This window comes from Cyprinus carpio, chromosome B3, assembly GCF_018340385.1.
Source record: "Cyprinus carpio isolate SPL01 chromosome B3, ASM1834038v1, whole genome shotgun sequence".
Lineage (NCBI taxonomy): Eukaryota > Metazoa > Chordata > Actinopteri > Cypriniformes > Cyprinidae > Cyprinus > Cyprinus carpio.
This window is the reverse complement of record NC_056599.1, coordinates 25042291-25186469: the sequence shown is the minus strand read 5'-3', so window position 1 is coordinate 25186469 and position 144179 is coordinate 25042291. Positions and strand designations below refer to the sequence as shown.

Genomic DNA, 144179 nt, shown 5'->3' with positions numbered 1-144179 from the left:
TGGGTTCCCATGGGTGAGCAGCTGCATGCAAACCTTACAACACCAAGTACAATGCCAAGTGTCAGATAAAGTGGTGCAAACCACATTGCCACTGGTCTTTGCATTGGACACGTTCTGTGGAGTGGCGAACCAAGCTTGTCTGTTTGGCAGTCTGAGTTTGGCTGATGTTAGAAGAATGTTACCTGCCTGACTGCATTATGCCAGCTGTAAGGTTTGGTGGATGAGGGTTAATGGTATAGGGCCATTTTCAAGGGTTGGGCTATGCCCCTTACTTCCAGGAAAACTTAATGCTTCTGTATACCTTAGGCATTTTAGACAATTATGCTTTATGGAACAGTTTGGGGAAGGCCTAATTCTATTCCAGCATGACTGTGCTCCAGTGCACAAAGTAAGGTCCATAAAGACATGGTTAATTGGAGGAGTTTGGCGTGGAAGAACTTGACTGGCCCAGACAGAACCCTGATCTCAACCCCATCAAACACCTTTAGGATGAACTTGAACGGAGATTGCGAGCCGGGCTTTTTCGTCCAACATCAGTGCTCTACTGGATAAATTCCCACTGAAACGGTAAATCTTGTAGAAAGCCTTCCCAGAAAAGTGGAAGCTTATAGCTGCAAAGCGGGACTAACTCCATGTTAATGTCTATGTATTTAGAACACAGTGTCTTTAAAGTCCCTGTTGGTGTGAAAATCAAGTGTCCTAATACTTCTGTCCATATAGTGTATTATATTTTATGCCAAATTCTTAGCATGTTCTGATCCACCAATTCCGATAGGATTAAAAGATGCCAAAATCTCCAGAAATTTGTTAGAAATGGATGCTTCATCCACACAAATGGTACATTTTGGTCAATGTGAGTCTGAATAAAACCGTCTAAACCAGATCTTTTTTTAGGATGCATAAAAGTGTTGTCTCCAAAAATTTGCTTGTGAATGGTAATTTAGAAAATTTCTAGGTGAGAAATGCATTTGTTTGCCTTTACAAGCTTTCATATTGCAGATGTGGCTCATTTTACAAATGAGAAGTTGACCAAGCTGGAGCCGTGGGCTAATTTCTACAGCCAAGTTTCCCATAGAGGTCTATAGCAGATGTCCCACCCCTTTGCTTCTTCTCTTAAGCACTTACATCAATGCTAACATCTACTGGATTCAGAAAGTGCAGCAATTTAAACAGCAGGCTCTCTGAGGTGGCATTACTTTGGGCTTCAGTACAGGAAAAGTGCCTCTTTTCTGGGACATGAAAACGCTTCTACAGCTATTTTGAAAGAAGTTTACTTGAGTAGTTTACTATGGGGTCAATCACATTGGCCTTCCCTTTAGTTTACGAGTCCTAAGATGGGAAAGCAGTATAATAATAGTATCCAAGCATAGCAAAAGTTCAGTCCTGCCCTGTCTGAACCAGTAATGAAGAGCAGAGACAAGATGCCTTAATTAAAGTGGGAGTAATTGAAATGAGGGTGAACCAGAAACAGTGCTTTAAAATGCTTCGTTTACACTTTTAAAAGAAGAGGATGCTCTTTTATAATTACACAGTTAATGGATCTGAGATTATTAATGTGCATATACCGCCGAAGGGACCAGTATTTATAGTAAATAATAATGGCCTACGAAATATCATCCTCACTTTTACATTCAGGAGGGAATGAGGGTGATAGACCCTGCTGCCTGAGGGTTACAGTTTCCAATCCCACATCTATCTTATTTGTCATCCGTTCAATGCTGATGTGCTTTGATTACACAGGTAACAGCTGAGGCTGAACGGAAATTAAATGTTGGCCTGTTCCACGTCCAAGGCTTGGGTCATGATCCAACCACAGTTGGGACAGAGACGCTTGGCTTTCACACTGTGTTGGATGAATGTGTCCATATTTGGGAAAGCATACTTATTCTTGCTTTAGGAAAGGCTTAATGAAAACCTTTAAAAATCAAAGATGAATTGTTAAAGGGATAGTTCACCCAAAAAGGAAAATTACTCCATGTCTTACTCACCCTCAAGCCAGGTGTATATGATGTTCTTCTTTCAGATAAATCAAATCTGAGTTATATTAAAAAATGTCCTTGCTCTTCCAAGCTTTCTGATGGCAGTGAAGGGGGGTAGAGAAGCCCCAAAAAGTGCATCTGTCCATCATAAAAAGTACTCCACATGGGTTAATAAAGGCCTCCTGAGTGGAATCGATGCATTTGTGTAAGAATACATTTACATTTATGCATTTAGTAGACGCTTTTATCCAAAGCGACTTACAGTGCATTCAGGCTATACAATTTTTTAACCTAACATGTTAGCTTCCGCTAACTGTTGTACGCACGTTAACGAGAGAGTGATGTTCCAGCGGAAAACATAGGACGTAGATGTAGCATAAGCTCCCGTGAGAATATGCTAGTCTCGTGAAAACAACGTCTCCTCTTTGCTTATATCGAAAAAATATATATATATTTTAGGGTGAACTGTCCCTTTAATTGTGAAACTTTCTGTACATTATGTCCTGGGATTTTATTTTTAACTAAAACAAGTGACTAAGTGATATGATGTAATAAAGGGGAAAATATTCAGTTAATTAATGAAATCTGTTTGGGAATAATTTACCAATGGATTGTTAAGTATTCTAATGTTAGAAATTTTAAGGGGAATATCAAAAATGCTTTTTCCATAGTTTTAAAATGCACCAAACTAGCATGATAACTATGCAAGAAGACATAAATGCCCTTTTCTGATTCACTGTTGTTCTCAGTTCCACATTTTTTAAACATGTTTTACATCAGCACACTCTTATAAAAGCATGTCATATAAATGGGTTACAGCAGCATGCATATGTGAGAGGCTAAAAGGTTTAGAGTGCTGTTGATTGTAATGGTGAGAGTCAAGTACAGCCTAGAAGTGAGGTTTGTGCTAATGCATACTCTTGAAAATAAAGTTCTTTGCTACACCTTAGGTTCATCTTCCGATCAATCATCATTTTTCTGTAAAGGGTTCTTTAGGTGACCATGTGGTGCTTAAAAGATTAAAAAAAAATCTTAATTTGCATCGTAGGCTTTCAGAGGCTTTAAAGGGATACTCCATCCCAAAATGAAAATTTTGTCATTAATCACTTACCCCCATGTCGTTCCAAACCAGTAAAAGCTCAGTTTGTCCTCGGAACATAATTTAAGATATTTTGGATGAAAACCTGGAGGCTTGAGACTGTCCCATAGACTGCCAAATAAATAACAGTGTCAAGGTCCAGAAAAGGTATGAAAGTCGTCATCAGAGTACAACTTTCGAACTAAGTGACGTGACATACAGCCAAGTATGGTGACCCACACTCAGAATTTGTGCTCTGCTTTTAACCCATCCAAAGTGCACACACACAGCAGTGAACACACACACACACCGTGAACACACACCCGGAGCAGTGGGCAGCCATTTATGCTGCGGCGCCCGGGGAGCAGTTGGGGGTTCGGTGCCTTGCTCAAGGGCACCTCAGTCGTGGTATTGAAGGTGGAGAGAGCGCTGTACATTCACTCCCCCCACCTTCAATTCCTGCCGGCCCGAGCCTCGAACTTGCAACCCTTGGATTGCAAGTCCAACACTCTAACCATTAGGCCATGACTTCCCCAATTATTGAATAAAGGAATTATTGAATAAAGTCATTATTTTTGTTTTCTTCGCTTACAAAAAGTGTTCCCGTTGCTTCATATAACCCAGATTGCACATCTGATGGCAGATGGAGTATTCTGACGACGACTTTTATACCTTTTATGGACCTTGACACTGTTATTTATTTGGCAGTCTATGGGACAGTCTCAGCCTTGCTCAAGGGCACCTCAGTCGTGGTATTGCTGGCTATTGCAAAGTTATTTGATGAAAAGTTCTTAGAACTCTAGATTTGATGCTGCAGCGTTACCCTAAACAGTCACCTGGGATTTGACCCATTGAAGCACTGGCCCTCATTTACTAAAGAAAGGCTCTGAGCTCATTCTAATCATTCTGGTAACACTGTACAACCCTCAATTAACAAGCATAGCTTGTGACAAAAGGACACACAATGACTGCCTCTGAGCGTCCACATGTGGTACTACCATTTCACAGCAAGCAATTAGCACATGCCCTAAGCTAATTAATAATAAGGATGGGGTGAGACCAAGTACATCTTACTGCTAAACTACCTTCCATCTGCCTTGGTGTCAGTTTCAAACAGCCTGAAAATCTATACTTGATCTTCTTTCTAGGTTATTGCAATGGGTTTTTTCCTACATGAAAAGAAAATAAAAGATGTACAAGAAAAGAAAACAAATGAAAAAAATAGAAATAAAAATTAAGAGATCAAGTGTAAATGAATGTATAACACATCAAATGGAGTTTGATAGGCAAATATTTTCTATATATTGCACATTCTTAAATAATGGATAATCAAAGTGCTTTTAATGATCACATTCATGTACAAATATATGCATTGTTCAATACAAACGTTTATGTAAATTGTTTGTAAAACCAATCTTACATAAAATTACCATTAGTTTTAATGTGAAAATTAAGTAAATAGTTCAACCATTCTTACACAAATTTTCACAATTACCTGTTGATGAAAAAAAACATATTAAGCATTGAGGTTTAAGTTTTCTGACCATGAATTACAACATAATTTATAAAAAAAAGGAAATAGAAGTTTAATGCCAATTTAAAAATTGGCCAGTGCCTTAAATTGTGCAATGCCTTAAATCTGAAGTATAAAAAGGATGAGCTCTCATTTTTCGTTTTTATCTCTGTAGTGTATATTACTCAGCAAAGATCCAGCAGTCCTCACCTTTCAATTCAATGTATATCTGATACTGTCTGTGCTGATAAGGTGTGACAGACTTTTGCCTCCACACCTGAATCAAACCTGACAGTGTGCCAAGACTCAAGCAGCTCTATATTTCTTTGTGAAGAATATTGCACTCCTATGCAGCAATACAGTAGTCAGTGTGTTGACTCATATTTCATTGTCTTTTCACAGCTGCAGGCTCACATTCACTAAACGTCTTATTTAAAGTTAATATTTTAAATTGCAACTGCAAGAAAAGTCCCTACCAGCTGCAATAAACCAAACCTCTTTTTCTGCTGAAAATCATGAACTACTTAATCATGCCAAGGTCGGCAAACTGTAATACAAGTAATATGATGACCCCATCACCTGAATCTCATTCGTTTAATGGACATTAACTCCACAGCCACCATTATTCAACATTAAAGTCATCAGTCATATTCAATATATCCCAATAGTCCTATTGCAAACATTTATCGCCTACCTCCTATTCAGTGTCCTGACTTTGCCCGACACACTACACCGCCACTTTGCTCTTCAAAAGACTATTCACTTATTTAGCTACCATTTTGCTATCCGAACTGAGGTTCAGGAACAAAAACCACAGACATAATGGTAAACAGCACCTTCAGCCACCAGTCTAGAACTGTTACCACAATTTACCTTTACTTCACTTCAGTGTAAATGAATAACAAATCACAGATGCACTGTGTTTGTTCAAGCAACTGGTTAATTCTCAGCACATACTTTAACAAGCTAGAAGTTTCAGCTGCAGTCTGCAGTGTTGTTATCATTAACTAAAACTATTAAAATTAGTTTTTAGTAAATTAAAATAGAAACTAAATAAAATCAAATATAAATATTATATGAAAAATTTACGTTTAAATGCAAATTATAAAATTTTCCTTGACAATTAACTGAAATAAAATGTGACCCAGGACCACAAAACCAGTCATAAGGGTCAATTTTGAGATCTATATATCATCAGAAAGCTGAATAAATAAGCTTTCCATTGATGTATGGTTTGTTAGGATAGGAATGAGTTACAACTATTTGAAAATCTGGAATCCCAGGGTGCAAAAAAATCCAAATATTGAGAAAATCGCCTTTAAAGTTGTCCAAATGAAGTTCTTAGCAATGCATATTACTAATCAACATTAAATCAAATTAGGTTTTGAAATATATACAGTAGGACATTTAAAAAATATCTTCATGGAACATGATCTTTATTTAATTTCCTACTGATTTTTGGCATGAATGAAAAATCAGTAATATTGACCCATACAATGTATTTTTGGCTATTGCTACAAATATAACTGTGCTACTTACATTTACATTTAATCATTAAGCAGACACTTTGATCCAAAGCGACTTACAAATGAGGACAATGGAGACAATCAAAATCAACAAAAGAGCAATGATACACAAGTGCTATAACAAGTCTCAGTTAGCTTGAGATAGTACAAGTCTAAAAGGGACCAGTTTTTTTTTTTTTTTTTTTAACTTAAGACTGGTTTTGTGGTCCAGGGTCACATACATTTGCCGTGAATATTTTGTGCTTGGTGTCTGACAAGAAGCAAGATTATTTTCAACAAAATACATCATGGATAAACAACATCCATGGCCATGACATGCTGTAGAAAGATGGATATGGTTGTTTTTGTTCTCCTGCATGGCCTGAAGGAACAACAGCTGGGCTGGAATTTGGGTCTTCAAACTCTTATGACGCACGCAGACTATCAGCATGAATTATGCATTTATACAGTATTTCAATGCTATGTCCAACACAAGAACAGAGATGGTCCCAAGTGTACACCGTACCTCTATATGTAGAAGCTCATGCCCATCTCAATCTGCTCACATATCACGCCTCATATGGATCCATTAAATAGCAATGAGCCATTTGTATATCACTATCCTCCAGCAATTTGGATGTTAGAGAGCAGTTTATGACTCAAAGGAGGGCGATTGTGGTTTCAGCTTGCATGCTGAAGCTAAATGTCTTTAAATTTGCACATTCATATTCCTAAGATAAATATTACACTATAGTACTTTATGTTTCAATAGCATGAGAGAATGAAAACTGCATCAGACCAACTGGCAAAGCAAGCAGCACGCCTGGAGCAAAAAAATAACTAATCAATTGGGGAAAAAGTTATTTGATCATCTTACATGAAGCAACACAAGCATTCATGCCAGAATTTGATGTTGTCTTTTTGCTATTGGCCTTTCATAACTCTCATATTGATCATGCAACACACATGTAATAATAGCACATCAGTGCTGTGCTGCAGAAAAGGATGATATTAGGTGAGATGGTGTCAGTTTTTAACGATTCTGTGACTCTAGGCTTTGAATTAAAGCTGGCAGATGCTGTAATTAGTATTGCACTGTGCTTCAAAACCTTTCGCTCAGCTCAGCAAATTTCATTGTGTTTTCCTTGTACTCACTCCCCTCGTATTGTGCTAGACACAGAACCCATGCTGCTGTTCTCTCGCAGCTGTGATCCTGTTTCTAAAGCATTCTGCTGCTTGAACCCTGAAGAATAAGACTGAATTGAAGCTAATCTGATTTGCTATTCCTGATGCTGGGATCATATCAGTCCAACAGCTGTTTCATTTAATGCAGGACACGTCATTCGCCTTTCATGTTGTTTTGTGTCAGATGTGATGCTTAAAAGTGCCTTTCATTAATTTTATGTGTCTGGTCTATTTATTTACTTACAGAGGCTTGATTTCAGAAGCAGCAACAGAATTAGTAACATTCTCATATGAAACACTTTCATTATTCTATAGGTTGGTAAACACATTATGGTTAGTAAACAAGCAGATGTTATTTAATGTATTCAAAAATACATTAAAAAGGCTAATTATACATATAATGATTTGAATATACCTCTTCAATGATAACATGTTTTTTATTGCTCTAAAAAAAAATTATATTATTTTATATTTTTAAATATAAATATATATACATATATATATACCACTTATTAAAATTATAATTTTAAATATAAATATATATACATATATATATACACTTATTAAAATGATGATGTTCTTAAAAAGTTATATAAATATATATACATATATATATACACTTATTAAAATGATGATGTTCTTAAAAAGTTTGACAATCTTTAAAAAATATTTTTGGCGGGGGATAACAAAAGTGTGCTTATTATTTTAATTATATTAATTGCTTATTAATGTATGAAATATTTAGACATTTGTGCAACCAATATGGGAAATTGTACCTTGAAAATGTTTTATACACTGAAACTGTTGAAACTGTATTTTACTGTATTTATTTATTTATTTATTTATTCAATTAAGCAATACTTTTCAGCAAGGATGCATTCATTTTTTTAAAGCCAGACTTTTAAAGACTTCTATTTCAAATAAACGCTGTACTTTTGGAACTTTGTTCATCAAAGATTCGTGCAAAATGGAAAATTGTGTTGACAAAAAGGAGGTGAACAATGTTAAGTATTCAGCTATGTAAATTAAAAAAAAAATACAAATAAAAATCTTATTGCAGCTTTTGCTTGATGGTTACACCAAATGAGTCATTAAATTGAAACTTTTTCTGAAAATGGCTTAAAAGTTTGAACTAAACCTGAGTACAAATAGTATGTTTCTAAGAACTTTGCACACTCTTACACGTAACTGACCCAAACACATTAAGAGTTGGAGTCAGGGACTCAGCTGATCTCTGCAATACAGAATAATGTTCTTGCCAGTGTGTTCTCCCCTGATATTTCTAACGGAGCGCTGCTGAAGTGCTTTTGAAGGCAGAGAGCGTGAGTTGAATTCTGAAACAGGGCTGTCTAAAAAGTTGCTCAACACAAAAAGTGCCACACTCAATAGGTCTCATTCATGAAACATGGGCAAAACTAATTTTTGTGAAAATCGCTGGCAAAATTGCTCTTGCGTGAATTGTTTCATTCTACTTAATGCAGCGATTTATGTAAGAATGGTTTTACGAACGATTTAGGCAGAAATCCGTTCTGCTCATGTTTCATGAATGAGGCCCATTGTTACACAAGAAAGTAGACTGTCAGCCATCTGAGAACAAAATAAAAGTACAAAATAAAATTTCTTCATTGAATTTTTTTTTTTTTTTTTTGGTCTGTTTCTCACATAAAACCATCATGTGACTCATATTGGCCTCTTTTATGATCATTTTCTGTGTCCTTTGTTCATTGCAATAACTTGAAAAAGTAGCAACCAGTGCATTTAACAAAATATATGCTTTCTGTGTTCTACAGAAGAGAAAGTCATACAGATTTGGAACTACATGAGGGTGAGGAAATTTAATTTTTGGATGAAGTATCCCTTTAAGCAATTTTGGCTTCATGATTCCATCGGAATGAAAGGTATGAGAGTTTTCATAGATTTTCTGGGTTAACTCACTGCCCTTCACTTTAAATAGAAATACCACATAGGTTTGCATCACAGATTCTGTAACTGTGCGCCTGTAAAGTAGGTTACCTCATTAAGAAAATTTGTTTTTTTATTGCTTGATTAGAATACAGATTGGGAGTCTCACACCAGATCTACTTAAGCAGGTACAGAACGACACTAAAAAAAGAAATTTTGAAAGGCTGAACCTTTCGGTAATGGGGTTACTGCTGCATGAGATAGTTGTTAAAACTTCAAGTGAATGATATTTAAAGGCTCGTATATCATATATGCCTCATTGCATCAATTTCCCTGTCAGTGGTCTGTTAAATCAACACCAGCTTTTCTAATTGAGAACTTCAGAGCCATATTCACCACCATTACAGGTAATAATTCAAGAAAACACTTAATACAGAAGACACTGCAGCCAACACAGACTTATTTGTGCAAAAAAAAAAAATGTCTCACTAGAGGACACAGCAACCCCCCATGATTGTGTGTGCGTGTGTACATAAGAGTCATATATAATTTTAAGATCGCATTTTGAAGTGAATCATTAAAGGCTCTCTAACAGGGAAATTCTCCCAGTGTGATTCTCTGATCTTTGTGAGTTTTTGCTGTAATTGGATGGGCCAAAAAAAAAAGAGAAAAAAAAATCCACCACCACCCTGGAGATAATGAGAACTGCAAAAAACAAACATCAGATGCAAAGCCTCATCAGCAAGTCTTCTAGTTCTCCTGAAAAATATTTGGAGTCACTGAAGGTATTTTCGCAAGCAATTCATTGCTTTTTCATGCTGTTAACATATATGCAAGTTTGGCTTCTTTTATAAGCTAAACAATTCAAGAGCTAGAAATGCTAAGTATCAACAAACATGTGAAATTTCTTCTATTTTGCATTTATATATATATATATATATGTGTGTGTGTGTGTGTGTGTGTGTGTGTGTGTGTGGTGTGTGTGTGTGTGTATGCAGATATCAATCAGTCAAAGCTGTGTTACAATAGCAGCATATCAATCAGTCAAAAGCTGAACTGAAAAAAAATTACTTTAATGAAATTAATGAAAACATCAAAAAAAGAATGATTTCTGAAGGATGATGTGACATGGAAAATCCAGCTTTGCTATCCTATGAATAAATAGCATTTTAAAATATATTAGATTTTAACATTTAATATTTTAAACTGTATTTTTTTCTGTACTTCCTTGTGCACATTTGCTATACATCAGTATGGCTGCTAATATGCTGACTTTTTTTTCTCATTGGGTCAAAAAACAAAAACAAATCACAATTAGAAAGAATGGATGGGCTTCCTAATGAAGGTTGATTGCACTCTCAGTGAAACACTGCAGGCACCTTAAACAGAGTCCAAGAATGTGCTCCCCTAAATCACCACAAAAAACTGTCCACACTGGTGGACAGGACAATTAATTTAATTCAAATAATGTGTAATATACAGTCTAAACATCACTGGGTAAAGGTTAGCTATGATGAGTCTAAATCATTTTAGAAAACTGTCCACACTGGTGGACAGGACAAAATTCGAAAACACTGCATCACAACTGCAACCTTAACAGACCCCAAGTCAGCTCAAGCTGAAAGGTCTTTTAATCTTATATTTTCCTTTTGACTAAATGTAAAGTAAACTGGATGGCAAAGGTGTAATCCTAATGCATTTGTCATCAGCTCCACTACTTACTGAAGTGGAAAATTAACAACACAACAAAAAGCATTTAGAGTCAGAACAAAAATAACCTCATTCATATGCATTTCATATTAATACACACGTCACTACATCGCAAATCCTCTCCTTCCAGCTGTACAGCTCTGATTATCTTCATTATTCCCAGGAGGTCCACAGCTACAGAATAAAGCTAATATCTCCAGAACACACTGAGCTTTGCTTACAAGATTTTCCGTACAAGATACAAAAATGCATCCACATATTTCAAAATTCTGAACTACTTGTTTATTTTTAGCATTACCTCACTAGCTCACCAATTGGTCCTCTTCAATGAATGGGTGCCATCAGAATAAGAGCCCAAATAGTTGATAAAAACATCACAACACAGTTTCACTTATAAACAGTGATCTGCACAAATTTCTCTCCAGATTGAGACAAAACAACTCACTGGAGAAAACTATGTTATGGATAGAGGACTCCTATTTTAGCCAGAAGCAACAGTTTGAAGTTAAAAATATCTTAAGCCTGGAACAGACGACACGACTTTTGCCCAGATAGTTTCCCTGATTTACTAGAAAACAGATTTTATCGAAAATCTCATAGTATTGTTCACAGTCTCTGATTTTTTAGCTTCAGACTATGATTCCATCTATCAAACATGCTAGATATTTTCTGCCTATTTTAGAACACATATTGTTTTCAACACTGCGTGAGTTTGTTGTGATTGTTGTAACTGAAACAAACTTAAAAAAATTGGTAGTGTATGATCCTCAGTCATTTAGTGTATGATGCCAAGATTTTCCTTTGTGATTGTATACAAAGTTGGTAATGACGCCTAGCATTTTAAGGCTTTAATGCACTACACAACATTTAAAATCTGATCAGAATTTAAAAAGCTAGACATCATACAATTTATAAAGTCAAGTCAAACTATCCTAATAAAGGACTGAGGATTATACGCTACCAGACTTTAAAGTTGTTCAAATAACTACAAACTCACACAGAAACATGTGCCTTGATGCTAGGAGGTGCATGACAAATTAAAACAATATGTGTTCTAAAATCAGCTGAAAATATCAAACATGTTATATCCTCAGAATGGATGGAATCAAATTCTGAAACTAAAAATGTAGGAGACAGTGGAAAGGTGGCTTATGATCCTCAGTCATTTAGTTTATCCTCGGTGCCTGTTCACAAAGTTGGTAAGAGTATGATGCCCAGCGTTTTTAAATCTTTAAAATCAATTTTAAAAGCTGTGTAATGTATGGACCTTTATTGATGGACTTGTTTATTATTGCAAACACTTCACAAGATGATAATTAATGAACTGGAGTCATAACGATTACTTGTGGATTATTGTAATGTTTTTAAAATTTCTCTAACTCTGTTCTGATGAAGAAGCCTGAGTACGAGTAAAATTCGAATCCCTTTTAATCCCTTCGGGATATACTAACACTGCAGGAAAATAAACTGCTACTCAAGTGCCTTTTTGAAAAACCTCCCACATGTATTTTAAAGTCTGCTGGATAAATGGTAAATTTATTATGGTAAATGGACTAGGAATTAGCTCTGCATAATGTTAATTCCCGAAAAGAAACATCTCATATATGTCAACTTCAAATTTTTAAATATCTGTCAATGTCTATTTCAAATGAAATATTGAAATGCAAATGTATTGCTCTTTTAAATGTATCTGTTATTTACAAATATTCATGTTAGACATGCACGTGTAAATTGAAGTAAATTAAGGAGTTGCTTAAAGTGTTTCTTACTGCCGCTGCCCGGCCCTTGTGAATGTGGTTAATGTCTGTAAATTACAGAGGAGTAGGCAGTAGTTATCTGTCAGCCATTCCACGCAGGAAGAACAAACCCAATACATTTCAGACAGATGGGTGTTAAGGTTGTGCCATACTTCTGTATTGTGTTGCTGATGTAAATACAGGCAATGTGAACAGCACAGGGTAATTACAGCTTCACCTCACAGAATATGGGCTGATTACAGCTGTCACCTCGCAAACTGTGAATGGTTCATTAACAAATACAAATTTGACAATGGAAATTGTGAGCTGCAACCATTATTGCAGTGTTACTTCATACTTTTTCCAGTAGTTGAACTTTAATGCTTGTACACCTACACTGAAATTAAAAGAAGGGTGAAGTGGAGCTCTTTACTTATGTTTACTTAAAGTCCAATAAAGGCTGCTGATGATTCATTCTCACTGCATCTTGAGTACTAAGAAAAATATGTGGCAAAACTGGAGAAGTTCATGTATTAAGGAACTATTATGGATTAATATGTTCATCATGTTTCAAGGTGTTCACCATGTTTGGGTGCAAACTGTACATTCGTATATAATTTATGCAAAATGTATGCAAAATACATTCATATATAAAATCTTAGAGTTGTGACAATTATGGACTGAACAAATGTGAATTTTTTTGAAAGACATAATATTTTTATAATTAAAATATATACCACTTCTTTTGGTGTAATATATAATAGACACATTACTTCTTTTTTCTTATACACAGTTTCTTTTTTTCAGTCTTTCTACTTTCAAATTTCATGTTTAATTCAATGTGTTACTTGCCTTTTCTCTGTAAATAATTGTGAAATTTACTAGCAGTTTTTAAAATAAAATATTTTTGTATTTGTTTTGGTTTTTTTTTTGTTGTTGTTTGTTTGTTTGTTTGTTTGTTTGTTTGTTTGTTTGTTTGTTTTTTTACAATCTGCTAGGGGAAGAGAGTGAAAAGAATATTCTTAAAAAATAATATACAACAATTCAAAGCAGAAATGTTGCTATTTAAAATTCCTTTTGTCTTTAATAATAATAATATACAACAACAACAACAATAATAATAACGGCCCGTAAAATTTTGCCCCATGTCTCAAGAATCAATGTCCTGTTCTTTTCTTTACTTTCCTTTTGTCTTTTTCCACTTTCTACTCCTCCACCACACAGCAAATTAAAAAGAGAGCAGGTGGCAAACCACTTACAGCCAGCCAGTCGCCCTAAACTTGTCTCAATCAGCATCCCTGGTTCTAAGTCTTAAAGAGCGCCAGTCCCTTTCGTGTCTCTGAATTATTGAACCGCATCTTCAAGTGAAGCATTTCCCCCTGGAGGATGTGGGGTTTGAAGATGAAAGGCATGTAAATGACAGCAGCTCCGAAACCAGGACAGACGCGTTCCTCCGTGAGCTTCAACGAGCTGCTGGAGCCGCTCAGTAAACCGCTGTGTTTTCTGTATTTTGTGTCCATGTCTAATGTCTTTCATGTTTTTGCTGTTGTGACAGGAAATCATGGTTAGTCGACATCTTATCAGATTCAGGCTGGAAAACGATCTGTGAAACCTTCTGTGGCATGTTTTTCTCCCTGATAGGGGGGATTCGTTTCAGTAGGCAGAATCTCTTGTCCTTTGAAGCAGCACATATGCTCGCCATAGAGGATATATGAACTATTCTACAGCTAAGAGCTCATACTATCTAACCTTTTATACACCTGTTACCAGCACCAGCCCAGTCTTTTACTACCTCTTCTAAGCAGGAGGAGAAAACTTCCAGTCGACATCAAAAAGTAAAATCAATGCAAGAGAACGTTTAAGCCAAGAAGTTAGTTACATGATCCTTCGAGACTGACTTATTTACATCTAGAAATATACAGTAGATGTTATGTACATCTTAAGCTAGTAGGGATACTCAGTTATTAAAATTATGCCAATACCAATAAATTACCAATATCATAATCATAATATCAAAACCAAAATATTATTTTGCTTAATAAATATATATATATATATATATATATAGGCAAAATAATAGAGTAGCAAAAAAACTAAAATCAATCATTGTAAATGTGAATTTTGGCATCGCAAGATGATAAATGTACAGTATGAAAGGTGGATGTTCAATTTTGAGAAGCATAATTTTTTAAACAGTGTTAAATTAGTTATTAGATTTACTTTAGATGAGCTTTACATTACAGAAAAGGGGATCCAAATGTAAAAACAAAAAAATTAGCATGCACATTTAAATATCCAATGTCAACCAAAACCGATAATTTAAAAAACATGGTCAATAACCAATGTTGTACCAATATATTCTGAATTCCTAAAAATAATATTCATTTTGAAATTACTTCTTTACTTTCCTCTTAATTTTTTAAAATAAGTTTTTAACTCAATAGGCAAATATAATAGAAGCTTTATCCCTTTTTGTTAATCTATTATTTTCCCCCAGTATGCACCCTTGAACCCAATACCGCTATACAACCTACTACAGTAAAACCAGCATATAAATCAACTGTGGGGATGTGAAGAAAACTGAAAACAGGGAGAGCAAATGTCAACTAAATGTCAACAAAAACACTGGACTATACAAATCTTCATCTTATAGCAGAGATATGAGCCATCATGTGTGAGAAGCACAGCAAAAGTCATGTTAGATAAGATACAAGTACAGCTTTATAGCTACACTCACAGAATATTAAAACACTGCCAAGCTTGGCCTTTGGGTGGCTGGCTGAAAGAATGAAAAAGATGTCTGATGGAGCGGTTAAAAGAAAAAACATTATAACTGATGATTCATTTTCTCTCAAGAAATAAGAATTTTAGCCAGCAAATATTTAATTTGATTTGGTTTCAGATCATTAGGCATCACATTATGGTGCCTTGGAAGGCAAACTGACACCAGTACTCCTTAGAAGATCCCTTCATACAAAACGCCACCTGTTACTGATTGAGGCAAAAGAACATATGGTCACTTCTGAACAGCCATCACGGGGAAAAGATATTTGTTTTAGTCTACAAGATGGTGTAATTCCAGCGTCTACCAGCAGGGCCATGCCCATCATCGCCGACACATTGAATCATAAAGAACAAATCTTTACATAACCAAGTCAGCAACCTTAGACCCAGATCTTTAAATAGTTAGCAACATCACCCAATGATTTACAATACTATATTAAACAAGTATTCTTCAAGAAGAAACGTAATGCCTCTTTAAAATGTACATTTACTTCATTTTCCATTTTTATTTTTTCAGTAAAGCTTGCTTAGAGCAAGCTGCCGCCTTGAACTTTCAAAAGTGCATGGCATTTACACCAATCTTGGTTAACAAAGCCTGAAAGAACCACATGGTTGCTAACCTTTATGCCCATGTATGTTGATGCTATAGCATTACTTGTCATAATTTAAGTGTGAAACCTACATGTAGCTGGATATGTATCATTACACATATGATGATCAACACAAATGTGGGTTCAGTTGCAGAGCTCTCTCGCCTCCAGACCGCAGCCAGAGGATCTTCACATGACTAATGCTGTTTGACATTAATGGAATGTTTAATTAATCAGAGATCGTAGAGCGTGGATAAGTAAAGGTTAACATTTGTCTAAAACACTGTTGACAGGATATCCCACTCCCCTATAAACCTCTGGTGACATCTAACCTCTGCCACCATTAGCAAGGCTTTAGTGTTGCATTAACCATCAGGGCCAAACGCATGTGTTAGTGAAAGAAGAGAGATGATCATCCTGACACATAGTCACATGTGCATTCTAATGGCAGATATTATACACAAGGGGTCTTAAACTAACAGCCTGCAGGTTTATATTGCTGACAAACAGCACTTCTATTCACTAAATCTGACAGAATACAAATGATTTAAGAAGTTTATGTTCTAGACTTCAGGTTTTGTTCAATAAAAAAATTATCCTTTATTGCAAAATATTGTGGGGATGAATAGGTTTATAGTGCATTTTAAATGTTTTTGGCGAATTTAGTATGCAATGCTGTTAATTTGTGCTGCTTTACGTCGTGAGACAGACCGTAAAATCAACGCTGTCAACATAAAAAGTGCCGGTCGGTTGACAGACGCGCTGCTCAGTTATTCAAGCCACTTTATTTTGCCTGAATGACTTGCATAAAACTGTTTAATTTACATATATCATTATATACCATTATATTATAACCAGATTGCATTTCTAGTCACTTGATAAAACTACCTGAATTCCAAAAAGGCCTGTCCATCCATTAATAATAAAAATCGAAACCATAATGGCTGCTAAAATAACTGTACAGATGATTCACAGTGTAACAAAGTCTTAGACAAAATCTTAGATACTCAATACAGAATTAGTCCCATAGGCCTACTTTTTTACTCTATTACCAATAAGAAACCATTTTAGTCCCATCCTTAAGTAGGGCTCAAAGTATTACTCAAAATAAAAAGAAAAGAAAGAAAAAAAAACAAGAATTTATCTTACAAGTCCTTTGTTATCCTAGAATTCCCCAAAAAGTAATAATAATAAATCCCATGTAACAGATGAAATTACATTCCCATTTTTGTCCATTTAGATTGGAAAACCAACAGTGTCCTAAAGCCCTGTTTCCTCCTGTCAAATAATCTTAATTAAAAGTCCCCTGCACTTCCTGTTGAAAACATTAAACACTATGCTAGAATGGCAACTTAAATCTTAATCATTTTTTGTAACTAACATCTATGTACCTTCAAAGTATGGCAATGTCAAAATGGTTGTAAAAACACTTTGTTTCTGTTTGTTATTATCTACCACATCCCCTGGTGGTGAAGAACACCTGCTGAACCCCAGCAGTTTGAGACCCTTGTTAACAAATTCTCATTTTCAGTCAAACAAATGTGGGAGAGTAACTGGCAGGATACTTCATGAATAGGCCTTTCTTTAAAATATGGCATATATTATTTGAGGTCTAAGAGACCAGAACGTTAAAATTCATTCTACGTTCTCACGGAAGCCTTTTCTGCATCTTCAGCTGTTTTTGAATTGATAGACTGAGCCAATCTTTAATAGCTGCACTCTTTCTTCAGTCACATAATAAGTTGAAAGGAAAGGTAGAGGCTATATTAGCCCTGAGAGGTCTGTTAGCCACAGCACTGCAGCGAATAGCTAAAATTTCCTGAATCATCATTTACAGCCATTTACCACACACAAAAGATTACTTTGGAAACTTTCATTGAATTTTATAAACCATAGGAGGTCATTCAGTGCAAACAAACTGAATTCAATAACTCTATTGTCAGGTTACATATTAAACAAAAGCAGAGGTTTTGTCAGTTTCCCATATTTAACTTCGGGGGACTGTGTGTGTGTGTGTGTGTGTGTGTGTGTGTGTGTGTGTGTGTGTGTGTGTGTGTGTGTGTGTGTGTGTGTGTGTGTGTGTGTGTGTGTGTTTTATATATGAACATATATATGTTCATATATATAACACATATGAACGTTTATTAAAAAGCCTCTGTGAAAAGCATATTTAGTTAGATAAAAATGAGCTATTTTTACCAAGATGTAAGGTGTCCGCTACTTTCAATTATTATTATTATTAATAATAATAAAACAAATTTATTATGAATTTTATTGATTTTATTAATATTGTTAAATATTGAACAATATTAAGATTTTAACTATAAATACTAAACTGACTGTTTCTTGTCAGCAGTCCAACAAAGTTCTGTAATTTTCTTCATTGCAAAATGTTAAAAAAAATGAAATTGAAAACATTTAACTTAAAAATGCAAGCATTCTTTCAGTCAGACTTTAAGTAGAAGATTAATGTTCCATCATCTTTCTCTCACTCTCTCTTTCTAATCATTTTATATGATACTTGAAAATATGCTGTAGGCTTTGTTTGTCATGAGATTACAGTTTCTAGAAGACCACAGACTGTGAATGTTTACATATCTTTAGAATGAGGCTCCTTCACTTTGCAACCAGAAGCACAAGCTGGGTTCACTGAAATGGAAGCATTTGGGGGCATTTCTCTTACGCCATCCAGAGTCTTTGATGTGTGTCATCCCCTCCACCTCTGAATCCTCTCAGGAAGATGTGGAGCTTTCTCTTACCCTCACACTGCCTTTCCCTGCTGAGTACAGATAAGACCACCCAAATAAACAGCAAAGCATTGGAGTGTGTGGATGTATAAGTAATTCATTTTTGGTTTTATTCATGTTTGTAGTTCTGAGCCAAATCCCTCCAAAATCTGCCAGAAATGGTAGACAAAAATTGAGGTACTTTTGGCTTAATTTTTCAACACACTATATTTTGGGATGCACATATTTGAATTTCATATATTATTTAGGATGGATAGTTTGCACATTGGGAGACAAGGCTAGTTACTAAGTAATCCACTCTATTAAACGCTATAAGTGTGTCCCATCAGATAATGAAAAGTTCTACTCACCCTTATGGGCTTCATGCCCACTTGAACACTTTGGCCAAATACAGGAAATATGTTACGTAAGCGGACAAGTGGTCAAGTGCAAAGACCTCAAGTTTGGGTATTTGGAAAAGCCCTATGAGTGAGTCACTGAATCATTCACTCAACCTATTCATTCAAAAAAGATCCATGATGTTGGACTCTCCTTTGACTTTGTTTGAAACTATTTGGTTGTGCAAAAATAGACAACGTAATTGGCTATATTGTGTGTAAAATGTTAGTTTCACAATATCAAGTTACTGTTTATTAAGCTGTTGTGCAAGCAAAATCATATTCGAATATCAGCACGGCTGTGATTGATGGTTAAGAGAAGCTTGTATTAGTCTAAGCTTAGGTTTTTATTTCCATAGGGTTTGATCTCTTATTTGCCTTGATGAGATTATCTGATTCTCCTTTAGAAGTTGCTGCCTGAATCAATACCCTGATTGACATGTCCACACTTGGGAAAGTGAACCATACCCCTGGCACTGTTGCCTGTGATTACCCCATCTGCAAAGCTCTAAATCAGAGAGATAAAGGAGGGGAGTCCTGGTACCCACTATAAAGAGAAGGCCAGAAGAAATAATGAGAAGACTATATGTCAGAGGTGCTTCAGAGACCCAGTCAGGCAATTCAAATCACTCCTGGAGATGACAAATGAGGTCTTAACCCCTGCTGCAGTGATTGGACCCCTGGGTTTTTTTGAATAGCAGAGCAAATATGTAAAAAGTAATGCGTGGGCCACAACTCAATTAAATGCCTATCATGAATTTTCTCCAGCAGCTCTAAATGTTGTTTGATGCACAGAGTTGCTGTGAATTCAAAGATAGGGAGAATAACACCAATCAACACGTCAACTGGCACCACTAGACCAGCATTTATTACAATAATGGGATCTGAGTGATTATATTTTGTATTCAAATTAATATAATATTACATATTTACATATACAGTGTTTGCTTTGAAAATATTTTGTCTTCACTGTGCATTTATAACAGTTTTGTGATTCACTGCAAAATAGATAAAAGCAAAAGAGCTGATTTAAAATAAGGACATGTGGCCTTGTATACCTGAAAACAACAGAGCCATTGATACACATCAAAGAGCAGTCTGAAATAATGATTCCTAATGGACCATGGACTAGTGAATAGTTTTATGCAGATTATGTATTCTACAGTGCTTTGTTTCATCTCTTGCACTCTTTGGTCAGCTCCTCAAGAGTTCAGAGTCTTTGCATTGTTTCTTGCATCATTCCTACTCTGCAGCAATTTTCATGTCCCCATCATATACCGCTGTTCAAAGGTTTGGAGTCAGTAAGATTTTTCACTGTTTCTGAAAGAGGTCTGCATTTATTCGATCAAAAACAGTAATATTGTGGAATAATATATATATATATATATATTTGTAATTAATGTAAATGTATTTTATTCCTGTGGTGTCAAAGCTGAATTTTCAATGCCATTTGCTGCTCAAGAAATATTTATTATCATTATCAATGTTGAAAAAGTAGTATTTTTGTGGAACTTTATTCTCAGGATTCTCTGATAAGGAGAACATTCAAACATCATCACGTTATAAATGTCTTTGCTGTCACTTTTGATTATTTAATGCATACCTGCTGAATATAGTATTCATTTATTTCTTCACAGTATTAATTGAACATGGATGAATTTTAAATATTTTCACTCCTTTTGGTTTGAGCCTAATTTAAAAATGGGAATAATTAACCCAAAAAATGAACATCATTCACTCACCCTCATGCCATTTCCAAACCTGTATACGTTTTTTTCTTATGTTCAACACAAAAGAAGATATTTTATAGAAATACACCACAGTAGACATATGTATTTTTTAAGACTTACAGAGTTCAAAAGGTTCTGCATGACAGGAATGACCCTCTTGTCACTCTCTTGTCATGCTTTCACTGGGATGAGGTTTGCCCTTGGCAGATGGCACTCTGTTCGCTCTCATCCTGAGCTCTGGCAACCGACACTTTCCCTGAGGTTGTTGTGAAATGGCATGACATGTCCCTTCTCTTCACTCTTCACTATCCCAAATACCCATCATCATCAGGTCTCAGGTCAGTCCTTCTCCACTCACAGTACTGCAGTCCAGCCAGAGAGTACAGGTTGTTTGCTTACTAATCTGTCCAAATGATGATAGATTAGTGATCGGAAGACAGCCGTGTCACTGACGGTCCCTAGAGACCGGCTTGTTAAGGACATGTAGAGGACAGTCTGTTTCCCCTCTGCTAGCACATCCCTGGAAAATCTGAAATGGCAGCACAGCTGATATGCATTTCTAATTTGATATTAAACAAATAATTATGCGTAGGAGAGTGAGGGTGCACTTTGACTTTCAGAAAACTCTCAAGCCTTGAGCTAATCAAGAGCGTGTGGAGAAAAAAAATAAACCGAATGTACAAAAGAGGGATGTGGGTTTGTCTGCCTCTAACAGGCTAGAAACGGGGTCATTTTATCCACTGCCTATTTTCGAAATATTACAATTCACACTTTTCTCAAATAATTAATGTATCTAGACAGTAATACTAGCATAAAGCTAATTAAAATTATTTTTAACACTTGGGTGTTTGTTTAAAAATGCTTCCTAATGAAACTAGAAACTTGCTTAATGAGTCAAGGTACTGCTTGTCTTTAAAGAGTGTTTCTCTTGTCGTGTTCTCATTATTCAAAGGAATTTCCTCCCGTTTCATTATATTAAGTACAGTGATGACTATTATGAACTCCGCAACTGAGATCATTCAATAAGTTTACCTCTGTGGAGTCATTTTTAAAAAATAATGATTTGACATCACATATCTTCGACTGCTACTGTGCTTGTTAAACAGCCAATTATTCTCCAGCTTTGTTTAAAGGTGATATTTCACAAAAGTGTCAGCCAAGTGGGTAGCCTATTGGGTCTACAGAAATACAAGATATACAAATAGTAACACAAACCAGAATCTGAAGAAAGTTATTTTTTATTTTTATTGAAGCATCTGCGTTACTGAATGAATCTTTTGCAGGGCTGGGCTCGTTACACATAAAATGTAATTTATTACTCATTACTAGTTACTCCTTTCAAAAATAATATGTGACCCTGGACCACAAAACCAAAAAAGTCATAAGTAGCATGGGTATATTTGTAGCAATAGCCAACAATACATTGTATGGGTCAAAATTATTGATTTTTCTTTTATGCCAAAAATCATTAGGATATTAAGTAAAGATTATGTTCTATAAAGAAATTTTGTACTTTTCCAACCGTAAATATATTAAAATGTAATTTTTGATTAGTAATATGCATTGCTAACAACTTTAAAAGCGATTTTCTCTATATTTTCTCATCTATCTATGGCTTTTTTAACCAATTAATTTCAATCCATTGGTACTTTAGGAATTACTTTACTTTATCTAAACTGTTGAGCTAGGTAGAAAATTGTGAATATAGGGCTTTGCATATTCCCTGGAGGACTTTCTCTGTCTTTCTCATGTTAAGTCTTGGCTGGTAGAGGTGTGTTTATAATCTTGTGTGTGTGTGTGTGAACGTGAAAGTGCACCACTGCCACCTACAGAACACATGGCTCTTTAAGCAGCCGGCAAGACAAACTCACTCCCTTTGGGCCTTATTAAAGCCTTATTTCCACCCATGAGAGGCAGATAAGCCCCAGTTCAGTCCCCACCCTCACCCATGAGACGCACATAAGCCCCCCCCCCCCCCTTAATTATATTTTTGCTGATTTTTTCAAAAAGATAAAGACGGATGCCGAAAAAAGGGCAGGACACTTTCTTAGTGGTTTGCCTTATTGATTGAGATGCTGAAAGCCATTGGACCATTTCACTGGTCTGGGAGGTTCAAACGAGGGTTTTATGTCATGCCTTTTAAATCTTTCTAATAAAATATTAATTAAAAGAGGGAGATTCACAAGGTATTATTCAGCAACCCTTCCGTTGTGAGAATTAATGAACGAACGAGTGTGTGGGAAGGATTCGTCTCGTTACCTGCTATAGATGGACTATGACAGCAGTGATAAAGAGTTCACTTCACTCCATAATTAGAGGCACAGAAGCTGAAGCAAGACTGCATTGATTTCAAGAAGATTGTGCTGGCGAATCGCTTTTTTGAGACATTCAGCAATGTGATTAAAAGACTGTGTTTTAAATGCCAGTTACCTGGTTCATCCTCACTGTATCTCCATCTATTTTAGTAAAACTGTATAATACAGCCCATCTCTGTGTACTATTACAAATATCCCGCACAGGACTCCAGGCCACATAAACAGACAGATATGAATCCTCATTAAAGCAGTAAAGCTGCTGCTCCAATTAGATTTACCTTCCAGTTACCTAATTTCATGCCTCAGCGTTTAGTTTACCTCAGAGTAAACTTTAGCTGCTTGTTAGCCCATAGTAGAAGACAACACTTCACTGGATATTTAATTCATGTCCCTTTTCAACTATATGGGCTTGTTGAGTGAATAACTCTAATTGACTTTTATATAATAGTTTGAACAACTCTTCCCCTCGTGATTCTAATATTTTCTGCTAAGGTGGATCGATATAATGCTATCAGTGTGTATTGGAAACGTGGATTTATTGCTACAGATGAATGGCTAAAGCCAGGGGCATCAAGAACTTCATTTCTGATGTGACTTCTTTCCACCAGGCTATAAGATGTGACCACAGGAAGAAAAAAACCTTTTTAGAAACTTAGTCATTGATCTCTTAAGTGTAACATGTTATTCATATGGTGTTTTGTTTAGCATTCAAATCCAATCTGACAAATATATTTAGATTTAATAACCAAGCAAATTGCATCTGAATTGCATCACAGTTATAGTAGTATATATTTTTGTATTATGGCAAACAGCAACTCTGATATAAATAGTATATGAAATATGTATGAAATCTAAATATTTTGGATAATTCTAATGTTTTTGAATTATAGCATATGAAATATTAAAAAATTTTTAACTGACAAGCTGCGCAAATCCACGTTTATTATCAGCATGGATTTGCACAGCTTGTCAGTTAACAACGGCTCTGTGTAGTAACAGCTGCTCTATGTGAAACCATGCACCTGATGGAATTTACCGCTGATTAGAGAACCAGCTTTACTGCACATTAATTATTGGCCGATATTTATCGTGCACACTTAATATATATATATATATATATATATATATATATATATATATATATATATATATACATTAAAAGACCAGGGAATTTCTGCAATCAACATAGAACATATCAGTGACTCAATCCACCAGTATTCATACCGCATCTCTCTGAAAAATAATGATCCAAATGTTTTCTTTCCTTGTCTCTGTACTGATGCGGCTGCAAGTAATTGGCATCACTCAACAAAGTCTTTGTCGCTGATGTATAAACCCGGACACAGCCAGGACAAATTGAGAGTGATCAGTTCCTTCATTACCTATACACCTTCCCATAAAACTGGCAGTCATAATCTAAAAAAAAGTGGGGTCTAGAGATGATTAAACAAACATTCCATGGAATAGTTAACCCAAAAATAAAAATTTGCATTGAAAATGCAGCTTTTTCCTTAACATGAAGATAACTCTCATAAGTTTGAACTCTCATTCTGACCGCACACATTCACTGCAGTGATGTAAGGCTAAATTTCCCTATTCTATCTATTCTGAAAAACAAACAAACTCATCTACATCTTGGATGGCCAGAAGGTGAGTAAATGTTCAGCAAATGTTCATTTTGGGTGAATTAAAAGCCCTTTAAAGGCCACAGTGCTTATTTATCAAGTGGAAATGGAATCATAACATAAAATTAACAAATGTACACACACACACACACACACACACACACACACACACACACACACACATATATATATACATTTATACATATACAGGATACAGGTGCATCTCAAATTAGAATGTTGTGGAAAATTCATTTATTTCAGTAATTCAACTCAAATTGTGAAACTCATGTATTAAATAAATTCAATGCACACAGACTGAAGTACTTTAAGTCTTTGGTTCTTTTAATTGTGATGATTTTGGCTCACATTTAACAAAAACCCACCAATTCACTCAACAAATTAGAATATGGCGACATGCCTGTCAGCTAATCAACTCAAAACACCTGCAAAGGTTTCCTGAACCTTCAAAATGGTGTCTCAGTTTGGTTCACTAGGCTACACAATTATGGGGAGGACTGCTGATCTGACAGTTGTCCAGAAGACAATCATTGACACCCTTTACAAGGAGGGTAAGCCCTAACATTCATTGCCAAAGAAGCTGGCTGTTCACAGAGTGCTGTATCCAAGCATGTTAACAGAAAGTTGATTGAAAGGAAAAAAGTGTGGAAGAAAAAGATGCACAACCAACCGAGAGAACCGCAGCCTTATGAGGATTGTCGAGCAAAATCAATTCAAGAATTTAAGTGAACTTCACAAGGAATGGACTGAGGCTGGGGTCAAGGCATCAAGAGCCACCACACACAGACGTGTCAAGGAGTTTGGCTACAGTTGTCATTTTCCTCTTGTTAAGCCACTCCTGAGGAGTCTAACCTGGGCTAAGGAGAAGAAGAACTGGACTGTTGCCCAGTGGTCCAAAGCCCTCTTTTCAGATGAGAGCAAGTTTTGTGTTTCATTTGGAAACCAAGGTCCTAGAGTCTGGAGGAAGGGTGGAGAAGCTCATAGCCCAAGTTGCTTGAAGTCCAGTGTTAAGTTTCCACAGTCTGTGATGATTTGGGGTGCAATGTAATCTGCTGGTGTTGGTCCATTGTGTTTTTTGAAAACCAAAGTCACTGCACCCAGTCACTGCATCGCTGACCAGCTTTTTGAAGATGCTGATTTCATTATCCAGCAGGATTTGGCACCTGTCCACACTGCCAAAAGCACCAAAAGTTGGTTAAATGACCATGGTGTTGGTGTGCTTGGCTGGCCAGCAAACTCACCAGACCTGAACTCCAGAGAGAATCTATGGGGTATTGTCAAGAGGAAAATGAGAAACAAGAGACCAAAAAATGCAGATGAGCTGAAGGCCACTGTCAAAGAAAACTGGGGTTCCATACCACCTCAGCAGTGCCACAAACTGATCACCTCCATGCCACGCCGAATTGAGACAGTAATTAAAGTAAAAGGAGCCCCTACCAAGTATTGAGAACATGTACAGTAAATGAACATACTTTCCAGAACGCCAACAATTCAAATTTTTTTTTTATTGGTCTTATGAAGTATTCTAATTTGTTGAATTGGTGGGATTTTGTTAAATGTGAGCCAAAATCATCACAATTAAAAGAACCAAAGAATTAAACTACTTCAGTCTGTGTGCACTGAATTTATTTAATACACGAGTTTCACAATTTGAGTTGAATTACTGAAATAAAATAACTTTTCCACGACTTTATTGAGATACACCTGTATATATATATATATATATATATATAATCCTATTTTAATGAATTACTTGGTCACACTTTATTTTAAGGTTCAATTCTCGCTATTAACAAACCATTAACTACGACTTTTGCCTCAGTTAACTGCTAATTTGCTGCTTATGAATAGTTAGTGAGGTAGCTGTTTAGTTTAGGTATTGGATAGGATCTGGGATGTAGAATATGGTCATGCAGAATATGTGCTTTAGAAGTACTAATAAAGAACCAGTATGTTATTAATTGGCATGCTAGTAAGCAAGTAGTTAATAGTAAGTATTGGTCCCTATACTAAAGCGTTACCAGTTACTTTTTAACATTACATTTTTTTTTCAACCACTCGACCAGATAATATTTTTATTCATTACACAATAAAAAGTAAAATAAATGAAGTGATTTTTGCTTTAAATCTGTATGTGAAAATGAGCTGCTAATCCCTATTGTGAAGAATAAAAATGTTAGGGTTTAACATTCATGCTAAGATAGTTCAGCAAGACAGCGTTGCACAAAGCTCACCCGGGCATCCACACATGATAAACAGAGCATGACTAAAAGCAATCACCTTCCCCATTCAGATCCCTTTGTCAGATGAGTGACCGTGTGCATGTTTTCACCTGAATGTGATGTCACATCTCGCCTCATCTGTACACATCTCTTTCCGTCTCTACATGCAATCACAAGTTCCTTGGCAACCTTTAAGGACTCTCTGTGAGAGTGGCTGGCAAGGAGCCACAGCAACACCAGCACGCACCTAAAATACGGTAACTATTAAATTTTAATGAGATACAAATGTTTTCCTCCATGTGCTAAGCTTTCAGTACTGCCTCCTGCAGAAACAGACAAAATTGTGCAGTGTACCAGACAGGGCACCCCTTCCATTACCTTTCTCGTGTGGGAATGCTTTTGTTTGTTGGTGCAGAAGGGAAAACAGGCAGGTCTGAACTGCTGCAGTATGTCAGCTGGATAAATACATACTTTTTGCCTGTCAGACAATACAAAAATGTCATCTCTTACCGATAGACAGACAGACAGACAGACAGACAGACAGACAGACAGACAGACAGACAGACAGATAGATAGATAGACAGATAGATAGATAGATAGATAGATAGATAGATAGATAGATAGATAGATAGATAGATAGATAGATAGATAGATAGATCTATCATATCATATTTGCAAATGCTGTCTCTAAAGCCCTGAATGAGATCTGACCCTGTACGCAGAGAACAAGCTGTTTTGAGTGATATAATCTGTGACCAGTCAGGGTTTGTGATGTGATTTGACTATGAAGGCAGATAGCTGCAGTGCCGCTGGGCTTCAACCAAACTCCAGTACACATGCAATTACATAATTGTAATGGTTGTATATTATTGTATATAATAATATAGTATGGTATAATTGCTAAATTGTTTTGCTTGGCTGGCAGTTAAGAAACAGGATGTTAGCCAGACCATGTTTACAACATAGCAAATAAAGAAAATGCACAGAGGATCTATGTGGACACAATAAAATGTCAGCTGGGGAAAACATCCAAAAGTCAAAGTCAGCTTCCTACGCACTTTATGTTCTCATATACCCTCCTCTGTTCTTACTAACATTTGCCTTATAAAAGACCACCCCTGTCATTGCAAACAAGCAATTGCTATTTATTTGACCTCAGAAAACGCCTCCTCTTTGACAATAGCAGCTCTCTTTGGGTCTGTGTAATGATAATCAGTGACTTGAGGGACAATTTGTGCACTTTCATTTTACACTGACGGACCCTCTAGTATTGTAATCATACATAATTATATAAGAAACGCTGAGACCGAGGAAGTGCAGTGTATGAAAATTGCTTTGAGAAGATCTCCTTCTTTCTTAACAACCCACAAGAATAAATATATTTACGCTTTTCTTCTCACCAGGGAAATAAGAAGGCTTTAACGTATCCTATAATGTCTGATGTGGGATGGATGCATGCTGCTAATAAAGTCTTAATCCTTATAAAGTCCTAAACCGTTTCCCATAAACATGTACTAAACTATGTGTTTTATAGTGGTGTCTTATGTGTTGCAATGTTCTCATAATGAATCACTGTTGGTAATGAAATGTTTGATTTATCATTATATGAGAAAAGCGGACTAAACAAACAAAGGCTTGACAGAAGTCAATGATCTATCAATAATTTCATGTTACCAGTGTGCATGAACAGTAATAAAGTAGCATAAATATTCTTTTCAACAGAGTCACATATTGTTTTCCTCAGATTGTCTGACTTTAAAAATCAGGAGAGTGCAAAGAATAAGATATTATATAAAAATACAGAATTAAATATGCAGATTTAGTTTACTGGACAGCTATTTCAGCCTCTTAAGTGTGACTATTGTTTGTCTTTTAATTTTATTAAACATGAGTGCATTACAAGGTCAAGTGTACAATTCTTTTAAATTGTTTAAATATGCATTATTTATTTATAATAGATTTAGGATGCATTAAACTGATCAAAAACTATATTACAAAGTTTTAGAATGATTATTAGAATGATTTCTGGAGGATCATGTAACACTAAAGACTGGATTAATGGCTTCTGAAATTCAGCTTTGCCAGTACAGGAATAAACTACATTTATACAACATTAAAATAGAAAACAGCTATTTTAAATTGCATAATATTTTAAAAACAGAAAAAGAAAAGCCTGACACGGATAACTTTGCACTCTGTGAAACCATGCAATTAAGGTGTTTTTGGAGCTTATGTCGTCCTTGGTGATGAGCTGTATTTGACCTCAGGGGAGCGGGAATTGAATACAAACACAAGGTCAGAACTTTAAGCTTTAAAGTTTTGCGTCAAAGTATGGCTCAAGAACAACTGAGGGTTCTTTGACCCACTTTGCTTTTGTTTAAAACAAATTTCATTAGTACGGGAATCACCGAGGGAAAACATTCCCTCACTCACAAACTGCACTCAAGACACGATTCCTGCATCTTAATAACCTACTTTAATTCTGGGGGCTTGTTATCCAACCAAAATTTCTGTTGTGAATAGAAAAGTTGCTCAGCATGGCAATGTGTCTCTCAGTGTGTAGTTATCAGAGCACTCTTCTGAGCCTTCATGCTCTGCTGGTCTTCCTGCGAGTGATGGCCTCTAGTCCATTAATTACCCCCACATATAATTGGTGTTTTCAACACTCTCGCCATGGCATGCAAAAATGTCGTCTCGCCTGGATAATTTCTGCTGACTAATGGATACATGCATTATTAACAATTCACCCGGGATGACCGATCCAGTGCTCTTCACTTGGCCCTTGAGATGGACTCACTTTAGATATCATTCATTTTAAATGAAAGCAACTCTGTCCAATTAAGAAGATGTGTCGTTATATTTAAGCCACCCTATGGGATCAAACGGTCTGACACCATAACGACATGAAATCTTGAGCGAGACATCCGAGAAGCACAATGACATCCTACTGGAAAAGGGGATAACGTTTACAAATTGTTTTAAATGGATAGTTCACACAAAAATTAAAGTTCTGCCACCATTCATTCAGAATTTTGTACCAAAATAATGGTATAATTTTACTTCTTCCGTGAAAATGTTTTGTAATTGTTTTCTATGCAACCACTGTGAATAGGTACTGAAAGGACACAAAATCAACAAAAAAAATTAAAGCATATGTAAGCTGCATAGAGTTACTTTGGTTCACAAACATTGGTTTTGTTTTTTGATTGTCCAATATACAAACAATACTGGTTTGAATTGGGCTATCATATGTTTGATATGCCAATATTACACATTCTTTAAGTATAAAAGATTTATGGCATTATATTTTTTTCTCTATATGATAATTTTTTTATTCATAAGCCAGCATAAGATTTTAAATGGAATCCCATCTAATTTGAATGAATCTTATAACTTTGTAATAAACACAAACAAAAACATAACATATCTAAAATATTATACAAACAATTCTTTAAAAATCCTAGATGTTTATGATAACCTCAACACTAGATGTTAAGGTTATGTTTATTGCATAACTTGATTTTTTATTTAATTTTATTTATTTATTTATTTATTTATTTTGGCCTTTACTTCATCAAAATAAATTTTTTCCCTTAATTTTTTATATTAAATTGCAATTATTCTCAAATTGTTGTATAACAAACTAAAACAAACAAACAGTATTTTACATTAAACTTTGTGCCTTTCTTTAACCGGTTGTTTTATTTCATGAGTTCACTTTATGTAATGTGTTTTTCCAACACTCACAGACACGTTCTAAGTCTCAAAACATTATGTCTCCAGCTGACTCTAGTATTATGGCAAAAATTGCTATGCATAATTTACATTCAGTGTGTTTTGTGCTCCCATCTACAGCTAGTAAAAAAGCCCCCAAAACACCAAAAGAAACTAATGAGCACGATTTCTCTTCAATAAAAGCTTCTTAATAATAGAATTTCAATTTTATCTAAATTCCCTACCATGGGAGGTAATGAATTCATTTTTTAAAACCATTACATAAGCTGCAATCTAATGAATCAATAATTTAGACACTTCATATTGCAAATATCCACTTTCATTGGTTAAGACAAGCCTTAACAAAATGTTTTCCATTAGAGAGGGCATGCCCTCTGCTCTAGAAAATATACTGGACTCTTTAATAAAAGCAATTTTAAAGGGCTAAGCACCAATTGGGTTATACAGGAAATCCAATGTTATGTTTTTATGTTATGTTATGTTATGTTATTTATACTGTAATGTTTCCCTGCAATGTGAATATTGTGTTGTTATGTTATGTTAATTTAATTTATTTAATTGTTATGTTATGTTATGTTATGTTATGTTATGTTATGTTATGTTATGCAAAGAGGCAAAGAATAAGAGAGAGGAATTACCACACAGACCCACAAATAATAATAAAAAAAAAAGTTCAATGTTTCAAGGCCTGTGCATCACTTTGTGCTCATAGATCAGCACTGAGGACAGCATCCATAATTTAAGGTCTGCAGATGAGGAAGTTCAGGGTAGAAAAGTGGTGTTGCATTTTTCATTAAATTCAGAGAGACAGTGAAAGAAAATAGAAGACATGTCAAAGCCTGATGTCTGGAAATGGGGATTAATGCAGAAAAGCATGTGCTCTCCTCGGGTCCCCTGCTCTGTGCGGCTCTGCCGAGTGCTCCACCTTCTGCTCCCGTGACTGTACCCTCATTTGTTGAGCAGTGCTCATAATGAATGACATCCACGCCAGGCCTAATGCCAGCTTTGAGTCAGGTCGTGTTTGTTTCTGTTTTTTTTTTTTTTGAGAGGTATTTATTACATCAAGTAGCAGAGGCATAACATTCAATTCTGTATTTGCCCGCTGCTTTGTTTTAATGTACCTTTATTATTTTTGAAGGGAGGTTTCACTGATTTTCTAATTTTATTCTTCTTTATTTTTTAATACAGCTATAACTTTGTCCCTTTATGCTGAAAAGTCACCCGTTTTTGCATGTAGATAATAATAGTTTCAAACTGACATGCAAATTTTAAATAAAAAGTCACTGGCTCCTGAAAAAAAAAAAAAAAAAATCTTGAACTGGATATAAGACTGATATCCCTTTACAGATGTGGTTATTGATTTTGAATGTGCTTGTACCTCATAAGACAGTGATGATGATCATATGAGCAGCCTTCCATCCACATGCACAACAGAGCAAAAATACAGTTTCATGAACATCTCATATATGTCATGTGCACAGAACTTGATATATCTGAACTCATAACTCGACTGCAGGTCATTGTCACAGTCTGGATCTGGGTAAGTTAAATGTGTCTTGAAGCCATTACGTTCTTGTCAAACTCAGTTTATGGGCTTCATGAATTGTTCATGGTGCGTGTCTGATACATACAGAAGTCACTTCTACTTCAGTGCTATAGAATAGGAGGAAGCCATTGTAATTCAGTACAGAAAGTGATATTTCATTTACACCCTCAGATGGAGAGGAGAAACAGCTGGTTCGTCATGCAATTGAAGAATCTGTAATAATGGACAAAGCATCAGATACAAAATAAAAGAGGTCAAAAGGCCACCAAAGTGTAATAAAAAACTGCTTTTTTGGAAAAACCGGAAAGTTCTGTCATTTCAGATTTCCGTCACTGTGGCCCAGGTTAACTTTCAATACATAATAAACACCTTTACATACTTCACAAGAAACACAATTACTGAAATTACACAAGTTATCCTTAAAAAGTTTACATTTAAAATATGTTAATATCTGTTGTTATTTTTCACTAGAGAAGGAAGGTTTTTTCAAGAAAAACTTAAGTCTTTAAATTTAAAATATGTTAATATCTGTTGTTATTTTTCACTAGAGAAGGAAGGTTTTTTCAAGAAAAACTTAAGTCTTTAAGACGTTGAACACGTGTAAACAGTTTAAAGACGGTCTGGATGTACAAGCCTAAAAAATAATAAAAATAAAATAAAATATACTGCAAGATTTATGTCAATTTAATCCTGATGACCAGGGGTGCAAAAATGAGCTACGCAAAATCTGAACATATGGGCCAATGACCAATAGCATAAAACACCAGACGGGGCTCGGACCCTCTCAAAAGAGCTTTTTGTACCTCTAGGGGTGACCCAGGAAGCTACTTTGATAACAATCACTATTGTTTCAGATGTGCTAATGTATTTAACCCCATGCAGGTTACAGGAACTGCAATTAGTGGATGAAAAGCATCTGCTAAATGACAATTAACATCTGCCGTTTGTCCACAAAGCTGCTGATTACCCCTGAATCAGACCAACTGTTGAGCAGGTCTGGTGCTAATGGTGCTAAATAACTATTTACATGATATAGCCAACACTGATGGTTTTTTAATAAATGTCATATCTGCTTATAAAAACGAAAGCGTGTTGTGATGTTTGGAGAAAATGAATCACCAGCACATGGTCACGTGACCCTTTCTCATGGATGCTTCCCACAAGGTCATATTCTCCATTTCATATCCTAATAGCAGCACTGTCAGATGATTCATCCATAATTCGCAACACGGAGTCTATGTGATGCAGTTTAACTGTAATGTTATGTTTTATGCTTGCCGTTGCTGCTATTTGCTATTCGTTTCCCCTCAGTTAGGTTAGGTTACCATTTAAATATCATGAACATATGTTATATAGCCTACATAAACATTACATTATATTCATCACAAACCGTAGCTGGCTTGATAATACTGGCTAGCCTTCTATCCGCTTGATGACTGGCGAGTAGCTCGTCGTTCAGTCGCACAGCTGTGGGAACAGCGCCACCCAGTGTTGTGTTTTCCTGCTGCAGTCGTCAGAGCAACGGCATGACGTCAAAGAGCGTTGCTGCTGGGACACAGTAGAAAACAGTTGCTATAGTGACCTCCCCTTCAGCCAAGCCATCTGAGACCAGTTCGTCGTGGTTTCATCTCTAAGGAAGAAAATGTCCTGTGCAGTGACATTTTAACGGCAGAACAATATTATAATTTTAATACATTCTTGAATGCACCTCCTACTTTCATGTAAATTATTAAAACTTCTTGAACTTTTTCCCGTGGAGACAGAGGTCAGCATGAACATAATCCTGTCAAACAGCTCCGACTGCAGTGGTATCTGATCTATCTATCTATCTATCTATCTATCTATCTATCTATCTATCTATCTATCTATCTATCTATCTATCTATCTATCTATCTGTCTATCTATCTATCTGTCTGTCTCTCTGTCTCTCTGTCTGTCTGTATTTGTCTGTATGTTAGTTAAAATCCTTGAATTTGCACCATGTCAACACAGATACTTTGCACAAAAGGGTACAAAACAGGGCCTGAAATTCTTTCTTTTTTTTTAAACTAATAATCAGTTAAAAGAAGTCTTTTCTATTTATTTATGTGCAACCCATAAGGCAAATGTTTCGTTTCAGTTTATAAATAAAATGCTTTTTACAGTTAAAATAAACACCAGAATGGGAACGAGAGGAATGCAGTTTTTAAGCTTTCATTCAGCGGCGGCTTGATAATTTAAAACTTTTTCTTTTCTTTTTTTAATACAATAACACATGTTCAGTGTTGAGCTTTTGAATGCACTCAACACTACAATTTGTGTAAAAAAATGGAATAAGATTAAAATTGAGATCAAAATGTTAACGAATTGACTTTTTAAAATATAGCCTGTTATATAAAATCATTGTTATTATTTAAAAAATAATTCATAATAAATAGTAAAATAGCACAGTGAAACATTTAGCAGAATTTCAGCTTTTGCTAAAATTAATTTAATAATGCAGTTTTGTTTAGTGCATATTTTCTTTACATAAAATAGTTTGGGGTTTATTATTATTATTTTTTTTTCTGTTCGTATACTAACTACCACAAGAGGGCAGCTTAGCATCAGTTAGTGAAGCACTTCACAGCAAACACCGTCTATGCCCATGACAAAAGTCACAAGAATCACAGTGATTTGAAATGTTTTCCATCTATGCATAGGTGCACATCCAGTAGATTTAGATTGTCAGGAGGGAGCTTTTGCAATCACTGACTTGTGTCTCTGCTTTTTTTGCACAACTCACAACAATGCATTGCATACATGTGCAGTTATGTCCAAATTATACTGCTATGACACAATAGATAAAGATATAAAGATAAAGTATAAAGATACATTTAATTACTAAACAAACAAGAATCACTGTTTTAATCAGTAGAGGTACAAATGGCTGTTATCAGGCTCGATTGGATGTGAAAAAAATTGTTAAAATTCTGTAAACAAAACATACACAATTGATATAAAAATATACAAAATATACAAAGGTAACTTTAATAACTTAGCCTATAACTTATGCAGTTTTTTTTCTTCTTCTTCTTTTTTTTAATGGCAACTGGTTTCATTATGATGTTTTGGATCATCTAGACAATTTTACTTTCCAACCTGACATTTGCAAAATTAACAAAATGCATTACATGTCAGTTCAATCAATGATAAATACTTCCTTCTCAAAGCAATCAATATTAGATCCGTTTTCATTTATGAAAAATAAATGTTTATGGAATTAGTCATGAAATCAATAACCAAACATCCAGTATTTATATTACAGGAAAAAAAAATCAAACTGACTCTTGCAACATTTGTAATTAAATATGTCTGCATAAAGCAGTTTGATTGGGATTTGACAGAAAACACACTCCACGTCATGATTTCCCACCAGCAGTGACCTGACATATCAAACACTCAATCTACAAGTGTCAACGTGAGGATCATATCAACTATTGGCCTTTCTACCCTAGGTATCTTATGTCAAGAATAATGACGAGGGCAAAAAGAAAATCCGTCATGTCAAATCAAGAGTGGTATATTTGTGTATCAGCCAAAAAGAGCACACAATTTCATTCCCCCGGAGCTCATATTATCATTTATTTCTACTTTTTAAGGGGTTTAGAGTCCAGCTTGACGTCTATACATCAGCACAAAGCTGGACCGTACATGTGCATCTCTCCAAATCCTCTGACCTGGATTTAAAGAGCACTTAAAGGACACTTCAATTTCAAGATGACACAGTTTTTCTCTCCTGAGAGAAAGCTCTGCTGAACACGGTTCTTACAGCACAAAGACTCACCTAACCCCAAAACCAAATCATAATAGGCTTGAAATGTAAAATGTCAACAATTGCACCACTGTATCATAAGCCTCACTTCCCTTGCCTTTCTCTTGATGTCTGTCTAGAAAAAAAAAATGCATTAGTGCAAAATCATTATTGCAACCTTCTCAAGAGCACACAAACATATAAATCAGCAGCAGATTCAAGTATGACTAATAACGTTGCACATTTGATCACAACAGAACTGCCATTCAATGAATGCAAAGGAGAACTGAAAATATATGGGAAATGGGCTGATGCTCACACCGTTATCTGAAAACAAACATTGAGTTATTAGCTTGGCAATACTAGGAGATATTGTGAACTAAATATAGCCTATTTAGATGTTGTTATCTAGTAGTTAATATGTTTTCAATAAAATGGGTACTGACAGCATCATACAACTCAAATTAATAACATGGTGTGGTGAGTGCAAATAAAAAAAAACAATTCAACATGCATGGAGCGGTATGAACTAGCCTCCACTGTATGACATACTGTACTGAATATGCAAGTGTACTGCGCCCCTTGATTCCTTTTGAGGGAACGCAAGTGTTGAGGATCAAGCGGCTTTTATTTTAAGCAGCACAAAGCATACAGAACAACAACTGAGTTCAGAGCATTCTGTTGCGTTTATGGGTTGGGGAGTCTGTGATGACGTCTGCGCACTGGACCGAGGTCCGCTTCCTGGTGCCTGCGCTGCCAAGATGGAGGGCCATCTCCTCCGATATGAAAGTGTTCAAGTCCACATCGTGCAGTCCGTTCCTCCTGCGCCCTGCATTGGAGCTGCCGCTGACATGAGTCGGAGAGCCGGGAGTGCTTGAGCGGACGCTGATGCTGGCCATCGCTCCACTCAGACCTGGAACCAAAGACGAGAGATAATTCACGTGCCCTCCGGTTTCATCACATGCACACTTTCACACTTTAAAAACACTGAGCAACTCTGTGTCAACACCACATTCACAAACCATGAATAATGAAACATCCTGAGGATGTGATGGGCTTAGCTGGCAGTGATTTTACAAAAAAAACCTCTACACAGCATGTGGTAACAACTGAAGGTAATGTGAAGGCAACTTCATGTTTCCAGTGTATTGCAGTGATGCTATGTTTGTAGAGGTATGATATTCTGTGCTTGAAAATAAACCTAAAGGTCCCTTCATCCAGACATCTAGCTCTAAATATACTATGGATCATACAGTCCATGTATTTGAACCATCTGAGTGCCAGTAGAGAAGATTTTCTTTTGAATGTCTGCCAGCCTATACAAATAACAATTAAAAAACAAGAATGTTAAATTAACAAATAAAATAAACATATCATGGCCCCCCCCCAAAAAAAAAAACAACAACAACAACTAACAACTAAAATAAGAGCATTAAACACTCAAAGAAATTACAAATAACATATTACTACAATTAATTTATAAATAATAATAATACTGTTATTAAAACTTACATTTGTTTTTTTCCCCCCAGGTATTATTTATATACTCATAAAACAAAATTATATATATATATATATATATATATATACATATATATATATATGTATACATATATATATATACATATATATATATACATATATATATATACATATATATATATCATACATATATATACATATACATATATATATATATATATATATATATATATACTATATATATATATATATATATATACATATACATATATATATCAAACTACAAAGTGTGTAAAATATATATCATTATATAGTATCCAATAATATTAGCTCTATACAACAAATTTCTAAAGGAGAAAAAAAATTGTATGGAGCTAATACTATACTACTGCATTTAAAATAACCACCATATGTAAACTACAAAGTGCAGTTGCTAAATGTTAAGACAAATATGTGCACTGATATACACAATCATGTTCAGTCAGCTGTATCTTAACTATGAGCGGGCAGTAATATTTACCATGTAGTGCTATGGCCTCACAGAAGGGCTGTAAATCAGTCTCTACAGATGATTCTGTGTCTGATGAAGGCGGTCGGTTGGGAGACATGACAGTCAGTTTGGGGGCTGCTCTAGAAGTCCTTGGTGGTGGCGCTTTACCACAGAGGAAACTTATCAACTCCTCCCTTCGTATAGTTCTCCTTCGCTTTTTTACCCAGGCCAAAACATCTTTATTACGTCGCTGATGACCAATCTGGATTCCTAAGTCAAAGCTCCTCTTGTGTGCATCAACGCTCTCTGTTAAACAGATCACAGTCAGAAGTATGTATGCATTCAGTTTAGTTGGGTTCTAGATTTGTGCAAAATCAAATATGTAATAATGAGTTACCTTTGTAAAGATTAGTCACTGCTGTTGCAGCGTTCTGAAACGGAGACCACAATGACAGTCCTTGCTGATGACAGACTCGATCTGCAAGACAAGAGTAAAATCAGGGACGCTCGCAGGACATTAAAGACAAGAAAGATTACGAAAATAGGTCCAGAAACGCATTCAGATAGGATTTCTGTTGTTAACCTTTACACTAAAGATTAGGAAACGCATAGAAAATACTTTTTCTAACCGTGTAGACAATACACATTGAATTCCACTGGTTTTGCAATGGATTACACCAACATTCACAAATGTCAACACTATTTACAAAGAGTCATTAAATTCCTAAGCATAAAAGAGCTAATTTATTGCTCACATAAGAAGCACTCACCATTTTACACATTTGCACATCAGCATGCCAAGACACATTTATACATTAATAAAGATAGTTCACCGGTCTAGCCTAGGTCATCATTCACTTCTACTGTATGGAAAAGGATACAATGAAAGTGAATGATAACTGAGGCTGTCAACACCTGACATTCTTTTGAGCTCCACAAAGATATCCATACCGGTTTGAAACAACATGTGTTACTAGTTAGTAACCAAAGGTATATTCAAATATTAACACTAAGTTTTATTTCAATATTCACTTTTTATAAAAGAAGAAGGGAAAGAAGAAAAGGAGGGGGAACGAAAAAGAAGAGAGGGGGGGGGAAAAAAAGGGGGCGGGGGGAAAAAAGGACAAGGGGGGGGAAGGGAAAAAATAATATTAACACTAAGTTTTATTTCAATATTCACTTTTTATAAAAATGTATCTAACAGATAAATGTGTATTTGTTTAATTGTCATGTATGTATGCGTGTGTGTATATATACATATACACACACACATGCATACATACAATATATATATATATATATATATATATATATATATATATAATATATATATATATTATATATATTAATATATAATCTATAAAATATATATACATACACACTCTTTATATTAGACTAATAGTATTGCATTTAAAACAAACAATAACCACCAACCACAGATCACTAATTGTTGAGACAAATAGGCGCAATAATTTTCGGGTAAACTAACTATCCCTTTAAGAGCGATTTCAAATATTGCTCATGTTAACCAGACAATGGCTCTGTGTTCAGCTTTAGTGTCCTACACGGACAATTTATCAGAGTAACATAGGTGCGTTCAAAAGTGCCTCTGTGTTTGCACAATGGTAGGCTGTTAAGTACACTTGGTTTTGAAACACGGCCACAATAGGACATAAGCTAGCTCATTAACCGGCAGAGCTTTGTGTCAAATTTTTTAATTTAATAAGCCTATAACGCGTTAATGCGTTCCACTTAAAAATAAGCTTTTACAATACAGACAGTTTAACCGAGAGGAACAATAAAAAGCTCGTGTTAACTGGCTAGCTAGCCGGCTTTCCGGCTAACGTTAGCCGGTTAGCAAGGCCACTATAACAACGAACAAACTGTCAAACACAGCCAGACCGGCGCAGCTAAAGCGGTGAAAAACAAACAGAAACCGCTGCTATTGTCACTTTAGTGGCCAAATGAGACCAGTATGGGCTTTTTAGTCGGAAAGTGTGGTTCGTTCTCGAAACAACAGGTTTACGCGATATTTCTCCAGAGCGAGCGGTTTCTTTAGCCGAGCTGCTGGAGGTCGGAGGCCCGCTGGTGGGGTCTCTTTCTCCGCGCACAGACCTTTATAAAGTTGCGCCACCGCCGTAGCGGAGTTCTGGAAGAGGTGCCAGAGTTTCTCCTGGTTCTGGTCCACCTCCTCCTCGCTAGGCTCTTCCCTCTCGGCCTCCGCGAGGCACTGGCGCTCCCACTTGGAGAACCAGTGCTCGGGTCCGTGTTCGTGGATCTCCGCTTCGCCCTCCTCCTTCTTCTCCTCCATGATGAACACTGAGAAACTTCGGTGAACTTCTGCTCGTTTTCTGGGGGATTTCTTGCTCTTGTGGGTTGATTCTCGTTCTTGAACTCACACACCACCGGATACGCGTCGGTTAATATCCTTAGTTCTGGATCTGCGGGTTTGAAATAAAACGAAATGAAGTGAAATGTTTTGTCTTTTGTGAGGCCGAAATCTAATTACCCAGGACTGTCGCTATCTACCCCGGTTTAAGGGTCGCTTTTGCCCTGCGCACAGCGCGCAGCCTCTGACGCGCCTTAAAGTGGGCTTAAAAAAACTAAAATAACGCACTTAATTTTTTTTATTAAATATATATAATATATAATCTAAAAACCAAAACCAAAATAAAATATTATAAGAATAAATATTGGACTACATATTCAAAAAATAAAAACAACAATAATTCACAATCAACAATTTATTTGTTTATAACATTAAATTATTAAACGTTAGCAGCTTGTACTGGTCATAGCTATAGGCCTATCTGAGTAAGTGGTAAGTTATAAACTGCATCACCGTGTTAACCCTAAATTAGCTGGTCTTTTGATCAGATACTGTAACTGCCTACTTGGTGTCAGATATGCAAACACACAAGTGCATGGACACACATAGGCTACACAATGTAAATTATAATAAAACTGATTTCCATTGACAAAATATGTGTTGCATAACAGTAGGCTATCTCTTTTACAGGGTATATCTGACCCACATATGTATTTTTGTAAGTAAGGTTAACAATGCATGCTTAGCTGGAAACTCAAAGAATGTAAACGGGTTCTGCTTAGATACAGTTGCAGTGTGAGACTTACGCTCAAACAAGGTTAGTGTAGAAAACATGCTAAAATCAATCGCAAGTAAATCCAAACGCCATTGAAAAATACCAATACACCAATATTCAAAATACCACTTCATTCTTGGTGCTATAGGTCACTAAGGACATGGGGTTGACTCCCAGGAAATATATAGAATTATAAAATATACATGCATAGGTTTTTGTAAAGTAGCTATTAAAGAAAATGTCATCCTATTTCATATGAAAAACTTTTTATAGGGTTGCGCAAATTCTCCATACATTCCCACCCTTTGGTTTGCATTTATGTTGAACCAACCAGATTACAAATGCTATCACAGCGGTAGATGCCACGTCTGTCCATTCTTTGATCAGTTTGCATTGATGTAGAAAACAGAATATGAAATTAATGCAAAGACACTGAAAGCACTGGGGCTCCAGGTGTGAAACAACTGCAATAATGCACAGTCATCCCTGAGGAATTACTATCAGCTTTTATTGTGAAATCAAGTCATTTTGTCCTCTTTTATACAGAAAGCACTTCACTGCATAAGTAAATCAATGAATCATGATGAGATTGTTCACTTGATGTGGTTTTGGCTAAAATGGTATTTGATTGAAACAAATGTTAATTTGAAACAGAACACAAACATCTTGTTCATGCTGATGTATTAACAATACGGCAGCCAGTACAGAATACAGATCACCATTTTTGTGAGCAAAAAGCTGACTGAAAATATCAACACCATGGTCATGCCAGAGAACAAGCTATGGTCAGATACAAAAATAATGCTGAATATTTATTACAATAAATACTGATAAATCCAGCATTGGTGTCAAAGAATGGATTGAGTCTTGTTTCCAACTGATTTTGAACTTCATCTACTGAATGGTCACAAAACAATAAATCTTTACAGTGTTGACAATGTATTTTGAATAATGCACATGTATTAAATGCAGCAGCAGCAGCAATAAATCATGTAGTTAAAATAAGGGAAATAATCTCAAACTATTCCTTTACAATTACTTATAATGATGGAGAACTATAACACACATCACAAAAGAGCTTGTGTGGCTTTGACAAGTGGATTATAAAACGATGGACCTTCAGGAAAATTAGGGATTTTTTTCTCTCTTTTTTTTTTTTTTTACTACATTTTCATAAAAATAAAAAAAACGGGTTTTGACAAAACATTGGAGCAGCTGTGAAACCTTATCAAAAGATATAATTTTAACTTATGTCTGCAAAAAAAAAAAAAAAAAAAGAAGTGCAACACTGGCTTCCACCCCATAGCCTGGATAATACAAAACAACTTACGAACATACACACCCACCGCTCTGATTATTCTATATATACCCAACCTATTCTAAAGAGGGAGGGAGGGAAAGGTGGGGAAGTTGAACTGATAGGCTATGTGTTTTCATGTTTGCATTATGGTTTGTATATTGTTAATAAAAAAAGGATTTTGTTTTAAAACTACCTTTTTAATTTCCTTCCATTTCTTTAATTTTCTTATATATATATATATTAGGTTTATTAAAGGCATTTTTTTAATTTATGTGAAGTATCAGGTGGTCTGAGATTATATATATATATTAGGTTTATTAAAGGCATTTTTTTAATTTATGTGAAGTATCAGGTGGTCTGAGATTATTATTTTTTATTTATTTATTTTGACAGTAAAATGTTTTCATTTTGACAAAATAATGAGAAAATCCAATTAAATATCGACCAATTAGCTCCCATTGCTTTGAAAGTGGAAATGTTACCGTTTATTAGCTAAATAAAGAAAATAAATTTGCCGGACATGTTTGAAAAATAATCAATAAGCAATTTTTGCTAAATAATTGCTAAATAAAATAATACATTACAATTCCGTAATTGTATACAACACACATACTGCATGACCAACAAGGGTGCTGCTATTAGTCATAAAAAATATAACACAATAACAAAATATATAGGATGAAGCCGCTAAGTTTAAGTAAACTCTGTCGCGAGGCAGCATTCGTGTTTAGGCGCACAGCGCGAGCGCCATGGCTCTCCACGCGGATGTGACATTCGAGAGAGGAGCGCGACCGCCATTTTGAGTTTTACCTACAACTGAACATAAACCACGGGAGCGGGTGAGAGAGGCTCTGGCCGTGACCGGGCAAAATTAGCTTTTCTCCTTCGAATAGCCTTTTGGGATGCAGCTTCGGGGTGAAATCGAGCGTTAGATGTTCAGGTTAGTTTCACTTGTGATAACGGCGAGGCGAAAAAACGCCATCATCTCTGAGATTTAAAACCTATATAATAGCGATATCACAACATAACATCCTTTTAATGGAATAGATATTTTCTCCGCCTCCCCCCCCAAAAGAGGGACAATCGGAGGAGCACACGGACTGGAAACATTGCAGGGAAAGTTGTATTTAAAATAACCTCTCGGAGGCGCATGAGTCGCGCTCTTTTTTCTTTTATTATCACTTTAGCTAGCTTCAGCTGGGCTATATCTGTGTTTTCCCCGGCTGCAGGCTGTTGTGAGTTGCATTCGCCCCGCACTAATACGGGGGAAAGCCGGGGTTTCATTCATCGGGCCTTAGTTAAGCAGAAGCCCGAGGCCGCCGACTATCCTTAACCTTAGCATCCCTTCACCCAGGCGCCGAGATTGGGCGAATAGCGAGCAAATACGTCCGCGTTTCTCTGCCTGCTCCCCCACCGGCCTCCCTTCCTCCATCCCCGGCGCTGACAGCAGACAAGGCCGAGGTCATCTTAGTGCAGGCCCAGCCGCAAAGGCTCGACCTGTTTACCCCACCTCCGCGTCCTCCGACTCCCCAGCAGCCACCAGACCGGCCCGAGGGAGACAAAGAGCCCAGGCACCATCCCACCCCAACAGCCGCCGACATGAACCACCATCACAGCCAGCAGCAGCAGCAGAAAGCCGGCGAGCAGCAGCTCAGCGAGCCCGAGGACATGGAGATGGAGGGTACGTCAAGGCCTCGTGCGAAATCAAACGCTCACAGCCTTTCATTTAACATCACAGCTAACGTCAACACACTAATCCAGATCTGTAACTGTTTTATCTGTTTAATAGCAAGCCACTTTGTCGCATGTTTTGACCCCGGTAGCTTGTTAAGCTAGCCAGAAGCTAACGTTAACCGTTCACTACCGCGCTGCATGAGGAGTTTAACCAGTCAGCAGAAAGTCCGTCTTATTTTATTCATCTCCTCATTTGAGTCAAGTTAACCTGCAACTTTGTTGTTAAAAAAATCACACAGCGTTTGATTTATTTAAATAATTCTGTCCGCGTGACGGTTATTTGAGCTGGATTGTCTTCTGTTAGCGTTTGGCTAGTTCTGTGCTGCGCGCATTAACGTGGCGCAGCCCATCTTTAAGCTCTTCTGTCTAGCGAACCGTGTCAGGTTTAGATCTGATTATGTAAGGAGCCCCTCGGTTGCACCTGTAGATCCCGTGGGCAACGTTTCAAAAGCATCCGGGGGCAGAAGCTCACAAATGAGCCAGTTATTTGGACGAACGAGCCCGTGTTCACGTGCAGAATGGAGAGGATGTAAGTGCACGGTGTATTGTTTGTGCTGTGAGTTGTGATCGAAACGACGGGGAAATCGTTGCTGTTGACACCATCCTGCAAGAGCACTCAACCTGACATTTATCCACTGACTAGTTCATGATTTAATCTGGCAGTTTAGTGGTCTTTCGGAACATCTGCGTGTTTAGACATTTCTAAAACGAGTTGCTGCTTCATTGAATGGCTTTGCTCCATAGTCAGCAAATTCTGGTGTACCGCCACCGCGTGTGTGTTTTTTTAAATTTTTTTACTGTTGAGTGCTAGTGCAGGCAAATAAACAGCATCAGATGATGATTGCTGGACAACAGCACCATTTTGAGCTGTAAGTCGCTCCTGAACTACATGCACGATGACAGGCTTTCTGTGCGATGCCTGATCGGTTAAGATGCATTTAGCTCTCGCAATGTCTTATTAATGTGTTCCTGTTGTTATTGGCTTTGGATGCATTCCGCATAGGAAGTGTTGCGGCTCGATTAGGGGGAGTGGATGGCAGGTTTATTCCAAGATGGTGGACTGTGTTTTGCACAGATCGGTTTCTGCGAGGCCTGCTTGTGTCGGTGTTTGTTTATATCTGGGTGACGGCGCGGCCCGCGGCGCGTGATGGCTCAGCAAAGGATCCGCGAACCAAGTAATTAATTTACTCATCGGATAGTGTCGGATGACACGGTTTGCAGAGAAATAAGAGCTCGATTTGCGGAGGGAAACGTTAGCTTCGCAGCTATATGTGTGTGGAGGGGGAGGGGGTAACATTACAACGAGCGGATCAACTCAGAAACGACTCATTAATGTAGCGTGTTTTTCTCAGTGACAGCCTTATTGTTAATAATATGGGGTGCGTACCTATGCTGTCATTTGGCAATATAGATTTGATGTGTTTTAGGCATCGCAATGACTGTGCCAGCGCGTGGGGATCCGCCGACAGCGCGCGGGGATTTTCTGCTTCTTCATTGTATAACGAGTCATGCTGTGATACCGCTCGCCATTTTTAGTGATTACGGCTTGCTTGGCTGTTTTTTTGGCTCGTGCAGACCCGCGATCGCGGTGGTAGCACTTGAAAGGCCACAGAACATGGTTGCGGTTTCTCACTCGTTGCGTTTCTGACGTTAATTTTAGCGCTGCGTTTCATCAAAGTTCTGCAGTGCACGTGTGGGGGCGTTTCTGATGCTGCTGTCCGGAGACCATCAAGACATGCACATAATCATCACGCCACATATCATATCACAGGCCTAGGAATGCGCAAACGAGGCGCTGCGTGCTGCCATGAAGCATGCAGGTTGGCCTGTTTTTAATCTCACTCATTCAGGCCTTTCTCTGAACGGCAAAATGTCTGGTTCACATTGCATCTTTTTTTTTTCTAGCCAAGAACCACCCGCTTAGACAGGAAGAGAACCTGTTTGCTTTGTTTTTACATGCATTTTATGCTGTCTATACGTGCTATTGCAAATGTCCTACTTTCCACTTCTAAAGTGGCCATGTTCAGGTGCTTTGTTGTCTGAAAGAATAGGAATCATGCAGGACACCAGGCTCGTTCTTGTCTATTTTGGGGGTGAAATCTTATTAAAGGCTAAATGTATCTAAGATGTTTAGTTAAAATCCAGTGGATTTTAAATTAAAAAAAATGTTGCATCTTATTCATTAATTGCCATTTATACATTATCTTCTCTATCTGGAGTCTGAAGATTAGAGATCCTGGACTTTCAGGCAAATAAATGTGAATATGCATCAAATGGTTATTTATTTAGAGAATATACTTGCCTGTAATTGCAAGAGAAAGCCATGTAGATGTTGTGGGAAAAATTAATAAAATTGTCACTACAGCAATAGTTTTCTCCTGTGCAGTGTTTATATGTTATGGCCTGTCCAATTCGGAAACTCGGGTATCAGAATTATCTCAGTGTCCCAATCATAAGTAGGACTTGAGACCATTTATGTCCAATTTACAGCTAGGAAACTTGTATTTATGTTGGGAAGTCATAATTACAACGTCAGATGCGTTAAAATCCGTTTGCTCTGAGCGAGATGGCAATGTACCTTTTATACAAAATGATGACTAACTTAGAATGTGCTTTCTGTGTGTTTTTGCCCTGTGTTTATAACCAGTTTAACAATGGATCTGTGTCACCATAATCAGAGTGAGATGTAATAATGTGTAGAGCTACACATGCTAAATTCTGAATGATCATGTTTAGTTTTTTGATGAAAGATGCTGCTGATAGCATTCGTTTACCTGTTGCACTGTGGATCTGTGTCACCATAATCAGAGTGAGATTGCAAGAAATCTTATGGGGTGGAACCAGTTGACAAGGGAATTTCCCATTTTGACTTTTTTTTCAGCTGGGGACCCAGATGATCCTCCAAGAATTCCCCAGAATCCAGTCATCAATGGGAACGTGGCTATGGCAGATGGACACAACAACACAGAGGAGGACATGGAGGATGGTAAGAAACACGTGGAATTGCAGCACCATGCATATTTTTTAATATCTATTTTAATTTGTCAAGTTATGAATGAAAGAACATCTGCATTTGTATCTTTTTTTTTTTAATAGACACAAGCTGGCGCTCGGAAGCCACTTTCCGCTTTGTGGTGGAGCGCTTTAGCAGGCTGAGTGAGTCTGTTCTCAGCCCACCCTGCTTCGTAAGAAATCTGCCCTGGAAGATCATGGTGATGCCGCGCTTTTACCCAGACAGACCTCACCAGAAGAGTGTTGGATTCTTCCTTCAGTGCAATGCTGAGTCAGACTCTACGTAAGCAATCTCTGCCAGTACCTTTTCTGGTATAACGATTTTAGTGATGACCTTGCATTAATGGACTTCTTTATTTTGTGTAAAATTAATACACTTTGGCTTTTTCAAAATATTTAGCAGGTTTCTTTCTACTGGGTGTTTTTAAACCAAACCTAATTTGATTCCTCCTCGTTTGAAGTCCTGGTCATGTCATGCTCAAGCCATGCTCAAAATAATCAACTACAAAGACGATGAGAAATCCTTTAGCCGCCGCATTAGTCACCTGTTCTTCCACAAGGAAAACGATTGGGGGTTTTCCAACTTCATGTCATGGAGTGTAAGTTTCCATGTTTTGTATGAATGTCTCTGCTGAGCTGGTGTTATCGGAGGTGTACAGAGCTAATTAGCCGATGTTGGTTGATTTCAGGATGTGACTGATCCAGAACGGGGCTTTGTGGAGGATGATAAGGTCACTTTTGAGGTCTACGTTCAAGCTGATGCGCCTCACGGTGTGGCGTAAGTCATTTCTTAGTGGCATATGTTTTCAGTGTTGATGAGCTTTTGATGAGCAAAGGTAGCTGATGTCACTGGTTTACTTACAGCTGGGATTCTAAGAAACACACTGGTTATGTGGGGTTGAAGAATCAAGGAGCCACGTGTTACATGAACAGCTTACTACAGACTCTCTTCTTCACAAACCAGCTTCGACGGGTGAGACATCTGCCTTTCTATATCAGAATCAGAAGATTATTTGCAGTATTCCTACAGAATGCAGTATGAACCAATAAGCAGATGATAAAAATACATTTCCTACTCTGCAAATTGATTTTCCTTACTGTAAGATCCAATGAAATATAACCTACTTTCAAACTGCATCCCTCACCTTACTGAAAAGGATGCATTATTTTAAGATGATGAGAGAAGATGTAGTTTGTGTTCAGGTGCTGCCAACTGTGGCAATATTTTGAACCTTTTATTGGTTATATTTGGTTATTATTAGAGTCGTACATCTCTCCGGATGGGGATCCACTTTGTGCTGGAAAGAACATGTGAAATAAGAGAATATCTTGATAATCGTAACTGGTATCAGTGTGTCCATGTGCTGGGCAAAGTTATTAACAGGCTATAACTTTCACCTTGTTTTTTTTAAATAAGAACATAAAACAATACAATCATGGCAATTTTTATTCACTACTATTTAAAAGTTTGGGGTCAGTATTTAAAAAATGTTTTCTATTTGAATATATATATATAATATTTTATGTGTGTGTTTATTTATGTATAATTATTCAGGTAATGGCATTACTCCTGTCTTTAGTGTCACATGGTCCCTCAGAAGTCATTGTTATATGCTGATTTAGTGCTCAAGATACATTTGTTGTTGTTGAAAACAGTTGTATTTGTGAATACATTCTTTCATGGTCTTTAATGAACAAAGTCCAATAGAACAGCTTTTATTTGAAATGTATGTTTTAAAACAAATCTTTACTGTCACTTTTGATCAATTTAATGTGTCCTTACTTAGAGGGTTAGTTCACCCAAAAATGAAAATTAGCCCATAAATAAGTCGGAGTTATATTAAGAATTGTCTTTGATCTTTCAAGCTTTTTCATTGCACTCAGCGGGTGTTGCATTCCTTCAGTCCAAAAGAAGTTCAATAAAAAGCGCGCATCCATAAAAGTGTCTCACATGGCTCCGGGGGGTGAACAAAGTACTCCTGTAGTGAATCGATGCGTTTTGTAAGAAAGATCTCAATAATCAAAACCTAATAATCATTTTAATGTAGCTTGTGCCTACAGTTGTAAACAGAAGCAGCTCCGGGAGGATGACGTATGAGTCTTGTGAGTCTTGTTTGTTTACAGGAGCAAAGGAAGCAAAGTTTCCTTACTTTAGCAAAGGAAAACCAGTCTCCTCTTGGCTTTTATTGAAATCCTCTGACATTCTTCTTTGTAAATCCTTGTTTTGAACTTCTAATTAGTGACCATTGTTTTGTTTTGATCTCTCTGCTGCACTTCGGTGTTCTTCACTCCTGAGCGGCGCATGCGCAAAGCTGACCTCATACTTTATTCTCCCGGAACTGCTTCCATGTACAACAGTTGGCACAAGCTAGATTCAAGTGATTATTATGTTCTAAATGGTTATTTTTCTTACAAATACACATCGATTTGCTACAGGAGGAACTTTGTTCACCCCCCAGAGCAGTGTAAGACACTTTTTTTCTTTTTTTTTTTTTTTATTAATGGATGGGTGCTTTTTATTTAACTTCTTTTGGACTGAAGCGCTGCAACACCCACTGAGTGCCATGAAACAGCTTGAAAGATCAAAAACAATTTTTAATATAACTTAGACTGGATTTTAAGAAAGTCATATACACCTAGGATGACTTGATGGTGAGTAATTTATGGGCTAATTTTCATTTTTGGGTGAAATAACCCTTTAAAAGTAGTAAAAAAGCATTACTGTCTCAACTTTCGAATGGTATGTAGAAAATATTATCGCATGTGCTTTTATGATGTTAGTCTACTTTTAAAGATTACTATGTAAGCTGTAGGTCAGTACAAGTTTTGTTTTAGTTTTACTTTATAATATTGACTTAATATTGATTTTATTGCATATTGTTCATTAAAATATTTTAGTTTTCAGAAGAAAAATAAAGGTTGATACTGTGCATTTGTCAGAACCAGCTTTGTTTTTGCTTTCCAGGCGGTTTATATGATGCCTACTGAGGGAGATGATTCCTCTAAAAGTGTTCCCCTCGCCCTGCAGAGGGTGTTCTATGAGCTCCAACACAGCGATAAGCCTGTTGGGACAAAGAAGCTGACTAAGTCTTTTGGGTAGGTTATGAATCAGGCACTGACACATGACACGTCTGCCAGTTGACATTCTTGTGCGAGATGTGAAGTGAGTTTCATGTTGAATGAATGTTTTGTGCTCAGTTGTTGATGTTCTTGTTAATTTTTCTGAATTGCAAATCCATTTAATTCCAGCTTTTCTTTCCAGTTAAGTGTGCTATTTGTATGTGTTTCTAATTTTTCTAGCTACACTGAACAAAATTATAAACGCAACACTTTTGTTTTTGCCCCCATTTTTCATGAGCTGAACTCAAAGTTCTAAGACTTTTTCTATGTAAACAAAATGCCTATTTCTCTCAAATATTGTTCACAAATCTGTCTAAATCTGTGTCAGTGAGCACTTCTCCTTTGCCGAGATAATCCATCCACCTCACAGGTGTGGCATATCAAGATGCTGATTAGACAGCATGATTATTGCACAGGTGTGCCTTAGGCTGGCCATGACAAAAAAACCACTCTAGAATGTGCAGTTTTACTGTATCGGGGGCTCCAAAAACCAGTCAGTATCTGGTGGGACTACCATTTGCCTCACGCAGTGCAACACATCTCCTTCGCATAGAGTTGATCAGGTTGTTGATTGTGGCCTGTGAAATGTTGGTCCACTCCTCTTCAATGGCTGTGCAAAGTTGCTGGATATTGGCAGGAACTGGAACACGCTGTCGTATACGCCGATCCAGAGCATCCCAAACATGCTCAGTGGGTGGCATGTCTGGTGAGTATGCTGGCCATGCAATAACTGGGATGTTTTCAGCTTCAAGGAATTGTGTACAGGACCTTGCAACATGGGGCCTTGCATTATCATGCTGCAACATGAGGTGATGGTTGTGGATGAATGGCACAACAATGGGCCTCAGGATCTCATCACAGTATCTCTGTGCATTCAAAATGCCATCAATAAAATACACCTGTGCTCATTGTCCATAACATACGCCTGCCAGTACCATAACCCCACGTCCACCATGGGCCACTCGATCCGCAACATTGATATCAAACCGCTCACCCACACGACGCCATACACACTTTCTGCCATCTGCCCTGTACAGTGAAAACCGTGATTCATCCGTGAAGAGAATACCTCTCCAAAGTTCCAGATGCAATCGAATGTGAGCATTTGCCCACACAAGTCGGTTATGACGACGAACTGCAGTCAGGTCGAGACCCCGATAAGGACGACGAGAATGCAGATGAGCTTCCCTGAGACAGTTTTTGAAGAAATTCTTTGGTTATGCAAACCTCTGGGCAACAGCTCTGGTGGACATTCCTGCAGTCAGTATGCCAATTGCACGCTCTCTCAAAACTTGCAACATCTGTGGCATTGTGCTGTGTGATAAAACTGCACATTTTAGAGTGGCCTTTTACTGTGGCCAGCCTAAGGCACACCTGTGCATTAATCATGCTGTCTAATCAGCATCTTGATATGCCACACCTGTGAGGTGGATGGATTATCTCGACAAAGAGTGCTCACTAACAGATTTAGACAGATTTGTGAACAATATTGGAGAGCAATTGGCCTTTTGTGTACATAGAAAAAGTCTTATCTTTTGAGTTCAGCTCATGAAAAAAGGGGGCAAAAACAAAAGTGTTGCATTTATAATTTTGTTCAGTGTATGATGCAATAAAGGCTTTTTAATTTTTTGCTTGACCTTGAGTGCCTTGGCCATGAACCTTTAAATTAACATATTCATGGTAATTCTTGTAAAATCCATAATTTAACAAACTACACCTTTTCTTTCCCTTCTTGTTTCAGTTCTTACTTGTGGAAATCTATAGAAAGTTTCTCTGTTTTATAAGACCCTCTAAAACATTGTAAGCAATTAATAGTTTAATTAAGGGGCATTTGGCCTAGATGTTATGCAGGCAGATCAGAGACTTGCTAATGTCATTGTATAAATATTCATAGTCAGTCATGCGACTGTTTGTTTACCTTTTATCCATACATATTTATATTTAGAAATATGTGTCTGTTTCTGCAGATGGGAGACTTTAGACAGTTTCATGCAGCATGATGTACAGGAACTGTGCCGAGTGGTGAGTAGCCTGATCTCCATGAATCCCCTTGGATCCTTCTCTTTTAACTCATTGATCAATTGAGGGATTAGTCATGTCAGATTAGATGAACGTGATTTGGGTCCAACCACTGTGTGATTTTTCCATTTTTAGCTGTTGGACAATGTGGAGAACAAGATGAAAGGAACTTGTGTGGAGGGCACAATCCCAAAGCTCTTCCGGGGGAAGATGGTGGTAAGTCACTGAGACTCTCTCTGTTGTTTCGCTCGAGATCTGATTCAATTATTCAGCATCACCACATTTGGGTGTTTTCTCCATTTCAGTCCTACATCCAGTGTAAGCATGTCGACTATCGGTCAGAAAGAATAGAGGATTACTACGACATCCAACTCAGCATAAAAGGAAAGAAAAACAGTAAGTGTGGCTTTCTCTGATCTTCTGTCATGCTGTCCTCCTTTCTGTTCCAGGAAGGCCTTTATTGTAGTGTGGTCTGTAAATGTATAAATCTTCCAGGACAAAATCAATGCATTCAGCTCAGACTGCTTCAGATACCAGTTCATAATGTTGTGTCGGACTGCACACAGTATCTGCTGTACTTGTGTTGAGGTTACTAATGCACCTTCTCTGCCCTGCAGTCTTTGAGTCATTCAAGGATTATGTGGCAGTGGAACAGCTGGATGGGGATAACAAATATGATGCGGGGGAGCATGGTCTACAGGTGAGGGGTTTGCATACATCACCCTCCAGTGCTAACCAACCCTAAAAGTGCAGTCACATTTACCTTAATCATCTCAAAAGATGCTGGAATCTCATGTGAGGGACACAAGGTGAAAATTTCTCTGTGTGCACTGCACGTGGGATTCAAGTTTGTTGAGCTTTTAACAAGCAAATTTGCAGCGTTTACTAATTTAAGTCTTGCTGATGTGACTGCGCCTTAACTCTATACAAAAATTGATATCATCTTGTTGTGTCTGATACATATTTTAATTCATTGTTCTGGAGTTTTGACTTTATTTGTGGTTCATTTGTCTTTTAGGATGCAGAGAAGGGTGTAAAGTTCCTGACCTTCCCTCCTATTCTGCACCTACAGCTCATGAGGTTCATGTACGACCCTCAGACTGACCAAAATATTAAGATAAATGACAGGTAAATACGTTTGTAGATGTAAAGATGTTCTATCTGTGTGTAGTATCTGCTGATTTTGTGATGTAATGAGTCACACTGATATTTCTTTTAAAGTAAATTCTGTGATGGCTGAAATAAGGATTGATTTATGGGTGGTCTGAATAAATATGTGCCATGCAGAGAGGGAGATTACGCTCTTAAAATATCTTTGAGAGTGACTCATCTAAATGATGTTTGTCAACTGAACACTTGAATATGGACTGGAGGGTGCATTTAAAGATGCACTCTCTCCATAATCTCTTGCTCACTTTCACTCATATGATGTAAGAGAAATGGAGGCTGAGCCTGATACTTGATGTTGTGCCCCACAGGTTTGAATTCCCAGAGCAGTTACCTCTGGATGAGTTTCTGCAGAAGCCAGATGTTAAAGACCCGGCCAACTACATTCTCCATGCCGTGTTGGTGCACAGTGGAGACAACCACGGGGGTCACTACGTCGTCTACCTTAATCCTAAAGGAGACGGCAAAGTGAGTGTCATCGCACCAATAGTGAGAACCTTTCATTTCAGGGGTCCCTAGTTTTTTTGTTGGTGGTTAATGGGTTGGATTTTGTGGGTGGCTTGTGGTTGCATGAAATGTTTTGTGAATATTATTAAAGTAAAACCTTAACGCATTGGAGGGCTCCAGACTGAGACTGAATTTTGGTGTTTTCTGCATATGAAGCATTAATGTATCAAGCAGTGACTTTTCTTTGAAAATAAGGAATGTTTCCTAAGCATTAAATTGGCATATCAGAATGATTTCTGAAGGATCATGTGACAGTGAATACTGGAGTAATGGCTGCTTTGCCATCACAGGAACAAATTACATTTTAAAATATATTCAAATAGAAAACAGTAAATTATAATGATACCAATCACCACATAAAAAATAAAAAATTTTTTTTTTTTTTTTTTAATCCAATAATGCAGCCTTGGGGAGCATAAGAGACTTCTTCAAAAGACATTAAATCTTTTTTTTGTTCAGTTTTGTTCAGCCTGTCGGTCCAAATGCGATTTTTGTTCATGTTTGTTTGAAATTCAATCATATTTAGTAAGTGTGAATGTCAAAAACATAAATTAATATTAATTAATATCATAAAATATCAATACATAAAAATCCTGTTCAAATTGCATTTTTGTAAATTTGTTTTTCTGACCGCTCATATCAAATTTAGCTTTGTCTTTTTCTCACGCCACATAAAACGTAAACACATCAGAAGTTGTTTGTAGAAAAAATGCTGAAGGTCTTTGCAGGAACAAGGTTGTGTAGTTGTAAAGTGCAAGTCAAGCAGAAAATAACAATATAGAGGCTGTCTAAAGACCTCTTTGAGTTTTAAGACTGGCGGAGAGGGCAGAATGGAATAAAGCTGTGCATTCCAGTTTTTTATGTTTCTTCCCCTGCCTCATAAGACAACAGCACGTTGTCACGGTGTAAGACAACATCTGTGTGCCAACTGTTTGAACAGATGCAATACACAGTCCGGGCAATCAATCATTTAATTCAGATTTCAATAGAGGAAACATAAGCTCCTTTCGCATTGCACGTTAGTCCCGGAAAATTGCCGGATCACATTCTGTGTGACACATCCCGGGATTGATTCTGGGATCGATCCCGGGTTGGGGACCTAGTAACATTGCTGGGTTCAGTCCCGGAACGAGCGCTGCGTGAACAAAAGCCAGAACCAATACTGTAAAGGGTGTGCCGTAGTAATGACGCACGTTATTGTGCCACTTTTTTACCGGGTGTTTTGAAGGCAGATCAACGTTTGCAATGAAAAAATGTGCAAACTGTAATGAAGCAGAGATCAGTTAGCTCCTCACTATCCACGCTGAAGCTGAGATCGTTCGCCAGCTTAAGTGAAAGTTAACGTGCCTAGCGTTTTCGACTCCTACATTACACGTCACATCCTGATGTCACGTGTCATTACGGGACCTTTACGGGTTTTGTGTGAATCTCAGTGTCAAAGGGGCAATAAATAACGGGATTTGGACAGACATTTGGAAGAAAGCTTTACCAGCCCCAAATTTTTGACTGGTAGCGTACTTGTCGAATAAAAATGTTTTAAAAATATCATTTATCCTTTGTCATCTTGATGCTACATGGGCAGCGCTCAACTTATGGCAACAAAGCTTCAGCAGACAGAGTTTACTTGCAGAATTCTGGCTTGTTCTATTCCTCATTCTCCTTTCTAGTCATCTCCTGTTTCTCCTGTCTGTCTGTCTTGTCAAGTAGAAGCACAAAGGCCACTAAGAAGATATAACATTGCACCAACAAAAATGCTACCAAATCAGGTGATGGTGCCACCAGTTTTCATGTTAGTCTGGAGCCCTCCTTTGTATCTGCTTTTTTTACTAATTGTAGTGTTTAGTCTGGTGTCAAAGATTTTGTTAGATCTCCTGTGAAGTGGTTTATGAAATTCATTCCCACATGCTTTCATCATTTTGTTTCCAGATGTAATGTTTGTTTGTTCCCTGTTGCAGTGGTGTAAATTTGATGACGATGTCGTTTCACGGTGCACTAAAGAAGAGGCCATTGAACACAATTACGGTGGTCATGATGACGACTTGTCAGTGCGTCACTGTACCAACGCTTACATGTTGGTGTACATCAGAGAGTCCAAGCTCAGTGAGTGGCATTAGATATATACACACACCTATTTATACCTATCTTTATTTTTTTTATAATATATATAAGCATGAGGTAATTTCACTTTGACCATATGGAAACCACTCTGTTTTTAGTTGTGGATCCCACAGCTTGTGTTTGTCCTTTGTCCATCTGTGCTCATAAGTGCTGTTGTCATGTCCAGGTGAGGTCTTGCAGCCGGTCACTGACGTGGATATCCCTCAGCAGCTGGTGGAGAGGCTGCAGGAGGAGAAGAGGGTGGAAGCCCAGAAGAGAAAAGAGAGGCAGGAGGCTCACCTTTACATGCAAGTACAGGTACGGAGTCACATAATGCCCGATTAAATCAGGCACGCTTGTTTATTCAAATGAAGATGTATTGGTCCACTTGGTGTGGCAGGTAAAATGGGTCATTTCAGGTCTTGTTTGACAGGTCTCGTCTTTATTAAGTATAGATCCTGAGAGTAGGCTTTATGTAATTCTGTTCTACTTTGTGTTTCTGTTTAACAAATATTAGCTCTTTGTTCCTGTAGATGGTGACGGAAGACCAGTTCTGCGGGCATCAGGGCAATGACATGTATGATGAAGAGAAAGTAAAATACACAGTGTTCAAAGTTCTGAAGAGCTCCACTCTGGCTGAGTTTGTTCAGAACCTCTCACAGACCATGGTGAGACTTCACTTGACACAATTTCTCTTGATGACATCTGATTGAATCCTGTTTTTGACCAAAACTTTGTTTATCCTGTTTTATTTATAAATTCATTCATTAATGATGCAAAATGCCTTGCCAAAATGTCAGCCAATAAATACTTGCTCTGTGCAACTGTAGATTTCTTGTTCAGCAAATTGTCCGTTGGCAACAAACATTTGTCGTTATTACATTTTTGTTTACAGAGTGTCTATTTACACTTAGTGCAAATAGCCTGCATTGTTGGCAGATTCTAATCAACATGTGATCAGACTATTCATCATAACAAAATACACCCAAACTACCCAAGATCAAATATGAAAGGGGTGTGACGATAACCGCATCACCGCAATACCGCATTAATGAGATGCCTACCGCGGTGTGAGGTCATCACCGCACATGATTTTTTTTTTTTTTTTGCTGAAAGTTACAGGACTGCATATGGTGTGTGATTTGAACTATAAACACATTCATCTTTGCTAATAATTTACTTTTTCCGCGAGTCCTATGTTCAAGGGCTTCTGGGGAAAACTGCCCGCATCCTGCGCAAGGGAGGGACAGTCCATTAAACATATGGGGGATTTTTTTTTTGTGTGTGTCTGACTTTTAATTAACTGCTAGCCATGTTTCAGTACTTGTAATGTTTACAGATAATGTTAAATTAAAATACACACAAACACGGGCAGGGGCACTAAGCAGAAAATGGTTTTGCGCGCGTTCTTGAGCAAGTCCCAGCCATTAGGCGGGTTGTGATGGATGACCTTCTCATAAAACAATTGATACACACATTGTTTCCGTTGTGCTGTGTTATTTTCATTGATGCAGCGCTGAAGAAGGTTGCGGATTTTACAGATGCGCTGTCTTCCGAGAAAGACCGTTACAGGAGTCTGTTAAATCAGTCCTACAGTTATTAACTGAGGATCTTTTGCTCCCAACCGATGAAGATACGGAGTTGACGCGCAACCTGAAAAAAAAAATGGTTGGAGTCTTGAAAGACAAATATAGTGCACCTAGGGTTGCCACCCGTCCCTTAAGATACGGAATCGCCCCTTAGCTATTTAAAGGTAAAGTGATGCGTCCCCTATCAAATCAATACGGGACGCGATTTGTCCCTTATTTTACAAATGCCACCACATAGTTGAATTAACAAATACGTATTCTGCACTGTTTATAATACTAATAGCAATTATAATGAAATCAATTTCATACGAGGTCACGCAACATGAAGACAGAAAAATCAAAGCAGCAGCACGATTCACTTAACATAGCGACGGGGTCTACAGAACGCGCGCCTTTAAAGCCCTTTCACATGAGCGCAGCATGCGGGTAAATAAACCTGCGCGGTTTAAAACATAGGAGCTCACATCTGCCCTTTGAAGACTCTCCAGATGTAGGGCTGAATGGGAAAAGTTATCCGTAACTAATGATGAACGCGCAGTTTGCAGAGAATCATTCAGTTGCTCACGGTGGACTGTGACTGAGGACCAGTAGCCGTTTGGTTACCTCAGTGTATTCAGTGCGGCTGGCAACATCGTCACCCCGTTAAGATCCTCGCTGAAACCTGACAAGGTTAACATGTTGGTTTTCCTGTCACGCAACATGAAGACGGAAAAATAAAAGCAGCAGCACGATTCACTTAAGCGGCCCAACAGACAAAAACACTTGTTCACTTTTTGTTTTGTTATTTTGCACTTTAAAAAAGGTTGTTCATGTTTAGCCTATATAGTTAACTATTAATATTTAGCTACAATTTAATATAAATGTTAATTTGTTTATTAGTTTATAATAGAATACTGCTTTATAATTATTAAGAAGAAAGTTTAACTTTAGCCTAATCATTAGTTAATTATTAATATTTACCATTTAGTATAACTGTTACTGTTATTTGTTTATTTGTTAATAAAGAATACTGCATTATAATTATTAATTTCCATTGAGTTCATTTCCATTACAAGCTGCATGCGTTCTTGAGTGTGTGACGCGGCCGCCGGGGGGGGGGGGGGGGGGGTTGGTCGGTTAACCGCCAAATCGCGATTCTTGTTGCTTCATCACCGCGGTAAGAAAGAATCCCATACCGTCACAGCCCTAGTGAAACGTGTGTTGTACTCATTTTGACGCAATCGACCCAGGTTCAAATCTGCCATATGGCAAACTTTTTTTTTTTTTTTCTCCCTTTTCAAATTTCAAATAACAACAGAATAGCATTTATTTTCAATGTAAATGAAGTAAATAATCAAAAAGTTGAAAGTATTGGGTAGGTGTAGGGAGGGCTTTATTGTCCCAATAAGGTGCCATCCATTTAATCATTTAAATTAAAATTTACACCGTTATTATTGGATACTGTTTTATAATGTACTACAATACTGAGGTGCAGATAATTGCCACTATTTGCAACAAGTAGTATAAATGGCAGAAAATCCTGCTATTTTAACAGTGTAAATACAACCTATAGCTATTTGCTCTGTGTAAATAGCCACTGCCTTTTGTTTATGGTTTAATGTGACTCGTAATGATGAACTCTGCAGTCCTACCTTTACAAATCAGTTATTAATACCTTACCTTCAAAGCAGTTATTAATGTTTTAAATTTTTTCATGGTGACAGTCAACCAGCAGTGAAATAAATAAGCTTTTAACATCACACAGCGAATGTGTGAGCAAACAGCGAAAAGATAATCCTGCTACAGTAACATCATAATTTATTAATGCTGCAGTGCATTCTGGGAGCTTGCGAATCCTTAAACCAGCAGTATTGTCTATTATGAAATAGTTTGTTCTGACAACTCTGTTAGGCTAGTCGGGAGTTGTGGTGTTCTAGCTTGTCAGAACATTGTGTTGTTCTGTATACACACTACTTTTCAGAAATTTGGATCAGTGAGAATTGTTCTGACAACTCTGTTAGGCAAGCTTGTGTTAGGTTGTTTTAAATTCTCATTTCTTGGTGTTTGTTTAGTTAATGTCAAATTAGTTGCATTTATTTTTTGGTGTGTCCATGGAGAGTCTCAATTGACGTCTGTTTCTCCTTTAGGGTTTCCCACAGGACCAGATGAGACTGTGGCCAATGCAGGCCAGAAGCAACGGCACTAAACGGCCGGCCATGTTGGATTATGAAGCAGATTGCAACAAGTCTGTAAGTCTGGCACTTTTTAAACATCCGTATTTTTTAAAGTCATTCTTGTTTCTTATGTTGCTCTCTATGTGAGAATAAAGCTGTTCATTTCATGTTCACAAACAGATGATCGACTTGAGCGATAACGAGAATCCATGGACAATATTTCTGGAAACTGTAGATCCAGAAATGGCCGCTAGCGGTGCAACGTTACCCAAGTTCGACAAAGACCGTGAGTGTCAATGTGTGCATTTACAGTATATTCACAACCATTTTAGGCAATTGATATTTCGCGTCTCAATTGCGTATTCTTACTGAAGAGCAAAAACGGTCTACAAAATGTTTCCAGTTCTGATAGCATCAGCCTTTTAACCTTGTTTGGATTTTCAGATGATGTTATGTTGTTCTTGAAGATGTATGATCCAAAAACCAGAAGCTTAAATTATTGTGGACATATCTACACACCTATATCCTGTAAAATACGTGAGTATTCAAATCTATGTCTAAAAGGATTGTTCTCGTGAAGTTTTTGTCAAGATCTAAGTAAACTGATGTCGATCCTTTCTGATGCTTACTTTGTTCTAACCCTGACCCAAACAGGAGGCTTGCTGCCCGTTATGTGTGAAAGAGCAGGGTTTCAGCAGGGAACTAGCCTTATCCTCTATGAGGTAAGACTTGGTTTACACAGAATTTGTAATGATGCATTTATCATTTGTAAGTTTGTATAGTAAGTGGTTAGTAGAGATGCATGATATGCATGTAATAAAATGGACAATTTGCCCATGTAATGTTATATTACAATCAAATAAAAACAGAACATTTTGAATAAATAAAATAAAATTAGTTTGTCTGCTGCAAGTCGATTCAAGCATTAGAACATCAGTGTATGTACCCTACTTTTCAGGAATTATTTATTCAACAAGGGTCTGTTAAATTGATCAAAATTGACTTGTGAATGTCTCTTTACTATTTCAAATACATGCTATTCTTTCTATTCATCAAAGAATCCACAGAAATATTAAGCATTTATAAAAACCTGTTTATTTACATTTTAAAAATGTACAAATTAAACTTTTGAGTGTTGGTTTATTTTGTTCATTCATAATGGTTAGAGTAAATGTGTTCTGTCAGATTTACATAGGAACATATCACTAAAACATGATGCATTCTGTGTTACAGGAAGTTAAACCGAATTTAACAGAGCGAATACAAGACTATGACGTCTCCCTGGACAAGGCTCTGGATGAGCTGATGGATGGAGACATAATTGTGTTCCAGAAGTAAGTATTCGTTGTCTTAATTCCTAAGTTATTTTACACAGCTTAACAGGGCCTTGAAATTGATTTGTTGTTTTGTTGTATTGCCACCAGGGATGATCCTGAAAATGAAACCAGTGAGCTGCCTACTGCAAAAGACTACTTCAGAGACCTGTACCACCGTGTAGATGTCATCTTCTGTGACAAGACCATTCACAATGACCCAGGCTTTGTTGTGACACTGTCGAACCGGATGAACTACTTCCAGGTTGGTTTTTTAAAAGTAGGTCAGAACGTGCCAGGAACATTCAAAAGAACCTCTGAGAAAAATAATCTCATTTCATTTTTCAGGTGGCAAAGACTGTTGCGCAGAGGTTAAATACTGACCCCATGCTCCTACAGTTCTTCAAGTCACAGGGGTACGTCTTTTCATTTTTTTTTTTTTGTTTGGTGTGGCTTCTTTCCCCCATGTTTTCATCCATAAACCTTCATTTGTATTCGTCTTCCTCTCAGGTACAGAGACGGCCCTGGCAACCCACTCAGGCACAACTATGAAGGCACTCTCAGAGACCTGCTGCAGTTTTTCAAGCCCCGGCAGCCTAAGAAGCTGTACTACCAGCAGGTGAGAGAGGCCTTATCTTCCACTTGGCCACTCCTCTTAGGGAATACGAGATCTTCTAAGCCGTTACGTTCCGGGCATCTGATTTATTCATGGTTTTGCTTCCCCACACACAGCTCAAGATGAAGATCACAGACTTTGAGAACAGGAGGAGTTTCAAAGCCATTTGGCTCAACAGTATGTTTCGAGAGGAGGTAAGAAGTTGCTACAATGATTCTACATTGAATATACCGTCATGCCAGCCAGCCCTTCTCATTTGCAATACTGTATGTTTCCACTATGTTCTGCACACTTCTCAATGTGAATATTTTCTCTCCCTCACCTTAGGAGATCACACTATACCCTGACAAGCATGGCTGTGTTCGGGACCTTCTGGAGGAATGTAAAAAGGCAGTGGAGCTGTCCGACAAAGGCTCAGAGAAGCTGAGGTCTGTGTGTTCTCAATTCAGTGCACTTCTCATTAATCAGAGATTTCTGTTTCAAGTCTGCTCTGAGAGGTCTTTAAGGGACTTTCCATGAGGGCGGTAAAAATGGGTCGTGAGACTCTTGAGGTTTTTCTAGTTTTTGCCTTCAACAAATGGATCTTTTTAAATTACTTTGTTCTAGTCGTTATGTGATGTTGAAATGATTTAAAACCCTGGTTTGTGTTAGAATTTTTGTAGTAATTTTAAAAGATTTTTGAGGTGTTACTTTTTTCTTTTTTAGTTTTACAGTAAAACAGTATTGTGAAATGTAATTGCAATTTAAAATAAATGTATTTTAATATATATTTTTTCACCCGTGGTGGCAAAATCTTCAGCACATCATCCTTCAGAAATCATTTTAATAATCTGATTTAGCGCTCAAAAATTTTAAATTTAGTGTTGAAAGCGCAAACTAATACATTTGTTTTTATTCTTTAAATAGAAGGTTCAAAAGAACAGCATTTATTTGAAACTGTCCGTCAACATTTTGATAACTTATCAAAGTCTTGGCCAGGACTCCCTGAGAGAAGAGTTTCTGTAACTCAATGGGACCTTTCATGGTTAAATAAAAATAAAAGAAAAAATAACAAAAATCGTACTGACTCAAAACTTTTGAACGGTAGTGTTGCATGTACCTAGTGCTGCATAAAACTCTTCCCATGTATCTTTTCAGCCAACCCCCCCCCCCACTATAAAGGGCAGAGGCGTTTTATAGTTAATGCTTTATGATTAATTTATAGTTAATCTAACATACCTAATGTTCTTAAAGATATCTTGTTTTTATGACATTGCATGAGGAAGTATAACAGACTGGAGCTGATATCAGCCAGTCATACATTAATAACTCATTGATGCTGCTGCAATCCATTATATGAGTCACTCTGACCATAATTCTGACCCCTTTCACTGGTCACTGCTAATATTAACCGTGTCCTTTTTTTGCCCTCTCTGTAGGCTGTTAGAAATTGTCAGCTACAAAATTATTGGGGTTCACCAGGAAGATGAATTGCTAGAATGTTTATCTCCTGCAGCCAGTCGAACGTTCAGAATAGAGGTAAGGAAGAGCTGATACACGTCAGCCCTCAAAGCCCATCATTCACTGATGTACACAACAAAGGATCTGTTCCCTTGTAAAGCCTCTTAAAATGATTCCGCATCTGAGATGCCACTTTTATTTGTGGATGCTGTTCCCCTGGAAACAAGTTCCATTTCTTTCATGGCAGGAAATCCCTCTCGACCAGGTGGACCTGGACAAGGAGAATGAAATGCTGATTCCAGTTGCACATTTCCACAAGGAAGTCTTTGGCACATTCGGAATTCCCTTTTTGCTCAAGATCCGTCAGGTGTGTTAGCTGAGTGCATGTGTAGGCGGGCAGCTGCCGCTTTCTTTTGCCGTGTAGGTGGATGGCTGTCATTTGTTCAGTTTGTATGTGTCGTGTCTGTTTTAATGTGTGCATTTTACTGTGGCAGGGGGAACCCTTCAGAGAAGTGATGAAGAGAATTCAGAGCATGCTTGACATTCAGGAGAAAGAGTTTGAGAAAGTAAGAAGCTTTGCAAATGTAATCCCAATTAGTATTTTTTATTTTTTATTTATTTTTTTCAACCTGGAAGTATTTTGCACATTAACCCTTAAATGCACATCTCCGGTCACTGTTGTCCAAAGGTGTGTTTATCTTATGTTTTACTGTGCAACAATATTGAATTTCTCATGCCAAGTAATTCATCTTGGCTCCACAATGTGGCATTGTCTTATAAACAGTGATAGGGAAGCATCAATCATAAACTACCTTGGACTTAAAAGAATGACGAGTAACATCCTTGAGACTTGATGTGACTTAACAATTTCCTGCTTGGCAAGTGCATAATCAGATATTAGTGTCACTTGATGATGGATCCAAATTTTTTTAATGATTGATAAATGATTGTTTTTGAGTTATGTAGGATGTCCTTTTCAGAAGTTGCATCTATAAATGTTTTGTTTTATTATTCTTGTTTATAAGTTATTGAAAACCGAAACCAAAAATGCTTTGTAGTAATTTATTATTTTATTAAATGATAAAAAGTAATTTTGTAAGACTTTTTTTAATTTTACTTGACAATGAAAAAAACAAGCCAATAAAATAACCTCACTCTTATTGAAAGTAACACATAATTGGACAGAAAATATTATATTAAATATCAATGTATTTTCATTCAATTCTATGCAACAATTAAAGCTGTTTTTAATTTTTTTGACTAATTATCCAAATAATATATAGTCCTACAAAGTTATTATCAGCACATGTGAGCAGAGCATAGAGGGGAGCAGATCAGTCAGCGTTGCCATGTTACAGTGCTGTAGCTCTCTTGCAAACAGAAACAAGTGTACTGCATAGAAGTTTCCTGTCGTCGTGTTATTTGAGTGAACATTGCTTTTTCTGGTTCACAGAGAGGAATATTGAGCAGTGCGCTGCACTGTATATTTTTGGCCGTTTCTCTCAGCCATACACACCACCGGTCAAAAGTTTGGGATCAGTAAGACTTGTAATGTTTTTTAAAGAAGTGCCTTCTGCTCATCAAGGCTGCATTTATTTGATCAAAAATATAGAAGAAAAAAAACTGTAATCTAGCAAAATGTTATTACAATATAAAATCATGGTTTCTAATTTAATATACTTTAAAAAAAATAATAATAATAATTCTGTGATGCAAAAGTGAATTTCCATCAGCCATTACTCCAGTTTAAAGTGTCACATAATCCTTAAGAAACCATTTTAATATGTTGATTTATTAGAATTATCAATGTTGGCAACAGCTGTGCTGCCAAATATTTTATTTTTTTTGGAAACTGCAATACTTTTTTCCAGGATTCTTTGATGAATAAAAAGTTCAAAAGAATTCAAAATATAAATATTTTCTAAAAATGTAAGTCTTTTCTAACAATATAAATCTTTGCTATCACTTCTTATCAATTCAACACATCCTTGCTGAATAAAAGTTTTAATTTCTTTCAAAAAAAGAAAGAAAAACAATTTACTGACCCCAAACTTTTGAACTGTAGGTATTGTTAGAAAAGATTTCTATGTTAAATAAATGCTTTTCTTTTTTAACTTTTTATTCATCAAAAGAATCGCTGAAAAAAAAAGTATCACCGGTTCCAAAAATATATTAGCATCACAACAGTTTCCACACCAGAAAATCCACATATTAGCATCTTCAATGATTTCTGAAGATCATGTGACGTTATCCAATAAAAATTCCGCTTTGCCTCACAGGATAACATAAGCAGGTGCACGGTTTTAAAATATATTAAAACAGAAACCATTATTTGGGAAGGATTGTAATAAAATAGAAAATTTTGTCATGTTTTTATTTTATATATAGATACTATCATATAATATTACGCTTATACTTCTTATTTTTTTATTAAATAAATGCAGCCTTGATGAGCAGAAGATGAACTTCTGAAAAACCATTACAAGTCTTACTGATCCCTACTTGAGCGGAAGTGTGTGTTATTTATATATATATAGTGTGTGTGTCAGTAAAGATGTAGAGATGCACATATTTCATTACAAACCGAACGTACGAGGCTTTCGGTCCGTAAATCGAAAAAATATAAACGATTCGTTGGACTAATCCTATTACATATAGAAAATAAATCGAAAGGCGATGAACTTGTATTGACGATAGCCAGAAATATTGTCAAAAACATCAATTATTGGCAGTATTAAGAGGATTTGGCATTTCCAATTAATGTATGCCTGTTACATTCTTATTTTTAGTAGGTTTATTATTATCAACTTTTATTATTAAATTAATTACAATTAATTTGCCCCGCTGCGAGGATAACAAAAGATTAGCCTATTTTCTCTTCAGTTAAAATGTTTTTTTTTGTTTTTGTTTTTTACAACTGTTAAAGCAGGTCTATATTCAATGAATTATAGGCCTGTAAATAAAATATTAACTCAGCAGAAATCAGTAAAAATCTATGAATAAAAAGCTTTAGCCTATTTCAAACACCAACTTTCAAAAACAACACTGTTTAACCGTGACATCACTGTGTAAAACAAAAAATACAAAAACTTAAAACCAACAACACCCAGTTATATATATAAACATATATCTATGTCAGTGTGTGTACATTTTCAAATTCAGTCAATATTTTAGGTCAAATTAATGAATACATAAATTTAAAATGAACATTGCTCACTAATTAGCAGATCGTAGTCCAGATTAAATTTATGATCATTCACAAAATAAAAATGCATTTGACAGTTGACATCAAAACAAGATTAAACCTCTGTTTTGTTTTAGTTCAAGTTTGCAATCGTGATGATGGGCCGGCATCAGTATATTAATGAGGAAGACTACGAGGTGAATCTGAAAGACTTTGAGCCACAGCCAGGTATGTTACACTCCTTTGACCTCTGTAGTCTCAATCAGTAGACATTGTGTTTACGTTTGTGCCAACTTGGCTGTATTCTGTCCTTTCTCAGGGAACATGTCGCACCCGAGGCCTTGGTTAGGGCTCGACCACTTCAACAAAGCTCCAAAGAGAGGTCGCTACACGTATCTGGAAAAAGCGATCAAGATTCACAACTTTACACCAAGCCCCCACTGTAACCGACCATACTAAAGACTTTAACCAAACCTCTTGTGTGCACCACTTTTAACACCTGCTGTCTGGGTACACAGTCTTCAGCTAATGGAGTGACTGCTGATGCTCCTGTTTTCCTTTTGAGGCTGTTCGATTTGGCTTCTCTAACTATTGACTGCCTGTTTGTCTGGAAGAATGAATTGGATTTTAACAAGAAAGGGGGAACAGTATGTCCTAGACTTTTGTTTTGATTTTTATTTTTTGTTGTTGTTTTTTTTTTTTTTTTTTTTTTTTTTTTTTTTAAGTTCGTTTTTTAAAAAGAATTGTTACGGCAAGAAAGCTGCTGCATTGTGAGGTGGAGGCGATGGAAAGAGGAGGTTTGTCATTTGCAGATGATTAAAAGGACTCCTCCATCCTTCAACAAAAAAAAATCACTGCAAATGGCTGAGGCTTTTGCTAGTTGCCCTGACATGGTTGTCTATTTTTCTGGTCCCTTAGTGCAACTAGTCCATTTTCATGTTTACACGATTCTTCTTTCTCACTTAGTTTGGTTGGAGAAATTCAGTTTGTTCTCTGGAAATCCTGTATAATAAAGAGCCACAGCATCCGTTTTAAAATAAATAAAAATGAAATAAATTGTCTGTACTTCATCTTGCACGTTGGCACTTAATATCCAAGGTTTTACATTTCTCAGCACTGTTAAATGTAATCTTGGCTGGAGTTTGATTTGCATATCCCCCACCCCCTTTCCCCTTCTCCCCATAAAGTTTTTGTTTTTGTTTTTTGTTGTTATCCCCCATTCTTTAGCTCCTCTGTCACCGGCTGTGGGATTATTCTGATGTGGAGGGAGGTGTCTCTTGCTGGCGGCTCCAGATTTGTTGTACTGTTTGTTGGCACGAGGTTGCAGACCTATAGAAGACTGGTTTGTGACTTTGAGAAACCAGCATTAATGAACCAATACCATTTTTTTTTTTCTTTAAGCACAGAAGGAATGCTCCCTAGTGCATAGTTGGCTTTGTAAAAACAATTCAAATTGTATATTTAAAGAATGAACATGTAAAATTAAAAACACCGATTTGTTGGGTACAGATCAATTCATATGTTCATATTCATTGTGTGTAGTTTTATTTCGGATCCTGACAGTTTCATTTGGTCTTTATTTTTTTCCTTGACTAATTGCAGCAGTTCGTCTCGTTTAAGTGCAGTACAAAGAAAACCTGCAGATCACATCTTTCATTTTGATTTTTTTTCTCTCTCTCCAGTCTAATTCCTCCGTGTAGCAGCAGTGTACGACAACTCTTCCTGTATATTGCCTTTTTGCTGGAAAATGTATGTTGAATAAAATTTTCTATAAAAGCTACAGCCATGGCCCTTGAAGAATTGACTCAACATGGTTTTCAGATTGACAATAAGGTATTGCACAGACACGTTTCAGTTTTATATTATTATGTTTAAGACCGTTCCATTTAAATGAACATATGACATATTTAACATGATCAAAGATAAAGACTTTTTACAGAAGTGATAAATTGCTAAACAGTAACAAGTCAGCTTGAGCAATATGGTAATTCAAAAAGTGAATTTTGGAAGTATGATTTCCATAGTTTTATTTAAGAGATCTTGTGGGTTCTGAATTGTTTGCTCTCAACCTTTTTGACTCCCGTTGCACACAACAGTATTCAATGACTCCCATGAGTTTGTAATATATACAAGATAAGGATTTTTTAAAACATTTCTACAGGTTGTTCCTTAAAGGTTCTTCATGAAACCATCAATACCAAGAACCTTTATGTGGTTCTACAAAGAAAAAAAAAAAAAGTTGTTGGAGTAAATTAAAAAGAAACATCTTGCTTTTTAGTTTTTTTTTACTTTTCAATCATTGCATTGTGTTAATTTATATAATTTCTAAGTCATCTTGAAGTCCATTTGAAGTTTGCTGAGGCCCTTTGGTTGAGAACAACTGTTTTAAATGGTGCAGTTGATGCCCAAATTACTGATAACTACATCACGTAATTTATGGTTCCACAAACTCCTCAGCCCTCTGATCCCTTAGAGTCCATTATAGATATACAATCAAAACAATGTGTAGACTATTCATATTCATTTCATAATGTATTATGTAATATAATGTAATAGCAAAGATGAACACCAAAAGGTTCTCAAAGATCACAAAGCTTTAGTTTATACTAGATGGCGTCTGTATTGGCCTGAAAGTGTCCTCCAGTCCTTCATATAGTGTAAGGTGCCACACAAAATTGGGGAAGGGATAGGATGGGGTTAACAGCATTGCTTCTTTTCAATGTGCAGGATCTTATTGCATTTCGGGCATGTGTGATAGACGTCTTTGAAAAACTTCATGAAGAAAGGAATCAGACAGCAGCACAAAACAAACCTGGAAATGAGGAAGACAGTCAGGTTGGCTTTGATAATGTACACAAGTTTTGATATTTTTAGCTGGAAATTTAAATGGACTCTTACCCGCACAGGATGAAGAGTAAGCACATCAACCAGGCGTAAACTCCCACTTTGTGGGTGACATTGGTTAAGACCTGCTGTTGGCAGCTTGTGCAGGTGGCCATTCCTGGATTGCGACCCAGCTCATACGATTCATAGCTGACAAATTTGTTTTTGGCTTCCGTTGACTGAACTACAGGAGAAGAATGTGTTTTAGTAAGTTTAGTCTTCTTTATTATTATTTATCTGCTTTTTTTCTCTCCATTTTATAAGATTTCATCCAATAATTTGTTATATATATATATATATATATTAAACCAATTGCTACATTTGTTTGTTTGTTCCACCAAATTAATTATATATATACAAATACAAATAAAAACAAATATTTTAACTATTTCTCACAATTCCAAGTTAACATCTCACAAACAGTTTTATCTCAAAATGCTGACTATTTCTCACAATTCCAAGTTAACATCTCACAAATATGACTTTTGTTTCACAGAATTGTCTTGTCAGTTGTTTCAGACAGATCCTTTCATTCACAAGATTAGGTGTCCCTTAAAAGCGATTTAAACCCAAAAATCTGAGGGGAAAAAAGTCAAAATTGCAAGATACGAACTCAGAATTCAGAGAAAAAAGTTAGAAATATGAGATATCAAATATCTGTGAGGAAAATAAACCCTGCACATAATATTTACACCAAAACGTAAAAAAAAATCAATAAAACCTGCACATATTATTCTAAGAATGAAAGTCAGATTTCATGTAAATATATAGATTCTATTAATTTTTATTCCATGATGGAAACAGGCTTTCATAAACCCTGCACATATTAGGTTCATTTAAATGTTGTATAAAAGCAATATAATGACACTAGCAATGCTCCAATATAGTATACAGTGAAATCCAGCCATTATCAAGCAAAACATGGGTAATTCTTTCCACGTGACTTTTACAACAAACAGTTTTCCCAAGATTAATGACAGGAAACAGGCTCACCAGGTCTGGCTGATTCCATCTGGATTCCAGAACCTCCAACAGATGAGCTTGGGGGGGTGAATGGAGTGTGCACATGGTAGACCTTGACATTGGAGCCCTTGGCACCATCTACTGTTAATGCCAAGTGAAAAAAATACAGGTCAAATATTAATATTTCTGAAATATATATCTATTTCAGGATTTCACATTTATTGCACATACACTGGCTTGCCTGTGTTTAGCCTCATTCCATTATGATGAGTCACATGACTGACCTGGTATGACATACGGAGGTGGGTTTCCCTTTCCGTAAACACCCATTACAAAATAGAATTCTTAAAAACTGATGCATGACAAAATAGAAGTCTTAATATGTGACATGACTTGTACAAAAATGACTTAATCTGTGCTACCAACTGAAAGGAGTCAGCGGAACTGAAAAAAGTCACATTGTGAGCTGCTACTGGTAAGTAAAAACATGAAAAAATTCTCAGTAAAGATGCTGAAATGGGCAGACGCCACGGGAAATAACCTGAACGATCCTTTCCTCTTATTCAGTAATCATCAATATATGTGTAGCTGCCAGCTTTCTGTTGCTCAAAACTTGTTTTGCCAAAGTGAATTAAATGCAAATATATTACAAGTCAAGTGGCATTTATTTTCATGATATGGTAAACGCCTTAGTTAACAAAAAGACAACAGAGTTACAAGCCCATGCAGGCACTGATTAATACAGACGTCCACCCAAAGACAGAAGAGGAATGTTGTTCTGCTGCATGTCTGAATGAATAATCAAACCTGATGCTTCTCATGGAAAATAAGAGCCAGTTAAACTGACAATTTCTACAGCAATATGATATTGTATGTCATATAGACCAGAAAACTGCTCCAGCAACTGTTGATGAGGGATCATTTGGACATAAAACAGCCTGAAGTTGTGTCATTTGCGTTAATTTATCAAATCTCTGTTTAGATTTACTCTCAAATGGGATCTTGTTTTCGTTTTCACAAGAACGGGAACTGCTCTAACCAAATATATCAGATTGGCACTAGAATATCAAATATTTCCAATACATTTATGTCATAATTGTCAAAACTATAGTTAAGCTATTTTGATCATGTTTAGGTGTGAATCGGTAGGAGGTGGCCTGGAAACGTCAAACAGCCTAAATGCGTCAGCGGTTTTACTACAGCTAAAACACACACAGTCAAAAAGCACCATTCAGTGCTCAAAGCATTCACTGCCCTGTCTTTTTATTAAATTATGCAACACAGAACAAAAACTTCAAATTATAAGAAGGATTCAAAATCTTTTGTTTAAAATGTAATAGCAAAATCTTTTGTTTAAAATGTAATAGCATTTCCACTTATTTGAACTCTTCTTCTATTCTTCAGCTGTTTCTTAAATGCCTCTCTGTTCTGCCTTGTACTAGTCCAGAAACTCTGTATTGTTAGCAATTCTCATTTTATTGCCTCCTTAAGACGACTCACTCGTTGTATTCATAATTTGTAAGTCGCTTTGGATAAAAGTTAAATGAATAAGTGTAAATGATATTTAATTTACCATCAGATAAACTGCTTTACTTTTTTCTTATTATATAAAGAGTATAGTATTACAACAACACCAAAATCTGTGAACTACTGCACAGTGCATAACATGTAGGCTATGATCGTTATTTATTTAAAAAAAAAACTTGTGCTGGCTTCTGATTTGAAACAAATTAAATCACAAAAATTACCTTAATCAACAGCCGCACAACATTTGTCATTCTCATTAAATTCAACAAAAATTCAAAATAACATTTAAGCTCATTTTTACCTCCTAAACGTGACCCTCTTCTAAGATCATGATAAACTCCTCATCTAAATCCAGAAGCGCTCCAAAACTTCAGACAGTCTAGTTAGTAAATTTCCTTGAGCAGAGAGCTTTCTTACCTGTCTTGTTGAGGCTGTCGCTGATGGTTAGACTAAAACCAGTTTCTATGGTGTTTACAAGCTTTTCATAGTCACCTGGCTACTCCACCCCTGCCTACTTAGAATACATTAACATATTCTGACACCTTGTTTTAGAAACAAGGCGGCTGTATGTTTTCCACATCTGTCATTGAAGGCGTCTCTGAATAACCAGTTTTGCTGACAGCAGTATAAGTGGCGGGCTATATGAAGTAAACATAAAAGCCTACTTCTCGACTGAAAATGACTGAAAAGTCAGCAAAGTGAATGGTGGTATCAGGTGTTTTGTTTTCACTTTTCACACCTGGCATTTCCAACTTTAAGATTATTTTTCTATATTGTGAAGTTGGTCAGAAAATATCTAATTGGAAGTTGTGTGACTCCTTTGCTCTAACCCTCATGTTTCCTTGAGACTGATTTTACCGCCTTTGGCATTCCCGAGCCTTGATTTATGTATAAAAATAACTTCAAAATGAACCCAGTATTTTCTTAGATGAATTTGTTATACTGCCTGAGATGTGCTAAAACAGGCTCCAGCATCCCCCTGACCCTACACAGGAGAGGTGGATTGGAGAATGGATGGAAAGAATGAAGTATGGATGGATATTAGTATGTGATACGGTATGTTAAAAGCCATTTGGCAACTATTATTGAAACTTTTGCTTTTGATTCTGTCGTATCATATAGTATATATGTGCTTTTGTTTACAGTAAGGATAGTGTCATTGTGACCCCCCGTGAAAATTTAAATCTGGTGTCTCTTGAGTACATAATCTTACAATAAGAGTCAACATATCTGTACAGAATTTATTCATCTAGATGATGTTTATTTATACATAAACTAATACAAGCTGTATATAGTCTGTAATCACACTATATAATGGTATGTTTATACATGACTAGATTTATAAATGCTAGTTTGTTCATTGTATTATTAACTAATGTTAACAACTTGAAGCTTATTGTAAAGTGTTATAGATGTGTGATCACTGTCAAGCTAAATCTTTTAAAGCTCATAATGACTGAAATGAGTAGCTTATATAATTTGTGAAAATCATCAACAAATCAATATAACCTGATATGTTAAGCCTTCCAGTGAATTAAGTTTAAGGGGTGTTAAAAGGGCCTCAGGGTCCCTCAGACCACAAACAGAACATGTTAAACATCCCGTTACAGTGGTCTGAAAAAAATGATTTTTTTTTTCTTGGAACTAACTATAGTTCTTGTTAGTTTACAAGGATGTTTCACATTTTTCTGACTCCTCCTTTTTTAAAGTTTAAGATGTCAGTCTAATCTGAGGACGAATCTTTGAAACCGGTAGCATGCTATCATCACATCAGCTTTCTTACACACAGATTTGGTAAGTGCTAAACTTGCAGGGGCTGATGGCAAAGGGCTAGTTAAGATGAATGGGTGAGGGGTACGGGGAGGGGTGGACTTCATGCGCTCTCCAGGTGTGGCAGGGAGTGGAAGAGTCTGTGCTGCTGATATCATGAGAGTGGGCTCGGCTTCTCAGCTGCGTCTCTTTGTGTGACACTCCTTTGACTGCGGTTTATCTCGTCCGGCAGCATTCCACCTGCTGTCACCAAACATTTTCTGTTCCACATTCCATGAAAGGCTTGCAAACTTTCTGCTGATGATGTGCGGAAAAAATAATTATAGTGAGATGCCTGGTTTCTCAGGCCTGTAATATTTTCTAATGCTGTCTTGGTCTGCCTATTTCCTCTGGATGTGCACTGGAAGAGTGTGACCCATGGTTATCTGTACATGTCATCATAACTGAACTTTTTATATGTGCAAAGTTTTTTTTATTTTTTTAAGAAATTAATACTTTTATTCAGCAAGAATGCATTAAATTGATCAAAAGCAACAGTAAATATCACCATAATGTTATAATTTCAAATAAATCGTTCTTTTGAACTTTGTATTTATCAAAGAATCCTGAAAAAAATATTAAACAAAAAAAAATTTTTCAAAACAACCCTTTTCAACATTCATAATACAGTTTTTCTCAGTCGCTTTGGTGCATTTCTCGAATCATCATTAATATTTGCAAAGACGTATGTGCATTTTTCAAAACAATTCGTACAAACAGCACCACACAATGGATTACCTGCAAAAGCCTGTAACTTACTCAAAATCTTTAGTACATCTCTCAAAAATAAGTATTTATGTCAATGAACATATGATTGCCATCAGAATGAAAAGTCCTCTTGTCATTGTTCAAAAATAAGACAAAATGCTTAGTCATGTTATCAATATAACAGTCTGTTAGTATTACCTGATGTAAACTATGGCAAGAGTTTGGATGACAGTTACTGTATTGAAATGCAGAAGGCTGCACTTCTTATGTATGCCATATATCCATTTCAAAAGTACAAATTTACACATTACTGTATGTGGGATATTGATAGAAAGAGACTTGATAGGATTTACAGTTACAGTAGTGGTCTGACAAAAATCAAAAAAATACATTTTGAAAAACAACAACTTAAACCTACCCCTTACGAAAAATCTGTTTATATTGTTACACTTTCAGGGAAACAGCGCTCACTACATCCCCTTACGAAAAATCTGTTTATATTGTTACACTTTCAGATAAACAGCATTTACTATTTTTTATATATATTTTTTCCTTCTAGGGGACCCAGGGCCGATTTGGTCCCCACAATGTAGCATAAACAAGCACACACACACACACACACACACACACACACACACACACACATTACAATGTCATTGTGATATAGAAAAGAAAAAAGAAATATGAGCACAAAGGCGAAAATACTAAATTAAAAAAGTCCATTTGTCAGAATTTGTACTGTAACTCTTGTGTTGTCCTCTGTCTATATATGCTTTCCAATTGAAGGTTCATGAGATGCACCTTTGACCTTTATCAGAGAACTGGTTTGTCATTGGTTGATATACATTCTCTTCATCAGTGAAAGTCAAGAATAACCTGCACAATTCATGGCGAATTTAAAAAAAAAGGTCTAAGAAATGTGTAGAAAATATGCTTGACAGATCAACCATTTTGCATTTAATGACTTATACAATGAGCTAATGACTAGATGTTTCGAGGGTATTGCACAGAGAACTATATAATACATTTGGAGCAACGTGACAATAACAACTGATAATGTAGGAAACAGCATACAAATGTACATAATCAGTTGCATGAATGTACCAAAGCAATCGCTTTTGAAAACTTGTTCAAAAGAAAGAGAAACTGCTTTTATTATGTGCACAAGTGACTAGATGAGGTGGAGGTTGAACAAGTAGTTGAGAATTTCATTTCTGATCTGAGAAATGCACCAAAGCAACTGAAAAAAACTGTAATTTTTGAGCACTAAATCAGCATATTAAAATTATTATAGCACATTAAAATTTGAAGGATCATGTGATACTTACAAATGGAGTAATGGCTCCTGAACAGCCTTAAATCACCAAAGAAAATCAAGTTTAAAGAATTTTAGTGTGACATATATTTCCAAAAAAAAAAAAAAAAAAAAAAATCAATGCAACAAAAGGTCACAAGATAGGAAGTTAATAGCATCATGTGAGGTTTTTTTTTTTTTTTTTTGAGCATCACACGTTCCAAAACCTTTACGTAAAGCCTTAAGGCCATTGTTCACTCGCTGTGTATAGTTCAGCTGATACAAAACTATAAATACACAAGTGTGAACATACATTCTATATTAACACAGCAAGTTACTGCATTGCTTGGCAACTATAAACAAGCTCCAGTCAAAATAATGAACTATATCACTTAATGGACAGATTGTATTCTGATTATGTTCAGAATGGACTTATTATTGAACATCTATATCTCTATTGCTGTTGATGCAGGTAAAAAAGCACTAAGCCATGTAATAAAAGAGACATTCTCCCTCGGCTGATTGCTATATTTTGCAGTAGCAAGACAAGACAGCATGCAATAGCCCACCAAACTGGATTTTCAAGGTGTTCAGTGCTTCATAAATATATATTAAGAAGCTAGACTGCATGAAGTCAGAAAATACAGTAGAAACAAAAAAAAGTTGGCATCTGTTTGTCCTTTTTGTTAAAGTCAGTTCCTTACTGAACAGATTCACAGGAGATGTTTTGAAAAGATTTTTGAGAAAGTCATCATGCATTAAGGGTGTGGTTGCAACTATGAAACAATTCTAGTAGAAAGACAAGAAGAAGAAGAGATTAGAGTGTGCAGTCCCCATAAAGCATAGAATGACAGTCAGGGAAAGAACATTTACAAATTACATTCCAACAAGAAAGGTCCACTGCACTATGAGAAAAGTTTGTAAAAATAGCGCCCAATGAACTGTGTTAATATGAAGGAAATTTTTCTATTGATTTTTCAAAGGTGTTTTCCCCATATTTTGAATTACGTTGCATTGCATGGTGTTGTGTTTTAAGGTTAAAGGAAATATCTGTATGCTTGGAAAATTACCAGTACTTTTGCCAATTTTCTGCAGGTTTTTTTCTAACAGTGTGTTGAGGAGGACACTTATAACTGTAAAGCATTTTGGTAGATCTTTTGTGGTCTGTGTGTTGTCATCAGTTGTCATGGACTTTATTTAAAATGAAAGCAGAGATGAATGCAGGGAATATAAACATTTTAAAATGAATTTGATTAAAGGATTAATCTTTGATTTAAGATTTGAAACCCCTATCTTTCCTGTTCTTGTATTTTAACAAAAACACAGCAAAAATACAACCACTTTCAAATACCATCAACAAAGAGAGGACATGTTCACTTTAAATCACACTTTAAAGAGATAAGAGTTCTTGCCAGTCTGTGTTACACAGTCAGTGAGCTTTTTCTTTACAGTATCAGGCCTTTTATGTGTTTCATCCTGACAAATATTTCTTTAGCATTTATTCAATGATTTATTTGATTTAGCTTGTTTGTTAACTTAATTTATTAGTTTATTTATTTATTTATTTAAATCTATCCGCACCAAAATGTATTAAATGTAACTATTTGAGATGATCAGCTTCAAATTTAGTGCTAAAGAAATCACAGCTCAGGATCCAATTTGTGTAAGTGATTCCGTCAGGTTGTTGTTGGGCGTTGGCCGCACAGAAAATGCATCATCAAATTCTGAAACATGAACCATGACAGCATATCTGAGTGCAATTTGTCAATTGCTAAGCAACTTTACCACCTCTTAACTGTAGGGGGAGCTGAACCTATATATTTGGCTCCAACTTTAGGTTTCATATGTGTTTGCTTTCATCAGTTAAATTTGGCTGCTACATAAAAGTTAATCATATTGAAATGTTTATATGTTGTATTGCTATAGATAATGTTTGTGCTGTTTTTTCTTCTTCACACTTTATACTTATACAGATAGATTTCTTGTCCACAGAATAAAATGCAGTGATTGAAAATTGAGATATGACAAGTTGACAGTTCAAACCATTTTTTTTAATCTATTCTATTTTACAAATATTTAAGATTGCCTGTCCATCCATGCTTTTGCATAAGTGTGTGTTTGCTTGGAGATTTCTGTTTGGGGTCTGTGAAATCCATTTAGTCATGTTTTAGTTTCCCTGTTGGCTACTGTACCAAAGAAAAAGGAAATCTAATTCAGAGCATCCAAGGATAGGAGGGCGTATACCTACACAAACTGTTTTAGGCTTCAGTTTTAAAAAAATATAAGATCAAGTTATCGAAGCGCCTGTAAAGGACATAAAGCAGCCATGAACAGAAGGGCCAGTAGAAGGGTTTTTTTCCTGGTCGTAATCTTCCTGCTAATGCCTGTGACCTGGACACGGAGAGGAGCAGCAGCTGAGAAATATAAACCCTTACACCAAAGACTGAGGAGGCTGAATCAGCAGGTTTGTTATATTTAAACAAATTGTCTTCAAATATCCCATTGCATGTATCTGTAACATATGATTCCTCCAATTCTAGTTCAAGAGATTTCAACAGATGGCCTTTACTCATCTTCAGAGCATTGCTGAAAAGTACAACATTTCAAATTACATAGACTCGCGATTCCAAGTTTTGAGTCGGCAGTTTGAGAGGATCTCCAGAGAACTCTGTGCATTTAAGGAAACGACAGAGCAAAGCCTGAATTCCCTTAAATCCTGGACTAAGAGTCTACAGAAAAAGACCAAGAGGCTTGACTTGAGTCTGGCAAACTTGACGAGAGCTCTGAGGGAGAACAACCATCTCAACCTTAGACAAATCCAGAAGCAGAGAGCGGTGTTGTCTGACCTTTCCCACAAGATCCAGAAACAGCAAAGTCACATCAGCTCTTTGGAGTCCTTTAGGAATCAGGTTCAACATGGTATGCAGGACCTTCAGTCTTCTCTCAAAAGGCATCAGGCCCAGATAACGAAGATGGAGAGTCAGATGCATGGGTTGTACAAGATCATTTCAGCTTCAAAGGAAGGAGGTTTAGATCCCCTCAGTTCTATCAGGAAGCAACAAGGTGTGGTCCTGAGGCATGTGCAGCCTAAACTGAAGTCTGAAGAAAACAGAATAAGAGAAAGATTGCCTTCTGGGCCCACCGAACAACCACAGACATACAACATGTGGTATGTTTGGCAGAGCACCATTGAACCAACAGTTCAGGCTGAAGAGGGATTTTTTCAGCTTCCGCTTCGACACAAAATCCCACATATTCAAACCCCAAAGGAAGAAGCCAGAAGTAAGTATTTAGAAAACTCTAGTGGTTTTGTATCTGAAAATAAAATCGAAATGCATTTGTATCCACAGTTTAGACTGAAAACCTTAATCTGTTTAACAAATGTAATTTTCATTCATTCAAAAACGATTTACTCCGAATCTCCAAGAATCCAAACAGACAAGTATGCAAGCCTATAGACCTTAATCAGGTTATGCCATATTCAATTTCATGTGGATGAAAAGGGGGTTGTGAGGGATACACTCATAGTCTTTACAATGGCATGCACTGAATAAAAGTCATAGATCATGTAATTTTCACAGGTTTTTTTTTTTTTTTTTTTGTCTACTAAAAGTATTTTTAGAAAGACGTTTTGTCAGCTGAATAATTAGTTTGTTGTTAAACATCAATGCAATCCATTGAACACACTGTACTTCTATCCCTCACAGCCTTGTTTTCATTCCAATATGGCACTACCCTATGATGTAAAATGTCTAATAATTTTGTCTCTCATTCTCAAAGTTTGCAATGTGGGTTCGATGCTTCTGTTCCCATCTGCTTCCACTGAAAATCATGTCACCTTCCAGAGAAGTTTCCAAACTGGGGTACATGAACTCTCTATCTGCACTTGGCTAAAAGTAGACGGCAAGTATCTTGGAACAATTCTTTCTTACGCCACAGAGAACAATGACAATATGCTTGTTCTCTATGGCCGGAACTCTGGCATACGGGGCGTTATGAATTTTGTGATTGGAGATCCAGCGTATCGTGAATTATCTTTACAAAATATCCTGGATGGCCACTGGCACCATTTATGCATCATCTGGTCCTCCATTGAAGGCAGGTTTTTGTACTATTTGGATGGTCATCTTATATCTACTGGATCCAAGTTCCAGAAAGGCTATGAGATCCCTCCTGGGGGCTCTATGATCCTGGGACAGGAGCAGGATTCGATTGGAGGAGACTTTGACGAAGCTGAAGCATTTGTGGGCAGACTGGCAGGCTTTGCATTGTGGACTAGGATCCTGAGCCCTGGGGAAGTTTCTGGGCTGGCCTCTGGCAAAGGGGTGCCACGAGGAGCAGTGCTCAGCCTGGATGATGTAGACCAGATGTTTGGCTCTGTTCAACATATTACCTGTGAGTGTCTGGAGCACTGCATGTAAAGGCACAACAGAATGAGCCAGAGAAACACTTCTGTATCACACATCATTTTTGTATTTCCATTTATTTTGATTAAACATCATTTCATATATTCAGTGATCATATTTTACATAGTTGGTCTTATTAAACTTTTAACTTTTAATTTTAAGAACATTGCTTTAAATAAATATACATCTTATTTTTGTTGGTCTGTGCAGTCTACATTCAGTCAGCACACAGAAAAAACAGCATATGCTGGTTAGATGCAAAAGTATCAAATAATGACTCAATTTTTCTTTTTATTTATTTTATTTTATTTTTTATTTAAGAGTCCAAAAGGCATGTTGTAAATATACCCTGAAAACAGCATATGCTGGTTAGATATGGTTTGATGCATGGCAACTAGTTTGAGCTGGTTTAAGCTGGTCCTTAGTTGGTCATGAGCTTGTTCAAGAGGGTCCTGAGCTGGTTAAAGCAGGTAGTGTCCTGGTCCTAAGCTGGTCCTAAGCAATTAGCTCCTGCTCAGAACCAGCTCAGAACCATCTTCAACCAGCTCATGACCAACTAAGGACCAGCTTAAACTAGCTCAAACCAGCTGCCATGCTCCAAAACATAACCAGCATATGCTGGGGGTTTTTTTTTTCAACAGATCTGGACATATAGATCTCTGTAAGACTATATATACACACACTCATACAAAACACAAAATGAATTTATAGTGCCATGCAGACTGTGAGTTTCCAAAATCATAACAAATCACTAACAAGGCACTGTTCAATTAGAAATTATAATCTTTATATATATATGATTCATTACAAAGCAACTGAATAAATCTCAAGTATGCTTTTGTTAAACTGTATAATTATTGTAAAGTTTGGTTTGTTATGCATAACATATTACCTGACGGATAGGCTATCAGTAAAATAGCTGTCCATCAATCAATCAATAAATCAATCAATCTGAGAAACCTGTTGTTGGAAACTTTTGGTAACTCTAATGGCGAAGACATATGCGATGTTTAACAGAGTTAATATAATCTAAAATATATGATAGGACAGTTACGAGCATGTTTTAACAGTAGCCCCTCACTGCGGAAAACACAAGCTCTAGGGGTGTGGTCAGATCCACATCCACAGGTGGAGATGGGTGGGTGTAGGGATTAGGGGTGGAGACGGGCAGGTTTATATGTCAGGTGGGAGGAGTTGGAGTGGGACCACGCCCCCCTGGACTTGTGTTCTGCAGTGAGGACCATCTCTGTTTTAACCGTTAACAGAACAGTATCATCTCTGTACCCTACAACCCAGAATTACTGTGAACTACATTTCCCAGACTTCCTTTGAACCCGATTTCTTTCTTGGACCTCAGTGCTTTCCGTACACTCGTGACGAGATCGCCTCTGATGTTAGTCATGGGGAAGAAGTGTTCGCAGTAGGTCTGCAGTTAGCAGGTCTGATGTGTAATTAATGTTCAAAGAAGACATGGCCAACATCGCGAAGAAAGTGTCATGGTCCAGCCGAGGCGATGATCGCGGAGAGAGAGCGCCACTGCTGAACGGAGCCGAGGACGGGAAACACAGCAACAGACAGGTACCAGACAGGCCATACAGACTGCAAAAAATCACATATGTAGGACTTGGCAATCAGTCTGGGAGGTTCTGACTTTTGCTTACATAAAATACTTGCCCTGCTTATTAAATAAAGCATGCTTGTTATAAATGCAAAATGCAAAGGTGGCGTGCTGACCTGAAACAGTGTTGGCAAGGTTACTTTGGAAATGTCATAGGTTACAGATTACAAGTTACCCTATTTCAAATGTAATAGTAGTGTAACTTTTTCAATTACTTTATTAATGTAACTAATTACTTTTTGAGTACTTTTCTAAATTTCTAATGAATGTTATTTTCAACTGTTAATCATTTTCAAACATTTACACCATGCAGGGGTTAACCTTACAGTAGTGCTCAACACTGTCAGACTTTCACAATCCTTCATCACTTGAATTAAGATGATCAAATTAGAACACATCCAGCACAAAATCAGCCTTTAGTACTGCCTTTTGCTTTGAGATTGATCTGAAGTTCAATGCAGATTTAAAATCATAAGAAATAGTTTACTGATACTGTTTTTGAAACCAAATCTTTGCATGACTACAGGGAACACTGCATCTAACAATGGTTTGGGAAAAAAAAAAAAAGCATATACATCAGCTCAAATATGGTTATCTAATAAGCATAAGTCATATGTTTATGCAGTGACCAGAGATTGTTTACGTGTTCATGTACTCATATATTGAGGCGGCAGAGGCTGAAAACACCGCGATCTTCAGTAGGCCTATGTGTAGTAAATGAAACCGCATGTCTGCGCCATTAATTTCCACGAGGGGCAGACTGGGAAAAAAGTTTCAGACCAGAAAATCTCACACTCATACACCCACAACATATTCTGAAACATGGACAACCCTTTTTTTTGTATGGACCTGACATAAAAAAGGTTTAAATCTTTAGGTTAGGGACATGCAAAATAAAAGTTCTCTCCTGAACTGCACCTTCACTTCCATTTTTCTTTTCAGTCTCTTTATTTTGCCCTGATATCTATCAAAAACCATTTCATTTGTGGTTACCATGGTTTAACAATATTAACCATTGTCTTTAGATTTATAGTAAAATCATTGTTAATTTTCGTAATGGTTGTTGTTGTCTGCCCTAGCTCCCTCTAAACCTATTATAAAATATGATTATTTGTCTGCTAAATTACTACTGTAACATTACAATAGATAATAATGCTGTCCTTTATACAGTATTTTGAGTGATGATGAGCAATGGGCTGCTGCTGGTTAACTAAGTAAACAAAGACAAAACTACAATAGCATGTTTACAGAAGAAGCTGACCTGCACTTGAAGTTTTGCTTCTCTGCTCCACCTGTGCGCTTCCACAGTCCACTTCAATCTCTCACATTGATGACTCTGATCCAAACTGTTTAGCGGAGGTCACGGAGAGCACGCGAGCCGAAGCATTGCCAGTCACGACTAACCCATTCATGATTTATTAGAGATTTAATTATCGAATGTCGAATTCGGAAATGATCGCTTTAGTACATTCGGCAGGCAATTATAAAATACTAATATTAAAATAGCGGGCCAAATCGGCTGCCAGGCCACCGGGAATTGTCCCGGTTCTCCCGATGGCCTGTCCGCGCCTGATTTCCACAGACACACAGGATTCATATATTGTCTTTTTGTTGCTTAATATTCACAGACACTCGTCCATATCGCATTTTGATTCAAGTGTACTGACCTACTTTTGATTTATTCGTCCAAAATGTGGCATATTCTATTTTTATGACAGGGTTCTACGAACCAGTCTGTGTTTTCCACATCGGGAAAATGATAGGGTCGTATGTCTCACAGTGCAGTTTGGGAAAGAAATCCATTAAATCTGTATGTGAATGTGTGTAAATATTCAAATGTAATTCCTTTGTAATCGTTAACATTTTCATAAGTAACTGTAATTTTTTTGCACATTTTTTTTCTTAGTAACTGTAACGGATTACAGTTACATTTATTTTGTAATAAAATTACGTAACGCCTTTATATGTAACTACTTACTCCCCAACACTGCTTGAAGACACAGAACGCATAATAATACTCTTGCACTAACTATATAGTTCTCAAACTTATTAGAGGGTAAACCCTTGTGTTTCTTATAAACCCTAGTAAGGACTTTGCATGGTGTTTTGCAACTCAGAATATCTGGAATTTAACTGTTAACCCTCTTATTCTTCTAAGGAGCTGCAAGCACCTGTGATCCTATGACCTAGATTGAATTGGTTGATTCTTTATTGTAGTCCGGAACATAGCTATAAATTAAGATATTGAAATTAGATATTCCTGACAGTGTCACCAAGATTGAACCAACAACATTTGTTTTTTTATAGCATTTTTTTTTTTTTTTTTTTTTTTTGTGCAGCATGCATACTGTATACTGACTCTAAATGTAGATTCAAGTAGACTCTTGAAAAATGATATAATAATGTATTTGGTTCATAGTTTTCCGGGGGAGGTATGTTTCATGTAGGCAGCCGGAGCACTGTGGACCTTGAGGAGGAAATCACACCCGAAGAGGTAAAATCTATTTTATGTCAATTCTTTTTTTATTTATTTATTTTTTTAAAGACATTTTTTAAAGACTTTTTTATTTATTTATTTTTTAAAGCTGGGATAGCGCATGAGTATAGTCTAAATCTCTCCTCAAATCAGGCATTTTGGCTAGAGACTAGTGATGGGCAATGATTAATCACGAAGTTTTTGTGTAAATATTATGTACTGTTTACATAATATTGTGTACTGTTTATATATTTTATATTTATATTCATCTGATTTATAACATATATATATATATATATATATATATATATATATATATATAAAATATTTTTAATATATACATGCATGTGTATGTATTTATATATACATAATAAATATACACAGTACACACATATATTATGTACACAATATTTTTTATTTTGGATGTGATTAATCATTGGCCAGCACTACTAGAGACCCAGGGAAATGCCTTACTTTATAAAAATAAGCCATTATTCAGTCTGCACTTTATAAAAATAATTTATTGGGAAAATGCATTCAGTGTACTTGATCATTTGTGAGTTTATGTTTCTGTCATGTAGGCATGAGGTCAAGTTTGCTCATGGCTGCAAAGAGTTGACGTAGCTAAATAAAGTGTTGTTCTATTCTGATTGCACGAACATAGAATGACTGTATATGCCCTCGATGAAAGTCAACTCTGAGTCTGTTTTTCCCAAATCACACAGGACATTGTGAAGAGTCGGCTGAAGGAAATCCCTCACAACGAAAAGCTGCTGTCCCTCAAATACGAGGTAATTGAATCTAGACCTGACCTTCAGTCACCCTTTCCCTCTTTCAATTGAGTGTCTGTTAAAAAATCTGTAGGGTTTCTGTCTGTTAAAAACCACAGACAAAATGCAACATGTACACTTTAAATAAACTGTCTTTGAAGAGCTGTGATGTAAAATGTCAAACCTAGTGCGTTTTGTGTTTCAGAGTCTTGATTATGATAACAGCGAGAATCAGTTGTTTCTGGAGGAAGAGAGGCGGATGAGTCACATGGTCAGTAGCACCATCAGAGAGTTTCATTAGCGGTGGAGATGACAAACTCTGGTTCTGTGTCTGTGGGGAAAAGCTTAAGGGTTAAATTGGATCATGTGCTCTTCGTAAGCTGTTCATAGAAAGGCACTTTCTGAGTTTACAGCCATAACGGTTGATGGAGGCCATTGAAATGAATGTGCAGTTGGCAGTTTTAAGTTGCTTTCCCAAAATTGTGGGGCATTTCACAATCTTCCGTGCTCTTTTTAAATTGTTGGCTTGTGTCTGTGTTGTATTAACTCGACCCTGAAACACCTTGGTTTCTTTTTCAATCACATTATTTTCTGTATAATGAATAATAATGCTAAATTAATGCATTGATGAACTTTTAATGTTTCTTTCTCTTAACTGTAGGGTTTCAGATGTCTGGAGATCAGGCGATGGGTGATCTGTGGTCTGATTGGGTTTCTCACTGGTCTCATCGCATGCCTGATAGACATTGCTGTGGAGGAATTAGCTGGTTATAAGTACTCTGCAGTCAAACAAAGTATCCTTCCTCTGTCAGTCATCCATCTGATATGATCAGCTTCTTACGTAAAGCGCTCAAAAAATGTGTGTTTGGTCCTTAGTTAATTAAAATGAGCCAATACACTGCAGTTTGTGAACAGTTTGTCAAAACATAATTTTATTTCATGCTATTTTGTAATATGACTGTTTGTTTAATCTATTTCCATTGTTACTACAGGAATAATTTAAACAGATGCATGGCAATCCAGATCTAGACCGACACAGACAGAATGAATCTAATTCCATCTGTCCATGTAGTTTATTTAATTTAGCACTCAACTAAATTAAAATATGGTTTTTCTTAAGTTATTTTCATATTCCAGGAAAAAATATCAGTAGCCAATGTTTGGTACAAAGACAAAAATTTTTTGTGGTGTCATGCGGTAATAAAGCTTAGTAATATTTATAATACCGTGCTATAGTACAGTCAGACTAATCAAAATTTGAAATGAAAAGGCTTAATTTAATTGCATGGAAAGGTTTATTTAGCTTAATTAAGTGTCATTGTGTGTTAATTATTTCTTCCTGGCTTCAGAGCATCTTTAACTAGACGTTCAGACATTGAGAAATTCACAGAGTTTGGAGGCCTGTCCATCTCTCTTATACTGTGGGCAGCGCTGAACTCCGCTTTCGTTATGGTGGGTGCTATCGCTGTTGCTTTTTTTGAGGTGAGTGTTTTCTTCCTGTCAGAATGAGATTTGTGAGGCTTCTGCTTCCCTTCTGTGCTTCAGTATCACTTCAGAGAACTCACTCGCTCTTTCAATGAAATGTTACCAGGCAGAAAACAGAATTTGGCTATGTTCAGAATAGCATACTAGAATATTATTCCTACTATTTCTACAGTACATAATATTTTCCAGATAATGTATCCCACAAAGCAGTGCATCCCACTGTCCTGTTGATTTCCACAAATGAACTAGAAAGAAATTAATTATTGGTATTTTTTAGTCCTGTCAAACGATTAATCGCGATTAATCGCATCCAAAAATAAAAGTTTTTGTTTGCATAATATATATATGTGTACGGTGTATATTTATTATGTGTGTATGTGTGTGTGTGTATATATATATATATATATATACATTATATATATATATATATATATATATATATATATATATATATATATATATATATATATATATATATTTATTTATTTATATATTTATTTATTATATTTTTTTATATATATTTATATGTTTATTTATTTATGTCTATATTTATATATTATATATATATATATATATATATATTTATATATATATAAAAATAATATAGTTTTTTTTGAAAAATATGTACATGTATTTACAGTATTTATAATATTTAATATATAAACATAACATTGTTTTCTGAAATGTATGCATGGATGTGTGTGTATTTATACACATGTGTTGTATTTTATATAGCAGTATTTTTATTCAGCAAGGATGCGTCAAAAACTTTAAACTGATTAATCGCGATTAATTGTTTGACAGCACTAGTATTTTTATTCAGCAAGGATGCGTTATTATAGTTAGTTGATCAAAAGTTCACTGTTTCTACACAACTGTTAAGTATCACAACTGTTTTCAACATTGATAATACTAATAATAATAATAAAAGTTTTTGTTTTGAGCAGCAAATCAGTACATTATATAGAATAATTTCTGAAGGTTTATGTGACACTGAAGACTGGACTAATAACTACTAAAACTTCAGCTTAACCATCACACAAATAAATAGCATTTTAAATATATTATAACAATTTTATTTTGTAATATTTCACAATATTGCTATAAGAGACTTTAAACATAAAAAACAACAACTTTCAATTGTAGAGCACATTGTAGTGTTTATTAAGAAGCTGTATATTATTTTACTTTGAAAATTATTTGAAATGCAGTCTGTTTTCTCTCAGCCCATTGCAGCAGGAAGTGGAATTCCTCAAATAAAATGTTACCTGAATGGAGTGAAGATCCCTTGTGTTGTTCGACTAAAGGTGATAGCTTAAGCTTCTCTATCAGAAAAACAAGGCTGCTTGGTTTTTAACTGAACAAATAGGTAAAAATATATATATGAAATTATAGCAGATAGATATAGATGGGTAAGATGAATAGATATTTTTAAAATTTTCTTATAATAGATCTCCATAACAATCATTTTCTTCCATGTCCACAGACTCTGGCGATAAAGGTCTTTGGTGTGATCTGCTCAGTTGCTGGAGGTCTCGCTGTTGGAAAGGTACAATAGAAAAACAGTCAGCTGGGGTTAATGATATTAATAAGCTAACTGTTGGACTCAGCAGCTGCTCTCCCCTCACAGGAAGGACCCATGATTCACTCGGGAGCAGTGGTGGCCGCAGGAGTATCTCAGGGCAGAAGCACTTCACTGAAAAAAGATTTTAAGGTCAGTTTTCTGTACTGCTAGGACTCCTTGAATCTTACCGTAAACACAGAGCCTGACGTCAAGTTTCTGTTCCCGCAGATATTTGAGTATTTCCGCAGGGACACAGAGAAGAGAGACTTTGTCTCGGCAGGAGCTGCGGCTGGAGTCTCCGCTGCCTTTGGAGCCCCTGTTGGTGAGACATGCAGAAAATCATAATTTTAAATATCCATATTTTTACATGGGATAGAAGCAAGTTATGCAAAACCAATGTCAAATATGTTATTATTATATTGTTAAAGCATATTAAAGTACCTGATACACTACAGAGTTGGTGCTATAAGTGAAAGTCCATCATTTGCTCCTCTGAATAAAAGCTGGAAGGCTGTTAAACTTCCCTGAAATGGTTCTTGGGTAAGATTGTCAAGGATCATCTTTGATTCATTGTGTTTTTTGGCACAGGTGGGGTTCTGTTCAGTTTAGAGGAAGGCGCGTCTTTCTGGAACCAGATGTTGACGTGGAGAATTGTGAGTGATTGTGAATAAGCGTTTGGCTTGTCATTAGTGAGCACTGTCTGTTTCAGTTAGTTTTAACGTTTGAACCCCTCATCCTGCTTTGTTTTTGATCTAGTTCTTTGCTTCAATGATCTCCACCTTCACACTGAACTTTTTCCTGAGTATTTATCATCTAAACCCCGTATAACTAACTTTGGCCGTTTTGACAGTGATGTAAGTTCTGTCTCTATCTCTTTCAGTTACCCCTACCCCCTTCACCTACTCTTACCCGCCAAACCTTTGAACTACAACACAAAAATTAGAACTCAACACTAAAAGGAAAATCTGTTAAAGTGGAACTGACCCTTGAAGCTGTCCAAAATATCACAAGAAAGAAAAAAACTTTGATGTTGAATTTGATGTTGTTGTTGTTTTTTCTTTCTTTTAGACTGTACAGTATAATTTATATGAAATTCCTCTCTTCATTATCATGGGAGCTTTAGGTGAGGGGAACGTCACTTTGTCCATGCATAAAATATTATACTTTTAATTGTACTAAATTAAAGTGAAAGTATATACCATTTGAATCTTTCCTCTTTTTTCCATATTATTTTCCAGGAGGGATGCTTGGAGCATTGTTCAATGTCATCAATTACTGGTTAACAATTTTCAGAATAAGGTAGGGTTGCAAGCTATTGAATATGCAGTGCATCTAGTCTGTATTTTGGGCATTTAAATTTTTTTTTTTTTTTGTAGCAACTTGACAGTAGGTTACAGTTGCTGCAAAAACTTGAGTTTGCTAAATGATCGGTCTAGTGGGAAGGTTTTGTCACAATTAGGGTGTATTACTAAGCAAAAGCCAATGGAATGTGTCTGAAGACTTTTACACCTCAATCACGTCATGTGACAATTTTCTGGGTTACTCCCACACGTCAAATTCATAGTTTTCCTGTGACATCACACCCTCCCAGGAACGCCCACCTGGAGGGCAAAACAAGGCTTTCCTCCACTGACCACCAGTTATTTTTACGAGGGTTGCATTAAGTAGAAATGTAGTAAGACACTGATATTAAAAGGCAGAAATCAGTATGCACTTTATTGATTGTGCATACTTTGTAAGGGCAAGCAGATGAGCCCAGAATATAAATGCAGTGTGCAAAGTTTCCCATAGTAAATGTGTTTTCACATATCTTTGTTTTATTCTTTTGAGAGGTGATCTAAATATTTGTGGATTGGAAACAGATGGACATTGACAGGCTTGTGCTGCAGCTCTGTGGCTGTTTTGCCCTCCAGGACTTTGAGCCAGTCACATGACTGGAAACTATGAACTGAGGCCAACAAGTAAAGGAAAGTTGTAAGGCGTTTAATAGAAAGCAAGAATGAGATGATACTGAAAACACAAAATAACCTTTTGAAAAAGTAGTATTGAGTATAGCATTTAACAAAACTTTTATTTTTTAAATGTGACACCAATATTAATAGAAGTTTGGTTTTAGTAAGATCAGTCCATTTTTTAAGAAATGAATCAAAGTGACAACAAAGACAAACTTATTTCATCTTGTAAATATGTTCTCCTGAACTATCCATTCCTCAAGTTGAGCAGCAAATCATCATATTACAGTGATTTCTGAAGGATCATGTAAAACTTAATACAGCAGCAAAACAGTGATTTCTGAAGGATCATGTGACACTTAAGACTGGAGTAATGATGCTGAAAATTCAGCTTTGCCATCACAGGAATTCCCCCTTGAATAAATGCAGCCTTGTTGAGCATAAAAGGCAACTTTTAAAAAGATTAAAAAAATCAATGTCATTTTTACATTTTATACTGCAACTCTCTCTCTCTCTCTCTCTCTCTCTCTCTCTCTCTCTCTCTCTCTCTCTCTCTCTCTCTCTCTCTCTCTTCTCTCTCTCTCTGTAACTCTCTCTCTCTCTCTCTCTCTCTCTCTCTCTCTCTCTCTCTCTCTCAGGTACATTCACCGGCCGTGCCTACAGGTGATGGAGGCTATGCTGGTTGCCGCGGTGACTGCTACAGTTGCCTTTGCTATGATCTATTTCTCCAATGACTGCCAGCCGTTGGGACAGGACAGCACTGAGGAATATCCCCTACAGGTGTTTATTTACTTACTGGGCTGTCAAGATGTTTCCTTAAATGATAAATTGCTAAGCTGAACTGATCTTTGATCAGAATATAGTCAGCAATGCCAAACAGAAACGTGATTTGTTATATTGCTCATTTACAGCTCTTCTGTGCTGATGGTGAATATAATTCCATGGCCACCGCCTTCTTCAACACCCCTGAGCGGAGTGTGAGGAGTCTGTTCCACAACCCTCCAGGTGTGTGTCAGTGAGGGTGTGGTTGGGTGTGGACTAGTCTCGCGTAGCCAGACTTTCAGACTGATGGCTGAGGGTCTGGAATCCATGGCAGCTTTCATTGGCCAAGGCCCGCCCATGATGTCCAACAACCAATCATAGTTCGTTTCGTTTCAGCCTCACGTTTTGGGGCGTGGAAATGTCGCCACAATAACAGACTGGTGTGTAAAATTCTCATATTTTAAAGATTCTATGCTGCAAACTTTAAATATTTCACATACTTTTAAGAATCCAGTGATTAGTTGATCCTAATAAGCGCTCGTCGTCACAGTTGTAAACACGATGGCTTTCTTCTTTCGTGAGGGGGTTTGGTGCCACAGAATCTTTGTTTCCAGGCGGAATGTTAAAAAACGTGACACGCACGTCTCGTGGAAATCCTGTAGAATTCAACCAATCCGATGATGACTTCGACACTCCTGAAGTGTTTCCACTTTTGTGTGCCGTATGCATTAGACGTTCAGCCAACGGTCCGTGGGCGTGGCGTCTGAGGCTGAGACTAGGTGTGGACAGGTGTGGGAATGTGTTTATGGACATCTTATCAAACTTGAAATTAAAACATCAAGCCTCCGAACACTTCTTCAGTTGTCATGTGGTGTCTGCATGTTTTTTAGCCTGTGTGTGTTTGCATGCATGTGTCTGCCAAAGCAGATTTAGAGTTACAAGCTGGAAGCAGGCCGGCTGACAGGCAGCTAAAATCTTCCTACGCTCTGGAGAGAAGCCATCTTTGATTGCTTTCCCAGAGTGCAGTGAGTGCACAACAGTCTGCACACAGCCACTGGACTTATACAAGCAAAATCAAAAATAACAAGTGGCCACAGTTTATCATGACCATTTTTGGTCTTTAAATGTGGCAAGTTGTTAATGCGTTAGAATGTAATAAGTTTGTATTATTTCCTAAAATCAGAATTATATTACACTTACTTTATATTATTTGTATGGTTTTGATATTACGTTTCTGCTAGTGGCAACTATACTGCCCCCTTTAGTTGGAATGCTTAAAGCTGGAACGCTTAAAGGGATACTCCATCCCAAAATGAAAATTTTGTCATTAATCACTTACCCCCATGTTGTTCCAAACCCGTAAAAGCTTAGTTCGTCTTCGGAACACAATTTAAGATATTTTGGATGAAAACCGAGAGGCTTGAGACTGTCCCATAGACTGACAAATAAATAACAGTGACAAGGTCCAGAAAAGTATGAAAAGCATTGTCAGAATACTCCATCTGCCATCAGTGATTCAACCGTAACGTTATGAAGCGATGGAAAAACTATAAAAAATTATTTTAAATTGCAAGAATTATATAGAAAATATATAATATATATATTAAAATATGTAATAAAATAATGACAACATAATGAAAACATTATAATATTAATACTTGAATGTAACCAAGGAGAGCGGGACTTGAAGTAATATGATTTTATAAATCTTATTACTGTATACCTCGTAAATGGGCCATAACAGCCTATTATTAAGACTTCAGTCCCAGTCTAAAGTCATACCTTCTAACCAGGCTGCCCAACATTTTTGAATGTGACTGCAATCTATTTTTGTTTTAATAATGTAATTTTACTGGGAATATCTCTCGCTCAGGATCTTACAACCCCTTGACTTTGGGGGTCTTCACTCTGGTCTATTTCGTCCTGGCTGTCTGGACGTATGGTCTGACCGTGTCCGCAGGAGTGTTCATCCCGTCTCTGCTCATTGGAGCAGCCTGGGGACGACTATTTGGGATCCTTCTGTCTACCATTACTTCCAGCCAGTCAGTAAGTGCAGCTTTCCACTTCTCTGCTTACAACAACTTTTTTTTTATTCCACCTACATTTTGAATTAATCTTTAACAACAAATCTGAGCTTAATATAGCTTAATGAAGAAAGACTAGCCATACTGTGCTGTTGACGTGTTTTCTTAAACTGATAGATTTGGGCGGATCCTGGGAAATATGCTCTAATAGGTGCTGCGGCCCAGCTTGGTGAGTTATTGATGTTTTAGCGTGATGTTAGAGTCAACTAGATGTTCTTTACGAAAATACAGCAGGAATGCTGTCTTATGGTTTATAATAGTTCTCCTAACTGCATTTCTGTGAAGGAAGTACATGTCGGCAATAACAGGTATGGTTTTGTTGTGTTAATCTGACAGGTGGTATTGTCAGAATGACCCTCAGTCTCACTGTAATCATGGTAGAAGCCACCGGGAACGTGACCTATGGCTTTCCCATCATGCTTGTGCTCATGACTGCCAAGATTGTGGGGGATTACTTTATAGAGGTGAGAAGCAGAATACCTGGCATGGCTGGTTTTGTCTCCTGAGGGCTGGTGATTTGTTTTTCCAAATCACATATTTTTTTTAAGGGTGTCGTGAAGCATTAGTCATGCATGCATGCCATTTGTGTTATTAAAGCATGAAGCACGTATGTGCGTTTGTCTGACTGGTTTTTGTTGTTTATAGGGCCTGTATGACATCCATATTAAGCTGCAGAGTGTTCCTTTCCTCCACTGGGATGCTCCTCCTACTTCTCATTGGCTGACGGCCAGGTAACCACACCCTCCAGCATTACATGTCATATGATGCTTTGAACTTCTTAGTACTGACTCTCAGTCTGAGCTTCCAGCTATTTCACATGACCATGCAACATTACACTTAATCATAACTCCTGTCTCAGGCGAGAGAACAAAAATAATATAAAATGTTACATATAATAAATTAAATAAACCTGAATTTCAGCCAGATGGAGGTTTTTAGGTGTAGTGTTGTGGTTGACCAATATGGATTATTTGGCTCACGTTGATATTTCACAGAGCAGGGAAAAATATGTGCCATTATATGTTTATTAGATATTCAAAGACTTTTTTTAAAGTGTGTATTTACTGAATGTTGTCAGTGTATGTAAAAAGTATTATAGTATTTACCTTTCAATTATTAGACCGAACTGATGAACACCATAAACTTATGAAGATAGAGAATGAGTGTGCTCCTGTGATGCTGAGCACAGGCGATCTCAGCGCTGTCAAAATAAAAGTCCTGCTTCCAACTTGTATCAGCAAAGCAGAAATATATTAGTCAACCAGTAGTGTAGTGCAAAATTGTTGTAGTTCACCAAAACTACAGTTATTATTAAAATTGTCTTCATTAATTGAAATAAAATAAAATGTAATATTAGATGAAAAACATAAGAAACAAAATGATAAATTGAAAGAGAATTATAATTGTTGCCTTGGGAACTAACTGAAATGAAATGTTAAGTGAAACAGTTGAAGTAAAATAACTCTAACTGAAATAAACATGTTAAGCATTGTTTAATGTGTTATTTACATTTTTTAAATGTTAAATAATAAAAATAAAAAAAATAAAAAGTTGAGTATCATAAAGTCATTTTTGTGTTGCTGTTTTCACCACAGAGAGGTCATGAGCTCTCCGGTCACCTGCTTCAACAGAGTGGAGAGAGTCGGGAGAATCGTGGACGTCCTTAGCAACACATCCACCAATCACAACGGCTTCCCAGTGGTCGCCCATACTACTGAGAACGAGGAGGTGACGTGACCATGAAAACACAACCTCAGATCCTGTCATTCCTACAAGTATATTTCAGTTTGAATAAAAACCACACTTGCTTGTCTTCTTTTCACAGCCAGGAAAAATCTGTGGACTTATTCTTCGCTCCCAGCTCATTGTTCTTCTCAAACATAAGGTCTGAAAAACTGAATTATGAGACTTCGGTTGAACTTTAATCCTTGTTACTACAACAAATTTGAAGTTCGGCCCCATTGTCTGTGTCTCAGGTGTTTGTGGAAAGGGCGTCTTCACGTCTCAGCCAAAGGAGGCTACAGCTGAAGGACTTCAGAGATGCATATCCACGTTTCCCCCCCATCCAGTCCATCCATGTCTCTCAGGACGAGAGGGAGTGCATGATGGACCTCAACGAGTTCATGAACCCGACCCCATACACTGTGCCTCAGGTCAGTTAACTTACATGGTAGCATATTCTGGCCAGCAGTCACCTGCTGATGGTATTTTTGGGAAAGTTTGTGATCCTAATAATGCCATAACAATGGCATAGGAAGTCAAATAAATTGATACGGATACTGGACGCTGTCCAGTTTTCAGCTATCATATCTGGAATTACGCAGTGCCAGAGCTTTAAATAGAACGCTGCTGCCACACCCAACTGAAACAACTCCGAACAATCCTTACATGACATTTACAGATGAACTGTAAAAATGGCATCAGGAAGTGTATTTTGGTTGTCATGTGCTTTAATCATCTGCAGTAATAACTGTTTAGTCATTGATGTTTGATTTCAGGAGACTTCACTCCCCCGTGTGTTTAAATTGTTTCGGGCGCTAGGACTGAGACATCTGGTGGTGGTTGATGATGAAAACAGGGTAAGTGTTTTATTGTGGTTCAGTTACTACTTTTAACTTGCAGCTCATCTTTAGAGATGTACAAAATAGTAGCACTATACTAGTATTATTAATTGTTACTGGACTAAAATATATATATTTTTCATTTTTAATCTATAAATGGATATTTAATTTTTCATGTTCATTTCCTCGATCATTACATTATATTTAATATAACACTTTCACTCCACCCAACAAAAAAATTATTCATTAAAAAAAAAAAAAATAAATAAAAAAAACGTCAAATCTTTAGAATATATATATATATATATTTTTAAAAAACACAAATTAATAAAACCGTCAAATCTTTAGAATATATATATATATATTTTTTTATACAGCACATTTAATGGTGGCATTCCTTAAATTTACAGCATTTAAATTTTTGTGTTTATTTATTTTTATAAATGTATTTATTTACAACTTCTTTACTTAAATATAATGAATTAATTAGATTTTTTTATTATTATTATTCAATTTTATTAATTTTTTAAGGCAAGTCAAGACATCTTTTTAAAGTTGCTTTTGAGTATATTGATTTAAATATGTATTGATATTGATACGGTGTGAAATCACATTGTCAGTGTTTATTTTTATGCCTGTTGTATTGCACTTGAGCTTTTATTTATGAAAAGTGCTTTAAAAATAATGTTTATTATTATGTATTTTTATAATTTCATTATACAGAAGAAATATAATATTATAGAGGAAATAATATAAAATGTGTATATTGACCAGTTTATTTACCGGTTATCTGCAATAACACCAAAATAATGAACACGTTACTGTATAAGTCATAATTGGCTGTATATCATTCATCCACAGTAAAGTTATGAGTTTATGATTCCCTGTGCTTTGGGTGTGAAGGTTGTGGGACTGGTAACCAGGAAGGATCTAGCCCGCTATCATTTGGGTAAAGATGGTCTGGAGGAGCTTCAGCTGGCTCAGACATGATTGGTCATCATGTTCACCCCGGACTCTGCCTTCAGGGCACCAGCTTTGGACCTTAAAAACTCAGGGGCTGGTCAGAGTCTCTCATGTCAAAGATCCCAAACACAAACCTGCACAAACATGCACAATTTGTCTGAAGTTCAGGATTTTTAGGGGTTGATCATTTGAAAAATACATTTTTGCTCCGTTATCACACAGTTAGTTATGCGTTTATTTTTGCCTGTAGAAATACAGCGGATGAGCACATTGTGTTAGTTTTGGACAATGAGACTGTTTATTTATTACAATTATAATATTTTAGAGTAAATGAGCTTTTCGGGAGCCCTCACTTTATGTGCCTCTCAAAAAGCACCACTTTGTGTCATACAAATGATAATGTATATTGACATAACAATGTGTCAGTATGCACTTTTTATTTTTCATTTTCAGCAAGGCTGTGGTTTTGAATACTTGCTAATGCTTAACAGGATCTAGTCTTGTTAGCTCACAGTAAGCTATTCATTATAAATATGCAGGACAATTGAAGCAAGTTTCCTGATATGGAATAAAATAGGTTCTTCTCATTAAGAAACCTGTTGGTGATGTGCACTTAATATACAGACTACTACATATTATATTGTAACAGATATGCAAATATGGTTCATTACATTTTTGTTTACCTAGTGCTGTTTTATTAATTTAATTGGTATTAAATCTGGTAGGGTGGATTCAGCCCTAAAATTAAATGCATAAATCCTATTTTTCACAAGTCTGTTGGCTCTGGCAAGTTTTGGTACAAGTTTAAAACTATAGCTAGAGGTTTTATGTAATACATTTCGTGAGGGTAGTTCGTGTCTACACAATGTGAATTTTCTGCCTTGAGCTGCATTTGTTTTCTGTGAAAATCTATACTTTAAAATGAACATATAAATCACAGTATTGAGCAGTTAAAGATGATTATGCTAAAATAATTGCAACAAACATTATTTAACTGAACATCGGATGAAGCGTATAAACATGACGGCCTGTTTTGTTTGTGTGCTATAAAGTTTGACTTGTAGACTCTATGATTCGTTGTTTAAAGCCAACATTTATTTTTATTGATTAATGATATTTCTCTATGCCGATCTCAACTTTTTATATGGTTGTTGATTTGAAGTAAAAAAGAAGAGTTTTATAACCATTTGAACAACTTTGTGAACTAATAAAGCTATGAATCTATGAATGAGTTTCTCAGGCCTCTTTATTGACTCTCAGATCTGTGCAGTTCAGGAAAGGACAATATTTTTGGTTCTTTATTTAATGTGTATAACTGTTAAAAGTTCATTGTCAACCTTTTTGAGTCTACTATCATAAAGATGGCTTCAAAGCTAGTAAACGTGGATTATAAATCCCCAGTTTATGAGCAGGCTAAGGCTTTGGCTATACATGTTTTCACTTAACTTGGATATTAGTGATTCTGAGAAACGTGCATTTTGTGTATATGTGACTGACGTTCTATTAAGTGCTTCAGGAAACCTAGCCCATGTTTAAATTTGCTAAGGCAACAACACTCCATGACTAAGCTGTACTTGGTAAGTTCATCTTTATACTACAATGGTACATTCTTGTGAGCTATCTGAAAAAAAAAAAATGGTGTAAGGTGTAAACGTAAAATGGAATTACGTGACTAATGCTACAACGATCTCACGGAAGTTTTCAAGTATGAATCCTATGCTGATCCACCCTGTTCATTATAATCAACACAGCTAAACAGGTTTTATCCCCACAAACAGCCTCTATGTAGTATACCTCAGGAGAGACTGTTAAGTAATTAAACTGTAATCATCTGTATGCATTTATTTTAATTTGATCTTGCTCCATTACTAATTAAATAAATTACTGAGTGTAGAGCATTGAATATGTCCATCTGCAGTGCAGGAGCCTGAGGGTTAAGATCAGTGTGTCCTAATCCATTTAGAGCAAGTCTCAAATCTCCTTTCCTTAATCCTCTCAAATCGATAGGTGCCAAAATACATCTGTCTGGCATCAGCTGCTCTGGAGCATTCGGTAACTGTGCCAGTACTCTATTTTTTTTTTTTTTTTTTACTCTCTGATTATTAGATTAGGATAAAAAAAGACAAAGTCAATGTTTTTACAGTAGTGTTATATTTTATAGAAGAGCATAATCAATACTATCGTCTGAAATTCATCATTTCGATTAATTGACTTTTTAATTTGTATGTGGTGTACTCTTCAGCTCATAAATTTGGTTGCAGAAAGTTTACTTAAGTTTAGTATGTATTTTGTTGTTTATCGGTATTTTCTTTTTGAAACAACGAGGGGGGTTGTGGGCTGTTTTGGGGCAATAAACTCCCGGGTTGAAAATGGGCCTCACTCTGATCCTGCTGTCAGTAATTGTCTGGTGCAATTGGTTGATGCTCGTCAAAGCAACCCACATTTAGTGAACCATCAACTATCCTAAATCGATTTGCAATTGCACATTTAGCACAACTAATCTAACTTTTGGGGTTAGTGACATTTGAACACGCTGTTAAATTGTATCGGCCTACATATTTCTTGTTCATGTTTCAATTACTTGAGGAAAAAGACCATGTCTACATCAAATCTTTATTTGAACATATTTAACAACACAGCTTAAGGTCTATTTCATTTAAGCCACATTTGCTAACAGCAGAAGAAATTCCAAGACATATACAACAGATGTGTGAAAGTGATTTACACCGCTAATAAGGCCTCTTCTCTCAGAAAACATTTACTAAAAATAGTCAAAGTAGAGAATTAGCATAAATAAAAAGTTCACAGATATTGAAAAGAAGTATTTTGGTTATGCGCTGTAGAAAATAACACAAACAGACTGGAATCAAATTCCACATTGCTCCACATTCCACAGCTTTATATCATCCTATAAACCTTCATAAACATAATTCCTCCTAGTCACTACATTATGTATTGTGCATTCATAGGCTGGTGGATTGGCGTTCATACAACTGTTTCAAGGTAATGATGCAAGTGTCCATTTGCAGCATCCCTCATTTGGGATCCAGTGGTGGAACTACAGTAGTTTAGTCCACTAAACAAATCCAGGTGACGCATCTTCCTGTCGTCCAGTTCAAATAATACCATACTGGGCAAGCTCATGCAACTCCAGATGGCTAAAGGCCTCCCACGGACACACCACGGTGATGTCTGTGCATGAAAGAAGTTGGCAGATGAAGCACGGCAATGAGCCAGACAGTGAGAAAAATCAGTTTGCAAGAGTAGTGCGTTTAGCATATAACACAACACAGTCATTTGATCACAACATAAGCAATGTCCCAAGAGTTGTACTCACCAGTCCCAAGACCATCCATTCCTGGGATCTCATCTCCAAATCTAATTAAAGAAGAAGAAATTGAAAAAAGGGTTAATTCCTTATACACTCTTTTAAAAAATGGCTCCTCTATAGAATAACCATTTTGGTTCCCAAAGAACCTTTCAGTGAACAGTTCTTGAACCATTTTTCTCTTAGTGTGAAGAACCACTATAAAGAATCTTTTATGAAATGGAAAGATTCCATGGATGAAGGTTCTTCATGGAACCAAAAAATGCCTTTTTTTTATGTATAGAGATATCAAGCAGATTTGAATGTCATCTACTCACTCTTTGACTCCCTTCTTGGGAGGTTTGCTTTTGAATTGCCTTGTCATTCTCTGTTTGAATGTAGGTGGTCCTCTTCTGGGTGTTGTTGGTCCCACCACTCTTATCAGGCTTATAGGTGAGTCGCTGAGACTGTCACAGCTATTTCCCGAGCTCATCGCATACACCGTCAGTATCAGATGTTTAAAGAAAAACAAAAAAAAACAGGTTCTTGTCAACTTCTTGTTCAACATCAATCTCTCTTCCTGCGGTCAAGGAAAGCCAGCTTAAATACACTCAGGCTGGCCCGTGTTTGCGTCAATGGGTCAACAGCAAAGCCTGACAGATTGGCGCAGTGACATAGCAGCAATCTCCTGCAGGTTAACTCAGGCAAAAGGCCAAGCACACTCATTGGATTCTGAAAACGCAAACCAGCCTTCATTGAGAAATCTTTGTGAATGGTCAGCTCACATCAGTACACCTGGAGAGTCTGTCATGAATTACATGGAACATATGCTTCATTCATGACATCTGCAGTGGAAATGAATGAAAACAAAATCTGCACTCACAAGCATCCAAGCAGTCAACAACTTTGATAATGACATTAGACCAACCCTGGATGGATATATAATGGCAATCTATCTATCTATCTATCTATCTATCTATCTATCTATCTATCTATCTATCTATCTATCTATCTAAATGGTGATTATGTCCCTGCAGCATTCAACACAAAGCACGTCACCATTAAAGTGAAAAAGACAACAGTATTATCTGCACTTTAGACCAATGACGTCCAGCATGGTGAAGGCCTAATCTATGCTACGCACTAAAGTAGGCCTACTTAAAGTTAAGTCCCTTACATAGAGATTGTGATTGATGTTGGGGTTCGAGCACCATTAAGAAGATCATGTCACACAGAGACAGATGTCAAATGTAGTACTCGGATATGAGTGGCATGTGGCTGAGAGCGTAAATACGTTTGAGAAAGAACACCTGCTTCTTTAAGAGAAGAGGAATTCAGTCCAACAGGTAAAATATCGTCAGGCAGCCTTTACGGATTACGTACAACAATAAAAAGTACTGACTTTTAAAGACAGTTTAAAGAAATAGAGAGCTCAAAGCCCTCCATCTCCTGTTCACAGCGGTCTCTTTGAAAGTTAACTTCACTCTGAATTACCCACCATTCCCTGCAGGCGTGGATTGACTATAATCTCACAGAGCTCCTAAAGTGTGGTTCAGAGAATTGCAGAGTCTTCTGTGGTACTGGCATAAAAGTGATAAAGTACCTTGGTCTCAAGTTAGTGCCTGATTGTTTTTAAGTGTTCTGTTTAAGTTACTGTTAAATATTACTTAAGAGAGTAAGAATTATTAGTAGTATTAGCAGCAGCAGCAGTTACACATTATACATAAGCCTTTATAAATACACATAAACAATGTTATAAAAAAGGATAAAACAATGCAAACAGACATCAAACCCTAAAGAACAGGGTGGTGAAAATGTAATTCAATTTTTAAACAGAAGGGGGTAGTAAGATTCTTAATAAAAGCTGACACACTAAACTAGTCTGATGCTCAGTAAAGCGCAGTAATTCTCAACCAGACTCCTCAGCAAATTCACAAGACTACTTATATATTAAATCAAACTCAATTAAAATGTTTCAAACTGCTAATAAATGGAAGATCTACAACATGTAAACAGACATCATATTTCTCACTCTGGTGAAACTGCACATCTGAGGTCTCACTCAGGCAATTTTGACCACTGCAACATAGCTGGATTGTGCAGAAGGGCTTTGAATATCGTCTTGGACAATGGGGGGCCTTGGAATTAAAAAGACTGAGAACCGGTGGTATAGCATATTCTTTTCTGGAGAGAAAAAAAAACAGGTATGGCTGAGGGGTAAAAGCTGTGGCCTGGGGCTAAAATACAGTACGCTACTCTTCAGCATTCCTCAACTTCCTTCAGCCTTGCTCTGTAAAGGGTGCATAAAAATGAACAAATGTTACCATAATCTATCTATCTATCTATCTATCTATCTATCTATCTATCTATCTGTTCAACTTATGTAAAGGGTGTGTAAAAATGAACAAATGTTACCATACAAACAAAAACAAATGATGAGTGCTACTATACGAGGTATAGGCCTATTACTCGAAATCTGATACAATAACTGACCAATTTTGTCCAGATTTAATATGCTTGACAACATCATACAAGGGCGTCTCAAATTTATAGGCCAAATTTTTAGCATAATTTGAATGTATAATTTATAACTTCACATTTAACAGTGTATATATATTAGGTTTATATTAAGATATTTATTCATTTTATAAAATTGCATTTAAGGAACATTTACCATTTTAACACTCAACGTTTCTGCGTAAAAGCGCGGGTGTCTGCAGCAGGCATTGGTTTAACTAAGAAGCGTCGAAAAGCACTTCGAGGAATTTACAGACTTGTTGAGACAAAGATCGTTTCATATGTTTTAGCAGATGAGTGTGAGCAGAAGGCGTATGTTTAGGAGCTCATAGATAGTAGTGCAGATACTGCGGAGACGCTGCACACCGGAATGCGGAGAAAGCACAGATTACACTGACTGACACTGAGTTTCTACGCAGCCAGTCATTCATTTCCTGATACGAGTGATACGACACATCGCTGTACAGAAAAGTTTGATAAGTGTGCTAACGTTGCAGTTCTTTGCTCTGCAGCACACGTGCAACAACAGAGATCACTGTCAAACTTACTCATGCCTGTCCTGTGATACTTAAACCGTGATATTTTATTCATACATAATTTTGCTAGGCTATTATTAAAATGTGACATTCATCTGCAAGTAGCTACACACATAAATGGCGATATTTACAAAACCGTAGAACTATTTTAAGTGTACTTGTCTGGTGTGTGTTAGTGTGAGGCGTTGAGTTGTGATTGGTGAACTCGATTTCCTGGTACACACATGATCTGAGCTCGCTCTTCAACATCCGCATCTACTATTCTACAAGACGAGACTAGGCGGTAAGACACTTTTACTCACTTCAGTAACTCTCCAACTTTGTTTGCAATCTTAGAAACAGCTTGTTTCGCTGCAGAGAAGTGATGCAAAGATGTAAGCAGTACAAAATGGATGCTGATTAAATTTTAACGCAGTCAAACGCAGTGTTTTTAGATTATATAAGGATTATATATGTGATCTTCATGTTTATGTTTTTTTCAGATGAATTCAGAAATGGTATCACTAAACTAGGAGGTTCTGAGTAACTTGCAGATTTCTCAGATTTATTCTTAAGATTTCAATTCACACAAAAAAGTGTGTGTGTGTGTGTGTGTGTATATATATATATATATATATATATATATATATATATATATATAGATATATATATATATATGGCTTTGAAGATAATTTGGTTCATTAATTAACTCACTGATTGAAAGACCGTATTAGCCCCCATCCTCTCACGTTCAATGTACTTTTTTGGTAAAGTCGGATGCAACCACATCCTCTTTTAACAGCAAGACCAAACTAAGATCCTGTTCTGACTGGCTCCTGTGACACCACAGACACCTTACTGACATCCTTTATCACTTTAGAAGTATAAATATGAGCAGATATGTAATGGTAATAAAATTGAGCAGAATGAGCAAATCAGTATACTTGTATATTTGCTATTTTAGGGATAATGTACAGACAGTCTGACATTATCACAAAAAAAATGTTTTTTTTTTTTTTTAAAATTATGATCAATTGGCTGTACATTATCCTACTTTTTGTGCTGCGTAGACATGAAACATATTTTATTAGCTTGTGGTCAATATTCTGAAATATTTAAGTGCTGAAAGAGTTAAATTGACCCATCACAATAAACTATTCCTGAATGGATTTTTTTTTTAATAATAACAAAATTTTCCCTCTTTTATAGCATTTAAATTGTCATAAATATCTCTTTTGCCATTTGACTATTAAACTATGGGTATTTTTAAGTGATGGTGTTTCACTCTAGCTCTCTCTCATTCAATCATTTGTCTGATCATTCAGTAGCATTAACTGTCTCACAATGTCCTTGCTCTAAAAAATCAATCTTTTACACATACTCACAAAGCCAGTGCTTTATATGATGGTGTTGTTCATGTCTTTATAGACAAACTGGTATTCTTTCATCAGCTCGAGAAAGTCTATTGCTATTTTATTGCAGCCTCGAGAGAATTCGGGTATGACATGCTTTTTTTTTCCTGAAAGCTCATTTTGCATCGACATGGTTTAGGGGGCTGTAAAATGATTGGAAAATCCCCGCAGTGCTTTTAAGCCTCATATTGATGAATGCAGTAGATGACATACGTCATGGTGCATCACCGAGTTGATAAATAGCCTATAAAAGCTAGCGTGGAAATGATTTTCATAGCAATGAAAAAAACTCTTTTTTTAGTACTTTTCGTTCTATCTGAAGAGCTAACCCTGTTTTTCCACACAAATAAACAAAAGTTTCTGCAGCCACCAACGCCAGTCACTGGAGAAGCAGCCAAAAATATCATAATGTCTGAGAGATCCGTAAAAGGGAAGCTGTGTGTATTAACTGGCAGACCTCTATAAACAAGATCTCTGTCTATTGATCAAGACAGCCCTTTCACTTCCTTTTCGAGGTGTTTGTTGCTCAGGCCTAGGCTTGCACATAACTTCCTGAGTGGAACAGAGCTGCCGGATTCAGAACAAGCCTCAAGAAGAACCGTTCTGAACGACGCCAATGTGCTTCTGTGTTTAAATTTATTTGACTTTCAGACCCAATTTGTGAGCACATTCAGACAATTTGTGACAAGCTCCATATTGCTTAGAGTGTGCCACTGATCTGCACCAACTGTGGTTGAAATGAGAGGCCTACTCGTATTACTTCCTGTTTGTGCAACAGTTTCCAGTCTTGCAGATCATAAGAGATCTCATTTTGTCAAAAGTGTGCATGCATGACTTCATGGTTAGTCGTTTTAGATTTTTTCAATTTTTTTTTTACTCCTAGTAAGTTGAGGCAAGTTTTTTGATGTGTTGACAGGGGCAGTGTTGAAAATCACAGGCTGCCCAGATACCAGCAAGACTGGTGCTCTCAGCTTTGTGTAGTTTGATAGATCTGTTATGGAAACTGTCAAATTCCTTTTCAGAGCTGCTTGATGTGAACAACTGTCAAGTCAGTCTGAACTCAACTCCCATACTGTGCAAGCGGACCGCAGTGTGAACTTTAAACAATTGGAAAGAATAACCACAATTGAAGTCTCTTTAATACCTAATTTAAATCAGTTTAAATTGAGAGCAAACAGAGGCTTATGCTAAGCTGAGGAAAAAATACGCTTTTTAATCTCAAATTCACACATTCTGCTTAAAAAAATACAAAAGTTTTCAGTTAAGAGTAAGAAATTTTAGAATGAACACAAGATTCATCATTAAATTCTTTTAATTATAAGGGCTGTTTTGGGGGGTACTAGAGGAGCTCTATCCATCCTAGAGCAGCTTCTCTTATCATTGTTTAAATGTTTAAATTAAACTAAAATTCAGGAATTTTAAAATAACTATTGGGGTTTGAATGTTATAGAATGCTTGGCACTTCAGTCTCATGTCCCTTTTCATCAGACATGTCAATCTGCACATGTCTGGTTTTCGTGCACAAAAATGAAAATTAACTTCTGAACATGTTCTAGGATTGTGATTTTTAAAGTACATGTAATTCATAAAATGACTGGATGAACCACAATTCATAAAGACTGACTGGATGACCTATAATAATAGTCGCACATTAAATATCATTGCACCAAACTGCAATTGTCTGTGACAAATAAAATAAAACTTGAATTTAACAGCTCTTTCACACAAAGAATGATAACTGTACAATAAATGTATTAACATCAACATCAATGCATTGTAATAGTGCTGGGCAGGTTAACCCAAAAATTTATTACAAATGTTTTTATTTGTTTTTTTTTTTTCTTCGGATTCTGGTTTTACGATTTATTATGGTTTAACCCTGACTCTGCCTTTATACGAATCAGACTGCATGAAACCACTGCATTTTAATCACGAGCCAAACAAACATGCTTCAGAATAGTATGATTAGTTTTTAATGTTAATTAGATTGTATAATTTCCAAATTTAAAGCAAAAACAGAATGGTCTGACCTTAGCTTTGAGAAATTATGCTAAATATACATTTCTGCATGAATAGAAACAGCAAACGGCTGAATGAAAATGCAAATTCACTCTCAGACAGCAGGTGGCGCTTATGGAACAGCAGCGATAGAAAATTTTCTTGGAAACTGCTGTAAACAAACCAGCACTGTTAAAATACCATCTAAACTTTTCTGAAGACAGTCAGTTTCCCTCAAAGATACATTTATATAACCCCCCACCCCAATTCAGTATTTCTTCCAATATTTTGCACATGGTGAAATGAGTTTGCTCTGCCTGCTTCAGTATTTTCTTGTCTTTGCAGCAGTTTACAGTTAGTTTATTTGCCCAGTTAAAGAATTAGTTATGTGTTTTTAATAGTTCTCTAACCATTAGTCAGAAGTGTATGCAGTTAACAGGGATCTCCTCTTAATTCACTACGCTGATGCCTTTTTTTTATTCATTCCATGTGTGTAATTCAAACCTGTTTACCATTTAAACCAGTATATCGCCCAGCACTATTTTGTAATGTTCAGTTTATTATAAGCGCATCCTTCAGTTTTGTCATCTGCAGCATTAAATGCTTGTTTTTATTTAATTGACCCTTCACAGGGAGCTTGATTGACAGGCGATCTGACCAATTACAATGCAGAATCCACCATTTTGTCCGACAAACAAATCAGACAGGAGAGTAGAAAAATAATGTGTATTGACATCTTTCCGTGGTTGTTCTTTCATGTTCGTTCATGTTTATTTCATGCTTAAACTAGTAAACAGGAAGAGATGATCGGTTCACCTGCCGTTTGAATGGAGGTGCAACAGTGATCTGTAACAACACATTAAAGAGCCACAAAATGGTATTTATTGTTTGAATTTCTTAAAAAATGACAAAATTTTGAAAGCTGAGACTTTGTTTCATACCCTTGTCTTGTCTGTTGGTGCATGTTAGTTTCCCCTTTGCTCCGCGATGCATTTTTCACTGTGTGGGAACATGATGTGTTGCGTGAGAGCAGCATGGCTTTTCGGACATAACAGTAACTAAAGGGGGCGGGTCTTTGTGAAGGGTCATTTGTGTGGATTCTGATTGGTTGTCAAAGTTTTTGTTCATCAGATTGAAAAAAAAATGTTTTAAAGTGAATTCCAACTGCGTTTCGTTATCATTGTAGTACTGGTGTAGACTTCCTTATTCTCAGAGAATTAGAACGATTAGTAACTTTATATTTATTATCGTTATAGACATTTCAATGGCAACAACATAAACAAATGTTACTGCGCATGTGCGTTTTGTGTTGCCCTAACTTCCGGTAGACTTCCAAATAGAATCAATAACAACAGATAAATAGTCCCTCTAGAGTAGATTATTTTTGATAAAAAGCAAAATATGTTTGCTGCGTAAATCAGGCGGACTGTGTTTTTTCATGCACTTTTTGGCTTTCAGCAGGAGGTGCTTTAAGGGCTTTTTGGCTTTAAATAAAACAGTGTTTTTTCATGCACTTTTTGGCTTTTCATAAAGTGTTTTTTCAGACTTATGGAAAGAAAACATCCAAAAGACACTAAGTGTTTCTTTTATAGCACTTTATCTATTTGTGTCAATAGATTCAAATTACAATACATATTTTTAAAGGCCATTTTCTCAAAATGAGTTTTTTCTCCAACTCTGAGCCATATATCTCCACTTCAGTGTCACTTACACACACTAAACTTTACATTTGTATTCCTGTCTATATTCTGAAGGTTTTTACAGAGGGATTTGTTCATATATAATTTTCTTGATTATATACAACATTTTATTCCCCAAAAAATGGTGAAAATATATTGTTTTCTAGCTGTTCAAAGTATTTTCTCAATTATGGAGTGACAAAAAGAGATACCCAGAATTCCTTCTGTAAAAACATTTGACTCTAATATGTCAAAAAAATTAAACAAGAATTTTGAAACTGACTTCATCCTGTGTTCAGATTTTTGTACTAGAAATTTATGCAAATTAGCGCATATTTCATTAAATAATGCCTCATTTGCATATTTAAATATAACATTTTAGAAAACTTGTAATACAAAAAATGTTTGCAATTATCAATGTAATCAATCAACTTGGTAAGTAAGGTGATATCTATTAGTTAATTTTTCTTCCCTATTCACCTGCAGTGTCTCGCCAGAAGTTTCCCCAGTAACAGCTGTACACACAGCAGCGCTGAGCTCACAAACGCTGCTTTATCAGACATTACATGCAAGATGAAATGAAAATGACATTGAAAATTTTTTAAAGATAGACTTCCTTCAGAAATACAGTGATATAAAAACATCCGTGCCTCATTTTGATTTTTAAACATGCCGTACGTTCTCATGTTAATTTAGCGAAGCCTTTTGGAAAATCGGTTAGTTCTGATATTATAATAAATGTATAGGAAACACATCACACAGCACAACCACCTGAGCCCAACATCAGTCTACTCATCACCTTAACTTTAACTCATGCATTTGTAGCCGGCGCTAGTCAGATAAACAAACACAGACTGGAAGTTAACTTAGGGCCAGGCGCGTGTGCCCAATGAAACTGTCTATTGGTATCGTCCTTGATGTAAATGGGCCTTAAACAAACTTTTTTTTAACCTTGTTGTCATTTATCAAATTGCTGTGTTCTGAGTTCAATAATAAACCCTCACCTAACTGTTATTTACAGTGATTTTACAACAGTTAAGTATGTTTCAAACAGCATCATCCCTAAAAACAACCTTTTCGCTTAGAAAAATCACCGTAACACACTGCCTTCATGGCTCATTGCTTCATTATACTAAAATATACATGCCACCTCCAATGCAATCTGTTGTGTCTTTACCAAGTTGACACATCAGATCATGTGCTTTTTGCTCCCTATCTTTGCACCAGACATGCAGAGAAACTCTCTCCTCACATGTCTCTTGAAAAAGGGTTTGGCAATGCAGCACCACTCAGCAAGATGCTACCAATGGCAGAGCATCAAGGCCGCGTGAAATGCAGCGGCACGCCCAGTGTAACCTCCGACAGGTTCCTCTGACAGGTTGATGACCCCTGAGAGAGATGACAGAGCGACGTGCTGGAGGACTGCAAACTGATAGAAAGTCATCTTCGCCTAGAGGAGAAAAAGACAGTCCACCCAGCATGTTGCCCCTGAAGGAAAGAGCTAGAGAGAGAGAGAGAGAGAGAGAGAAGGGGAGATAAAAGGGGAAACAATATGATAGTTGATATAAAACGGGGGATGGTAGGAATAATAAGTGTCTCCAGAGAGCTGGAATGTGAAGACAGAGAAACAGAAGAGGGAATAAAGGGAACAGAGGGGCAAAGGAACCGTGTGTGTGTGTGTTTGTGTGTGTATGTATGTGAGGAAGAGGATGAGATCATCGCAGTCTCCTGTCTAATGAGTGATGGGGTTGGGAGGCGTGCTGAACTGAGGCGGAGGGTTTGCTTCTCATGCCGGTGGAATCAATAGCGTCTGCAGACAGGAATACCTTTCCCACATTACTGCCTCATTGCCAACACTTCAGCCACGGCTCTTCTTCCAGCACGGATTACACTCAGATCGCTTGTGCATTTGTTCACTCCCTTACTTTCTTTCTCCATCTCTCACGTTCTGTCTCCTTACTATCTCTCTCCCCCCTCTCTCTCTCTCTCTCTCTCTTTCACTCGCTCTCTCTCTAGCCAACCCACACCCAGTGATTCTGTATCTTGGTTTTTTTGTGGTGGAAGAAGGGATGCTGCTGTGAATTCTTTTTTGAATGTGTTTTAGACACATTTTTTTCTGTACCACAGGAGGTGTGCTTTCTGTAATTTTTTGGGAGTAATTGTTTTTGAGAAACCTTGTTGAAAAGAGCTTACTCACAATGTTGGGCTTGGATGTTTGTGAATTTGGTGGACAGTTTCTTGAACTGCTCTGGTTAACAGTTTGCTACAGAGGTGAGAATGCATTTACATTATCTATTATGAGATAAACATTTTAAAAAGTGAAATAATATGCAAAAAATGACTAAACATACTAAAATTAACTTGAAGATGTGCGTTTGGAATGCTCTTTAAACTCCACAAAAAGACCGCAGATGATCTGGCAGTTTTAATAGACCATCCCTAAACCTTCAGCTAAAGTAGTTTGAAGCTGATTATGCATGATATTTATTAGTTGCAATGTATCATAAAACCCATTTACTATTCAGTTAGAGCTTTAAAATCAAGTAGAAAGTCATATATGTGATCATTTCGTGTGATGACTTCCTCTTTGGATGTAGACATTTTTATTGTTGGCATGTGATGCAGTTAAAACAAGCAAAGGTGGATCGATCAATATGTATTGATCAATCTGTTGTTGCACTCACAACATTGCTTTGTGTGTGTGATCATCATGTTGCTTGTAATTACATGTCACAGATGTTGTTGAATCAGGGCTTCACTCTGCAGAGCTTCTGCTTACTGACACCAATCCAGTGTTTCTCACTCCCAATTTACCTCTTTATCAGTGTCTTCCACTCTCTTAGTGTCTCCATTTCACTTTGATTTCTAGGAAGTAATGATGTGTGATGAATGAACACCTGTCTTTATGTATAAAGTGAAAGGTAAATGTACATATGTGTGCTTTTGCTATCTGAGATTCCTTTAAAGTGTGGGTTGGCTGTAAGCATTCCCATTAATCTCAATGGCAGTTGCTTGGATGACGCAGGACTCCCCTTATATGATTTTGTGCACGGGTGTTCAGTTTTGCTGGTGTTTTGAGCAAATTACCTGACTAACTGTTGTATGGACAGGGAAATATATAAATATGAAATCAATTTCATATTTATAAAGCACCCGTAAAAAAACTAATTTTCCCCTATTTTATTATACTGTACTATAATTAAAAATTGGGGACAATTTTTTGCAACTTAATGGTGTAGCATCTTCCAACAGGGGTTAATTGGTCCATGCTAACCAACTAATCGCAACCCGATTCACAAGAATAAAATTGTTTTTTGAATTTCGTATGAGTTTGTTATTTTCCTTGAAAATGTGTGATTTTTAGTAAATAAATAAATAAATAAATGAAGCATGAACCTGCACCTAAACCTAACCTTAGTGGGGCAGGTTGTATAAAATTGTACAAATGAGATTGTACAAATTCATTTGAATTCCATTTTTGCAAAATGTGAAACAGTTATTAATTGTCACAAGACTGTTGACAAAACCTAGATCTCTTGTATCTGACTCAAATCTGTTCGCTTTTTGTAGTTTGAATAGCAAAACAACACATGAAATCCAAAGTTTACAAACCTGATTCATATCAAATTCAGTGTGAAGTCTGATCAAACTCTCAATATTTTGGAATGTCTAAAGTGAAATTAACATGCAGAAATGCTCCGTTATCTATTGTCAATAGTGTAAAGATGCATAAAGCACTGCTCGCACAGAAGTCACTTTCAAACCAAGAAGATCTCTGTTGGTCAGCATGGTAAATTCGCCTGACCAACTTGGACAAAATCTGTGTGGTGAACTTTTTTTGCCCTCACATAAATCTCCTGATTGTGTGGATTTCTTTTGTAATTACTGGATTTCTCTTTTGAAATTTTGCCAGTCAATGGTAAATGTGACCACACCTTCATATTGATACTTTGCATATTGACAACACTGTATACACTGTGTATATATACAGTGCAGATAATTCAGTTCTCAAGATCGGATTTGAAAACCGAACTGGATTTGTGTGGGAGAGTAGTGTGGTGCAGGGTGATCCCAGTCGAGTCAATGGTGTTTAGAAAAGGCTCACAAAACCAGGCTCCAAGGGACTGAGTGGTGGACGGGTTTCTCAGCTCGGTCTCTGCTGGACTGCAGATGCTGACACGCTAAGACCCCCTGTGGCCCGGCAGAGCAGCATCACAACTCAGTGAGCCTCAGCTGCTGCTGCGCTGTGATGGATGGCTGCATGTCAAGAGACCTGACACATGTTTAAAGGAGTAAATCAATTAGATTGCATGTAGGAGAAACAGAGATTTCATAAAGTTGACGTGTTTGTGCACCCTGTAAAGAAAGGCCATATGTATGAGAAAGATCACATGCATCATTTCCCTTCCCTTCATGCCGTCAGGTGTTCAGCTGGTTTCTCACATTACAGCTGCTATCAGATTAACAACCCTGAGAATTTACATGTCACTTAGTCCCCAACATCTACATGTACTAATACTCTTTGTAATATTTTTGGTACCTGTTTTTTTCTTTTTTCTTTTTGAATATATGTAATTATCTAAATGATGTGTTGAGAATAGTTTATAAATCTGTTGTCAAAAAAAAAAAAAAAAAAAATCTTTAAGGTCTTTCTGTGGTTTTCAGCCGAAATAAATGCTCTGTAGTTTAAAGATTAAAAGCAAAGAAAGCATATTATTTATTAAATTCTCAATTTGTATTATTAGAATTGTAATATTTCTTATTTTGTTTCATATTTTATTGAGTAATAATATAAAATAATATTAATAATTTTTAATTTATAATCATATTGTTATATAATCAAATTCAGATATAAGTCAAACTGTGCAGCCCCTACAAACAGGCACAGCAAACCTGTAGCTTATTTCAAATTGCTAAATGTTTATCAGAAAAAAATATGTAGAATTAGCAAACTTTTTGCATACTTTTTGGTTATGTCGTCAGATTGCCTAGTAGTCCTTTTAATGTATTTTATACTTATTTTATATATTTTACACTTAAAATCAGTGCAAAACAACAACAACAACAACAACAAAACAAACAAACAAAGACTGTCTGTGCTTGTTTTACTTTTTTCATTTCCTCTCATTTTTCTTTGGCATCAGCTTGTGAATAAGTGTATTCCTGCTGTGTTGTTTCATTACATTACAACTGAAACCTTCTTTGACAGTGTCAAATGGCTTGCAGGGTATTGTCTGTGAAGAATTGTGCAGATTTCTGGCCTGCTGTGGCTTGTGTTTATTTCTGACTTACAGGATCAGGGTTTCCAGATATGCATCACTCTCGACTTCGCTCTCAGTCAGCAGAGAGGCTGCATGTTGTCACTCAGTTTGATTAGCAGAGAAGCTGCACGGCTTCAAAGTGGTTGAGAAAGTGGAGTATTGTGAGGGTTGCAGAGTAGCTGAAAGTGTTAATGTACAGGGAGAATTTAGTTACACCAGCTATCTTAGAGCAAACTGTGACCATAAATTCAGACAAAAAATATTTACTATAACACGCCGTACTTTGACACATAAGTGAGTGAACAACAGAGTCAGTGTTCTTGTGGTCCTTATTTGACATGTTTAAACCCTGAGGGGTTTATTGCCCTTTGCAAGGGTCTTACATTCATGTAACTCTAAAAAGGGTAAGGTTTGTTCGGTTTTCAGTAACCCTAGTGGGCCTTCCATTCATCTGCTGAAAGTCCACCGAATATTTGGGTGTGCAGCTGTTGTGTGTTGAGTTTGAGAGACTGCAGTTTGTCAGCGCTGTTTGCTCGTTCACACTCCACCTCATTAGCTGTGCACTGAAACCTGCAGCACACCATCAGACAAAAACCAGCATGCTATCCATCACAATGTAGCCAGGCATTTAACTGCTTCTACTGATCAAAGCAGACCAAAGCATGTTGCCTTTGAAGCTCGAGAAGCTGCGCCTCACATATTTCACTCAGAAATTATATCTCTGGAGGGTGGGGAAAGCTAATTAAAAAAAGCTTGTCAGATTCTTCAAAGTATTATCCTTGCTATTTAACCCAGCTGAGCAAGGGTAATTACTGTCATTCTTCTCTTTGATAATAAAACTGACCTCTCACTAGTGGCCACTGTGAGAATGGAAGCCTCTAGTGTTTTTTTAGAGCGGTGCTTTTCAATTGGTGGATCGCGATATAAAAATGGCTGCTGGTCTGATCTGATGCTAGATGCTAAAAATATGATTGTGCATGGTTAGGACAAAAAAAAAAAATACCTAGGTGGCAGAGGCTATTGTTTTTATGCTAGCTCTCCATGCACCGATGTGGTTGGGATAGACAGCATTACAAAAGATGGCCAAATAATAACTTCGTAGAGTAAGCGTTTTGACGCGATCGACCCGAGATCTTTTGCTGAACTGGTTGTTCTCCCTTTTCACATCTCATATCACAAAGGCATTTATTTTCAATAAAAATGAAGGAAATAACCGAAAAGTTGAAAATAAAGTATCGGGTGAGGTAAGTGTACGTTTAATAATGTACTACTGTACTTGCCAATATTTGCAATAAGTAGTATAAATAGCTATTTTTATATAATGCAAATAAATTATATTGCTATTTGCAATTAGTGTAAATTGCATATATATCGATAAGAAGATATGCTATTTTCACTTATCAAAATCTAAATATCATCTAATCAATAATAAGCTTTATTTTTTTTATTTACTCATTTGTGTGCTGAGAGCATGAAACCATAACATTTTTGCCATTATCAATATTTCTGTATCATTGTCTCAATAATTTGTTTTAATAATAATAATAATATTGTCAATCCTGTGTGTGGTAATATTAATTAATTTCCATGTCTGATGTAAATTGTCATACAATAAACAACTTTGGCACTATATAATCTGTGTCCTGAAGCAAAACCAGCAGAGAACCACAAATTAAAGGTATTTTAGGAGATGGTCTTTTTTATTATTATTATTATTTTTTTTTTTTACTCTTTGAGTCAAATTATGAACAATTGCAACTGATTAGCTGTTAACTTGAGCACACTGAGAGGAGAACAGTGATGTTTACTGCCTTAATATGCAATATTAATATGTATCACATTGCAGTTTTGAGATGCCATCATCATTATGCTGAAAACATGCCCTGAAATGCCATGAAAATGTATCTATAATCATCCTTAATGCAATCCCTCACTACATAGTTCATTTTGCTTGTAATTTACATTGAGAATCTTGGCATTGGCTCGTGGATATGCGTTAAATTGCCCAATTAGTCCAGTCATTTATTCAGTGTGACCAGGCCTCCCTGTAGTGAATCTCAACTCAGGGGATTTGATTTGTGTGTTCGGTGTGCGAGATATTTAATTGGTGTGCATTTTTTAGCAATATTTAAGCTATAATTGCACAGGGATAATTAACTTAATAGCCCTATTATGCACATGATATTGGTCCAAAGACTCCAGTGTGCAAAACGTGGCCACACTTGAGTAAAATGTCGTAACGCTGCAGTCAGTTCAGGCGTTTCCATTTTGCACAAGAGTCGACTGTTGATTAATACACATTTATGCATAGCCAAATTTCCCCTCTCACACTTCATTACCACGTTCATCTGTACACATTCAGATTGTTTATTTCTCACTAATTAGTAGGTTAATTGGCTCACATTGTCTTCTGCAGCTGCAGTATACCGTATGTCTCAACAGCATTTTGAAATTGTGCATCTTCCTCATAAACTCTACTCTGACCCACTTGTCCTTCCTCAGATTGTCTTCCTGAAAAGAGTGGGCTTTTTCCACAGGTTCAATTTATGTAGAGATACAGAATTCATTTCTACATTTTCCTACCTTTTTGTTGGAGGAAATTGGCTTCCCGTTTTTATATACAACAGCAGCAGCAGCAGCAGCATGTGAGTGTCATGGTCCTTGAGCTACTGCTATATAATGCAAAAGGAGATGGTGGTATATTTTTATTAGATGGTATCAGTAAAAATCGCTCTTATAAAACTAATGGTGTATTAGAGAGTGACCCTCAGAAACACCCTATTGATTCCATCAGATCAGATTTTATAGCCCAGTCCTTCCATTATTGCATTTGCCTTCACATTACAGCACTTAGGGTTTTTGTTCTCCTTTCATCATGCAAGGAAGGTTCATCATCGTCTTGATAGTCATTGGGAAAGAGGACATATGCATGTTTCCATGGTTGCTGAGGCAGATCTGGCCTAGACAGCGTCGACACACTATACATAAAACCAGCCGGGGCATATAAAACACATAAACCTGGGTGGGGGTGTTTCTGTCTTTTTTCTTTGTTCATCCTCAGCTGTGTTCAGGAGCATCCATCCTCCCGGGAGCTTTGCTTGTTCTCACCCAGGCTAATGAAAGCAATGATGTCATGTTTTAGATGTTGTCACTTCCCATGAATTCGGTAAACACTGAGAGTCCAGTGACTGTTTTTAAAGTATTCAAGCCACAAATCCCATATTTTTTTAAATGCATCAAATATCTGTCGCTCACCTGAAAATGGTGGTTTTTGCCTCGCCTTACCTCAGAGATCTTTAATTTCCAAACTGTATCCATTACTTAAAATCATAGAAGATCTTTAATGGTGTTTTTTAAAATCATAATTGTGCTAAATAAAACAGCTCATATAATATTGAGTTTGACCTCCTAAGGTTGGAAATTAATAAATTTAGAAAATAAAGAGAAAACAGCTCATATAATATTGAGTTTGACCTCCTAAGGTTGGAAATTAATAATTTGTGAAGGTTAAGAGTCTGAGGCCCAATTTTGTACCCTATTTGTGCAGTATATTTCTGTAAAAACACTTTAGGGGAGTTATGCGGACATTACAATCCAGCTCTCTTAATTCATATGACAAATTGTTGTCCCTGTTCTTGGCCTTCTGCATGGAGAGCAGTTTTCTAGGTCTTTATTTTCCTCTTTTTCTCTGAGGAGTAATACCTCAGCTGTCTGCTTGCCGAGTCTCTGGTAATTATTAGCTGTTACGCTGAAACGCAGTGTGTTGGTTGTGACGATAAATACATGTTTTTCAATGTCTGACATGTGGCTGAATTAATAAAAGCAATGATTTCTTTAAAGTGATCTGCTGAAATGAGACTGGCTCATCATAATTAAACAGGGACAGAAGATTCAGTTGCTCTTTTTGCTATATATTCTCAGACTGTGGGTATTTAGCTAGGAACCATCTCTCAAATGAGCTGAATAGAAATGAAATTATCAGTGTATTGCTCTGCTACGTGAGGATTACAACAAATGACTCTGAATATAAAAAGAGATAAATGTGCAAATCTGTTGTCTCTAACCGTGTTAGCGGACCTGAATTGGTTTGTGTTTCAGGCCTAAGCAGTGTGTGAGAAGTAGAAAGATAACAGAAAATACATTCAGTCTGTCTTTTATCAGAGTCTGTGGAACCATGAAACAATCACATAGAACATCGCAAACCATGTCGTTTAACAGGTCCTAGATTTCACACTAGATTTTTACACTAATAGTTCAATATCTGGCCATTTTATGCTTTTACCAGACTCTACAAACTTGATCGTGACTAGCCTGCTGAAGTCCTTTTCAAAACCACTCCAGAAATATGGTCAAAAAGCTATAAAGTAATATTAAAAAGGCAAAATTCAAGAACAGATTCAGAAACCCTTCATCACTGTTTTTCTCAGGCATAATGGCTGACAAAGATAAAGATGTGCCAGTGGTTGAGGATGAAGATGAGCCAGATCTGAACTACCAGCCTCCGGCTCAGAAGAGCCTGCAGGAGATCCAGGAACTGGACAAGGATGATGAAAGCCTGAACAAGTACAAGCAAACCCTCCTGGGTTCTGGACCTGTGGTGGCAGGTTAGTGTACCTTCACTAAAAACCAGGAAAATATTTTTGAAACATGCCTACTGTATGTGCACACAATTTTTGGAGAAATGACTACTTTTATTCAATAAGGATGCATTAAATTAAATTAAATGTTGTTGATTTTTTAAAACTTTCTATATATCAAAGAATGCACAAAAAATGTATGATGGTTTTCTCAAGAATATTAAGCAGGACAATTTTTGTCAACATTGATGGTAATAAAAACACGTTTTCTGAGCACCAAATATAAATAATAATATAAGGATTCGACATTCTGAAGGATCGTGTGACACTTAAGACTTGTTGCTGAAAATTCCGCTTTGAATAGAATTTTTTTTTTATTGCAATAATATTTTAATGCATTTTTACTGTATTTTTTAATAAATACAACCTTGGTAGCACAAGAGACTTCAAACAAACAAATAAATACATAAATAAATAATTGCAAAAGAAATGTGCCAGTGAGCATTTGATAATATTTTTAGTGTCTCACCAAACAACAAAATGATTAGAATGCACGCAAATAAAGAATCTCATCTTCTGAAGATTGCATTGTCTTCATGTTTAAAGCTGTAACTCGGCTCTACAGGGACGGCTCTCCCTTCTCCTCCTGCTGTCTAGACTGATTCAGTCCCCCCGGGGGACTCCAGTCTTGGTTCAAAGCCCCCAAACAATATCCTCTTAACTCAGAGAAAGAAGGAGAAGGTGGCTATCACTTAGTCTGAAGAGCATGGCTTTGAACTGCTTTGTTGTTTAGAGAAACATGAATTATAATTCCACTCACTGCGTAACGCTGGATAATTTGCGCTTGATATTCTGTCCCGCTGTATAGTGCATTAATTATAAGATCAGTTATTGTATTTCTCACTCAGTTATTGAATGAAGTAGCTTTGTTTTTTCATGTTTCCCTTCATGAAGAATTGTTTCTGTGATATTATGATCAAAGCCCAGCAATCCTAATTTCTTTTACCACAGGGAAAATCCAAATATACACTTTAAATCCTTTAAGTGTGAACTGGAAATACTTGCTGATACAGTGTTGCTAAAGGCATAAAAGGCAGATTAATTTCCTCTTGACTCATAGGGGTTTAGAACGTTTGATTTAGATGCAATTTAATTTTCTGTTGAGAATCAATCAACTGCGGTAATTTCTTTCCTCTTTTTTTTTTCTTTCATTTGAATGCAACTTCTGTGCCAAGGGTATTTACCTTGCGAGTCCTCTGATTAATAAATTATTCATCTTTGTTTTGTTGGTTATGGCCAGGTTAATAATAGCCTTCTTTCAATATGCTGGAATGGAAATGGCCGCTTGTGCTGGTATTTTATAGCGTTTTGTGTTTCAGTGTAATGACTGAAAGATCTGCTTACAGAGATCATCATGACCAGTCAGACCAAAAAGTACTTCATCTTTTGCCTCTGACAACTATGATACAAACCCTTTTTTATATTCTCATTTGCTATATTGTGCAACCACTTAAAATTATAATCATTTATCATCATTCCAAACCTGTATGTTAAGATTGGTGTTATTTAGTCATATTTATAAATATATATATTTTTTATTCAATCCAATTTGATTTAATTTTATTATCAGTTTTCATTTTAATTTTGGTTTAATCTTGCTTGTGTCTTTTGTTTTATATGAATCTTTAGTTTTATTTATTATTATTTCATTTTTAGTTCATAAATGTTTCCAGTACTTAGTTGCCAAGAAAACATTTCTAATTGTAATAATTTAATAATATTGAATGTTACATTATTAAAATTCTCCTTTTGCTCCACGGAGGAAAAAATATAGGTCATGAGGGTGAGTAGATGATAGCTGATTTTTCATTTTTGGTGAACTAACCCCCTCACTGGGACTGAAAACACTGGAAATATGAAGCAGGTCTGTCTTGACGTCCATTAATTTGCCATAAGATTTCCTGAGATATAAAAGCGGGATTGTGCCGGGGTGATCAGTCATTTTTGGTGCGTGCGGTCCCCGGTGCACAGTTTAGTGAGTGAGCATGCCTGCGGCGGGTTGTGCCACTTGTAGCCATCAGCAGATGATTAACTGTAGTTCCCGCTTTTAAAACCAGCCCACCCTGCATCAATAACACTGCATCAATGAGACCCGTCCAACAATTTGTTATGTGCAGTTTTACACCGCTAGCTCCCTCTTGGCAGTGCAGAAACAATCAATCAGTGGAACAGTAGAGTTAGGCGCCTAATTTAAGCTAGTCACCTGCCCCGCGTGCTTCACGGGACAACTTCTTCAAGGTATGGAAGTTCACACATCAAACCTTCACTCTCATATTGTTTCCCAGAGATTTAAATGTCACTTTTTACATCACACAAGGCCATTGTATGCCTTTAGAAGACTTGAAATATAGCATATGAACCGCTTTTGTGGTGCTTTTTGGGTGTTCTTTTGTCCCATTTTGGAGCTTGACAGACATAGTCACAATGCACTATTGTTGTATTCAGATTCAGAAATTCTTCTTTTATGTTCCATTGAATAACAGCCTACAGGTTTGGAATGACATGAGGGTGAATAAATAATGACTGAATTTTCGTTTTGAGGTGAGCTGTTCCTTTAAGGGGTGGGGCAGCTGCAGCTCTATCACTGTTAAATGTGCTGAGGCTGCATGCTGGGGTCACTAACCTGCAGCAGCTCTGTGTCCACCTAAACCCTGACAGGCCCGATCTATTTCTGTAATGGGCGGCACTCCTATGGACACAAGAAACTAGGGAGGGAATGCAAGGCGGTTCATTAGCAACACTGACTGACGAGACTTTAAATGCCTCCTTATCTCATAACGAAGGTGATTATGTTTGTGAAAGACACTGTAGCTCTGTTCCATAACCTAGTGAGCTGCATTTTAAAGAAGCGTTGGTGCATTCCTGATTTAAAGGCTGTTGCAAAAATAGGCAATTTAATTATGCTGCCTTTTAAGATGATTTGTTTTTCCCCAAAGGGCACCATTGCAGAAAAGACAGTTGCAGAATGTATAGCAACAAGTTCAGTGAAAAATCTGATCAAAGATTGCAGATAAATAATGAAAAATTAATATAATAATACTGCACAATTTTTTTTCTGTTCCTAAAAGTATTAATACAAATACTTTAGTGTTATTAAAAATGGTTCATTTAACCAATATTTATGCTTGAAGGGGTCATATGATTTCAAGTTTTCCTTTCTCTTTGGAGTGTTACAAGCTCTTGGTGCATAAAGAAGATCTATAAAGACTTAAGTCTCAAATCCAAAGAGATATTCTTTATAAAAGTTAAGTCAACCACGCCCTCCTAAAACGGCTCGTTCTAACACGCCCCCACATCTCTATGTCAGGATGTGGGAGGATTTGCATAACACCGCCCAAATGTTCTCGCAAAGAAAGAAGGTATAACTTTTATTCTCGCTGTTGCCGCTGGCGCCATGTCCTGGAGACGCTGTTTTATTGTGAAAGCTAAAATACTTTGTTTGGCCTTATAAAAGAGGACAGAACTAGAAATCAGTGGTTAAGTTGTATTTACAACACTGTTCCAGAACAGTTCAACCCAAATATTCAGTTGTGTGCTGAGCATTTTGCAGAGGACGAGGTCTGTTTCCTGTGAGAGTAGCCTACAATGCGGTGTCTGTTTCTATAAAGTGGGGCAGTTCCAACTTTTTAAGGACAGTTTGGCGTTTCTGACTCACAGCCTGTAAGTACGTTTACATATTTAAAGAATTTGCCAATGATGATTCAAATGCAAGTTTTGAACAGTGTAGAGTAGACTTTGTTGTTTGTCGATTCTCTGATCACAAATGCAGACATGGTTGTATGTTTACGCGGCTCGATACACAACGTGTAAAAGACAGTATAAGTCATTATAATACCTAATTATGTCCCCACTGGATGCAACAAATGCCTTGTTTGTAATGGGTTTTACTGGTTTTGTCTCGTCGTGCCAGAAGATTCCATCACAGTATGGTAAGGGGCGTAACATTTCCGTCACACGCTTGAGGAATTCGGCCAATCACAACACACTGAATATCTGGCCAATCAGAGCACACCTAGCTTTTCAGAACGATTTCTAAAAATCGACGTGTTTTAGAAGGCGTGGCATAGAGGAGAAACAATAATGTACAGTATGTAGAAAATAATGTGTTTTTTTTCACATTGCATAATACCAAATACACAAAAAAATCTGCTTTTAAGATACGTCATATGACCCCTTTAAAGTGTCTTCTAATTAGCTTAGCAATATGCTAATGTCATACTGTTTTACCCAATATTTGTGTGTATTTTATGAGTAATCAGAGTATCATTCCGTTAGCTTAGCTCCATGCTAATATCAATCTCTATTCATTAGTCATGTTTCCTGTGTGCTCTGTAGAGTGTTTTAAATCTATCCATGACCATTAGGATGCTGTCCGTGTTGGCTGTAGGAATTAAGTCAGCTCACACAGCTTTTCATAGACGACAGATGAAACAAAGGAAATGAGTGTGAATTGTACGGCTGGAGAGAGCTGTCTCTCCACCGGCCTGGATTGATGATGTTCACGTGCACATATCTGAGATGATTAATGTGTCTTATTTACACACTGACTGGTCAGTTCATTGCAGGTGCACATGGAGGCCTTGTTTTCCCCTTCCCGTTTTCACTCAATTTAGTCTATTCTAAGTGTCTTCCCTCTGGTCTGAGACACATGATGAATGTGTGGATGAATCGGCTTGGAAGATTGACTGGGCCAGTAATGCTGGATAAGGCAGGATTCACAAGAATGGACAGATTCTGGTGTTTTCCTCAGCCAGACTTGCAGTGCTACTGACAAGAATGATAACTCAAATTGTGCGGAAGATGTGCGCTATTACTTTTCTAAGCGATCAGACTTGCAGTTTTTACCTGACAAACAATAAAATGGGCAAGAAAATCAAGCAGACTTAAAATGAAGGAGAATCCTGAGTCAAAGGATCAGAATACCTTTAAGATTTAAAGAATTCATCCACTAACCAATCAACTAGAAAATCACCAACAAAATACAGCACAGCACAAAAAACAACCATAAAAAAACAACAAATAACTCAGCAACTGTTATTTAACCAGAAAATCACTTTGGTCTAAAAGAGCAACTGCCCTACATGCTGACAATATTACATCCAGTAAACACTCTCAGTCAAACTGCTGAAATGAAATCAACATGCTAATGTGTAACTTATTTTTTTTTATTCACAACTGGACAAAGGCTACTCAGATGAATAAGTTGGTAGTGCAGGTAGCAAATGTAGAGCAGAATTGTTTTTTCCAGTTTCTCATCTGTTTCATTCATTGCATTGTAGATCCCAGCATTCCTAATGTCCAGGTGACCCGACTCACTCTGATGTGTGACCAGGCCCCTGGACCCATCACCATGGACCTGACAGGTGAGTCTCACCACAACAATTCTTCAACAAGTGCTTTATAATTCAAGTATAATCCAGTTCATTTACAATGAGGGCTAACAATCACTTAATATAAATTGACTTAATTATTCAGATTTATCAGATATACAAATACTGACTGTGACAGTCCCTTGAATGGGATTGTTGTATTTGTTTTGCTTTAATAGATTATTCTTTTATTATTTCACACACAGTATTTTTCAATATAATTAATTGTACTAAAGTAACACTACACTGACCAGTGTTATTTTAGTAATACTTATATATTTAGTATTTATTAGTGTTTTGAAATAGCTTTTATTTTTGTATTTTCAGTTTTCATATAAATTTTAGTTCATGTTTTATTAAATTTGTTATGTGACTTTTGTCATTTGTTTTTACTTTAATAGATTATTTTTTTATTATTTTACACACAATATTTTGATATTATTAATTGTATTAAAGTAATTGACCAGTGTTGTTTTAGTATTACATAATATACCATTTAGTATTTATTAATATTTTGAAATAGCTTTTGTTTTTGCATTTTCATTTTATTTTTACTTAATGGTTTAGTACATTTGTGTGATATTGTCATTTTTAGTATTTTTTTGTGTGTGTGTTTTTAGAAATATTCCTATTTAGCTTTAATTGATTTTTATTTCAGTTTAGTTTGTCATTTTAGTACTTCAAATTATTTCATTTGGTTGCAAAGGCAGCATTTCTAATTTTAGTTTAGTATATTTTATTTGATCTCCGATGTATTTCAAACAAAGAAATCAAATCAAATCAAATGGAAATGATTTGCAATAGTTCATATTTAGTTAACAGTAACAATACTGACACTGACAGCCCTATTTCAAATCCATAGCATCCAGACTGCATTATTTGCATGAGTAGTATTGGTAGGATAATAGTCTTGTGGGTTGAGGTAAGTGGGTTGAATCTGCGGTCTCTATTGTCCACACAAAGGCTTCTGGTCGAGAGCTGGAAGGGCATGTGCTTAGTTGACACTATTGACAGAGGCTCAGCAGCTCTGCACTGCATTCTAATGCTTCACCTCCCCTGCCTTCAGAGGGATGATGTCATTGCTTGCACTGCCAGCCCACATCACGCAAGCAGATCTGCAACACAAATCAACGTACACTGCTGTATCTAGCCATGTACCACTGAAGGGGCCTGTCGGGTCTTTTGATGGTCAGAGCAGGTTTCTGCCGCCCTCCTTTGCCCTCAGTCGGTTCAACAGTGTGTTTCTCTCTTCAGCAACGGGAGCACGACAAAAGGGCACCTGGTTGCTAGGCAATGGGATAATTCTGGGCTGTTTAAGTCAGTGCTTTAAAGTAAGAAGAAGACCTTTTCAGATATAAAATCTGTAACTATCATTCACAGCGTAAAGAACCTGTGCACCAGCACGTTTCCTCTTTTAGAACAAAACCAGAAGTGGCTCTGCGGTTTGAGTTGGTACAGGAAGGCGTTGCCCTTCTAACATAGAGTACATTGTTGCGCTTTTGTTTGTGCACTTCCTGCTCAGCAACTTTTATTCCTAAATTACCTCTGCCCTGACACAAGGGGAACAAAACACACTTAATTTCTTCATTGGCGCCCTGATGGCTGGATAGATGTTCAATTAAGCTAACCATGTAAGACGGTATTTTTTTTTTTTTTTTTTTTAAGAAATTGGTGAACATAAGATTCTTCTTTTAAAAGCATAAAAAGTATTACTCCAAAAGTTTGAATGGTAGTCATTTTTTAAATAGGTTTTGCACTGAAATTCTGTGCTGCAGCTATAAATTCATCTTAATCTTTACATATAGAAAAAAACACAAGAAACTGCAGACAAACATCTAAAAATCGTGCTCCATAGTCTGAGCTGTAAGCAGGAGCACATTAGCAATCTGTGATCCAGGAGCGCAGACGTGCCAGAGTCCTGCTGTAAGTGACAGCCGAGCGTGGCACCTCACGGCGGGACGTCCACTGGGATGGGACATGCTAACCAGACTGAGTTTTTGATGGATGTGGCTGGGCTGACACGCGGTGTAGGAGAAAGACTGTGAAGGTGGGGAGCAGAACCTGACTGCACTCCAGGCTTGAAAAGCACTCAGCATGACAGCAGAAGTTCTGCTCTGCTGACGTTCAGATTAGAGCAGCAGGAAGCCAGACCTTATCACGGCGCTCTTAATTGAATCCGAATCCGAATCTAACATCTAAGTGGTTGAATATCTTGCAGTGTTTGTCGCATCCCTTCTGAGAGAAATGTGAATAAAGTACAGAGGATGCACTCTTAAAGGAATCGTTCACCCTAAAAATTTAAATTAGCTGAAATTTTAATCACCCTCTCCATGTTCTTCATCAGAACAGATCTGGAGAAATTTTGCATTATCACTTGCTCGCCAGTGGATCCTCTGGAGGGAATGGGTGCCGTCAGAATAAGAGTCTGATAAAAACATCACCATAATTTGCATGTAATCCACACGTCTCCAGTCCATCTATTAATGTCTTGTGAGGCAAAAAGTTGCATGTTTGAAAGAAACAAATCCATCATTGAAGGAATAGTTCACTAAAAAATGAACATCCTGTCATTAATTACTCACCCTTGTGTCGTTCCAAACATCTAAGACCTTCGTTCATTTTCAGAACACAAATTAAGATATTAAGATATTATTAGATATATTACAATTAAGATATTTTTGATGAAATCCAAGAGCTTTCTGACCCTGCTGACACAGCAACACATTAGACAGTAAAATAGTCCATGTGACATCAGTGGTTCAACCATAATTTTATGAATTTTTTAAACAATGTTTTTACTACCTTTCTGGACCTTGAAGGTGGAAGTTCCATTGCTGTTAGATTTCATCAAAAATCTTGAAAGTATCTTAATTTGTGCTCAGAGGATGAACGAATGTCTTACAGGTTTAGAACGACATGAGGGTGAGTAATTAATGACAAAATTTTCATTTTTGGGTGAAAATTGATCATAAAAATAGATCTGCACCCCTCGGCTCCAAAAATACAAAAAATGTATGTATTATGTAAAATGTATCTATGTGATAGACTGTTTTAAAATGTTTGTACTTTTGGAGCCTAGGTGTGCCAGCTTTTTTCTATTTTTACCAGAAATAATGGTTTTGAAGTTATTATAAACATGCAGCTTTTCAATTCACAAAATGTTAACTTATGAACTGGAGTCATCTCTAAGATACTTGTGGATTATTGTGGTGCTTTTATCAGCTATTTGAACTCTCATTTTGATGGCACCCATTCACTGCAGTGTTTCTATTGGTGGATAAGTGATTTAAAGTGAAATATCTTCAATTCTGTTCTGTAAATTTTAAGCCAATTTTAATTTTTAAGTGAACTATTCCTTTAACACTGTGGACTTTTTATCTGGGCCACTTTGGGTTTGGGACTTCTTATGAGCTGTCCTGTGGAAATATAAATTAATGAGCTATTTGGCAGTTACACCGATGTCAGATCACATTTATATGGATGTGAAAAGATTGATTTATATATTCAGAACTGTTTTGTCCTTTCTTGGCAATGCAGGAAAAGGATCTTTTAGTAAATTCAGTGATTCAGTGAGTTATGTTGATGGTGATGAGATGTCTGTGTTGAACGCTGCAGCAGTGGGAGTGAGGGTGGAAAGGGGCGCTGGCATTCTCACCTCGTGCCAGATTGCAGCTCCTCCAGACTGCTAGAGCCTCCGCTGGGATCTTCCTTATTAGCCATCTCCATCTATGCTCTCTCACTGCTGCTGTGTGGGAGTCATACAAACGGCATACCAACTACAACTCCAGCAAACTGTGTTCAAAAACAACACCCCTCAGTCTTTAAGCACAGGGAGAGAATGAACACACATCTCCCTCGTGAACATTCTCCTGTTCACACAGCTGTAGGTTTATGCAAATTTTTCAGAAATACTTCGCCACATTGAAAGTCAAAATCTAATTTAAACCTGTGAATGAACAGAATGAACCGTTTTCTATTTGACTCTATTTTAATATATATATATATATAAATATATATATAGCACAGTCAAACGATTAATCGCATCCAAAATAAAAGTTTTTGTTTGCCATAATAAAAGTTTTTGTGTTCTGTGTATATTTATTATATTTATATATATATATAAATACATATACAGTATATATTTTGAAAATATTTACATGTATTTACATGTCTTTATATTCATATAATTTATATAATAAATATATTTATATATATATATATATATATATATATATATTTATTTATATATCATTTGATATATATATATATATATATATATATATATATATATATATATATATATATATATATATATATATATATATATATATATATATATATATATATATATATATATATATATAATTATAAAAATAGAGTCAGATAGAAAACTGTTATTTTAAATTACATTAATAATTCACAATATTAGTCTTTTATTGTATTTTTGATTAAATAAATACATTGATGAAATTTTTTTCTCAATCTTACCCCAAATGTTGACCCCAGGCTTTTGAACAGTAGTGTTTGTGTGTGTGTATAGTATGGACAGACAGATCTAGTTTACATGTTAGTGGAGCTAATCACCATGTCATAAGGAGATCACACACGCCACGATTCAGTGCTCACTGTCGCAGATACGGCCTAATCCTCTTGTCCAATCAGGATTATGTTATTACAGTGATTATCAGTGCTAGATTTAGTCAATTACAGAAAAGGGATTTCATCTTTGTGATGTAAAAAAGGTTTTGAGAGGGCTGGATGCTGCTTCTGTTATATGAATGGCAACATCGCATGTCGGCACATGTAAAGGGTCTACTTCAAGACGGAGAATCTCCAAGCCCAGATCCAGTACCATTAGATGATAAACCCTCTACAGTCTAAAAATAGTATTAATGTTGAGATGTGGAGCACAGGACAGTAATGAACACAGTCTGGCATTTGGCATCATGTGAATAGCCCACAAATCATCATTGATGTTGTTCATTGTATCAATCCCCGATTTCTCCTTCCTCCCTTGTCTCTTTCAGTATCCATTACAAAGCACTTAGGGCAGATTCAAGGGATAAATTGATAACACAGCAGTTGCACTTTTGTAAGGAAGCTCTTTGCATTGAACTCAGTTGAACTACAAGCAGAAGGATGCGACCTGCAACATAAAAGGCTCACATTTACGATTCTGATACTGATTTCTGCTGTATTTCTTTAAAAATATATGATTATAACAATGTTCAATTGCAGTTAATTTCACTTTTTTTTAACATAGGTGACCTCGATGCTTTGAAGAAGAAGAACTTCACCATGAAGGAGGGAGTGGACTACAGGGTGAAAATCCACTTCAAGGTGAATATGAATCAGATTTCTGTCATAAAACAGTCTGCAGTGATGGTTGGTCATTCTTTTATACTGTGGCCTAAAAATACTGTTGTGTATTTCTAGCTTAAAATCTAAAGTGGATAGATTGTTTATTTCCTGTCTGGCCCGGGAATTACACACAGGCACCCTTTCCCAGGCTAAAATTTCCTAAAAATAATACACTTGAAATATTTGTAAACAGATCGGGGTACAATGTAAGCAGAAAATGAGTTTGTGTGTGGGTTTTTTTTTTTTTGGGCTTCGAACTATAAGTGATGTTGAAATGTTTTGTAACAGTTTTCCAAAGAAGAATTTAATTAAAATGGCATCTAAAGTCACTTTATTTTGCTGTGAGTCACCCCAGATCATATTCCTGCAAAATACCATTATTCACAAAATCCCTTTTGGATCCAGCAACTCAACAATATCTTTCTAGCCAATGATTCATCAGGATTTGATGCAGCTTCACACAGATAAAGATAAAAGAGCTTTATATAGTAATAGACAGCATCTGTATATCAATGTGTGGGTATTTCCTAAAAGGGAATGGGATGTGGAGTGAATTCCTACAGGATCTAACAGGACCTCTGCTGGTGACTCTGTGCTACAGCAGGCTGAATGTCCTGAGAATGACATGCTGAATTAATAATATTTATTCTGATTCATCCCATCTGTTCCATTAGGTCAACAGGGACATCGTGTCTGGACTGAAATATGTGCATCTGACCTACAGGAAAGGAATCAGAAGTAAGAGCATCTGTAGTCATGAATTTAAATGTTGCCACTGACGCTGCAAGTGCTTGAGTCAAGGGTGCATTGATATCTTTATACACACACGTACTGTTTTAATGTGTGTGATCTAATTCGGCATCTTACAATGCCGTCTCATAAAAATGTTTCACTTGTATTCATATGACACATCAATTTCTTTATTCAAAATGTTTAATTAATATGCATATTTAAAACTCACGTTTAAAAAATATAAAATTAGTGAATCATTTTATTGATTTATTTTATTGAAAAATAAGAGACATTTCAAATGCTTGTTGCTAATGTAGTTAAAACAAAATTGTAATGAAAAATTATTCAATTATTATTCTTCATGTTATTATTTATTAATACTATTATTAAATCATTAAACATTAAATAATAATAATAATAATAATAATAATAATTACTAGTTACTTTTCTTTGTCCAGTTGGCAATTGCTTTTCTTTATCATTCTGTCTAATTCTTTATTTTAACCTTTTAAGAATCAACTCACAAATGCCATTGGACAGGTTTTTTCTTTTTTTTTTTTATGTGTTTTTTAAGAATTTGACTCACTGATTTTCTTTACCTGTAGTGGACAAGGCAGTGTACATGGTGGGCAGCTACGGTCCGAGAGCCGAGGAGCATGAGTTTCTCACCCCGGTGGAGGAGGCTCCGAAGGGCATGATCGTTCGGGGAAGCTACCACATCAAATCCTTCTTCACAGACGACGACAAGACAGACCATCTGTCGTGGGAGTGGAACCTGCAAATCAAAAAAGACTGGGACAGTGCAGAGTAAAGAGGTCTTCCTCTGTCTCTCTCTCCCAGATGCATAGCAACATACCCAATTTATCACTGATGTTTAAGACAGAGACATAGGCTTGGTAGATATGGTTTTGCTGGCTTTGCAAATGATTCAATAACAATTAGTCGTATATAAAAAAAAAAAAAACATTAAAAAAAAATATATAATGAAGATATTCCTACATATTAGGTGTAATCAACAGTGAGGACATACAGTGACTGGCAGGGTATTAGAGGCGACTTAGTACTTTGTAATAGATTTAACAATGGTATAACCAACAAATGAAATCCCTCATGCCTGTACACTCAGGTTTTAGTGTATACTGTAAATGTAAATATTCCAATGTCTGTATTCTTGCAATGCATTTCGAGTTCTTTACAGAGCCCATGACCGGATCAGTGCATGCTTGAATGTGAAGCCATCGTGTCTGCAATGGCTAATTTCTTGTCTCGATGATGTAATCAGCCTGCTGTTACCTGATAAATACATGTGTAGGACGTGGTTTGTACTAAGTGTTGCTTGTCAAAAAAGGTGTTTCTGAGCATTAAACCCCTGTAGAAAAGATCAGCTGAAACCGATATGAAGTTGTCTGGCTGATCTCCAGCAACCAGTTCTGGTAAAGCTGCTTCACTTTTCTTGTTGGTTAGTCCTGACTGGCACCTCAGCTTCTAAAATGCAACATTTGCTGGTGATATTGCTGGTCTTTTCAGCTGGGAACCATCAGTGGAGCCCATAGTCAAGCACCCTCCTCATTCCCTGAAACAATTTAAGATCTGTTCCTCTCTGTCCATGTGTCTGTAACTGTCTTCCATCAAGCTTTTATATTAGATTGTCTCTGATATTTTTTTTTTTTTTTTGACATTCCAAAATAAATCCATTTATTGTTTATATGCCTGCTGATACTGTTACCTGACACTTCCATCTCCATCGCTGATTTTATTATCTGACAAAAGATTATCTTCATTTTCTTGAATAATTCCCTACTACATGATAATATACTACATTCAGAAATATTAGATGATACTGCAGAATATTCAAAATACTCTGTGGAAATGATTGGGTTTACTATTCCTACAGAATAAAATTTCTTGCAGAAAGGTAAATAATGCCACAGGAAATGTCTAAGTGGCATGTGCATAATGCCTTCATGGGGAGACAAACACTGAATCATTGTTAACTGTGAGTCAGCAATAGGAAGAAACAGGAGAGCACACAAAAGATTAACGGCAATTTGTATGATGTGTATTTGTTTTTATAACTGTGTAATTCCACAGTCAGTATAACATGTATTTGATCAAATTAAATCCTTGCAATGTTTCCAAATATTCCCACATGATGTATATTTTTTCAAATTCATATTGTGACTCATAATGAAATCATAATTGGATGTAATAATTGGTCTGCTTGTGGTCTGTATTGCATGGTGCTGCTTTTTAAACATGTTAATTAGCGGTTTCATTGTGATGTCATGGAGGCAGCATTATCAGTAAAGTAACATTTAGTCAGGACATACTTTTTTTTTTTCAACAGACCGATTCATTTGCTTAAAAAAAAGAGATTCTATTGCTTCTGAATTGTTGAACTTTTCATCTTGTATTTTTAATAAAGTTTGGCCTACCCTTAATTGTATATCTTGTTTCTAATGCTGTAGTTTAGTTTAGCTTAAGTAACTTTATTAAATGCAAAACAGCACGTAGCAGTAATGGCTGGCAATGGAAAAAGTTATTTATGTTCGTTGCAAACAAAACAGAAATAGAAATTTAAAAAAAAAAAGTTTCAAGGAAAAGTTAATATTTGTTCACTAACACATGATAAGACGAACCACAGAAGAGAGGAACGTTCATTTTGTTGTATCCTATCGCTTCACTTCGGTCTGCCACAACATGTACCGCCTTCCAGGAATGTAAATTGCCCAATCACAATCAACTATGTTACCTACAGCTTTGGTGATTGGCTCTCTGAGTGATTGACGTACTCACCAGCCACAGGCTCTTACGGTCTGCACGCCACAGTGTTGCCATGTCCTCCTTTTAAAGCGTCTTTTGATTTGTGTTTTCATGAAATATATCACGCTAATAAAAATGTGAAGAATTTTATACACATATTTTAAAATAAACGTATTTAAAATTAATTCAACTAATTTATTTGCCGAACATGCAATGTTGCCTTGTTTTGGGGAAGGTCGCTTATTTTGAGAATGTTTGGTCAGTGCAGGTTACCTGTTTTTCTAGAGAGATCTGGCAACACGTGTAAGCAGTGAAGTTTAGCGATTTAGCATTATCCTTAGTTTGAGCTGGCAAGATGGCATCAGTATTAAGACACTCTACCAAATTCAGCCCGTCTGGTAGGTGTGTCATGTTTCGTCTGAAACTTTAGCTGTTTTTGTTGTTTTGCTGTGGCCATGTTTTTTTCCCGAATTAAGTTTGCAGTAGTAATACATTGAGGAAATAGGACAAAGGTCAGCAGATACACAAGAGTTGTTTACGCCTTCCTGTCGTTTTCAAAGCAGAAAATCAGTATACTATGACACATATTATGTTAGTTCTCTTTGTTTTTATTGTTATGGGTTGTAAAAAAGTCAGAAGTTAACACCATGTCCTTTAATAAGGGCACAGCTCATTCACACATGAAATACAACACTGTGCTCTTGCGTGACGTTAGTACAGTATTTACTGAAGTGTAATCAATAGTCAAATAAATGCACTGTGTTTGGTTTTAATTTTACATTTGCAAACTATTAGGGATTTCTCTTGCAGGGTTTGTATCACTGCTGTCTGGAAAAAGCAGTCATGGGAGAATCTGTGCTCTGCCATACATTGTATCTAAAAACAGATACTCCTCATCCTCAAACATTAAAGTGGACCTGGACAGTAGTAATGGTAAGCATATTAATACATAATGTGCGTAAATAATGGGGTTTCCAACACTTTGCAATTACATATTTATCAAAAAGTCATTCCCAGAATATAATTTTCCCTCTTTCTTACAGGTGTTGCTATAATGCAGTTCCAAAAACCTCCTGTCAACAGTCTCAGTCTTGACTTTCTGACTGAGTTTGCTATTCATTTAGAAAAACTGGAGCTGGACAGAAGCTGCAGGGGTGTGATCTTAACATCCGTACGTCGTCAGAAACATCAGCTTTAGTGAAATCAAGTGCAGTCTGTTTCATTGACAGTGCGTTTTTTGTTAAAGGCCCAGCCGAAGGTGTTTTCTGCAGGCCTAGATATTTTGGAAATGTATAAAAAGAGCCCAGAGCACTGCGCAGAATTCTGGAAGGCCGTACAGGAGGCGTGGCTTAAGCTTTACGGGTCCACCAAGGTCACAATCGCTGCTATCAATGTGAGTGTCACTACAAACACTTTCTACTGTTTTGTGATAACTGGATTTTTGTTTTAAAATAGTCCTTAAAGGTCAAATTGTGAGATGAATGAATGAATGATGTAATTGTTGTGTTTTTAGGGCTCCAGTCCTGCAGGCGGCTGTTTGTTGGCTTTGTGTTGTGACTACAGGATCATGGCCGATAACCCTCGCTATAGCATCGGTCTCAATGAAACACAACTTGGTATAGTTGCACCTTTTTGGTGAGTATTATTGATGTTTTTTTTTTGTGTGTTTTTTTTTTTTACCTGTAAATTTATTTCACTATATTACAATTAAATCCTAATCTAATCATGACAAACTATATATCGTTGGAAAGGTCTAAGACTCCTAAATAGATATTTTACCAATGTTCTCCGTCACACTTTAATTATGTAGGAAAAGTAATAGTTTAATTTACGACAAGAGTGCACTCTCAAAAATCTACATCATAACAGGAGTTCTGACCTTTGCCAAAAAAGTCTTTTTCGTTGCCTTTTTCTCAGATACATTAATACATTAATAAAAAATTAAAAACTTAAAATCTCAAAATTCATCCTTTGAAACCCATTTTTAAAATCAGACATTGCATTACCATGAAAATGGTACATGAATATCGTGTTACAAAATGTTTTCGTTCATGAATTATAAAAAATTAAGTTTGGATCGTGCATTTTACAGGTGTATGTTTAAAAATGTGAGTGACAGTTAAGGGGTTAAATCTTGATTTTTCACATTTCATGTTCTTGGGAACCACAGGTTGTATTTACTCAAATAATCCGTTAGTAATTGGATTGATGATGGCTCAATCAGATTGAAAAGCGCTCATGTAAACACATCAGCTGATCTGACTGACAAATTAATTTGTGGTGTAGACCTGAAATAATCCAATAAATAGGAAAAAACACAAGCATAGGACTATCTTCTGAGTTGGACTCAAAAATACTTTGTGCATGTTCTACCAGACTACTTTTATAATATTTCTTTGTAAATTAAAATGTGGATCGAATTGTCAAGTTCAGGATTCCTGTAAACAGAACTTTCTGATTTTTTACACGGATTGACAAAAATGAGTGCGTGTAAGCATACCTACTGGAACACGGGGCGGTACTAAACAGAGGTTTTGTAAACCAGGTTTAAGGACTCCATGACAAACGTTGTGGGCCATAGAGAAACCGAGAAGGGTCTTCAGCTGGGTTTACTGTACAGTGCCCCTGAAGCCCTGAAGATCGGTTTGGTGGATGAGCTTGTTCCTGAGGATAAAGTTCTCAGCGCCGCTACTGAAAACATGAAGAAATGGTTGGCCATCCCAGGTAAATGGTATTGGCTTGCTCCAAAATAAGATATCTTTGCCTGTTATAGTACATTTTGTTTACGTACAGTGTTTTTATCCTGCAGATCATGCCCGTCAGATAAGTAAGTCCATGATGAGAAAACCCACAATAGACAAACTTCTTGCAAACAGAGAAGCCGACACCGCAAACTTTGTCAGTTTCACCACCAAAGACTCCATCCAGAAATCTCTTGGCGTGTACATGGAGATGCTGAAGAAGAGGAGGTCTTGAGGACCGGAGCACGTGCCTGTTGTTGAAGTTGCCTTTGTGGAGCACATCAGTGTCGCATTTCTCTATTTTAGTCAACTTTTGTCTTTTCTAGTTCATTTTGAAGTCTTTAGTTTTAGTTCTTAAATATTCGATAACACTTCATTTTACAGTACCTTTGTTACACATAACAGTACATTATGCATAATTACAAGCAACTTACCCTAAACCAAACTCTGTATATGTTATTAATTAATATTACTCAGTTTATTGAGATTATTGGATATTGATTATACCATTGATAATACTATTTCCGTTTTTCTAAAATGTTACATTTAATTCAGTGTGCCATTTCTTTGTTGTTATGAAATTTACTTTCTGAATAAAAAATGTTTCAACACCATTTGTTTCAGTGTAGGTTCTTAATGGGGTAATAAAACTAATAAAGTTATAAAAAATAAGAATTATAGAAGAATTGAGGGGGGAAATGTAATTCACATTCAATCACGCATTTCTTATAACTATAAAATGATGTTGTAATTTTTTTTTTATTAAGTCTAAGACAGCACTACACATCAAGCATTAGCATTGCAGTGTATATCTGCTGCGAAGGAACAACCCTGATGTTTTTCACAGGAGCTTGACCTCCACTGGAAAGTGATCGCTCACTGCCAGGCCCTGTGAGAGAGACATGAATGCTTCAGATAGAGGAATACACTCAGCAATAACTCAACTCTCCAGGGAGCTTCATAGGTCTAATGTTTAGGATACTGAATCCCAATGAGGCCAAACCTATCCTTACCCAACTCTGGCTCAATCCATGGGCTTGCATGAAGTCAAAGACCTGCGCTGATCCAGCAGACACTCCTTTCATCATGTCAGAGGTGGCCACAATCTTTTTTCAAGCATATTATGAATAATTTCATAACACAGGTTTATCTTATCCAGCTAAATAGCCTGTGATGTCTTCCTACCTGTCGTAGGGGCAGTTGGTGTGTGTGACAGTTGTGTCCGCACTATCAGGGATGAGCCAGGTGTAACTTTGGTCAGTGCGGAGGCGTATTTTGGACCAGTCTGAATTCGAAACGTAGCTACAGCCAGCATTGAAGTCTCCCAAAAGCATGATGTTCTGAAACGAAATTTGAATTGACACAAATCCTCCAAATCATATAGTGAATTAGCATGTTCAGGACAATATCAATTAAATCGAAATGTCTGTCATGTTAACAGGACTAGTTCATACAGTACGGTATGCAACAGCATAGTTACGTTTGTGTTCAGACGTTGTCTAGTATCCAAGACGACATCATGCAGGGCATCGATTTCCGTCACAGCGACTTCTGGGGATGTATGCTGAGGAACGAGGGCAAATTTCTGGATAGCTATAGAAAAGATACTTGTTGTTAGTGCTCAGTATTTTGAGCAAAAATAACAATCAGCTCAATATGAATGATTCTTTTGCTGAACAGTGCGTTCTCACTGTATTACTGCTAACATTTAATAATGAACTTTGACCTCCACCTGTATTAGAGGAGAACATCACAACAAAGGGTTCTCTATTGAAAGTATCAGTTCCACAGGATTCACATCCATCATCATACTGGAAGCTGTTTGCAACGGACACTGCCTGACGTCTGATGAAAATAAAAGTGTGATTATTAATTTGATATATAAAATCTTATGTACTGTATGAACTAAATGTTACCTGTAAATAAAGAGATATCTCTCTTTATAAGTGCTCCTACCCAAGGGCTCACTTACAATGTACTGGTATTCATATGGAGAGGAACCTCTGATAATGAAAATAATATTTATTAATTTATCTATACAAATAAATACAGTAACTAATAGACAGTTAAGACAGCATACCCATTCACACTTTGCATCAGCTTATTCGTTGCAGTGAGATCACTGTCTCTCACTTCTTGGATGAGTACAATGTCATACCGGTGTACTACCTAACAAGCACAATACAGTTACCAAATGAGAGCGTGTAAGTATTTTATAGGTTTGCATGTCACTCACTTTGGTAATGATTTCAAGGAGGGTGGCATTAGATGCTTTTGAATCCCCAAAGGATTTAATGTTGAAGGCTCCAATCAATAAGGAGTGTCCAAGGTGGACAGATACCAGGAGTAGACCTATAGCAGTAATAATCTTCATGCTGTATATAGAGATAGAGGACGTTAATTAAACAGTAGTCATACCTAAGACAGATTTCAAACTAGACGTAGCAATACAGGTGAAAGGGTAAAGGCATACGCTTACACTCACACAGAATCTTGATAAATATTACAATCAATATGCACCAGTTTTAAATATATGCAATCAAAATAGATCTACCTGCTGTTGATCTCTGCTTTCGCTTATGCTGTGAGAACAGGGAGAAAGCTTTTTCGCACAACTAAGTCTTTGTGTACCCTAACTTAGCAAGTCCCTCTCTCAGGGAATAAAAGTGGTATCACATATTCTGGAGAGTTTTTATTTACCACTACCATGTAAAGACACCAACCTCTCGCTCACTTTCTCCGTGGGAAATAAACAGATGGGCGATAAGACAATGTAACTTTAAACAGGTGGTTAGATAGATGTATTAACATATTTATTTTGTAGCTTGCTATTGCAGCTCAACAGAGCAAGTTTTGTTTTGAACTTTCTGATATAACAGGAAAAGAATAGTGCCACAATAGTACCACAGCTTGTCCGTAACTGTTCATATACTAATACTGTATATCATTCATTTGTTTGTAAAGATTTTGTGTAGAAAGCCTATTTAAAATTGTCATTATAACTTTATTATCTACTTTGTAATTTTAGAAGGCTGAATTGACCCCTGTAAACTGAACCCACTCCCTTAAACATCCAACTTCAGTGCAACTGAGAGCGCTACAGTGTGTGCCATTCAAATACACTAAGTAGATACAAATACTATACAGGTGCATCTCAAAAAATTTGAATATCATGGAAAAGTTCTTTATTTTTTGTAATTTAATTCAAAAAAGCAAACTTTCTCATATTCTAGATTCATTGCACACAAACTGAAATATTTCAAAAGTTTTTTGTTTTAATTCTGATGGTTACGACTTACAGCTTAAGTCACAGAAGGTCATTGCTGAAAGGGCTGGCTGTTTACAGAGTGCTGTATCAAAATATATTCATAGAAAGTTGACTGGAAGGAAAAAGTGTGGTAGGAAAAGGTGCACAAGCAACAGGGATGACCACAGCCTTGGAAAGATTGTCAGGAAAAGCCGATTCAAGAACTTGGGAGAGCTTCACAAGGAGTGGACTGAAGCCAGAGTCAGCGCATCAAGAGTCACCACGCTCAAAATATTGTAACCACATTTTATAAGGACTTGACTGTTCCTTTAAAATGGCGTTTTATCACTCTGCTCTGAATGCACTTTGCTTTGAATGCAGGCGTTGCATGTCCTGTGTGAGAAAGGTCAGTCAAATGCTCACAAATATCAAAGAGAAAAGAGAAACATTTCCTGAAAGTATAAATTTAGTCAAATTGTTTGAAATATATAATTCCACAAAAGAAGTAAATAGAAAAAATATAAAAATTTAACAATGCTTTAGGTTTGCAGGTGTTCAGGTACAGAAACTGCATAATCAAATGCTAAATATCATTACATATTCTTCACTGTATCACGTAAATATAGTTTAATCCTTATTAAAGCCAGAAAAGTTATTCAATCAAGAGCACTGAGTGATTTACTCAGTTTTCACACAGAATACACTGAATGGAGTTCTTTATCGTTTCTTCTTGCGCTTGAATGCCTTAAAATCAATTGAATGTTCAAATTGGCAAAGTGTACTTGTGGTTCAAGTGCAAGAAGACGTGAATTCTGTGTTCATTCATTGTCAGAGACGTGGCTCTCTGATGTTGTACATTTACCTTCATGAACTTACCTTCCTAGTCTGTTCTTTATTTAATGTTAGTTCATAATGCATTTAACCAACATTAACAAATGATTTAATGTTACACTTTTTATATGTAGATATCTCTGTAAAATATGTTGGACTGTGTGCACGTGTGTGGGGTTCATGATATTTTGTATATTTTTTTTTTTATTACTTTTTATGGTTTGGATGTTTTGTTAATGGCATTCATTACTGTAAAATAAAAGGCTGACAGCTTGTGTAGGCACCACAACAAGTAAATAAAAGGCAAATCAAGAGGTAAAGACCAGGGGCCCCTTACAGTCTTAAAGTGGACATGAGATGCCCATTTTCCACAAGCTCGTATGATTCTTTAGTACCTTCGTAAAAAGTATCTAACATTCCTATATAAAAATTTCTCAATGGTAGTGTTTACCTTGCAAAAACAGCTCTGTTCACAGAGACCCGTTTTGGTGCATGTCACTTTAAATGCTAGTGGGCTCTGCTCACCCTGCCCCTCTCTTCCAAACGGGGAGACTAGCAGTTCTCTTTGAGACTGTAAACTTTAGCCACATTCATTGTGGAACTTGATAACTAACACATTATTAGTAAAAGTGATTTGCAAAGATTCATAAACAACTTATACTCAGTTCTTCTTTAGGTGAAGCTGGATCACGAATTATTCGCACGAACATAAAAGCATTTAGGTAGATCAGGGCACATTCCCTTTTAAAACAGAAGTAATCCACTGCATCTTCAGCAGCTCAGATGTCAGGAGTAAATAAAGACTGCTATGTTCATTATTACATCCAGCAAAAAACACCTTAATCACTTAGGAGACATGCTTGTCTACATCTGCTCCGGCATCGAAACAATGGTGGACTGATGCAGCTCACTCAGGGCAGGTCTGTGCTAAAACACCAGTGTCTGCCAACAGACGTCCATCCTTGGCCTGTGTGACGTCACTCTGCCAAGAATCTGTGAATGGCTTGATCTGAGACAGTGCTCATGATTTTTGTGGAAAAAAAAAAAAAAAAAACACTAGGTGGATTTTTATCATTATAGGTTGGTTGTGTACACACACACACATCTAACACACATTCAGGTTCAAACACCAGGTAAAAGTGAATTTTGCATCTGATGTCCCCTTTATTGTGGCCCTGTCTATGGACGTGACAAGTGAGCTAGGTACATTGGGAACACTGGAGGTAGGAATAGCCTTCTTGGCTGTGACGAGGGAATAGGAGACACTGGAGTTAGGAACGGCATCCTTGGCCATGACGGAGTAGGAGACACACACTGAAGTCAGGAATGGCCACCGCGCTGTGACGAAGGAGTGGGAGACGCTATACATTGGGAACACTTCTTGGCTGTGACGAGGTAGTAGGAGATGCTGGAGTCAGGAACGGCCTCCTTGGACATCAAAGTATAGCCCCCCCCCCCCCCCCCCCAGCAGTCATCAGAGACAGAGCTGATGGTATTTCTGGCTCAGTGATTGCTGGATCCGACTGCTCTGCAAACACCAAGCTGAGCTCTGGGTCGTGAACGGGCTTCTGTCTGAGCTCTGGAGTGTGAGCGGGCTCCTCCCTAGTAAAAAAAAAAAAAAGTATACTTTATTGTATTTGTAATATATTCCCTGTTTTAATAGTACATTGCAAATATACTAACAAAACATGTACTATCTTTAAATATATAAAAAGTATATTAGCATCATGCTTTTTGGCTATTTTTACAGTACCACTTTTAACACATTTTAAAACAATTGTAATTTAGTATATTTTCTAAAAATATATTTTACAAAAATATACTTGAATTGAAAGTTCTGTTTATTTTTTATAAGTATATTTATTTGCACTTTACTTAAATATATTTTATGAATATTTTTTAACTGTGTGCTTAAAGTGATCTTTGTAACATGAATGCACTGAAAGTATACTTTCAAAGTACATCATTAAATAACCTGAAGTTGTTCTATATTTTAAAGTCACATTTTTTAGTAAATTTTAAGTTTACTTCTTCATGCTTGGAATTCACTTCATTACATTGTTTTCAGAAAGTAATAAAACAAATAAATAAAGCGAATGCATTATAAAGTCTACAGTCAAGTAAACACTGTCTATATTGCATGGCCAAAAACTGAAGTTCACTCACTCTGCATTAATATTATATCACTGCATTATTATAACATATCATTATAAATTTTATGGAGAAATAAAGCTGAAAAACAACAATTGGCATTTCAAGTTTCTTTATTCATATTTAAAGAGCTTTTGAACGTTTATGATTTAAGGCCCGTTCACACCAAGAACGGTAACTATAAAGATAACGATAGCGGATGATATCGTCTGTTTATTCTGGCGCACGCGAGTCTGCCGCTTTAAACTCTCTGCTCGTTACAGCAGGTGGCATTCTGATTGGCTGTCAATATTTTTAACGTCCATGAGCTGGAAAAAATCGTTCTGAAAGTGATTCCAACGATATAGTTTCTCTATTCCTTTATCGTTATAGTTGTGGTGTGGACTCTGCTGTTCTTTAATACTGAAAACGATTTTTAGAACTATATCTTTATCGTTATCTTTATAGTTATCGTCCTTGGTGTGAACGGGCCTTTATTGTCATATATTATTATTTGAAGATTAACCAGCTCAGCAACGCTAATGTTAGTATAAGCTAGCAAAGACGAAATAACACAACATCAAAGTTATCAACGACAAGTGTTAAATATGCAGTGTTTTACACCACAGTTTCTCAGTGAGAAAAAAGGGCGTTTCTCAGTCGGACACAAACAAGTGATTTTTTTTTTTCGTCTTTTAAACCAGAAAGACGGCTGACAGATAAAGGACACTCGCGCCGTGGAGAAACTAAAGCAACAGGTAAGTTAGACAAACCCACCCATTCACTATATTACAATAAATTTGAACTTTTTTTAAATCGTTATTTATGATCCGCTTCGTCAGTTTCATCTAGCATATCCATGTGATGCTAATTAAGTTTACTAATGCAGTCGAAGCCCTGGTAAACAAAGCGGCTCAAGGAGCATTTACGGCTGTTTTGCTAACATTATTTACCATTTCAGACTGATATTTGCGCCTGGCGATTTTTATTTCGAAACTCATACTAACATGTTTTTTTTGTTTTAAATCATGTTTTCAGAGCAAAGGCAGCGTGGAGAGCTGGTATGTAGAAGGCAAGATGGCTGCAATACTACGAGCCTAAATTGAAGCAAGTTGAGTAGAATTCACATTGATTTAATTGATGGGTTTAGTGTTATGCGAGATATAAACCATCACTTTCTGAAAGTTTAAAAAAATATATATTTCTTCATTTTTGGATGAATTGCTAGTTTTGCAAATGTAGCAGCACAAATGTGTTTTCTGAAACAATACAATGTTTTATAATGAAATCTTAATCTAAACATTGATCAACTCATACACACACAGCCCAGACAAATACTGGTTCTTTCACACCACATGAAAGACATCATGATATCCAAGGATCAGTGATGTTTGATGTAATGTAGTGTGCCACAATTTTTTATTTAAAGTTGCTTTGAGTTTGTAAAGGTGTGTTGATTTATGTATTTATTAAATTATATTTATTTGGATGTTTTATTAATAAAAATTCCATTCAATTCAAGCTAAAGTACATTCAGCTGATACACCCCTGAATGTTTTTCCAAATTAAATCCAGTTGACCATCAGCTCTGGAAGACATGTTGTGAAAATTATTACAAGTTTTTGAAAAGTACTACAGGGTTTTAAATGGACACACGCCCTACTGAATAAACACTACTCTGATCCTTCACACCTTTATTTTCATTCATGAAATTTTAAATGTCTTTCTACACAAGGGTTAATTTTATAATTTGTTGTGACACATACTAAGACTTTTTTTAATGCATTTAGGAAAAGGAGCCTTAGCAGGTGCAGAAGGCAGCAGTCCCCATCATTGCTGTTGAGGAGGAAGAGGAAATGTCACGAGGGAAGCCACTGGATGTTTGGATTGTCTCTGAAGATGAAGAGTTGATGTCAACCAAGTCTAGGGTCAGTGCACTGCTACTGTTTTTGCACTTTATGCCCTCATTTAGAGTACACTAACTTCTCAATGCAGCTTTACAGAAAATGCATACGTCTACATTACAGTTTAGCCTGATCTGTACTATAAATACTATACTTCTCAATTGAATAGTGTTGTATCGTGTGATTTATAGCCATGCTACACGGGTGTACTCACTTCTGTTGTATACTGTATGTTTGACTAATACACTGGAAGCAATATTGATGTGACGTACTGATACAATTCCTCACTGCTAAGTAGTATGGGTTTAATAAAGGAGATTTACAGTCTGATGTAGTAAAAAGAAAAGTTGTATGAACATGCCCTCTGACCTTACCTCTTTTACTTTGTTAACAAATGCTGTTTTCGTGGAGTTTCCACTAGGGTTGTAATGGTATGAGATTTTCACGGTATGATAATTGTCTCAGAAAATATATCACGGTTTTACGGTTATCAATAATTCTTATCAGTAACAATGACTCTTAAAATAACAAGAACAAGTTATTTGAGTGAACAAATCCTTTATTATTGGGCTGCATGATTATGACAAATCATAATTGTCGATTATTAATTACGTATATCACAATTTACATTGAATGATGTTTATACCATTGTTTGATGCAACTGCATGCCGTATTTTTATATGAAAATAAACAAGCTGAAAAAACGAACTGAAAAACTTTTAGTGCTTTTCTATAGAATTAAGCCTCAAATGTCAAATATACATCGGATTGGTTTCTTCTATAAATTATTAAAAAAAATATGAATGGTATTATAATGTTATAATAAAACCAAAACAATGGAAAAACCCGTGAGATAACATGTAGAAAGAAAAAAAAACATATCTTAAGCGTGCAGAATAACATAAGTCGACTTTGAACGATTAATTGACACTTTGAACGATTATGTAATTGTGGCATCCATAATTGTAATCGCGATTAGAAATTTTATTAATTATGCAGTCCTAGTACTTCAGTATGTAGTAGATAAAACGGCGCCACTCGGAGACATGCAGAAACAAGCAGATAATTTATATAGCTGTCTCTTTGCGCATAAATATTCACAGACACATATATCTACCTTTGACTTATCCATCCATCAGATTTTTTATGTGACATCCTCATTATACTGTAAATTCCATGTTCACGACTGCACCGGGATTCCCTCTGCATCACGGAAATCATACAGACTTAACTTATAACTTGTTATTAATGCCACACACCTTCATCTGCATGGAAGGATGGTGTCTGTGAATATGAGCGAAGATGTTGGATGTATTGCCTGCTATTGCAGCCACTTTGCGTCCACATTCTTTTGCAAATTGTATCCATCCTCAAAGACAACCCCGCGTTGGTTTTTTTAATATCCTAAGTATTCCCATACTGCAGATATTAACTTTTTTGTCTTTGTTATTTAAGCAGCCAAGTGAATGCAGAGTGAAGCAGCCGAGCAAAAATAAGTTGCATATGCGGGGGCGAAAATTTTTTCATTCTTTTTTTTTTAACCATAGATATGCA

The 144179-nt window shown here is 36.5% G+C and overlaps 9 protein-coding genes across 15 annotated transcripts; 5 read left to right on the top strand and 4 right to left on the bottom strand.

The window, feature by feature from the left end:
* Positions 1 to 36678: 36678 nt before the first annotated feature.
* LOC109058278 (UPF0472 protein C16orf72 homolog) lies at positions 36679 to 40609 on the bottom strand. The gene is made up of 4 exons (XM_019075495.2): positions 40157 to 40609; positions 38439 to 38519; positions 38072 to 38347; positions 36679 to 36982 (listed from the first exon to the last, which is right to left on the bottom strand). Exons 1-4 carry the CDS (start codon positions 40350 to 40352, stop codon positions 36738 to 36740), a joined length of 798 nt encoding a protein of 265 aa, XP_018931040.1. The 5' UTR covers positions 40353 to 40609; the 3' UTR covers positions 36679 to 36737.
* Positions 40610 to 43194: 2585 nt separating this feature from the next.
* On the top strand, positions 43195 to 68176 carry LOC109058214 (ubiquitin carboxyl-terminal hydrolase 7). 5 transcript variants are annotated; one of them, XM_042720393.1, is made up of 31 exons: positions 43195 to 43385; positions 47061 to 47165; positions 47276 to 47474; positions 47652 to 47790; positions 47881 to 47969; positions 48056 to 48164; positions 50157 to 50287; positions 52279 to 52333; positions 52466 to 52546; positions 52636 to 52726; positions 52948 to 53030; positions 53349 to 53458; positions 53809 to 53986; positions 55960 to 56104; positions 56289 to 56419; positions 56635 to 56769; positions 59817 to 59918; positions 60024 to 60129; positions 60288 to 60380; positions 60498 to 60565; positions 61077 to 61177; positions 61268 to 61421; positions 61505 to 61572; positions 61667 to 61775; positions 61889 to 61966; positions 62100 to 62200; positions 63191 to 63290; positions 63460 to 63579; positions 63707 to 63778; positions 66534 to 66624; positions 66716 to 68176. In XM_042720393.1, the coding sequence occupies exons 2-31, from the start codon at positions 47123 to 47125 to the stop codon at positions 66853 to 66855; spliced, it is 3222 nt and encodes a 1073-aa protein (XP_042576327.1). In that variant the 5' UTR covers positions 43195 to 43385; positions 47061 to 47122; the 3' UTR covers positions 66856 to 68176. The 5 variants fall into 5 exon arrangements, with proteins under 5 accessions (XP_042576327.1, XP_042576329.1, XP_042576324.1 ...); XM_042720395.1 differs by lacking the exon at positions 43195 to 43385 and adding an exon at positions 43485 to 44126 and having other exon boundaries at positions 53809 to 53965; XM_042720390.1 differs by lacking the exon at positions 43195 to 43385 and adding an exon at positions 43485 to 44126.
* A 69-nt stretch (positions 68177 to 68245) lies between these two features.
* Positions 68246 to 70572, bottom strand: LOC109054566 (cell death-inducing p53-target protein 1-like). Its single transcript, XM_042721393.1, has 4 exons — positions 70527 to 70572; positions 70273 to 70383; positions 69295 to 69463; positions 68246 to 69208 (listed from the first exon to the last, which is right to left on the bottom strand). Exons 1-4 carry the CDS (start codon positions 70570 to 70572, stop codon positions 69094 to 69096), a joined length of 441 nt encoding a protein of 146 aa, XP_042577327.1. The 3' UTR covers positions 68246 to 69093.
* A 7364-nt stretch (positions 70573 to 77936) lies between these two features.
* On the top strand, positions 77937 to 80054 carry LOC109054577 (pentraxin-4-like). The gene is made up of 3 exons (XM_042721469.1): positions 77937 to 78044; positions 78121 to 78862; positions 79361 to 80054. The coding sequence occupies exons 1-3, from the start codon at positions 77961 to 77963 to the stop codon at positions 79999 to 80001; spliced, it is 1467 nt and encodes a 488-aa protein (XP_042577403.1). The 5' UTR covers positions 77937 to 77960; the 3' UTR covers positions 80002 to 80054.
* A 1130-nt stretch (positions 80055 to 81184) lies between these two features.
* Positions 81185 to 97449, top strand: LOC109058370 (H(+)/Cl(-) exchange transporter 7-like). Its single transcript, XM_042720389.1, is given in 26 exon segments — positions 81185 to 81564; positions 84024 to 84098; positions 84806 to 84871; positions 85056 to 85121; positions 85512 to 85644; positions 86223 to 86332; positions 87562 to 87642; positions 87822 to 87884; positions 87966 to 88049; positions 88128 to 88221; positions 88488 to 88552; positions 88656 to 88710; positions 88713 to 88753; positions 88968 to 89022; positions 89138 to 89198; positions 90490 to 90631; positions 90763 to 90856; positions 92487 to 92659; positions 92815 to 92866; positions 93034 to 93161; positions 93343 to 93428; positions 94293 to 94425; positions 94523 to 94582; positions 94674 to 94850; positions 95196 to 95276; positions 96162 to 97449. Coding segments are annotated over 26 exon segments (2385 nt in total). The 5' UTR covers positions 81185 to 81441; the 3' UTR covers positions 96249 to 97449.
* A 1428-nt stretch (positions 97450 to 98877) lies between these two features.
* LOC109058359 (retinal cone rhodopsin-sensitive cGMP 3',5'-cyclic phosphodiesterase subunit gamma-like) lies at positions 98878 to 100222 on the bottom strand. The gene is made up of 3 exons (XM_019075563.2): positions 99867 to 100222; positions 99559 to 99599; positions 98878 to 99413 (listed from the first exon to the last, which is right to left on the bottom strand). The coding sequence occupies exons 1-3, from the start codon at positions 100094 to 100096 to the stop codon at positions 99337 to 99339; spliced, it is 348 nt and encodes a 115-aa protein (XP_018931108.2). The 5' UTR covers positions 100097 to 100222; the 3' UTR covers positions 98878 to 99336.
* A 2490-nt stretch (positions 100223 to 102712) lies between these two features.
* Positions 102713 to 130714, top strand: LOC109058320 (rho GDP-dissociation inhibitor 2-like). 2 transcript variants are annotated; one of them, XM_042720388.1, is made up of 6 exons: positions 102713 to 102864; positions 117338 to 117514; positions 122827 to 122910; positions 128180 to 128256; positions 128952 to 129015; positions 129615 to 130714. In XM_042720388.1, the coding sequence occupies exons 2-6, from the start codon at positions 117343 to 117345 to the stop codon at positions 129818 to 129820; spliced, it is 603 nt and encodes a 200-aa protein (XP_042576322.1). In that variant the 5' UTR covers positions 102713 to 102864; positions 117338 to 117342; the 3' UTR covers positions 129821 to 130714. The 2 variants fall into 2 exon arrangements, with proteins under 2 accessions (XP_042576322.1, XP_042576321.1); XM_042720387.1 differs by lacking the exon at positions 102713 to 102864 and adding an exon at positions 109392 to 109920.
* Positions 130715 to 132016: 1302 nt separating this feature from the next.
* Positions 132017 to 135127, top strand: eci1 (enoyl-CoA delta isomerase 1). Of its 2 annotated transcripts, XM_042720385.1 has the most exons (8): positions 132017 to 132170; positions 132583 to 132705; positions 132816 to 132943; positions 133019 to 133165; positions 133286 to 133407; positions 134318 to 134496; positions 134582 to 134770; positions 134806 to 135127. In XM_042720385.1, exons 1-7 carry the CDS (start codon positions 132128 to 132130, stop codon positions 134746 to 134748), a joined length of 909 nt encoding a protein of 302 aa, XP_042576319.1. In that variant the 5' UTR covers positions 132017 to 132127; the 3' UTR covers positions 134749 to 134770; positions 134806 to 135127. The 2 variants fall into 2 exon arrangements, with proteins under 2 accessions (XP_042576319.1, XP_042576318.1); XM_042720384.1 differs by having other exon boundaries at positions 134582 to 135127.
* Positions 135128 to 135253: 126 nt separating this feature from the next.
* Positions 135254 to 137227, bottom strand: dnase1 (deoxyribonuclease I). Its single transcript, XM_019075487.2, has 9 exons — positions 137068 to 137227; positions 136750 to 136888; positions 136594 to 136682; positions 136430 to 136516; positions 136246 to 136358; positions 135994 to 136106; positions 135699 to 135853; positions 135527 to 135620; positions 135254 to 135402 (listed from the first exon to the last, which is right to left on the bottom strand). The coding sequence occupies exons 2-9, from the start codon at positions 136885 to 136887 to the stop codon at positions 135355 to 135357; spliced, it is 837 nt and encodes a 278-aa protein (XP_018931032.1). The 5' UTR covers position 136888; positions 137068 to 137227; the 3' UTR covers positions 135254 to 135354.
* Between the last annotated feature and the right edge of the window lie 6952 nt (positions 137228 to 144179).

Bases quoted from the DNA above. Each gene is read 5' to 3' on its own strand.
- LOC109058278 (XM_019075495.2), bottom strand. From the start codon at position 40,352: ATGGAGGAGAAGAAGGAGGAGGGCGAAGCGGAGATCCACGAACACGGA. The intron at 38,520-40,156 runs GTCTGTGCGCGG...CTTGTCTTGCAG, and splicing joins GGTGGCGCAACTTTATAAAG to ATCGAGTCTGTCATCAGCAA. The intron at 36,983-38,071 runs GTAAATATTACT...CTTTGGTTCCAG, and splicing joins TGAGGCCATAGCACTACATG to GTCTGAGTGGAGCGATGGCC.
- LOC109058214 (XM_042720390.1), top strand. From the start codon at position 44,045: ATGAACCACCATCACAGCCAGCAGCAGCAGCAGAAAGCCGGCGAGCAG. The intron at 52,727-52,947 runs GTAAGTGTGGCT...TCTGCCCTGCAG, and splicing joins CATAAAAGGAAAGAAAAACA to TCTTTGAGTCATTCAAGGAT. The intron at 62,201-63,190 runs GTCTGTGTGTTC...CCCTCTCTGTAG, and splicing joins AAAGGCTCAGAGAAGCTGAG to GCTGTTAGAAATTGTCAGCT.
- LOC109054566 (XM_042721393.1), bottom strand. From the start codon at position 70,572: ATGGGTGTTTACGGAAAGGGAAACCCACCTCCGTATGTCATACCAG. The intron at 70,384-70,526 runs GTCAGTCATGTG...TGGCATTAACAG, and splicing joins ACCTCCGTATGTCATACCAG to TAGATGGTGCCAAGGGCTCC. The intron at 69,209-69,294 runs GTAAGAGTCCAT...CCTCATTTCCAG, and splicing joins TTACTCTTCATCCTGTGCGG to GTTTGTTTTGTGCTGCTGTC.
- LOC109054577 (XM_042721469.1), top strand. From the start codon at position 77,961: ATGCCTGTGACCTGGACACGGAGAGGAGCAGCAGCTGAGAAATATAAA. The intron at 78,045-78,120 runs GTTTGTTATATT...CTCCAATTCTAG, and splicing joins TGAGGAGGCTGAATCAGCAG to TTCAAGAGATTTCAACAGAT. The intron at 78,863-79,360 runs GTAAGTATTTAG...TCATTCTCAAAG, and splicing joins CCCAAAGGAAGAAGCCAGAA to TTTGCAATGTGGGTTCGATG.
- LOC109058359 (XM_019075563.2), bottom strand. From the start codon at position 100,096: ATGTTGAACAAGAAGTTGACAAGAACCTGTTTTTTTTTGTTTTTCTTT. The intron at 99,600-99,866 runs GTGAGTAGATGA...TTCTTTAATTAG, and splicing joins CCCAAGAAGGGAGTCAAAGA to ATTTGGAGATGAGATCCCAG. The intron at 99,414-99,558 runs GTGAGTACAACT...TTTCATGCACAG, and splicing joins AATGGATGGTCTTGGGACTG to ACATCACCGTGGTGTGTCCG.
- LOC109058320 (XM_042720387.1), top strand. From the start codon at position 109,848: ATGTTGGGCTTGGATGTTTGTGAATTTGGTGGACAGTTTCTTGAACTG. The intron at 117,515-122,826 runs GTTAGTGTACCT...ATTGCATTGTAG, and splicing joins TTCTGGACCTGTGGTGGCAG to ATCCCAGCATTCCTAATGTC. The intron at 129,016-129,614 runs GTAAGAGCATCT...CTTTACCTGTAG, and splicing joins CTACAGGAAAGGAATCAGAA to TGGACAAGGCAGTGTACATG.
- eci1 (XM_042720385.1), top strand. From the start codon at position 132,128: ATGGCATCAGTATTAAGACACTCTACCAAATTCAGCCCGTCTG. The intron at 132,944-133,018 runs GTACGTCGTCAG...TTTTTGTTAAAG, and splicing joins GGGGTGTGATCTTAACATCC to GCCCAGCCGAAGGTGTTTTC. The intron at 133,166-133,285 runs GTGAGTGTCACT...TTGTGTTTTTAG, and splicing joins TCACAATCGCTGCTATCAAT to GGCTCCAGTCCTGCAGGCGG.
- dnase1 (XM_019075487.2), bottom strand. From the start codon at position 136,887: ATGAAGATTATTACTGCTATAGGTCTACTCCTGGTATCTGTCCACCTT. The intron at 136,107-136,245 runs GTGGAGGTCAAA...TCTTTTCTATAG, and splicing joins GATGTTCTCCTCTAATACAG to CTATCCAGAAATTTGCCCTC. The intron at 135,854-135,993 runs GTAACTATGCTG...ATTTCGTTTCAG, and splicing joins GACAACGTCTGAACACAAAC to AACATCATGCTTTTGGGAGA.